The 144,179-nt window shown below is 31.4% G+C and overlaps 6 protein-coding genes across 7 annotated transcripts; 2 read left to right on the top strand and 4 right to left on the bottom strand.

Moving 5' to 3' along the window:
• Nucleotides 1–19,572: 19,572 nt before the first annotated feature.
• LOC141535918 (uncharacterized) lies at nt 19,573–21,531 on the top strand. The gene has a single exon (XM_074256082.1). The coding sequence runs from the start codon at nt 19,573–19,575 to the stop codon at nt 21,529–21,531; it is 1,959 nt and encodes a 652-aa protein (XP_074112183.1).
• Nucleotides 21,532–41,471: 19,940 nt separating this feature from the next.
• On the bottom strand, nt 41,472–77,863 carry LOC141536275 (protein obstructor-E). Of its 2 annotated transcripts, none has more exons than XM_074256686.1 (5): nt 77,703–77,863; nt 59,489–59,683; nt 59,242–59,426; nt 41,899–42,131; nt 41,472–41,825 (listed from the first exon to the last, which is right to left on the bottom strand). In XM_074256686.1, the coding sequence occupies exons 1-5, from the start codon at nt 77,746–77,748 to the stop codon at nt 41,789–41,791; spliced, it is 696 nt and encodes a 231-aa protein (XP_074112787.1). In that variant the 5' UTR covers nt 77,749–77,863; the 3' UTR covers nt 41,472–41,788. The 2 variants fall into 2 exon arrangements, with proteins under 2 accessions (XP_074112787.1, XP_074112789.1); XM_074256688.1 differs by lacking the exon at nt 77,703–77,863 and adding an exon at nt 67,517–67,575.
• A 15,457-nt stretch (nt 77,864–93,320) lies between these two features.
• On the bottom strand, nt 93,321–95,486 carry LOC141535868 (uncharacterized). The gene is made up of 2 exons (XM_074256029.1): nt 93,941–95,486; nt 93,321–93,645 (listed from the first exon to the last, which is right to left on the bottom strand). The coding sequence occupies exons 1-2, from the start codon at nt 95,484–95,486 to the stop codon at nt 93,431–93,433; spliced, it is 1,761 nt and encodes a 586-aa protein (XP_074112130.1). The 3' UTR covers nt 93,321–93,430.
• On the bottom strand, nt 95,314–98,722 carry LOC141535869 (uncharacterized). Its single transcript, XM_074256030.1, has 3 exons — nt 98,607–98,722; nt 98,154–98,352; nt 95,314–96,997 (listed from the first exon to the last, which is right to left on the bottom strand). Exons 2-3 carry the CDS (start codon nt 98,311–98,313, stop codon nt 95,589–95,591), a joined length of 1,569 nt encoding a protein of 522 aa, XP_074112131.1. The 5' UTR covers nt 98,314–98,352; nt 98,607–98,722; the 3' UTR covers nt 95,314–95,588.
• An 8,281-nt stretch (nt 98,723–107,003) lies between these two features.
• LOC141535917 (uncharacterized) lies at nt 107,004–124,404 on the bottom strand. Its single transcript, XM_074256081.1, is given in 6 exon segments — nt 107,004–107,648; nt 110,777–110,835; nt 116,349–116,390; nt 117,476–117,919; nt 123,791–123,932; nt 124,057–124,404. Coding segments are annotated over 5 exon segments (1,305 nt in total). The 5' UTR covers nt 123,906–123,932; nt 124,057–124,404.
• On the top strand, nt 112,047–115,354 carry LOC141536479 (uncharacterized). The gene is made up of 4 exons (XM_074257015.1): nt 112,047–112,878; nt 113,322–113,891; nt 114,020–114,303; nt 114,421–115,354. Exons 1-4 carry the CDS (start codon nt 112,392–112,394, stop codon nt 114,499–114,501), a joined length of 1,422 nt encoding a protein of 473 aa, XP_074113116.1. The 5' UTR covers nt 112,047–112,391; the 3' UTR covers nt 114,502–115,354.
• Nucleotides 124,405–144,179: the final 19,775 nt, after the last annotated feature.

The raw sequence follows: 144,179 nt of genomic DNA, 5'->3' as shown, positions 1-144,179 counted from the left end.
CCTTCGCCAGGTGTACGACCGCACACTTGTCCAACCCAAAAGACATTCCGACATCTCGTGTGTACTCTGCTACGATGTTGATGGCCGTTTGTAGATGATCTTTGTTGGCACTGTATATCTTTAGATCATCCATAAACAGTTGGTGAGTGATCGAGTATACTCGATCACTTGGTAGCCCCGCAGAGTACCCACGAGTTTGTCGGAGGGCAACAGATATTGGCAGCAGTGAGATGCAAAACAACAGAGGGCTCAGAGAATCTCCCTGAAAGACGCCTCTCTTGTACTGAACAGTTCCGGTTACGTGCAATGCATTTCCACTTCCTATGTGAAAACGCGTTCGCCAGAGCTGCATCGTACGTTGTATGCATCCCACTGTTTGGCGATTGATTCCGAGGCATTTGAGCAGATAGAGAATCAACTCATGTGAAGTTGAGTCAAATGCCTTACGGTAGTCAATCCAGGCCATAGACAGGTTGCGTTGGTAGTAGATTGCGTCTTGAATGACGCATCTATCTACCAACAAGTTGATCTTGCAACCTGACACGCCCTGTTTACTGCCACGTTGTTCGTATATCTGTTGCCACACAGGCTCTATCTCCTGCAAGATACGGTTATTTAAGATTTTTGTAAAAATCTTGTAAACCGCATTCAAGCAAGTGATAGGCCTGTAGTTCTTTGGGTCGGACAAGTCACCCTTTTTAGGGATGAGTACGGTTCGCCCTTCTACCAGCCAGTCTGGAATTGGTTCGTCGCCCTGAATGTATGATGTAAAAATCCGGGCCAGATGAGCATGTGTAGAAGAAAATTTCTTCCACCAGAAGATGTTTATGCCATTTGGACCCGGGGCAGCCCAGTTCTTGCTGCCATTCAGGGCTTTACGAACCTCTTGCACACTGACTGCAGGGCTCTCTTCGGCGATTCCGTCGGTGTTCTCGACAGAATGCCTCGAAGTCGTGCAGAACTGGAGTATCCGGGTTGACGTTTGGTTGATCTCCGTACAATTCACTCCAAAAGGCTTCCACTCGCTCAGATGATGGATAATTCTCGGGAACAGCGGTCTTAGGTGACAGAAAGCGTGAAGGGTTGGATCGAAACAAAGAGTTGTCGATCAACCGCTTCAGCCTTTTCTCTAGTGACTTTTTGGAAGCCACCAGAGCCCGCAACCTGTTAAGAGACTCTTCTTTGATGACAAGAAGAGTACTCTTGTTCAGTGTGTGATGTCGTCTTCGAAGTTCTGCCGCCAGGCGACGAACTTTGGCGTGTACGGTCTTTGAGTACTAACATACTCTATCACACACCGAATGCGGGAGACTTGTTTCCGAGAAATGTCAACTTTGTGTCCAAGTTGAGCGATGCGCAGCTTCAACTTCGCCTCGAAGGAGAGAATGTCTTCTCTCTATCGGCAGAAGCGAAGCCGCGGCACCGTAGACAACTTGGTTGACAGTGAGCAGAGTGGAGTCCTCTTGAAGCTGTGTGGGGAGATCTTCGTTCACCGTGTCGAGCTGTTGTTTTCAGTGAGTCATCTTTTTGGAGATGCTCACTTGTCGACCTGTAAAGAGGTTGTCGTTGTCCTCGGAGAAACGGTGCCGTTCTTGGTGTAGCGGTGCTGGAAATGAAGGCCGATTAGACTGCCTTCTATTTGGCAGCAGCGATCGTCGATTATGCTGAAGGTATGAGGCGTAATTACGCAGGTGTTTGGGCGTAAAATGTCTGTGCTCCGGATGCATGCCACACCAAAGTGTGTGCATTCGGGCCATATACCCTGATACCTCCGGCTCGCTGTTCTGCCAGCACACCAAGAGATCGGCGCGAAGCTCCTCCGTCCACTTAAACTTAATCCTATAAGCGCCGGGGTCGTCATAAGTCATCGGGTCCGGTGTGCTCCTCCCACCTGATGACTGGTCCTCATCCGAAGAGGACCGGTTGTGGGGAGCACTTCTGAGATTATACTGTTTTGGAACTCAGATATTACGGTGCAACGGGTAGTTGGCCCGTTGCTCCGGTTACGTTGTTAGCCTACAGACCAGATGTTGCGGTCTGCGTTTCCCGCGGTGCGCCACTAGGAGGCCACGTAATAAGCGCCGCTATTATTATTATTATTATTATTATTATTATATATATATTTAATTTACAAGCATGTATGGAATACACTCACATTTTATGCTTGTAAAGGTGGATCCTAGGAACTCCGCCGTCCATCTTACGGCATGAAATAAATTATTTTTATTTATATTATATTTATATTATATATATATTATAATATAATAACCATATTATTATTATTATTATTATTATTAATAAAGGGATATTATACATGCTCGCTGTCTCTTATGACTTTTTCAAAAACTCAACCGATTAAAAGATATTCATAGTTAAAGTTTGGCTATTTTAAGGAAAATATTCGTTTTTATTATGAATTTTATAAGTCGATGAAAAAAAATTATTTCGGATTGCGGAACTCATGATTTTGTAGGAAATTTACTGCTCTACAAAAATGGTCTCTTATGATTTTTTGATTAAGTGAAGCCGTTACGAGATATTCATCGTCAAACATTAACGAATATCAATATTTCCAGTTTTTGATCAATAATTCGATAAATTTTAATTTAAACTATGAGTTTCAGGAAAATTTACATAAATTTGAGTTTCGATCGATAAAGAAATGTTATAATAAGTTAGATAAAGAATTATTGGAATTATCATTGATTTTCCTTGGAGAAATGCCTCAAGAAAAGATTTCTTTCAAACGTCCTGGTGCTGTTCATCATGCTAGATGGATGGCTAAGGCCATTTATAGTTTGAAAATGTATCTATTCAGAGATGAATTCAAACTCTCTCAGAAAGAATTGCATGGTCTTCGTCATTTCTGTATTTTTATAGTCACATTGTATTTAAAAGCTTGGTTTTCATCAACTTCTGCAACAACTGCTGCTTATCATGACTTGCAGTTTATGAAAAATTTATTGGAGTACAAACATATCAATCCTTTGATTTCTTCAGCTACGTGTGAAAAAATGATTTCGCACTTATGGTATTTGAGCGATGAACTTGCCATTTTATCACTGTTTGACGATGGCGTTCCATTAGAAGTAAAAAAAAGTATTGTTGAAGCTGTTAATACTCGTGAAGGTACAGATTCTAAAGCTAAAAGATTTGTAATTGCTAAAAAGATTTGAATTCATTGGCGCAGAGAACTCTGAGTGACTTTGTGTCTAAAAAGTCATTAAATCTTTTCAAAATCTTCGATCTACCGTATGACTTTCTTGATGTCGATGTTGAATTATGGCCTACTAATGAGAGTTATCTCGAAAATAAAGAATACTTTCAACAACTAAAAGTTGTCAATGATTCAGCAGAGCGAGCTGTTGCATTAGTTAGTGAATATAATCAATGCTTGACAAAAATGAAGAACAATTCCAGTACTTATTGCAAGTTGTCAAAGAACATCAAAAACATTCCCAAATTGTAATAAAAGAAATTATTTATAGTAATAGCGTACTGTTATGTTAAAAATATAGACAATTATATTGCAATTGATAATTCAATAAAAATTTATCTATAAAAAAGTTAAATACTGGTTGTTTCTCACTTGATTCAATACTTTTCATATTAAATTTGACAAAGAAATATGTCATTCACTTCAAATTAAACTAATCATTGGCTATATGTCGAAAAAAATGCTCTAATTTCTTGTTTTAATGCAATCAAACAAGCTCAAGACTGAAAACAATATTAAAAAAATTGTTTATAACATTTCTTTATCGATCGAAACTCAAATTTATGTAAATTTTCCTGAAACTCATAGTTTAAATTAAAATTTATCGAATTATTGATCAAAAACTGGAAATATTGATATTCGTTAATGTTTGACGATGAATATCTCGTAACGGCTTCACTTAATCAAAAATCATAAGAGACCATTTTTGTAGAGCAGTAAATTTCCTACAAAATCATGAGTTCCGCAATCCGAAATAATTTTTTTCATCGACTTATAAAATTCATAATAAAAACGAATATTTTCCTTAAAATAGCCAAACTTCAACTATGAATATCTTTTAATCGGTTGAGTTTTTGAAAAAGTCATAAGAGACCTTTTTTGTAAAGCATTCAATTTCTCACAAAATCTATGCCACGGAATATTTTTCCAAGCAGTTGGAAGCGAGATATAAATTTTTTTATCTGATTATTCGAAAAAATAGAAACCCGCAAAGCGGAGGACCTTCCCGTTATAATTAAGAGCTTATACTTGAAGAGAATTCTTTTTAGGTGTCTACGAACCTATTTTTCAGAGTATAAAGTCAAACATAAATTATTCGATTTTTTTGACCCACCCTAATATATATATATATATATATATATATATATATATATATATATATATATATATATATATATATATATATATATATATATATATATACACGAAATATATGAATATCCTTAACATTTAATTTCCCGAGTAACGAGCTCATTCTGTATGCTGAATATAATTGAAATTTAACAATTGAATCCTTTTCATCTGAATTTTAGTAATCAGGTAATCTAAAAGTATAAAAAAATCTTAAAATAAGTCAAATATTCATGTTATCAGCATTTAAAAAAATCAATGAAAGTTATGTGTACTTACATTCAGTTTTAAAAACGACTCAACAACTTGAAAGCATATTGAGCATCTGAAGTCAGCATTTTATTGCTTTGTAAGCTGTACTATGGTTTTAACGCATTGAACACATGCAATGCAGTGAAAACATGATAAACATACGCAGTTTGTTAATCTCACCGAACATGCAACACATACAGAAGTTTATATATTATTATCTGAAATCAATTTTAGCATAGATTCATTATAGTATAATATTTTTTATTGTTAGTATTTTACGTAATTCCCTGAATAAACACAAATATTGAGACAAAGAAAAAAGTATTGAAAAGTATTGGATTGACTAGAAGACCAATACTCTTCAATATTTTTTTCTTTGTCTTAATACTTTTTTTTATCAGGGTTGCTGTAATCAAAAATATTTAAAAATTTTAAATAATCAAGAAACTTACAAATATAAATATTTATGACGTCTTGACTTCGGAACGATTGTCGCAGAATTGGCATCTCAGGATTATTTTCTACATAAGCGAAAATATTATCTGGTTGAATTGGATGAAAAACTGCAACTTTTTTTTTTTTTTTATTTTTTATTTAAGTAAACAAACCCAACAGCCTAGGCCATTAACAGGGTTAATAATATAATCGTTAGTACATAAGAAAAATAAATTTTTGATGTATAACAAGATGGCTTATAGCTAGCATAGTGATTTCATTCATTTTTACTCATAAAAATTGCTGAGTAATTATTGCTTATTACTTATTAATTATTACCTATTAATAATTACTTATTAACTATTAATTTATAATTGCACATCTTTATCACCACTTAGTTGCTAATTTGCCAAGTAACGCAGTTACATAGCCATTAGGACAATTCAACATATCAAGTGCAGGTTCCCATTGATAAAAGCGATTCACTGTAGTAGAGATGCGATATATTGGCGCTGCCTGAGATAAGCTAGATTTAGCAATAGGTATGTACATTGGAGTTTGATTTCTCATACCTAAGACTGGTATCTTAAATTTAAACAGTGATAGCAATTGAGGACAATCCACCAAGTTGTTGAATAATTTAGTTGCAAAGGAGAATTCCGCACAGATGCGTCTTTCATCGAGAGTAAGATATTCGCATTCTTTGCATAGCGTGAGATCTGCAATTCCCCGAGTCGGATAAAGTCCAGTTTTTTTCCAAATTAAAAATTATAAAAACTTTCTTTGAACTCTTTCAATCTTTGTGGACTGTCCTGATTGAGTAGGAGACAATACTAGCGAAGCATACTCAAGTTTTTATCTAACAAATGTATTATATAACAGTTTAATGGCATTAAGATTATTAAAGTTTTTTGAAACTCGAGTAATGAACCCTAGTGTTTTCCAGGCTTCAGACATAATATTATTAATGTGCGTTGCAAAAGTAAGTTTACTGTCAAATGTTACCCCAAGTATTTTGGCTGAAGTATTTTTATCTAAAATTTTGCCAGATATGTTGTAGTCAAAGTTGATAATATTTTTCCTCCGAGTGAGTGTTAATACGCAACATTTGTCAGCATTGAGTTGCAGCCCATTGTCCTTACACCATTGCACCATTCATTCAATGTTACGTTGCAAAAATATGCAATCATTTAAATTATGTATTCTCGTATACAGCTTAGAGTCATCATCAAATAAATCAAAGAAACAGGAAGTATGCTGTGCTAGATTATTGATAAAGACAAGAAATAAGAGAGGACCAAGGTTGGATCCTTGAGGAACTCCCGAAGTAGAAATATAGGGTTTAGACCTATGTCCCATATAATATACAATATTTTCCCTGCTGACTAAGTATGAAGTTAATAAGCACATGAAGTGAGTAGTTAATCCTAGTTCATACAGTCTATAAAGCAATATTCTGATGTCCACCTTATCAAATGCTTTAGCAAAATCTGCACAAAATACGTCAAGTTGTTCCCCAGCAGTAAGAGTTTCATTAGCAAGCTGAGTGAAATATACTAAATTAGTTACTGTTGAGCGTTTGGGCATAAAGCCATGCTGAAATGGAGAGACAATGGAATGAAACTCACTGAAGACTGTTTCATAGATATACATCTCCAGTACTTTGGAGAACGAGCAAAGTATTGCTATGGGTCTGGACAGAGTAACATCTGTCAAGTTTCCAGTCTTAGGTATGGGGCATACTTTGGACTGTTTCCAGATATCAGGAAAAGTTCCATGCATAATTGAAGATTGTATAATAATTGTTAGTGGAATACTGAATGCTTCTGCGCATTCGCGCACAATACAACCAGGAATACCATCTGTACCAGCAGACCATTTGTTTGGCAATTTTTTACAATACCTGATTATATCCAAACTGTCTGGAATTTCGAGATTACCAATAAGATCTAGTATACTATTATTAGAAAAAGTAATGTCAGACGAAACAAATACACTACTAAAGAACTCAGCAAAGCCATCAGCTATCACTTGAGAGTCAGACTCGAGTTTATTGTTAACTTTAATTTCTCGCGGTGGTTTTGTATTACTTAATAACGACTTAGTGTAATTCCAAAAGCAGTTAGGATCCGAGATTATATTGGTCTCAGCTTTTGCAATATAATTTTAATGGTACTTCAAGTAAAATTTATTAAGTATGTAATCAAATTAATGCAACGTTATCCACATTCTTACCTCGATTCAAATTTGGAGCATTCATAAAACAATTAAGATCACTAGTGCTGTGTAATAAATTTTTATTCTTCAGAACTCTTAAAAAATGATTAACACAAGCTAAAAATCGAGGAATGTCTAAATCACCTTTTTCATATAAATTCATCGCTTAAACGATAATGTTAGATCGCTCAATTAAAAAATTTTGTGTTGGTCTTCGAATAGATTTACCCATTAGCAATGAAGCTACTTCCGATTTGTTAATATTTTGTAATTTAACTAATTCAACTGTAATTATAAAAATTTACTAATTTAGAAAGTACAATACATAACATTACAACTAACATACTTATACCTGTAAATTGCCAGATACTAGGGTGTACGCCCATTAGTTTATGTAAATTTTTATATGACTCAATTGGATTATTTGTACGGATTTTCAATTTAAAAACAGAAATTTTAGTAGGTCCTACTGTTCTCAGCCAGTAGCCGTGTACATATTCAATAAAAGGATCAAAAAATATTTTCAAGTCATTTGTAGTATTATTAATTAACCATTCAAAAGCTTCTGGAATACATTGAGCAGGTAAAAACGGCAAACCAGCAATTTTTCGAACAAAAATTTGAGCTTCTTCCCAATTTTCAAGCTGTGTCATGAAATTTTTCCCATACGTTTTTAGTCTTCTTACCAACGCCTGAATACAAATTTTTATTGAGTTAATCAACAAGTTTGAAATATAGATTATAAAATATTAGAATAGACTCCTACCTGCAGGTAATGAAAATAACACTGACCAATTAAAGCATCAGGATAGACCAATGAGACAGCTGAAGCCAAGCCAGATTCATAGTCCACTGTGAACTTCTTGGGCTGAAGATGTTGCGCTAAAGTTGATTTAAAGTGTTCTAGTACAGCGACGTAGGCTAAGGTGGTCTTCTTATCCATTAATGCCCAAGTGATAGGAATCGCCTGAAGGTAAATAGTTAAATTCATTAAAAACATGCAAGTGTATGATATACCTTAATACAGTAATAAATAGTTAATTTAATATACTTACTACATTATTTACTTTGGCCATAATGGTAAAAAGCTGATAAAATTTAGGCTTTCTGGGACATATTTTATATGTTGCGTCTATATAGAATTCTTCCGCAACTATAGTTTGTAAGAATTGTAGATCCCCAATAACAACAGCAACAGAAGAATCTCTTCCCATAACTGCAGAAACATTCAATCGGCCGGTAGGGTATTGAGTTAAATGATTCCGTTTTGGATCGTTCAAAATCTGTGCGTAATTTTCAAGTGGAATTGGAATTGGTGGACGCACAGCTTGTCGCCACCTCATCATAGATCTTTCTATGCTCCGAAAAGTTACAAAAGCAGCAGCACCAGGATGTCTAGAAGAATAGGCTCTCTGCCTTTATTAATCCGCAAAAATTACCCAAGTGAAAATTTCTCACACAACAATATCTTAAGTAAAATTAATTAAAAAAAATAAAATTTATCATAACATAAATTAATTTGACGAAAATTAATCATTTACAAAAATGCTTATACATGGTGATTCAGAATGACCTTCACAGCGGAAAACTGTAGATAGAGGAGACGATTCTAAGAATAAAGTTCCTTAGTCGCTTTTCGATATTCTCAATAGTTTTTGAGTTATTCAAAATGTAAATTGACCAATCACAGACAAGCTTTAGGAATTAAAAGAAATAAAAAAGAATAATAAATAAGTTTAGCACCACTGCCACATCAGACTTCAAGTTAAACGATATTTATTTACTTTGAAAAGTTCGATTTCTCACAGAAAAAAAAAACAAAACATGCAATTACAACCTAGAACGTATTTGTATATTTTTTTTATCTTTTCCTTTTCACAAAAAACATTATCGACTTAAAATGATGCAATTATTAAAAATATAACTTCCGGAGAATTGACAAAATAAATAACGTATTTTTAAATATATAAACTTCAACCAAGAATAAAAAAAAAATTTTGAACTAATAAAATTGTCTTACTGAAATAATAGCAATTTCAAACAAACAAAAATATAGATATAGACAATACATAAAATAATTATTGAAAAATCTCTGGTTTGCTTGCTCGGTCTCGCTCAGGACTTCGCTAAGCGCTTGATATATGTCATAGCATATTTGCGAGACTCTCCGCGAGTCGGCCAGCGAGATGTCTGGCGAGACGTCCAGCGAGATGTCCCGCGAGACACTCAGCGATACGGCCAGCGAGATGTCAGGCGAGATGTCTGGCGAGACGGTCAGCGAGATGTTCAGCGAGACGTCCTGTCTCGCAAAGTTTATATATTTAAAAATACGTAATTTATTTCATCGATTCTCCGTAAGTTATATTTTTAATAATTGCATCATCTTATGTCGATAATGTTTTCTGTGAAAAGGAAAAGATAAAAAAATATATACAAATACGTTCTAGGTTGTAATTGCATGTTTTGTTTTTTTTCTGTGAGAAATCGAACTTTTCAAATTAAATAAATATTGTTTTACTTGAAGTCTGCTGTGGCAGTGGTGCTAAACTTATTTATTATTCTTTTTTATTTTTTTTAATTCCTAAAGCTTATCTGTGATTGGTCAATTTACATTTTGAATAACTCAAAAACTATTGAGAATATCGAAAAGCGACTAAGGAACTTTATTCTTAGAATCGTCTCCTCTATCTACAGTTTTCCGCTGTGAAGGTCATTCTAAATCACCCTGTATATCTTCAACATTAACATAGCTCTTTTATCATGGTTATTGTGTGAGAAAATATTTTACAAGAAATTATTACTGAGAATTTGTCGCGAGAAATTTTTGCATGAGAAAAAAGAGACGGTCACCAGAAGAAAGTATAATAATTTATTTTTTGATGCATAATAAAATATTTTCGATTAAGCATGCAAAAATTACACTTATCATTGTACTCACATCAATGCTATCTGATTATAAATACTCCGTAAATCTTGAAGACATAATTCTGTTGCTTCACAAAGCTCCTTCTTCATTTGCCTAATGATGTCATCCATCACATTGGGATTATGATTATGATTTTTTTTCTTTATTATGTTATTCTTTCATTTCTTATTTCCCCATGAGCTGGACATTGTTCTCGATTTTTATCAATACATTATATGTAACTAGTAAAACAGATAAATGCCAAAATTAAAATTTAATTATTAAAGTAAATAAAGTTTTTAATTTTTGTACGAGTATCAATAGAAATTAAAACACAAAAAAAAGCTTGCATCTCGATGATACTAAAGTCAGCTGTCACCTGTCAATTTTTTAATTTTGATAATAAACCAATAACATTAATAATGAAGTTTTTAAAAATTTCCACTAATTATTTTTTTTAATTTTCACATGTAAAATATTTTTATTAAATTTTTTTCATCATAACTTTATTAATTTTAAATTATGAAAAAATTTTTAATATCTGTCAACTTCAGTGTCATTGCATCTCGAGTGTTAATATTTTAGTCAACAAATTATAGTAATACAGTGAAACTTGGTTAAGTGGGACCTGGATAAGTGAGAAACCTCCATAACTGGAACTCATGTTGAGGTCCCAACACTTTGGCACTGAATTACCTCTGTTAGTGGGACGAGTCAAGCCTCTATATCTGGGATTTGTTCTTTCGATTTATCATCATAGTTACCTCTATAACTGAGACAGCGAGTAAATTTTATATGCATTAACCTCTGTAACTGAGATAACATTGTTTGTTTACTCATTCTTATTCTACCCACAAATTCCACACGTAATTCCAAATACGTAAGTACAAATTTTGAGCTTCAATTACCTTCAGTTTTAGTTTCGCTTTACTATCATACTGTTTGTTGTTTGAAAAATGCCAAAACGAAAGCTACAATCGTTATCATTACGTGAAAAACTGAAGTTAATATCCATTTATGAAAGTGGGAAGACACGCGAAGAAGTTTGTGCCGAATTTAATGTGCCAAAATCTACTCTTTGTAGAATAATTCAGAGTAAACATAAAATTGAATCACAATGTTCTGAAGGACAAGGAAAACTAAAACGTGTAGGTTTATCAGAATATCCTGAACTTGAACAGTGTTTGCTAACATGGGTCAAGCAACTTCGTAACAAAAACGTTCCGGTAAGTGGACCGATGATTAAAGAAAAGGCACAAGATTTCGCGCGAAGGCTCGATATTCATAATTTTTGTAGCAGCAATGGTTGGATGGAAGGGTTTAAGAAAAGAAACGGTATAGTTTTTAAAGCAATTTGTGGAGAAAGTAACGCTGTTGATGTTAACAAATGTAGCCAATGAATTAAAGACCTACCACTTCTATTACGCAATTATTCTGCTGATGATATTTTTAACGCAGACGAAGCGGGTTTATTTTATAAGTGTCTACCCGATAAAACTTTTACCTTAAAAGGTGAGTCTTGTCATGGAAGGAAACTTAGTAAAGAGCACATTACAATACTTCTAGGTGCTAACATGTCAGGAACTGAAAAGTTGCCTATCCTATTAATCGGAAAATCTAAGTCTCCACGATGTTTCAAAGGTGTTAAAACTTTGCCTGTGAATTACCAAAATAATAACAAGGCATGGATGACATCCATTATTTTTTCTGATTGGTTGAAGAATTTAAACCAAGAAATGAAAGCCCGGAAGCGAAAAATTTTAATGTTTGTGGACAATTGTACTGCTCACAATAATATGCCCGAGCTAAGCCACATTAAACTCGTATATCTGCCTGCGAATACGACAAGTAAATTGCAGCCAATGGATCAAGGCATCATCAACAATTTCAAAATTTATTACAGAAAAGAAGTTGTTCGACATGTTATTAAATCTATAGAAGACAATCAGTGTCCACAAATCGATGTTCTTCAGGCGATGAGGTTTGCTAGGAAAGCTTGGTTTTCTGTGACCAAAACTACTATAGCAAACTGCTTTAAAAAATCTGGATTTAAATCTGAAGTAACTGTAGCTGAAAGCTTACAAGAGGAGGACGAAAATTTAGAAACTGATCGTGAAGATTGGAACTTAGCCATCAGCAACGACAATAATCAACAGCCAACATTCCAAGATTTTATAAACGTCGATGACGATTTAATAGTTTCAGGAGAACTTAATGAAATCGAGATTGTTCATGCCTTCTCGCCTTCATCATTGGAAAATGAAGAAGAAGACGATGAAATGAGCGCAGAAGTAAATTTAGTAAAAATTTCTAAACGCGAAGCAGTAAAAGCACTAGAAACTTTGCACAGTTATTTTGAAATGTCATCAATTGGTGACCAAAGCATATTTGATAAAATTTATAACATCGAAAAAAATCTGATGGCTGATACTTCCAAACGACAAACTAAAATGACAGATTTTTATAATTGATACATTCTGTTTCCATATTCGTACATATTACGTGTAAAAACGTGCTTGAATATTTTTGTTGATTACATTTGTATGATTACCTTTAAGTACTTTTTTTATTAAAACTCATTTACATACATAACACGTTATTTTATTTAATGATCGCACCTGTATAACTGAAATAACATGTATTCTCACCTCTATTAATGGAACCCTCTGTAAATGAGACAGATATTTATTTATACCTGTATATCTGAGACACTGGGTAAGTGGAATACCTCTATAAGTGAAACGACATTGCAGGTCCCTTGATGTCTTACTTAACCAGGTTTCACTCTATTAAGAATAACGAAAAATTTCATTAACTTACTTGACGCTGCCATAACTCGATCTTATTCGATAACCGTAATGGATCATTTCATCTTTTTTTTTTAATTAATTTAAAATTAAATATTCTGCACTTCGATATTCCACAGATATATAACCAAATTATACACGGATACACATACACACATCGATATACATTATTTCCCCCACTCTTATTAAAAGTTTTCTTGCAAAATAAACGAGGGCTATTCTGATTTCTTTTAATATGAATTCCACCTCAAGTATCTATGAGCATAAGCCACAGCTACAACGTAAAAATTAAAAATGGCTCGAAATTTCAATTTCTTGAAATTTGAGTCATATATACGAAGGTTATGCATATCATCTGAACAAGAATTTGAAAAATAAGTAATAAGAAAAAAAATTAAGACAAATAAAGTCATAAAAAATTAAATTATAATTTTGTATTTATTTTTTTTTTTAAATTACTCTCAAGAAATTTTTTTGATTCTTATTAATTTAGTATGACACTGAAGTTGACAGAAATGAGAAATTTTTTGAGAATTTTATAGTAATAAAATTATTATAAAAAAAATTTAATTAAATAGTTCCACGTGTGAAAATTAATAAAAATTATTCATTATTAAACTATTTTAGAAGTATTTTTTTATTGTAATTGATTTGTTAAAAAAATTTTTAAAATTGACAGCTCTAATTTCATAATCCCGGACTTGCCTAACTCTATAGACGAGTGCGGGCGATGTGGTTGAGAACCAACCGGGAGCGTCCGCGGGTGGCGGATAGCGGGAGACCGATGGAAGAACAGGGTAACGACCTCTGTCTAAAGAGGGATAACAAGCGACCCGGTTCGGAAACCGATTTGTAGGAGCTATAAGGGAGCCGGCTGGAGTAAAACCTAGCCCAGGCGAACCAAGGCCCTGCCGTGGACCAACTCCCCAAGCCAAAGGTGTGAGCCATCGTACCGAGTGGCTGCATGACACATGGGAAATGTGTCGCTAACGATGCCAGGGGGACACCTGGCACATCCCACTGTATAAGTGCCTTACCTCGTCAGGCAGGAATCTGGCGAGGCAGACCAACACTTTGCCTGCTAACTCGTGGGAACAAAATGAATGTGACCAACTCAAAAAACATAAACGCGGAGGAAACGGGACCGAAAGGGACCGTGACTCCGTCCCAAACGGTACCTAGTACCACTGATACTCCTATCGGGAATCCTACGTTGGGGACAGAGAACCAGTCGAAAGACAGGGACTCTGAACCCTTCACAACCGTGAGGTGGAGGAGGAAGAGTGGGGCGGCAAGGAGGAAAGCTCAAAGGGATAATCTCCGAGAGCTAACCAACAAGCAACCAACAACAACCCTGGAACCTCCTTGAGCGGGAACAAACCACCCGGCAGGAGTGTGAAACCTTGCTCCAAAAGCCAGAAAAGGCCTAGGAGTGTAGGGACTACTCCTCCGGAGGCAACGAAGATAGCGAAGAAGGGCCGACAAGATCGACCTTCTCCAAAAAGCTTCAGCGCAGCGGTCACCGCGGATAGAAGGCTGGTCATTGTACCGGCTGACTATCCTGAGGTAACCCTAAAACAAGCAGAAGGAGAACTGCTAACTCGGGCGCTCCTTGAGGCTGTGGACGCTGTTTCTTCGGAACAGACGCTCCCGTGCTTTGAGGAGAACCGCTGGGAGCGGGGAGCCTTCTGGGTGTCATGCTCTCATGAAAGAGCAAAAGAGTGGCTAAGAACTACGGTTCCTACTCTTAAGCCTTGGGACGGCGCGTCTCTCATCATTGCCGAGAGAGACGAGCTGCCCAGGCTCAAAAAGATGATGGCTGTTTTCCCCAACTCAGCAGGGGAGAGCAACGAAATCATCTTGAGGCGACTGTCCCGCCAAAACCCCGGACTCTCCATAGAGATGTGGAGGATTTGGGACAGAAGGGTCGTGGACAAAAACCTCAACTGTGTTCTCGGGGTGGACGAGAGGTCGCTGGAGGACCTGACCAAAATGGGGCTTGCGCCTCATTTCCGGCTGGGTAGAGTTCGTTTCTATGACACTCAACCGAAAGCGAAAACCTCTCCTACACCCCAGAACAAGGCACCAGACGGTGGGACCTCCCCTAAAGAGAGGACACCATAGAAAGAAGTTGGGACTGCGGATAGACCAATGGAGATCAATGAGGTGGAGACGAAAATCGAGACCGAAGGACTCTCCAAGGAGAGGACTGAGGAAACGATGAGTGCTTCTCATCCCACTCCACTGCAAAGCCCCATCATTAAGCCTCCCAGGCTCAATATCATGAGAAGCTCCTCCTTCGGAGATACTCCCCGAGATAGGGCCGGGAGACCAACGGACTTTGATAGGGTCCAAAAGGAGGGGATGAACCTGAAGAGGAAAGGGCTGCAAACGACCATTCCTCAATTCAGGGTCAACCCTCCACCCAAGGAGGTCTCAACCCAAAAGGCAGAGGACTCTACCCGGGTCGAGACGGATAATGGCTCAGAGGCCTGATCCCGTCAAGATCTGCTCCCTAACCCCAAATCCCAATCCCCAATCCCATCCCAACCAGACCCTCCCCGCATACGCGCATGAAACAGGAGGAAGCAGCTCAGTGAAAATAACTGAGATGCGAACCTGCTTCGAGCAAATCAACTTGCAGCACTGCAAAGCGGCCTCTGCGTTACTCAGCAGAGACCAAGCATTACTGCAAACAGATGTATTCCTAATACAAGAACCCTGGGTCAACAGGGGGCAGATCATGGGGATAGACACAAGGCACGGACAGCTTATCCAGTGTCAATCCGAGTTGAATCCGAGGGCCTGTATCTTTATAAACAGTAGACTCGAGGCAATCAGAATCAACAAATTATGCACTAGAGACCTTACGGTGGCGTCAACCACGATCGAGATCCAAGGGGTCAGGACCAGGCTCATTGTAGCCTCAGCGTACTTTCCCTACGACTCGGACGAGGTACCCACAAAGGAGGTCAAAATGCTAATTCAGCACTGTCAAGAGAAGAACTTACCTCTTATCATAGGCTGTGACGCTAACGCGCACCACGTGGTATGGGGCAGTTCAAACATCAACGATAGGGGCTCAACTCTTTTAGAGCACCTATCCAGCACTGATCTAGAGATTCTCAACAGAGGATCCAGACCAACATTCGTTACTTGACGAAGACAAGAAGTAATTGACATAACATTGGCCTCCCGAAGGATTGCCCAATCAATATCAGGATGGCGGGCCAGCAAAGAGGACACCCTCTCAGACCACCGTCAAATAATGTTCTCTATTCTGGGAGACACTCCGAAAAGGAAAACAAGGTCATGCAGGGATCCAAAGCGTACAAACTGGGATCGCTATGGAGAGGAACTAGGTAGTAGGCTTAGCGAGACCAGCGGGAAACTGTGGACCAAGGAGAGCATAGAGCTGGCAGCCAGAGACCTACAGGATTCAATCCTAAGGTCCTACGAGGCTGCCTGTCCTCCGAAGAAGACAAACAATAAAAAGAGAGTATCCTGGTGGAATAAAGAGCTCAGCAAACTGCGCTCAACATCTAGGAGACTACTGAATAAAGCTATGAAGACTAATGGTACTTCCGAATGGGCCAACTATAAGGAGACACAGAAAGAGTACAAAAGAAACATTAGGATCTCAAAGCTAAACGCCTGGAAGCAATTCTGCGAAGAAACAGATAAACAATCTGTGGTTGCTCGCCTCCGCAGAGTGTTCACTTTAGGTCAAAAAAAGACACTCAATGGTCTGACACTTCCAGACGGAAGGGAGACTGAGTCGTACAAAGAAATGGTTGCTCACCTTTTTGAGGTACATTTCCCGAGCTCGGAATTAACGAGAACATGGGATGCGCAACAAGAACCAAGAGAATCATACGTGGACACACGGATCAAGGACTGGAGAACAGCTTCCAAAGTTATAACACCAAGCAGAGTAAGATGGGCGGTAGGGAGCTTTGACAATTACAAAAGTCCTGAACAAGACGGAATCCTGCCTGCTCTGTTAAAAGAGGGGGTAGAGATCCTGATGAAGCACCTACTGCACATCTTCCGATCCTGCGTGGCACTGAGCTACATTCCGTCTGCGTGGAGGATGGTCAGGGTAGTCTTTCTACCTAAACCGGGGAAAACCTCGTATGATCAAGCAAAATCCTTCAGACCCATAAGCCTCTCATCATTTCTACTGAAAACGCTAGAAAAACTGATTTTCAGGTACATAAGAGATGGAGCACTGGTACACAAACCACTACACCACTTTCAACATGCATACCAGGCAGGCAAGTCCGTAGAAACGGCACTTCATAGTAAAATACGTTGTAACGGGTTGGTACCGTCCCTTGCTCACCCCTTTATTTAAATTTAATAATTAAGGGCGCTACTGGAATTTTTATCACGGTTTCCAGAACCGGTCCAAGCAAGAGAGATATCACAGGGTCGAGAGAAATCATAAAAGTTTGACAAAATAAGAACAATTAAAATTGACATTAATTATAAATTTATTTCAACAATCTGACAGTAATTAATCTTATTTTAATACTCACACACACGCTCATACTTATAAAAGTTTCTTATTCCTAACGATACCTTCATATGGAGCGTCTATATCGCAGTTTCTACCATAGTGCCCTATTCCTGACGGTACTCTCATAAGGAGCGTCTATACCGCAGTTTCTATCAAATTTCCTATTCCTACGATACCCTCATATGAAGAGTCTATATCGCAGTTTCTATCAAATTGCCTATTCCTAACGGTACCCTCATAAGGAGGGTCTATACCGCAGTTTCTACCTAAATCGCGCTGTCCACAGGACCCTCACGCTCTATGACTCTAGATATGACCCTGGGTGGTCGCCCCGACCCCTGCCCAAGGTTTATACCGTCCTTAGCACTTTCGCTGTCGCCCGGACCCTCACTACGGGACTAAGGAACCTGAAGTCGACTAGGACAGAGGAGGATACCATGACACTAGTCGACAACCTGCTAATACTAACCTCCTCGACAGCCCGTGAACGAGGAGTATATACTGTAAAATTTTTTCCAACACACACACACAATTCCAATAAAACAATTTATCTAATTACATACTTGACTCTAATTTACAATTATTTTAAAATTCTCTAATACTCTTTACAACATAACTTCCTGGGAATCAAATTTCTCGGTCCCTAACTTGACTTCGATAAATAATTTAATTTAATTCTGGTTACATAGTTATTAATATCACAGTAGCGTTTATTCAACCAAAATTTTAGATTAATTAAAATTTACTCGAACTCAAACTGCCTGAATAATCGGCTTATGTCTATTTTGAATTCCAGTCAAGATTTAAGACTTAGTCCTCAACTTGGTAAAAATTTCCCAAGGCTAAATTTTATGTTAATTATTTTTGAAATCATCATACCGGAATTTGACAAATTTATTTATCGAAGTTTGTTGAACAAATTTTCTTTTATTGATAATTTTACTCTTGTAAATTTTGTTTTATAAATTAATTGACTACTTAACAATTTTAATATTCTAATTTAAGGAATTTATGTCTATGGTAATTTTATTTAAAAATCTTTGACAATTTTCCAAAAGTAAATTTCAATTATTAATTTTAATTTTAAATTTTAATTTATTTTCACTTGTTGATTTTATTGGTCAATTTTAATCTAACTTGGACAATTTTCTAATTTTAATTCCCTTTAGTTTTCTTTTAATTTCTAATTTCTAATTTATGATAAATTTAATCGGCAGGATTTTGCTTAGGTAAATGACGCAGCTTGACTTAAATTTGCCGATATCAAATTTTCTGGTTCGTAAATTTCAATTTAAAATTAATTGACCAATTTTATAGAAATATCAATTCTAAATTCAACCTCTTTTATTTTTAAATTTGAAATTTTTCAACTTATTAAATTTTCTATTTGTTCAAATCTTATTTTAACTAATTTTAACTTCGACTGAAAATTTAGATATTTTAATTAAATTCGAATAATTAATTAACTAATCAAGTAGGGTGATTTGAAGACGGAACCTGGCCGTGCCTAGAGTTTCCGGAGACGACGCAATAATTTACCGAGGTTAAACTTTTGTACTTGAGAATGCTTTGACGACTTCTTTTCTTTATTCGGGTCTCTCGTCGTTCTCGTGGACTTCTAATAGAGGCAACTTTATCAGCCAAATCTCACGACTTCCTCGGTACTCGGGTTTACTTGCGTCACAGCTCGGGATTTTCAGCAATAATTGATCTGGAATTTCAGGATAGTTAGAATTGTTAATATAGGATATTTAAGCTGGCTAAATGCCTAGCAATAAATATCAGGTTTATATATTCAATTAATCGCTGTGAAGGTTCCACAGGAATCTCAGAGGAATATTAATATTTACCTTGTATTCCCAAAATCTCGTGCTGGTGGCTCGGGCTCCGGCTTCACAATAACGTTTTTCCGTACACCAACTTCACTTGTCCCTCATGTGGGATTATCCCCACCCGCGGAACGCTTATTTCCTAGGCCCCGGAACTTATGTAAATTTTTATTACTACTGCGCGAGCATCCTAGACCACAGTGCCCTGTGATCCGTCGATAACTAACCGCGGCTAGGGTCAGGACCTTCAACGGGTAATGAAGGAGCCCCGTGACAACGTAGAAGGAGCCTTTCATAGGAAACAAGCCGTACTGGGTGTATTCATCGATATCGAAGAGGCCTTTGACAATACCCCATTCGAATCGATACGGAACGCCGTAGAGGACTTCAAAATAGAAGACTCAATTACAAGGTGGATCCACAATATGCTCAGGCTCAGGACGGTTAACACCGAACTTAGCAATAACGTTGAGGCACGGGTGAGGAGAGGCTGCTCACAGGGCGGAGTCTCATCACCTCTGATGTGGCTACTAGTAGTCAACAGTCTTCTGAAAGAGCTAAATGACAAGAAGATACATGCCGTCGGCTATGCCGACGATGTGGCTATTCTCGTCAAAGGCTCTCATCCGGAAGAATTGATGTCGAGGATGCAGCGTGCTCTCGATCACATCCAAGAATGGTGCACAGTCAGGTCATTAAAGGTAAACCCTAGCAAGACAGGACTAGTACTATTCACAAAGAAAAGAAAATTCGTTGTTAAGGCACCATTCCTTTTCAATGAACAGCTCAGATTCACTGAGGAGATACGCTACTTAGGCGTCACCGTGGATAAGAAGCTAAACTGGAGATCGCACATCTCCAGTCAAGCACAAAAGGCCACTGCCACCTTTTGGGTTTGCAGGAGAATGTTCGGAAACACGTGGGGTCTGAAACCTAGAATGGTGAAGTGGATATACGAAGCCATTCTAGTCCCACAGATCATATATGCCTCGGTGGTTTGGTGGCCGGCACTAAAGCGGGCCACTAACATCAAGGCGCTGAATAAGGTCTACAGACTAGCCATACTGGGTATAACGGGGTCGATGAAAAAGACACCCACACTAGCAATGGGAGCATTACTAAATGTAAGGCCCCCGAATCTACACGCAGAATCAGCGGCTATCAAAACGGCGCTCAGACTGCAATTTGGAGGACTATGGAGAAAGGCATCATACGGGCATGCAGGGATCCTGGAGGTGGAGGACTTCAAGGAGACTCTAACTCTTGGAGACCGATGCCCGGTCAGATACCACTTCAGGAAACTCTATCAGGCAATATCGCCGACAAGGCAGGAATGGCTAGATAATGCGGAAGAACTACTGGTACCTAAAGGATTAGTCTGGTATACAGACGGATCCAGCTCAAAAGCAGGTACAGGAATAGGCGTATGGAGCAATGGACCTAAAATAGAACTCTCAATGAGGCTAGGGCACACGGCCTCCATACTACAGGCAGAGATATATGCTATAAAATCCTGTGTTGAACATATCATTCAACATAATTACGGGAACAGACACATATATATCTGCAGTGACAGCCGAGCTGCAATAAACTCGATGACATCCATCATAGTCAACTCTAAGCTGACTTACGAATGCATTGAGGCTCTAGAACAGCTGGCGGCAACAAACTACGTCAAGCTCGTGTGGGTCCCAAGTCACTGTGGAATCCATGGCAACGAGATGGCAGATCAACTGGCCAAGCAGGGTGCTAACCCAAGCAGTGGGCTCCCTACTTGCCCAACCCCGGTGCCTCCGAGCTACATTAACGGCTATTTAGAAGGGTACACCAGTAATAGGTTTACCAATCTATGGCTGAAAGCCGAAGGCATGCACCACACGAGGGCCTTCCTACAAGGACCTAATAGTAACATAGGATCCAGCCTGATCAGCCTGAATAGATCACTATTAAAACTAGTCGTAGGGCTTATCACGGGACACTGGATAACAGCAAAGCATATGGGCAAATTGGGACTGACACAAGACACCAAATGCCCCAGATGTGGCAAGGAGGATGAAACACCTCTTCACGGGATGACAGACTGTGAGACGCTGGAGAGACTTCGCAAAGAAGTTCTGAAGGTGGACACAGATAGCATCAATGAACTCCTGGAGACGGGGATAGGAAAACTGCTTCACTTTACTAGAGAAGCGGGCTTAATCCAACCGTCTCCTTAAGCAAAAAATATGACAGCCCATCAAAGGGCCCGGGTACAATGGCTGCACTGCTGAGTGCCCGGACAAATCACAAATACAAACATTACAAACATACAACTTCATAATACTGAAGTTCATTATAATACTGAAGTATAATAATTTTGTTTATAGTTTAATTTATAATTTTTTTTTTTTTTCAGATATTTACAATGTAATAGAAGGCGAATGAATCAGTGTCCCGGAAGAGTAATTTACAAAGAGAATGGTAGTCCTGAAGAGAGCAAAGCTCACAATCACCCCCGTGATTATACTTTACGAGACATTTCTCTCTTCCGAGAAGAGTTGAAAAAATCAATCAATCAATCAATCAATCAAAAAAGAAGTAATCTCAGAAGTGCTCCCCCCAACCGGTCCTTTTCGGATGAGGACCATTTATCAGGTGGGAGGAGCACGCCGGATCCGATAAACGTTGACGACCCTGGCGCTTTAAGGACTAACTTTAAGTGAATGGAAAAACTACGAGTCGATCTCTTGGCGTGTTACCAACGTAGCGAGCCGGAGATGATCGGTTATATGGCCTAGATGCACACTCTTTGGAGTGATATTCATCCGGAACTGGCGCATTTTACGCGTAAACAACTTATGCGTAATAGAGATTATTAATATTGTTAAGTATTGGTAATCCGGTGGATTTAAAAATCAAGTTACAACAGTGTAGAAAATTGTAGTTTTGTCAGTTTTGGTAGTCCGGCGGACTTGTAATTTTAAGGTTAGTTTTAGGACAGGTGTGGGAGACCGTTTGTTGGAAAAAGCTCATTAGTTTTATCACAGGTGTGGGAGACCATTTGTTAGAAAAATCCTAACTAGTTATAATCAGGTTGTGGGAATCCGTTTGTTAGAACATCTCAGCTAATCATCGTATTGTCGTTTGGAAAGGTATCGGTTGTCTCGCAGTTGATTTCTCCGCGTCGCTAGATAATAAGTTAATTATAGTGTGTGTGAGTGAGTGATTAGGTTTGTTATTGTTAATAAATACCGATAAAATTGTTAACTAACTAATTTATTATTCACTAGCACCTTCCTCCACTCTCTCTCACCCTAGGATAAATTTTCTGAGCTCTGGACCGGTTTCAGGAACTATGATAACAAACTGGTGGTGCCCTCCGGGCTGTTGGAACAGTAACATGGAAAAACCACAGAGAAAACCTATGATAGTACAGTTGGTGCTGGACTAAGTCGACAGTGATTGATAAGAAACTCTTCTTTATCGATCACTGGAGCATTAGGCCCCTCTCCTAGTGTGCAGAGATCCCTCGCGCTAGCCAACGCCGAATAGATTGGTCTCCCATTAAAGTTATTGCTTAACTGGGCGATCACCAAAGTCTATCTCTGCCACTTCTAGAGGCTGGTAACGTTGCGCACGTATTTTTACTGAAAAATATTGGTGCGTACCGGAATCGAACTCGGGCCCCACTCTTTCGAAAAGCGGACACCGGGCTGACCAGGCAATTGCCAGCCCCTACCAAACTTCTATCAGACTTTTGAAGTCAAAGAACTCAAAATTATAGAACAATCATCTTTTTGAGCTCGGAGAGCTTAAAATTATACTAAAATTAGATTTTTGAGCTCTTCGAGCTCAAAATCTAAATAAGTGGAATATTAAGCATTGATGTATGGAGTTAGCGAGGAGTTACAGGGATGGCCTTTAGGGTCGACCATTTTTTGAATTTTTTAACTTCCCGTTAAGAAAAATTGAAAATTTTTAAAAATTCGAGAAGTTATTGGTTTTACCCCGTATTTCAATAATCGAGTTTTCAACGGATGATGAGTTTGGAGGTCTAACGAAGCTTTCCTGATGGTTTTACGGTGGTGTCCGTGCGGCTGTGTATGTGCGTATGTGTGTTTGAGAAATCTGAAAAAAAGTGTGAAAAAAATTTTGATCATATTGAGTTTTTTTCAAATAACTTCCAAGTGGCTTCACTGATCGATTTTAAAAACTAATCAGCTCTTAACCTAAAAAAACCACGTCGTTCATCGTTAGACCGGTCAAAATTGGTTAATTCGTTCGCGAGATATCGAAAACAAAAAATTAAAAAAAAAAAGGTTTTTTCAAAAAATCTCATTAATGGCTTTACCAATCACTTTCAAAAACTAGTCAGCTCTTAACCTTAGAAAACTACGTTGATCGCCGTTAGACCCTAGTTTGAGATATCGAAAACAAAAAAATTGTTTATCTTACATAACTTCAACATTTCTTTCTGGATTGTCCTTTATTAGATAGAATAATTATTAGAACTTAAACATCCGCGTCAATTACCGCCAAGAATGTGAAAGTCGGTCGATTTGTTTGAGAGATTTCGTGCATGAAAGCAAACCAAACAAAGTGTTTTTTCGGAATTTCACCGAAATTTCTAGTTTGATCACTTTAAACTCGAAGATTCTTCATGAAGCTTTAAAAACTGCGCGGAACACCGCCAACCGCGTGAAAATCGGTTGATTCATTTGTCACGGGGCTCCTTCATTACCCGTTGAAGGTCCTCACCCTAGCCGCGGTTAGTTATCAACGGATCACAGAGCGCTTTGGTCTAGGATGTTCGCGCAGTAGAAATAAAATTTACATAAGTTCCGGGGCCTAGAAGATAAGTGTTCCGCGGGTGGGGATAATCCCACACGAGGGACGTTGCCGAACGGAAAAGCGACATTGTGAAGCCGGAGCCCGAGCAACCAACACGAAATTTTGGAAATACCAGGTAAATATTAATATTCCTCGGAGATTCCTGTGGAACCTTCAGAGCGATTATTTTTAACTTGTAAAATTGATAATTACTGCTAGGCATTTAGCCAGCCTAATTATCCAATAAAACCATTCTAACTATCCTGAATTTCCAGATAAAATATTGCTAAATATCCCGAGCTGCGACGCAGTGAACCCGAGTACCGAGAACACCGTGATTTTGGCGGACAAGGTTACCTCTATTAGAAGTCAACGAGAACAAAGAGAGCCGAACTCAAGTGAAGAAATCGTCAAAAGTTCTCAGGTACAAAATAAAGTTTAACCTCGGAAAATTATTGCGTCGTCGCCGGAAACTCTAGGCACAGGCCAGGTTCCAACTTCCAATCACCCTACTTGATTAATTAATTAATTATTCGAATTTAATTGAAATATCTAAATTATAAATCGAGGTTAAAATTAGTTAAATTAAAACTTGAACAAATTGAAACTTCAATAAATTGGAAAAATTCAAAATTAAAAATAAAAGAAATAAAATTATTATAACATTGGTCAAATAAATTTAGATTAAAATTTATAAATCAGAAATTTTGATATCGACAATTTTGAGTTAACTGCGTCATTTATATAAGCGATATTCTGTCGATTAAATTTATTACAAAGTAGGAATTAAAATAAAACTAAAGGAAATTAAAATTAGAAAATTGTCCGAGTTAGATCAAAATTGACCAATAAAATCAACAAGTAAAAATGAATTAAAATTTAAATTAAAATTAACAACTGAAATTTACTTTTGAGAAATTATCAAAAATAATAAATTAAAATTATCATAGACACACATTCCTTAAATTAGAATGTTAAAATTGTTAAATAGTAAATTAATTTATAAAACAAAATTACAAGAGAAAATTTATCAACAAAAGAAAATTTGTTCAATAAACTTCGATAAATAAATTTGTCAAATTCCAGTACGTTGATTTCAAAATTAATCAACATAAAATTTAGCCTTGGGAAATTTTTAACAAGTTGAAGACTAAGTCTCAAATCTTGACTGGAATTCAAAATAGACATAAGCTGATTATTCGGGCAGTTTGAATTCGAGTAACTTTTAAGTAATCTAACATCTTGGTTGAATAAAACGCTACTGTGATATTAATAATTAAGCAACCAGGATTTAAATAAAATTATTTATCGAAGTCAAGTTAGGGACCGGGAGATTTGATTTCCAGGAAGTTATGTTATAAAAAGAATCTTGGATTTTAAAATAATTGTAAATTAGAGTCAAGTGTGTATTTAGATAAATTGTTTTATTGAGAATAGTGTGTGTGTGTGTGTGGGAAATAATTTACATTATATACTCCTTAGGGTGGGTCAAAAAAATCGAATAATTTATGTTTGACTTTATACTCTGAAAAATAGGTTCGTAGACACCTAAAAAGAATTCTCTCCAAGTATAAGCTCTTAATTATAACGGGAAGGTCCTCCGCTTTGCGGGTTTCTATTTTTTTCGAATAATCAGATAAAAAAATTTATATCTCGCTTCCAACTGCTTGGAAAAATATTCCGTGGCATAGATTTTGTGAGAAATTGAATGCTTTACAAAAAGGTCTCTTATGACTTTTTCAAAAACTCAACCGATTAAAAGATATTCATAGTTGAAGTTTGGCTATTTTAAGGAAAATATTCGTTTTTATTATGAATTTTATAAGTCGATGAAAAAAATTATTTCGGATTGCGGAACTCGTGATTTTGTAGGAAATTTACTGCTCTACAAAAATGGTCTCTTATGATTTTTTGATTAAGTGAAGCCGTTACGAGATATTCATCGTCAAACATTAACGAATATCAATATTTCCAGTTTTTGATCAATAATTCGATAAATTTTAATTTAAACTATGAGTTTCAGGAAAATTTACATAAATTTGAGTTTCGATCGATAAAGAAATGTTATAAACAATTTTTTTAATATTGTTTTCAGTCTTGAGCTTGTTTGATTGCATTAAAACAAGAAATTAGAGCATTTTTTTCGACATATAGCCAATGATTAGTTTAATTTGAAGTGAATGACATATTTCTTTGTCAAATTTAATATGAAAAGTATTGAATCAAGTGAGAAACAACCAGTATTTAACTTTTTTATAGATAAATTTTTTATTGAATTATCAATTGCAATATAATTGTCTATATTTTTAACATAACAGTACGCTATTACTATAAATAATTTCTTTTATTACAATTTGGGAATGTTTTTGATGTTCTTTGACAACTTGCAATAAGTACTGGAATTGTTCTTCATTTTTGTCAAGCATTGATTATATTCACTGACTAATGCAACAGCTCGCTCTGCTGAATCATTGATAACTTTTAGTTGTTGAAAGTATTCTTTATTTTCGAGATAACTCTCATTAGTAGGCCATAATTCAACATCGACATCAAGAAAGTCATACGGTAGATCGAAGATTTTGAAAAGATTTAATGACTTTTTAGACACAAAGTCACTCAGAGTTCTCTGCGCCAATGAATTCAAATCTTTTTAGCAATTACAAATCTTTTAGCTTTAGAATCTGTACCTTCACGAGTATTAACAGCTTCAACAATACTTTTTTACTTCTAATGGAACGCCATCGTCAAACAGTGATAAAATGGCAAGTTCATCGCTCAAATACCATAAGTGCGAAATCATTTTTTCACACGTAGCTGAAGAAATCAAAGGATTGATATGTTTGTACTCCAATAAATTTTTCATAAACTGCAAGTCATGATAAGCAGCAGTTGTTGCAGAAGTTGATGAAAACCAAGCTTTTAAATACAATGTGACTATAAAAATACAGAAATGACGAAGACCATGCAATTCTTTCTGAGAGAGTTTGAATTCATCTCTGAATAGATACATTTTCAAACTATAAATGGCCTTAGCCATCCATCTAGCATGATGAACAGCACCAGGACGTTTGAAAGAAATCTTTTCTTGAGGCATTTCTCCAAGGAAAATCAATGATAATTCCAATAATTCTTTATCTAACTTATTATAACATTTCTTTATCGATCGAAACTCAAATTTATGTAAATTTTCCTGAAACTCATAGTTTAAATTAAAATTTATCGAATTATTGATCAAAAACTGGAAATATTGATATTCGTTAATGTTTGACGATGAATATCTCGTAACGGCTTCACTTAATCAAAAAATCATAAGAGACCATTTTTGTAGAGCAGTAAATTTCCTACAAAATCATGAGTTCCGCAATCCGAAATAATTTTTTTTCATCGACTTATAAAATTCATAATAAAAACGAATATTTTCCTTAAAATAGCCAAACTTCAACTATGAATATCTTTTAATCGGTTGAGTTTTTGAAAAAGTCATAAGAGACCTTTTTTGTAAAGCATTCAATTTCTCACAAAATCTATGCCACGGAATATTTTTCCAAGCAGTTGGAAGCGAGATATAAATTTTTTTATCTGATTATTCGAAAAAAATAGAAACCCGCAAAGCGGAGGACCTTCCCGTTATAATTAAGAGCTTATACTTGGAGAGAATTCTTTTTAGGTGTCTACGAACCTATTTTTCAGAGTATAAAGTCAAACATAAATTATTCGATTTTTTTGACCCACCCTAATACTCCTCGTTCACGGGCTGTCGAGGAGGTTAGGATTAGCAGGTTGTCGACTAGTGTAATGGTATCCTCCTCTGTCCTAGTCGACTTCAGGTTCCTTAGTCCCGTAGTGAGGGTCCTGTGGACAGCGAAAGGGCTAAGGACGGTATGAACCTTGGGCAGGGGTCCGGGCGACCACCCAGGGTCATATCTAGAGTCTTAGAGCGTGAGGGTCCTGTAGACAGCGCGACTTAGTTAGAAACTGCGGTATAGACGCTCCATATGAGGGTACCGTCAGGAATAAGAACTATGATAGAAACTACGATATAGACGCTCCATATGAGGGTATCGTAGGAATAAGAAACTTTTATAGAAACTGCGGTATAGACGCTCCATATGAGGGTACTGTCAGGAATAAGAAACTATGATAGAAACTGCGGTATAGACGCTCCATATGAGGGTATCGCAAGAATAGGCACTATGATAGAAACTACGATATAGACGCTCCATAAGAGGGTATCGTAGAAATAAACAACTTTTGTAAGTATGAGTGTGTGTGTGAGAATTGAATCAGGGTTTAACTATTGTCATATTGTTCAAATAAATTGATGATTCAAGTCAATTTTAATTGTTGTTATTTGTGTCAAATATTATAATTTCTCTCGACCCTGTGATATCTCTCTTGCTTGGACCGGTTCTGGAAACCGTGATAAAAATTCCAGTGGCGCCCTAATTATTAAATTTAAATAAAGGGGTGACCAAGGGACGGCTCAAACCCGTTACACATTCAAAACTGATGGCGGTTTGAAAATTCAAAAAATAATGTTTTGGGGCATTCTATGCCCTAAAATGACTAAAATTTTAAAATTACTTTCGTTAATTTTATTTAGTCTTGATTTATGATTAAAAGTCTATATATTACTAATTTATAAAGAAAATTTTTTTTAATCAATAAGAAAATCGATTTTTCTCTCCTAGTAACTTTTCAGTCGTATTAACTAGTATCCGGATCAAATGTTGTTTATGTCGGCAACACGTTTCTTTAATCATCTTATCAATTTCATCTAGTCATCTCATCTTATTTAAGAAAAAAAATTAAATAAAGAAATGAATTACGTTTGAATTTGATTCAAACGAAAAGATACGTTAGATTTTGTATATTTCGTATTTGAACATAAGCTTATCACATGTTCTATACCAATCATGTAAAAAGATAGAAAAATTGTTTTCCCATTCTCAAATCTGACTTGTTCAATTTTTTTTCTTTGTAGAAGAAAGAATAAACATGTTAAAAATGATTTAAACTTTTTATAATTGTCAAAAAATCCATAGTATAGTTTTGAGGATTATTTGAAATATGTCCCACCAGTCATATGTGAAAGTAACGAAATTTACAGCTTTGTTTTTCTTAGTGATCTTCAGTTAAACGATTAATTTTTTTTAACCTAAATAATCACTAATGTGGCGATTTTTCTCGCCGAATTTTCTCGCGAGTTATCATGCCAATTATCCTGTTATGTGAATATGGAACGTTTCACGTAATATTTGTCGTAACTTCTATTCTTTCCCGATTTACAAAATTATTTAATTTTAAAAATGTGGAACGCTTCACGATTTTGCGTGTCATCCTTATTTATGAATCTTTTTCTATTGTCACTTCATTTCTCGTATATTTTTCGGAATACATATATATTTCCTACTCTCCTAACATTCATAACCCGATGAAAACAGGATAAAAAACGGACGAGTTTTAAGAACAAATTTATTTTATGTTCTCTATTAATTAACACCTAAGTTTATCACGATTATGTTGTCAGCATGCTTAATCCATTACTTGTGTTCTTTTATTGTTTATTTCATTTATCCTAATTAATTAATAGTTTAATATATAAACAATAATGTTTCTAAGGTTGAAGTAATATAAAAGCTTCTTAATAAGCAACTTGTACACATTTTGTACTCGTCCCACCAGTCACAATAAAAAAAATTTTTTTAATTGTTCCAACGCAGGTAATCAGTCTAATTCTTCGTAATATTGAATGTTTGCAAGATAAATTTTGTATTGAGAGGGAAGTATTTTCTAAAAGCTTAGTGGTCGAACTGAAATTCGATTTTAAGTATACCGCGGTAAGAGAGAAGAATTTTTCGACGTCCTACCAATCACACTCAGTCAAACGATAATTACGAGAAATTTAAAAAGTAATCGAGGTTTTTGACAAAATGATGTTGTTAACTAGTTATTCTTCTATATTATAAAATACATTATACTATAGTACAAATTTCAGTCACATAATTGTAGCTTATAATTGATGGAATTCCATAGTCAAATGTGCCACCAGTCACTATGGAATGCCCCTATTATCAAACTTGTATCAAACTTTTGAGCTCGAAGAGCTCAATAGCATGGAAAAGTTAACTCTTTATGCTTGAAGAGTTTAAAATAATAGAGAAATTGTATTTTTGAGCTCGAAGAGCTCAATAACGTCATAAGTGCAATTTTAAGCGCCCAGATATGGAATTAGCGGGAAATTGCAGGGATGGCCTTCAGGGTCTACCGTTTTCCTATTTTTTTTTTTAATTTTGACGGCTGAACGAGCTAATAAACGTAAAGATTCAGATTCAGTGAATTGAAATACATAAAAATCATACTTGATCCGGGTCCACAAAAATTTTTTGACCTCTTTAACTGCAGTTTTTCGCAATTTTATGCTTTTTTTTTTTTTTTTTTTTTTTTGCATTTCACTTAAGATTTGACTACAACTTTTTTAGTTTCTGTATCGGTGTACCCATGTAGAAAAGTACGGCGGGCCCATGCTTGGCCCAACTATGTACAACTCTGGGCCAGGCTTGTAAACCAGAGTTGGCCAAGTCTTGGTTTAAGTCGGGAATGATAACGTTGGCCCAAGCCTGGTTACCAGGACTGACCCGTGCCTGCCTACCAGAACTGGCTCATGTCTAGTTACCAGGGTTGTACCACAGTTAATTTTCAAGTCCGGCCCATGCCATTTGATGAAAAATGAAAAAAAAAAAAAAAAAAAAAAAATTCTTTAAGTGTTATTTTTTATTTTATTTTTAATGTAGAGTTAACGCAAGTTCAGACCGTTTGACTTTTAATTTAGACCTATTTATCGTTAATTATAGAAATGAAAATGAAATCGCATTCCGTTCTAACCGAAATTAAAATTGAATAGAAATTATATCTGAATAATATTGAACTAAGATATACCCAAATTCCTCAGTCGGGTTATCTCGACGAAATACAATTATAAATTTAAATAAATACTGGCCGACTCGAGGACCCAAACGCTTGGCTTTCGGGACAGGTGTTGTTTTACGATCCTCCTTACTTACTATGGAATCGACTAGATTAGCTAATAATAATTCTACAGAAGCCCGGTAGTGACATATTATGCGCATGATAGTAGGACTGATTTATTCGTCTCCGTTGACATACTTAGTATGTCTATCTCACTAATCTAAAGGTGGCGCTAAATATCTCTCCTTATAAATAATAATCATAATATATGATATGTATGTTTTTATGTGGATTAACCTACGCTGTAATTTATATTTATATACTACTAGCGACCCGGTCTGCTTCGATGAGCCTCAGTCAAAATGACTAAAGTTTTTGTTATAATTTTTTATTTTATTATAATGATCAATTAATTTTTAAGTTCGAACAATAAGTTCAATTCAATAGTAATTAATCTAGAGCAATAACTAAAATTAATAAAATCATAAGTAATAAATTTTGCATTATTCATCGTCAAATAAAAGATTCCTACCAAATTTCAAGTCTGTATTAGAAGTTACAGTGTGGAAATAGAAATTTAATATTCTCACACCCACCCTCGTAATCCTTATTGGGGGTGGATTGTTGTAAAATCCGCTCTTAGATCATTTCCGCATCACATACTCTCTTAAAAGAAATCAGTGGAATTTCACTGGTTCACCAATGGAATTTCATTGATTCCAACCAGTGAATGCAATTTCACTGGTGGATCAGTGAACAATATATCTGCGCGCATGCGCGCTGTTATATCCACTGGTTAAATCAGTGAAAATCCACTGATTTATCAGTGAAATTGTCATTCAATGGTAGAATCAATGGAATTCCACTGATTTCTTTTAAGAGAGTATAGAAGACTCCACCTAAATTTGCCGTCTGTAGGATCTACAATTTGAAAGTTAAAAATTTTCATTGTTAATATCCACCCCTGCAACCCCCCTGTGGAGCAAGCTATCGTAAAATTCGTTGATAGATTATTTATATATCTCTTACGGAAGATTTCTATCAAATTTGGGAGCTATAGGAGCTATAGTTTACAAACGGGAATTATTCATTGTTAACGCCCCCGCAATCCTCTTTGAGAGAGGATTTTTAAAAAATTTTTTTACATACAAACCTTCTCCTAAAAATTCTGAAAACAACAAAAAAAATTTAGCTCAATCGGTCCAGCCGTTCTCAAGTGATGCGTAGACATACATGCGGCATTTTATTTTTATTTATATAGATTTATAGATTTATATAGATAAAATAATGCATTATTATTTGATTAAATAAATGAATAAATAATTTAAATAATTTGGGATCATCAAACATTAGCTATCTATTTATTGATGTCATTTTCATGTTTTTGTTTTCATGAATAATATATTTTTCAATTATTTATTACATTATTATATTTATTCAGTTTTCAGCATTAATTGTTAACAAACTTGAAAGAGATGGCACGTGATTTATTGATAAGGAAGTATTTTAACGAAGGGTTTACATATAATGAAATAGTAAATTTTCTATGTAAATATCACAACATTTCAATGACTCGTCGACATTTAATTCAAATTCTTAAAAAACTTGGACTGAAGCGTAAATATATCGTTGAAGATTCCTTGGAAAAAATTGGTTCTGCCGTGATTGACGAAATAAACAGACAGCGTGAAATATAACCGTATGAGAGTTGTGAGTGAATAAGATTATCCTTTGAATTTTTATATATTGTTATATTGGCCTTATTTATCTTAATTGTAAAAAGGAATGGATAAATATATAAGTTTGTGAAACGAATTTTCTGTGTTTAAGTTTTGTTTCATTTCAGCAATCTCTCACGACCCTGACCTATAACTCCATGTTCTGGTCCAGTTCTGGATACTAAGTCCAAAAATCCAGTGGCGCCCTTAATAAATAAAAGGGGCGACCAACGAGCAAACGACATCCCGTTTTAATTGTTTTGTCAATTGGTAGGTGTATTGATACCTGACATAGAATTACCTCTGAATATCAAAGAAAGTCTTGAACTTTATTTTAGAATCTTAAGTTTGTTAAAAATTTATTGATTGAAAAACAAAAATTTGAATTCAAATTATGACAAAAATTAAAATCCTAAAAAAATTAGTCTACATATATAGTAAACTTGGATAGATCCTGACAATCGTGAGTAGTGATTGTCTGATGAAAGTTTTTTTAATTAAATTCACAAGAAATCAGGAGCTAAAATATTAATAATGACTGAAGTAATCGAAATGGAAAATCTTGATGTATACAAGGGTGAAAAGGCTGAGATAAAAGCTAAAAAGGAAAAAACTGCTGAGAAGAGCAATCTTTCATAGGTTAATCCATGGCTTTCAAATATTCAGGATCGTATCCAACTGTGCGATGAATTAAAAGCTAAGAATGAAGTAAAGTTAGCATTTAAGTCAGTTCAAGACATAACTGTCACCCTTCCTGATGGTAAACAAGTTACTGCACAATCTTGGCGTACTAGCTCGTATAACATAGCTAAGGGAATAAATTAAGAGCTTGCTGACAATACGATGATTACTAAGTGCTCACAGTGCTCACATACTGAGCAAAGCAATGGAACATGTTTACGGAGATTGTCTCTGCATCTTGGAGATAAGAAAATTTCAACCCTGAACTTCCCTTTTCTTGAATCTTTGTACAAGGACATTATAAAGGAAAAGGCAACCATTTGAGCGTCTGGAAATGACTAAAGAAGATTTTTTGAAGATGTTTGAGGGTAGTAGGTGTCAAATTTATTTAAATTGATAAAGTATCCTAGCAACTAAATAATAAATATCATTCATCCTTTAGATATTATACTTATTGAATTTATTAAACTTATTGACATAAATAATTCAAATAATAATTTTTTAAGTACTCATTAACATCAGAGTATACAAGTGGTCCATATCAACATAATTAATATTGGTAATAATAAAATAAACAGAATAAGTAAGAAATTGTTGTCAATCAATAACTTTCTAAGTGATAACTGATAATAATAAGTAACTGAGTAAGTATCCTTAGTAGATTTACTAGATTTAGAATCAAATAATTACTATTCGATGTAAAAGGTGTAATGTTTAAAATGAAATTGTTTGCTTAATTCTCATGTTATAAAATTAAAAAGATGTTATATAGACATCTCTATTAGCTATGTAAATATTATATTAATATTTTTATCTTCTTATTTCAATAGATAATATTATACTCAGAAGATACTTTGCCTGAGTTTCTTAAAATTCTCTTAAAATCACTGTTTCAAGACTAAAATTCTAATTAGAATAATGAGATTATAAAATCGTAAAAATATTATTTCACAACAAACGTCAATATAGGATTATTAGCATTTTTTAAAGTAAATATAAGTTTTATCTATAAGATAGAATTAAACAATGTGTTATTATTTGACTAAAAATCTTTAAGAACGTTATCTTTTACTCAAAAACAATAGTAATATTTTTTACTAAATTACTAATTATAAAAATCGCCGTTGGTTCAAAAATTTTAAATTAACTTCTTATAGATATTTAAGAATTGATTGACGTTGCATCGCTCTAATGGTTTAATAGCTAAACCTCGACTAACGACTTCTTTCAACTCACGTAGAATCCTTGTCAAATCCGGTAATTTTTTCTTAGCTAACGTAGCTTTTAGTTGTCCTTTATCCTCTACATTGTCCCAAATAGATTTTTCCGTGAAGAGTTCAATCAGAGTACAGTTCAAAGACCAAACGTCAGAATAAACAGTAGCTTATTTGTTTTCAAGAATCAACTCTGGTGCCATATACAGCAGAGTTCCTTTAACGAACCCAGTCCCATCAACCGTTGTTCGTAAAGACCTTGGTTTTTACATGCTGAAACAAGCTTATAATATGATTAAATACAATACGGCAAAGACCTACGGCAGTAAATAAATAGGAAATAAAAATTCCTTTGACAATTTTGGTGCAGCTGTGTGTTAATTTAATGACAACCGAAAACTTGTGATTGCGTCATTTATATTCAAGTGACTTATAATATAATCATATCATGGATTTTATAAGTTTTCATCTTGCTTCATTTGCTACGTATTCAGCAGCAATTTTCCGTTTACGCGAAACATATTCGCTAATGCCTATTATTTTATCTAGTGATTCTAATACTAATTTTAAAAAAGAGGAATCTGCTTCACTGATTGAATACTTGAGAGAAGTATTTAATCTTGAGAAGGCAAATGATAGAAACGTACCTACTACGAAATATAGTACTATAAATATGGTGCTATACGAAGATGAAGTTACCCTGGTTAAAAATATTGATTGAAAAGGATTGAAAATGATGAAATTAGAATACTTTTGAATAATTTCAATTCTTTTTCATGTATATATAGATATACAGTTCACATAGGGTGACTGATTCCCAATACTTTTCAATCAATATTTTTAATCAGGGTATTGACAGAATAATTGAGGTTGACAATGATTTAATGATCTAAATAAATATTGCTCTTAGTTTTTAATATGCGTCTATCATCTAAATGATTGTATTAATTATTTATCCGTACTCTAATACACAAATTAAAATTAAATTTTATAATTGAACATATTGTCTGCTATTGGTTTCCCATTTTTCAATAGCTAAGTTGAGATTAAAAATGCAATTCCAATACTCTAAATCGAACAACTTTCTAATAATTCTTAGTTAAATACCTACAAATTGAACAAAGTTTTATTTGCATTGTGGTTTCATAAGACTCCACAATGATTTTTTGAGATACATTTTTCACATCGCTTACGTCATAATGACATCATTATTAAGATGTAGCCATATCACGAATAATCATATTATAACAAAACTTAACTACTTAACCAACTATTCAGCGGTGGAGGCGCCGAACAAAATAGAAATTTGACCAGGTCGCCCAACCAATGATAAAATGTATCGAATGCAACGAAACTTGGGAGGTACCCTCGAGGTTATCCTCCAGTGACCCACAGCTTCTTTTCCAGGCTGGGTTAGTTATACGTAGTTAGACGCCAGTTATTCTTTATCAGGAAATAGCAAACCTTTACTCCTCCAGGGCCTTTCGACAGCGAGGTTTCTGATATTAAGCAATAGATAAGTAAGACAGCGAGAAAGGAAAGTAAAAGATGTATAAAGGATCGTGCAAAATATATTTGAGGCAAACAATTATCCTCACGGTGGTTGTAAATTAATAAATCAGATATACACTACTGGAAAAAATTAAGGGATCAAAAAAAAATTCCAAATTTTTCGGTAGTTTTCAACAGGCCGTAACTTTGAGAGAAATGGTCGTACAGGAAATAAAAAAAAAGGAAATTGTAGCTCCAAGTGTCTAGTTTTTGGATTAGAACTTCAAAATTTTGTAGCCTCCGCGGTTTCTGAGTAATCGTAGAAAAACCAGCAACAAAAAAATTCTCAAAATTTTTTTAGTTTTTTTTTTTTTTTGTCTACGGGCGTGGAAAAAATTTTTTTAGCTTAACCACTATAAGGATCGGATACTTTGTTCATTTAGCTTTAATTTCTTTTTTAAACACCCTGATACGTCCACTCCTCGCTGAGATATCGGTCTTCAAATGGAAAAGGATCTTTTTGTCTTTGATTATCGATATCTCAGCAACCAATGATCGCACAGAAAGTTAAAGGTGGGTTTCAAGAACTTGAATGAATTCCCCTTAACGACTGTCCATTGTTTTTTCGAAAAAAAATTTTTTCTTTCCGTCACATGAATTTGAAAATGCAACAAAAAAAGGGCTTTTAGTGGTTTTTTGGAAAATCAAGCGCTGGATCGAAAATATTGAGGAAACCACTAATGTTAAGTGTGCCTTTTACAGTTCAATATGTCCACAAGAACCCTACAAAGGGGCGTCGATGATATTGATTCGTCTCTTGGTATCTGGTATAAGCTCGAGATACGACAGATTGACTTACACCCATCCGGATAGCAACTGCATGTTGAGTGTAACCTTCGTCGATAAGAGTCACTAACCGAGCGACTTCCACCTCCGATAAATGTCGTTTAACCATGATTAAGAATCAAAAGTCAGAAATTTTCAATTTTGACCAAAAAATTAAAAAAAATTTTTTTTAGCGCAGAGGGATTAGTTTTGAAAAAACTGTTGAATGAAGCGATTTGCTAAGGATTCACAAAAAGAAAAGAAAAAAAAACTCCGAAAAGCGTATGAAAAAAATCGAAATTCGATTGGGGGTATTAACTTTTTTATTAATTTAATTAAAAGGAGATCAGTAGAATCAAGGAATGCAGCGGTGGAAAGGTGATAAAAATCATTGGGCGATGGTTTTTGAGTTTCCTTAACTTGTTAAAAAAATTTTTCCAAAAAAATTTTTTTAAAATTTTTTTCGAAAAACATTTTTTTTTGAAAATTTTTTTTTTTTTTTTTTTTTTTTCAATTTAAGCACTTTTTGGAACGAAAATGTGGAAAAAGCTCGAAAAAACCATTTTTTTTTCTCATTTTTAAAAATTATGAGCTTTTCAGAGCAAAAAACGTGATCCTTTAATTTTTTCAAAAATTCGATCAAGTGAAACAAAAAAACGGCTGGCTGGATTAATTTGATTCTTTGTAGGATTTTTGTGGACATATTGAACTGTAAAGGCACACTTAACATTAGTGGTTTCCTCAATATTTTCGATCCAGCGCTTGATTTTCCAAAAACCACTAAAAGCCCTTTTTTGTTGCATTTTCAAATTCATGTGACGGAAAGAAAAAATTTTTTCGAAAAAACAATGGACAGTCGTTAAGGGGAATTCATTCAAGTTCTTGAAACCCACCTTTAACTTTCTGTGCGATCATTGGTTGCTGAGATATCGATAATCAAAGACAAAAAGATCCTTTTCCATTTGAAGACCGATATCTCAGCGAGGAGTGGACGTATCAGGGTGTTTAAAAAAGAAATTAAAGCTAAATGAACAAAGTATCCGATCCTTATGGTGGTTAAGCTAAAAAAATTTTTCCACGCCCGTGGACCAAAAAAAAAAACTTAAAAAATTTTGAGAATTTTTTTGTTGCTGGTTTTTCTACGATTACTCAGAAACCGCGGAGGCTACAAAATTTTGAAGTTCTAATCCAAAAACTAGACACTTGGAGCTACAATTTCCTTTTTTTTTATTTCCTGTACGACCATTTCTTTCAAAGTTACGGCCTGTTGAAAACTACCAAAAAATTTGGAATTTTTTTTTGATCCCTTAATTTTTTCCAGTAGTGTATTTGTAACAATACTTAAACCTAATTACAATCTGTGAATGTTCCTTGAACCCAATTTAATTTATTAGTAACAACTTAATTTTTCTTTAGTATAGTACAATTATCATGTCTAAATAATTTCTCGGTGAAACGGCATCAGCCAGGCCTTATGTCGGCTGAAGGTCATCGCCATTTCATGTTCGGTCACAATTATTAGTTTTAACTGTTTAAGTACTCGTTAATTTTAACAAAATTTAAGAACCGTTAGTTTTATCAAAATTTAAGTAATTAAAATTTATTCGAAAATTAACAATTAGTTCAATAAAATGTTTAAGAACAAAATTTGGTAAAGTAATTAGAATAAAGTCCGAATAAAATTCAGGTTAAAATTACGAATAAATTTAAGAACGAGTCAAAAATAAATAACTAAATATTTAATTAATAATACCAGGAATTATTTCGGATTATTAGTTAAACACGTAGGCAGAGTCTGGATTAATTTTACTAGGAATTATTTCAGTTTGTTAATTCATGATTTCGGCTTCACGTGAAAAATTGATCTCTGGTAATTGAGTTAAGTGAAATCAGTTAATTTTGTGTCAATTAAAATCAATGAAACACTTCAGTAAAATATGTTAGTAAAAATCATCAGAAATAAAAATTAGTTAAAATCATCATAAATAATTTGGAACAAATTTTGATTGTGGGAAATAAAACAAAAGTAAAATAAAAATCAGAAAATAATTGTTAAAATCATTTAGTTGAAAGTAGAAAATAAAATGCTTGTAAATTTCGTCCGAAGAAAAATCGACGAAAGTTTAGGAGAAGATCAGCCATCTTGTCTCGCGCTAAAACGCTGAGTAAAGGACACACAAAGTCGAGACTAAAATCTGAATACGTTGTAAAATAAAATATAATCCCCAAAAATAAAATAAAATAAATTCTAAGTTTTAAGCAACACAAAGAAAGTAAAATAAAGTAATTTAGATGAAATCAAATAAACTCAGTTATTCAGAGACAAATTAAATATTTTGGTCAAAAGAATAAAATCAAATCAATTGAGACGTTCTTAATTAATAAAAAGAGCCATTCGGCAGCCGAAATGGAAGTAGATTTCATTTTATCACTTATTAATCAAAAATACAATTAGATTAACGTATGATGTATATTGTAATCATTGTAATCAAAGTTTACACAGTTATTATATAAAATTCAATCTCTTCGAAACTAGATTTTTACAAAACTAGATAAAAACAATAACTTTTCGATATTTGGAAATCGTTAATTTTCTATAAAATCTACTAAAACGAGTGCAACAGCAAATTTCACATTTGGCATAGCGGAATAGGACTTAATTTTAAGACTACATATATGATTTGGTACTCAAATTAAAGCTTATTTAAAGCACTTTCAAATGCAGTTTACAGAGATTCAATAAGTTATTCCATTCAGAAGTTATTCGAGTTAGAAAGTGAAGAAATATGAATTTTTATGATTTTGAAAATTTTGAAATCTTGGCATTTCTAAATTACTTGACCGATTAAGCTCATCTTCGAACTTAACTTCGGTATCTATCTGTAGAATAAGTATGTTGAGTTTGGTAAAGATCCGTTATAAATTGGTGACGCTATCGTCGTGACAAGCTGCGTTATATCGTATATATATATATACATATGTAAACTTTTGAACCATATGTATTTTCTGACTCAGCTCGTCAAGTCGGAATATAGCAAAATTTTTCAAAAGTTCCGTCATGAGAACCAATGCAATAGTTAGATTTCTATGAAATCTACTAAAAATAAGTTTATAAATAATTAAATAAATTAATTAAATAAATTAATGCGTTAACTCTGACTAAATTATTTGGACAAAATTCAAACAAATTAAATAAAATAATTTATAAATTTCGGCAAAAGTCAATTCGGATAAAAACAACTTATAAAATGAAATTAAATCAATCGAAGTAAAATTGTAATTCGCAAAATTTCTGGCAACAATAAAAATTAACAAAATTAAATTAAGTAACATAAAATTATGAAATACTTGGGCATAGCGAACACATTGTCGGCAGATTATTAAGACCTCTGTCGTCAGATTTTAACCTATTTATACAAGATACGAAGACTTCTTGATATTAAATATTTATTGTTGTATTATTAAGACCACGGCAGTAAATTAGTTAAGAATTTTAATTAGGAAATTAATTTCATTAAGAACTTGGATTAGGAATGAATAGAAAATTGAATAAAGGGAAAATTAGTTAATTTGAAAATGGAATTAAATAACAATCTTACTAAATAACATTTGAAAAAAATCAATCGGTAAAATTATAGGAATATTTCGTATGTTTGGATTATAAAATTATATTGTGGGTGCATGTGAGAAAAATAATTACAGTGTTGCCTAAGGATTCATCGTATCCTCCTCTGTTTCCTGGGCACACTTAGAAACCGCGGTATGGTCGCTCCATATGAGGGTATCGTCGGGATTAAGCACTATGATAGGAAACCGTGTATAGACGCTCAGGGGGGGAGGGTACACCGGAATAAGTTAGAAACCTCGGTATGGTCGCTCCATATGAGGGTACTGTCGGGGATAGTAACTATGATAGGAAACCGACTTATAAACGGGAATAGGACCTAGGATTTAGTGTTAAATAAATGTAAGGGGATTATTATTGTAAATGGGGTTGGTTAAATAAAATTTCTTGAAAAATGAATTTCCTTGATAATTTTTGTTTCCTTCCTGGCAATCTCTCACGACCCCGTAGAATTACTCCATGCTCTGGCACAGTTTCTCAATACTGTGCCTAAAAATTCAGGGGCGCCCTTAAATAAATAAAGGGCTGACCAAAGAGAACGAGTGGAACAGTTATAATCAGTTTCCTTCCGTTTCAATCCCTTAAAATCAACCGAGCAAAATTACCTTAATTAGAAAATCTAAAGACAACAAAGTTCTTTTAGAAGCTGCAAATCGTATCTCAATCGATCTCGCTGCTTACTCTTAGCGTTTTGTAAGACCTCTGAACGTAATGAAAATTTAATTTTTGGAAAACGAGGGGGAAATAATTACTTTTCAATTTTTGAAGAGATTAATTTACATATCATTGTAAAAAAACTATCATTTAGTATTTATTGATACCTTTTATTTGTCTACAGTCATTAGGTTCAGTTCAGTAATATTAAGAAAAATGTTTACCTATATTAAGATCTAATGCACGTCATATAAATACATACAGTTTAATGATCTATCCATTTCTAAGCTTAGTGTATATATAATAGAACTCCAGAACTTTATGCAATCGATTTATCTTAGTTTGAAGATGTATTGAAATCACGCTAAATCTATTGAATAAAATTATATAATTCAGGATGATGAAATTTATATTTATCAATTTTTGTAGATGATAGAGTTACACATGGACAATATCATTAAATAGTGAATAGTTGGAGTAAATCAATTTAAGCCTTTTTTTCATCTGTTTTGTACCAATCCTCACTGAGAAAAAAAAAATAATAAATGATAGCTTGACGTACATAAGTCTTAGACTAGAAAGTTTTTTTTATCTTACCATCCTGGTACATTTTCTGGTACATCACATCTTTGCTGATCTTCATTGTATACAGTTCCATCACTACAACCTTGTTCACGAGGAGTATCTCCATTTAAGCAAACATAGAACTTTTGACAATCTTCAGGATGAGCATATTTTGGATGATCGACAACCTGACCTCTATCATCAATTTGTCGCTCTTTTGGACACTCAAAACCATCTTTAAGAGTCTTATTAACTGCCCCACAGCCCTAATGACACAAAAAAAACTATATTACACGAGAAATTCATATTGAATTTACAGAAATTGTGAAATCTAATTCAAAATAATGATAAATGGTAAATAAACATGACGATTAAATATACTTCGATTTAGTGATGCATCATAACATAAAATAGCTTCATGATTTAGAAATGTATAAAAATAGGTTGTTAGCAATTACAAAGAACAATTTAAACTATCCTGAAAAAAATGTTTCAGATCTACGTGAATTTATATTAAATCTATGCAGATAAAAAAAATCTGGAAAACGGTTGTTTTTAAAGGCCATCCCCGCAATTTCCCGTTAATTCCATATCGAAGCGATTAAAATTACACTTTTATGACGTTTTATCGTCTATTTTATCTTATTTTATAAAAGTAACCAATTAATTATAGATTAATAAAAAAAAAAAAAAAAAAAAAAAGTAGGTACAAAATAAAGAGCAAATGTATTCAGTGTTGTAAAAAAAAAAGGCGAAGGCAGGGACACCCATTTTATCCTATTTTATCCTAGTCACGAAACTAACGGGGTTAATCAAAATCTACTTTATGTGTTATGTTGAGCTCTTCGAGCTCAAAGAGATAGCTTTTTTATGCTTTTGAGCTCACACATACAAACATAGTGACACCCTTTCGGGAACCCTCGAAATAGCTTTCTAGGACCTTAAAACGTCGAGATCCGTTGAAAACTCGATTTTTGCAAAACGGGGTAAAATCAATAACTTCCCGATTTTTAAAAATTTTTAATTTTCTTAGCGGGAAGTTAAAAATAGAGAGCTAGATGTCTGTGAATGTACGATGATTTAAAGATATTACAATTATAATGTCCGTGTATTTACTTACATGAACGTTAGTTCTCGTATGTCTCATAATTCATATAACTTATACAATTTTGTAATTCTACATACACGGAAAAAAAATCCTATAAAAAATTACGATGGTAACATAGTAATCCAGGACTAGACTTTCAGTATGTTGATTTTTACGATGCTGCCGTCTACAGAATACAATTTGAATTATTGAAAATTACGATGTTATTTAGTAAATTTTTTTCCCGTAAGAGCAAGTGAATAAGGACGTATACTATATGTTTTAATAAAAAAGAGACAGAGTCCAGTAGTTTGCGACGCCACCACCGAAAGATGACCAACTACTGCCCGTGTAAAAAAAAATTGTCCCAAAAATGTCCCAAGCTTGAGACATCCAAACGTGACACAATTTGGGACATCTCAGAAATAAACAGAAATTTTCAAATAGTGCATTTAAGTAATTTTTCGTCAATTTTACGTATTTTTTTGAAAATTTTCAGAATGATTCTTCAATTGTACTACAATTTTAAACGTTTATTAAATAATTTAATAAAAAAAAATTTATTTTTGCACAGCTGTAAATTTGTCTAGGAATTGATGGATAAAACATTTATTGACTATTTTTAGGACAATTGAAGGACAACTTTGGGACAATTTAAGGACAATTTTGGGACAATTATAGGACATTTTTGGGACAATTTTAGGACATTTTTGGGACAATTTTAGGACATTTCAAAAATTTTTTTAGAACTTTTTAAAAATATTTTTAAGACAATTTTGAATGTTTTTTAAATGAATTTAAAAAAGACAATTTATTATTGCACGGTCATGGATTTATCGTAAGATTAATGAATGAAAATTTTGGGACAATTTTGAGACATTTTAGGGACAATTTTTTAACATTTTTAAAATATTTTTAGGACATTTTTTTAATATTTTGAGGACAATTCTAAACGTTTTTTCAAATAATTTTAAGACAATTGTTTTTTGCACGGTTGTAAATGCTTCCTAAAATTGATAGATAAAAATTTTTAGGACATCGTTTAAATATTTTGAGGACAATTTTAAACGTTTTTTAATTGATTTCGAGACAATTGTTTTTTTCGAAATCATTTGAAAAAACGTTTAAAATTGTCCTCAAGATATTAAAAAAATGTCCTAAAAATATTTTTAAAATGTCCTGAAATTGTTCTAAAATTGTCGTAAAACTGTCCTAAAATTTTTTATCCATCAATTTTATGATGCATCTACAGGCGTGCAAAAAACAATTGTCTTAAAATCATTTTAAATACGTTCAAAATTATTTTGAAAACATTCAAAAAATGTCCTAAAAATATTTTAAGAATGTCAAAAAATTGACCCAAAATTGTTCCAAAAAAGTCCCAAAATTGTCCCTAAAATGTCTCAAAATTGTCCTAAAGATGTCCCAAAAATGTCCTAAAATTTTCATTCATTAATCTTACGATAAATCCATGACCGTGCAATAATAAATTGTCTTTTTTAAAATAATTTAAAAAACGTTCAAAATTGTCTTAAAAATATTTTTAAAAAGTTCTAAAAAAATTTTTGAAATGTCCCAAAAATGTCCTAAAATTGTCCCAAAATTGTCCTTGAATTGTCCCAAAGTTGTCCTTCAATTGTCCCAAAAATAGTCAATAAATGTTTTATCCATCAATTCCTAGACAAATTTACAGCTGTGCAAAAATAAATTTTTTTTTATTAAATTATTTAATAAACGTTTAAAATTGTAGTACAATTGAAGAATCATTCTGAAAATTTTCAAAAAAATACGTAAAATTGACGAAAAATTACTTAAATGCACTATTTGAAAATTTCTGTTTATTTCTGAGATGTCCCAAATTGTGTCACGTTTGGATGTCTCAAGCTTGGGACATTTTTGGGACAATTTTTTTTTACACGGATGTATGGAGAGTCTTATTACGTAACTGAACAGAAAGTATAGATATTCCCTCTGATGGCGTAAGGGGGTAAACCTTGAAGCCTGTGGCGGAGAGGATACCGGGTTCGATTCCTCGGTGACACAGGATTATTTTTTCGGTGAACTAAACTTCTTTTTCATTTGAGTGATAGAAATTTACGATGTTGCATCGTATAAATTATAATGTTTGAGTTCTGGTCCGGCACTACAATGTTTTATACTAAAAATTACGATGTTACCATCGTAATTTTTCATAGGATTTTCTCTCCGTGTATATCTAAGAAGATCAACTTAGATTTGGAAATATTTTCATATTATATGGATTATGAGATAGTCGTTGATCAGCATACACCTTAGTAAATTTACGGACATTATAATTGTTATCTCCTTATTGTATCTCAGTACATCTACGTATATTCAGCCCGCAATTTTTTCAAACTTCTTGATTTTTATTTATGTATGTAGACCAAGAATATTTTTTTCCCCAGTAGAACAGAAATCTAATTATGATAAATAAATTCCACTCTCTAAAATGATATTCAAAGACCTCTATAACTTTGTAAAAAATCGTTTCAAATATCAAATACGAGGAAATTTAGACTTTAAGATTTTGTTTGAACACCTATATTTTTGTCACCTCATAACTTATTAATAGTTGAATTTATCTTCGTCAGATTCTATGTAAAAGAGAAATAGTAATTGGAATTTAAATTATCTACAAATCGATTTCCGAATGCGCTATAAGGAAAACTGCGATAGTACAGATTTTCGACAAATCTACTTAAAAAAAAGTTTGTGAGGACGTCAAATATTAAAATCGATTGGAAATCGAAATTATAATTCACTATTGTAAGGTATAAAGAAGAATTTACATATAAATGGAGTACTTAAGAATGTATTTTTTAAGCCTTCAAGTTTGAAAATTTGAAAATTATTTCACAGAGGACCTTTTTGAAATCGCCGTACACGGAAAAAAAGTTATACGAAAAATTACTATGGTCACATCATAATTTGTCTTATGAAACATCATAGTGCCGGATCATACTAACAACGTATTAATTTTTACCATGTTACATAGAAAATTCTATTACAGAAAGTACTCTACTTAAAAGAATATATAGTCATATACATTGTACCAGAAATTACGATGTGAGAACAGTAAAGTATATAAATAACAAGTGTAATATATTTAAGTCGGTACAATAGAATTTTTTCTACGACCCAAATTGAAAAAAAAATATTTTTAACTATTTATTTAATATGAAATTTGAATTTACGCCGTAAATAAAAACGGGAGAAGAAAGGTTGAAGGGTGAGGGGGAATCACATAAAAAGAATCTTTTCATAACCGAAAAATTCTCTCAAATCCCAGAATCGAACTGAGTTTTCGAGTTACGTGCCAAAGGCTCTTTCAATGAGCTATCCGAAGTAACACTCAAAGTACCATTCAGTTACTGCATAAGACCCACTGAACAACTTCTCGATATAGTCCAGGGTCGATAATTTTTAAAACCAAAAAAAATCATAATAGGATGAAACCCATTAGAAAAGGAGGGAAATATGATAAAAATGAAAGGAAAAATAATTTACGGGCGATCTGAGGTCGGGAAGGGGATGGGGGTGAGTTTTTAAGGGTAAAAAACGGTTTTTCTCGATTTCCGGCAAAACTAAAAATCCTATCGAAAAAAGTCAAATGGCAAAGTTGTAGATAATAAAAGATCTAAAACTTTTGTATTTGCACTTTTTCACATAACCTCAAAATTTATGTAAAAATTCAAAAACCAAGTTTTTGGTTTTTTATTTTTATCTTTACAAAAATTTTTTTTTAACGAAATTTTGTGAAAACTTACCTTTTTATGTCCCAAATACGCTGTAATTTATTTGATTAAAAATATTTATTTTTTCACCTTATTTTGAATTAATATCGAAAAAACACCCTAATTTTCAATCGAAAATTCACCCGTCAAAATATCAGCTTTTTTCAAAAAGTTGGTATGGTTTCTGTTCGTTGGAATCTCTACTTTCCGATGGTGAAAAAAAAAATATATGTTTAATGCAAAAATTCAGAAAAAACTGGAATTCGAAAAATTTTTTTTAATTATTATAAATAATTTCATCTAAAAAATGTGATTGCTGCAATTTGTTTCAATTAAAAAGTTGATTTATTTAATGCTAATTACATTCATGTCATAGAAAATCTCATTATAGATAAATATAAATGTAAATCGTACTATTAAATGTAGATGCTTTATTCTCATTGCGTTATTCATTACAATATTTTTAAACACATTAATCTTATCATTCATAAATACCTTATCTTCAATTCTAATCACTTATCCATTAGTTTTTGTCTTTTTGCTGGCATTTCTTCATCGTTAGATTCGTCAAACATCTCCGACTCTAGTAGATCTTCGAAATCTTCATAACTATCACCTTCTTCCTCTCCAACATTATTTCCAGACTGCGTTGGTTCTTCATCCACAATTTCTTCTGAATCATCAACTTTCGCATAGGTTTCTTCTTCAATATTGGAGCAATTTTCAGAACCTTGACAGTTTGAACATAAATTTGTGCATTTTAAACCATGTTTTCGGCAACCAAATTTCAAACTGTTACATCCAGTTTCACAGCTGCAGCAAATAGTTTTGAGCAATATTTCCGGAATTAATTCTTTTTGTGTAAATTTGGGCATAATTCCACGTTGAAATTGCTTCCAGCCCCAATCTGTTGCTGTTAGTTCGTTACCCAACCAAGTTTGAAGCTGATAATATGCTCTGTAACAATGTTGTTCTGCTGCTCCTTCTGTGGGTGGGAGGTTAGCCAAAACGAAAGATGATTTAATTTTTGCCAATTGATATTTTTTAAACCTCAATTGATTCAGTGTAATTTTTTCATTTTTACATTTATAAATAGATTTGATTAGTTGTAACCCATTTTTTTTTTATTTCTTCGTTACTTGCATCTTTCTTATAAAAAACATTGGCCAAATTTGACAAATTTTTAGCGTCTAATAATGAATTGACGATACTTTTCTTTCCTTTTCCGGCAAATCCAGATGTTGTATCGCAACCAGAAAAACAATGCAGAAATGCAACAATGTTTCTTAAGGATTCATGTTTGAAACTATGAGACGTGAAAAATAGGTCTTTTACATTTCCAGAACCTGGTTTGAGAAAATAAATGTCATGATTACATGAATTTAACTGATTTAAAAGGACCAAAAGATCAATATCTTGACCCACAACAATGACAGTTTTATTGGTACTCATTGCTACTTTTATTGCGGTTTCAATTATGTCAGCATCAGCATCTTCTTCTACTTGGTTACAGGAAAATCCTCGTGACTGTAATCTTTTCATCAAAGTTTTTATTATTTTATCCTTATTTTTCTCGTTAGATAAAAATTTTTCTTGCAAAAAAGGTATTTTTGTATGATTTTGATAATCGAACTCTGGAATATTGTCTGAGGTTTTTCTACGACTACGTTCTCCTTTTTTAGTTGAAGTAGCTGCTGGTACTGTTGTGACACTAACTGATTTTTTAATGTCAGGATACCCATCAAAGACAATATAGCTGCTTACTGCGTAATGTTTTTCTACATAGCGCAAATATTTATTCATTATCTCTTCTACCGTATCATTTTTTTGCCAAATTACTTTGTGCAGTAAAAATCCACCGTCAACGACATACACTACACCGTCAGAAAGCGTTGGTCCATTCGCACTCACAAATAAATCGTAGAGTTGAGATTTTACATTTTTCCTGAGGCCATTTTCTGTAAAAAGTGACAATGGAAAAGGTGCAAGCTCATATTGTAAATAAGTTTCCATATCTTTTTACTGTCAATGGTTAACGATATTCTTTGAAACAACAATAATGGATCGATAGCTACAATATCTCCGTTCACTTTAACGGAAGATTGAACTGTTTTTAGAGACAAGACTTTGTTTTTCCTTTTAAATTTTACACTGCCAAAGTTCATTCCAACAATAGCTTGCAAAGATTTTTTCCTTCTTCATACGCTTCATGGCAATTTACAGAATTACTGCCAATAATTCCAGAAAATATTGACATAATGTTATCAGTCTCTGGAAAAGGATCATACCTGTTAAAAAATTTTTGTAATATTTGTAAATCAGCTACATCTCTTTTTATTCGATATTCCCTAGAATCAATGTGTTGCTCTGTTGTTGCAAAAGAAACATTACAAAAATTTTCCATAGCATTGCAAACTTCGACAAGTATGATCATTGTTAATACGAATTTTGTTAAAACACTTTCAGACAAACCACGACCATGTGTAAGTCCACCCTGAGTTTTCATAGATCTCATCAAAACTTGCTCGATCGTCATATCCGACCAAACTCCCGACCAAAACTTGTTAGTGCGTCTAATTGTAAATAATCCTTCAGTGAATCGCGTAAACTCGTAATCATCATTTATTGTGTCTTTAAGCTTACGCATATCTTGGAGATAAAGATGAGCAGATTTTGCGTATAGAAAGTACCCACTTGCATGAAAATAAGGAAGCATTCTTTCCACGCATTTTAAATGTAATTCCCAATTACCTGCACGTTCAGCCCGTATGAAATCTTTAACCAATGAGATCATTTGCCAGTACTGCATCCAAAGTTTTGCGGTAGGACCTCTTTTTGTACTAATTTTAGATGCTCGATAAATTTTTCTTTTATGATCTGAAAATCATCTTGATGCAAATTGTCTTCGAAATTTTCAGTTCCTAAATCCTGCAAAAATGTATCCATTAGCGCCTTTTCTGTGTCTGATAACTCCATCGATGAAAAATTATTTCAGACAAGGCGAGTTGTACTAGAAAATGTCCTCTGATAGCTCGTGCATATGCGTGCCCGGAGAGAGCTTTGTCGGACGAATTTTCAGCATATATTTCACAAAAAGCCTCCTTTAGTCCACTACCATCCATGATGAATCCAATCGCTCCGAGGAACGACATCATTAAATGAAATCCCCCAAGTCTTACTTGAATCGAGGACAAATTGTAAGGATCATTATTTAAATCAATATTGGCCAAGATTTCACGAGCTTTATAGTATAGCGGCTGATCAAACGTTACGAACACAATTTTTTGCTCTTGTTTTTGGCATTGCTCTGCCGCTTCTACCAACGATGTAAAAATAGTATTATAATCACTCGGTGGATTTTTTATAAATGGCACAGGAATAATTTTTGAAACATGATAAGCCAAATTAGTATGTATCTTCTCCATGAACCCATTCCAACCATCGGATTTGTTGTTTGCAAATTTTGAATAAGTCCATGTAAAATCTGCCGAAGAAATTTCATAGTTGTCCGTAACATCTAAAACATCTTCTATCTTAACTGTTTTTAATCCATCAGAGTTTTTTTTTTCAAAATGTTTCAATTTCACGAATCCAATTTCACCTATTTCTTCAGAAGATGGAATCTGTTTTAATCTAGAGATGCTTTTCTTTGAAGTAACACTAGACGCTGGAGTAACAACCATTATTCCACTCATTGCATGGAAAGTATTTTTGCCATCAATCGTGCATGTATTATGATCGGCATTGTCAAAAACGAATTGAACATATGAATCTGGAGAAACAATATGATTAGCAGGGTCCTTGATAATCGAAGCTTCAAAGCGCAAAGTTTCTTTGTATGAGGAACACAAACCTAAATTGGATAATGAGTCGATCAATCCTTTCGAGGCATATTTTTGTGAATCATAGACGACAAACCAAGTAAAATTGGAGATAAAAAAGAACGTGGCCTTACAGATGTGATGATGCAATGAGACATTGTGGCCACTTTTTTATCCATCCTACGAACGTTATTGTTACTTTTTTCTTTATTACTCTTACACACAACATTCAAAAAAACTTGCAAAGTTTGAGGAACATCCTTAAAAAGATTGCCTTCGTCTATATCGAGAGTTTCGTAGTAATTCATATCATATACTTTAGAACGTATATCTTCTAAAATAATGTCAGCAGCCATTTCAACAATTCTAGTACGTTCGTCTTCTTTACTTTTTAATCTTTTTCGTACCAGTCTTTGCAGAGTTTCTTACTTGCAGTACCATTTTTGTATAAAATAATCATGTCCCTTTTAATTAAATGACACTCGATATCGTTTTGAAAATGCTCTTTCAATTTATTTTTAATAGTTGTGTAGTCTGGAAGATCTCCTGAAAATCCCTCTTTTATTTCATTTACAGAAAATTGACATTCTGTTTCGTTGTCAACTATATAATTAATAAGATAACTAATAAAATTCTTAGTGTTTTCATATGCTGAGCGACCCCTTTTTCTTTCTGTTCTTTTGTTATAAAAATTAGCCATACAAGCATTGTGATAATGCGCTTTTACTGCGACTAAATCAGGTACATTTTGCAAACGAGCTGAAATCTTTTTATCAAAATCATTTAATGTGTTCTGTTTTTTAATATACTGTAATACATTATTTCTTGTATCGTTGCTTTGAACACATGAAATTTTTTCTTTTGATATATTACCGAAAAATCCACCGCAGATAAAGCAATGAGATTCAAAATTAAATCCAAGAGCATCTTTAATTACTTCTTTTCCTTCCTTTGCTTTTTTTTGTCTTGAACTACAAAATGTAGCTATTGCGGTCTCGTCATTATATTGACTTTGACAACTTCGATGAATAAAAGCTGAGGTCAAAGTCTCAAATTTTTTGTATTTATTGTCGATTCTTTTCTTGCTGGATACCACTAAACGATTCAAAGCTGCTTTTTTTATTGCATACACTTGCTTATCATCTGCCTTATTGCAAATGATACAAACAGATTCATCCATAATAATAATCTGAAAAGACAAAATCGAATTAATAATGTCTTCACTATTTAATCGTGAATAAACTCCCATGAAATACAAAAATATTAAAGAAATCAATGTCAAAATTTTTTTTTTTTTTTTTTATATTAACTAAATTTGTTTGTGCAAATTAAGAAGATAATTATTTTTTTATCTTGTACTAAAATATCATTTAATTTCAATCTATTGAGTTGATTGATACAGATAAAAATAGAGATAGTATTTACCTTCCTATGCAGATTCGAAAAGTTTTATTGTTTTTTTAAGTAAACTTGTCACAATTATCTTCAAGAAACTCAGCGTGCACGTGTATTTTTATAAACGATGTTGTATACTGCACTGTATTTCGAATACTGGTTAGGCTAGCGGTTGTAACAGCTGCTACGAAATATATAGTATATAATTGTAGATATGTATGTAGTAAGACCCAGACCCGCCTAGCCTCTTCACCATTTCTCCACGAAATACCTTTTGATGGGCTAAAATTTTTCGTAGGTCACTCAGGTATATCTACTCAGGTATATATAATTTATATAATATATATAATTTATCTCAAAATAGTTATAAATAGGCATCTACGCATATAATTTAAAAAAAATTAGACACCTTTCTCCAAATATTGTAGATGTCTTATTAAATATTAATTTAATTAACTTATTTGTTTGTTAATTATAGTAGTATATTTTTATTTGCAATTTTTTTTTATCATCGTCACATGTAATCTAACGTTTTTGGAGTAATGAAAGTGTAAATTTTAATAAATAGCTCAAAATTATTTATAATAATTAAAAAAAATTTTTCGAATTCCAGTTTTTTTTTAATTTTTGCATTTTGTGAGAAGATTTACCATAGTAACATATATTTTTTTTTCACCATCGGAAAGTAGAGATTCCAACGAGCAGAAACCATACCAACTTTTTGAAAAAAGCTGATATTTTGACGGGTGAATTTTCGATTGAAAATTAGGGTGTTTTTTCGATATTAATTCAAAACAAGGTGAAAAAATAAATATTTTTAATCAAATAAATTACAGCGTATTTGGGACATAAAAAGGTAAGTTTTCACAAAATTTCGTTAAAAAAAAAAATTTTTGTAAAAGATAAAAATAAAAACCAAAAAACTTGGTTTTTTGAATTTTTTACGTAAATTTTGAGATTATGTGAAAAAAGTGCAAATACAAAAGTTTTAGATCTTTTTATTATCTACAACTTTGCCATTTGACTTTTTTCGATAGGATTTTTAGTTTTGCCGGAAATCGAGAAAAACCGTTTTTTACCCTTAAAAACTCACCCCCATCCCCTTCCCGACCTCAGATCGCCCGTAAATTATTTTTCTTTTCATTTTTATCATATTTCCCTCCTTTTCTAATAGGTTTCATCCTATTATAATTTTTTTTCACTTTTCATTATTTTTTAAGGCTTCTACCCTGGTCTAATAGTGGCGTCACAAGTTATTGGATCCTGTCTCTTTTACTTGAACATACTATACATCCTTATTCACTTGGTCTTATGAGAAAAAAATGAACTAAACAACATCGTACTTTTCTATTACTCAAATCGTATTTTGTAGACGGCAGAATTGTACTTACATCATTTGTTAGAATCACGATGTTCGCATCGTAAAAGTTCATAAGCAAATAGTAATTTTTAAGTTATAAAATTATAATAATCAAGATATTAAAAGTCGAGTCCGGGATTACGATGTTACTATTGTAACTTTTACGCGAATTTTTTAACTTCCTGCTGAGAAAATCAAAGATTTTTAAAAATCGGGAAGTTATTGTTTTCACCCCTTTTGGCAAAATCGAGTGTTCATCAGATCTCGACATTTTAAGGTCTCAGGACGCTTCCCTGACTACTCCCTCGATGCTGTCTCTATATCTGTATGCACACACACACACACACACACACACACACACACACACACACATATATATATATATATATATATATATATATATATATATATATATATATATATATATATATATATATATATATATATATATATATATATATATATATATATATATATATATATATATATATATATATATATATATATATATATATATATATATATATATATATATATATATATACGTGCGCGCGCACATGTGTGTGTGTGTGTGTGTGTGTGTGTGTGTATGTGTGTGTGTGTATGTGTGTGTGTGTGTGTGTGTATGCAAACCTCTCATAACTTTTAAACGGCTTGACCGATTAATTTCAAAAACTAATCATCTCTTAACATAAAAAAACAACGTTGATCGCCACCATGCCGGTCAAAATTGCTGATTCGTTCGTGAGTTATCGTTGATGAAAAAAATCGACAAAAAGTGTTTTTTTCGGATTACACCGAAATTTCTGGTCTAATCAATTTGTGGTTAGAAGTATATCATAGAATTTGAAAAACTGCGTCAAATGCCGCTAATCGCGTGAAAATCGGTTCATATATTCAAAAGTTATTGCGGTTTGAAAATTAAAAAAATAGTGATTTATTATACTACTATCATACTTTTGAGCTCGGAGAGCTCAAAACTACACAAAAATTAGATTTTTGAGGTCGAAGAGCTCAAAAATATAATAAGTGCAATTTCGAGCGCTTAATTACGAAAGTAGCGGGAAGTTGCAGGGATGGCCTTCAGGGTAAACCATTTTCCTCATTTTTTTCCGTGTACTGCGATATTTTTTAACGATTTATTTGATGTTAATTTTATTTCAACAACCCGACTTACCGAGTTGAGCTTAAAAAGTAATGTATTTGAGAAGTATTTTTCTTTAAGAACATGTAGGACAAGGAACTTTTAAATTTTGAACAAACCACTGGGATGCTTTTTGATCAAGTAACTATTGAAAAAAAAAAAAATTATCGGAAACTTGTCTTGAGTATGTAAAGGATAGTTCTTCATAAATTGATTTTTTTATTTTTGAATCTAATCGTTGAAAAAAATTAACAGAATGATGAATAAATAGCTAGTATTCGCGCGTAAAACTTCCTTATCTCAGGAGTCATCACATATTCAAATAAATCAGATTCACCATAAGAAATAAGCCAGTGACGTTAGCCGAGTGGTCTAAGGCGCATGACCTATAAAACACTAGGACTGACTCACAGGCCAGGTGTAGGTTTGAATCCCAAGCTGGTCTTCGAAAAACCAGCTTGGTTGAGATTCGACTCTTCCCTTGTGGAAATATTCCTCTGAAAAAAGTCTTCAAAACTCTTTAAAACTCTTTATAAGACTTTCTGAAAGTCAACATAACCTTAAATAAGGAAAAGGAAGAGTTTAAAAGTCTTCATAACTCTACAAAAACCTACAAAAGTCAAATATTCCCATAAATTTCGGAATTTTCGCAAGAGTTATGAAGAGTTAAAAAGACTTTCTCTGATTTTTTCAAAAAAAAAATATTAGCAAAAAATATGACTTTTAGGTAAAAGGAAAACTTTTTAAATAAAAGTACGAAATATATAAATCATGAATTTGGTTGGTATGAAGTGAAATATTTTATTTTATTTTTTTTTTTCATAGCTGTAGTGGATAACAATATCAGAACAAAAACAGTTTCACTGTAAAAAAATCGTGTCAAGTCCACGTTCATAAGACTATTAAGAAAAAACAATTTTATTTCTTTACAAAAAGATTTAAAATGAAAAATTAAAAAATCCAAGTAACCGATATGGTTGTATATGATTTTGGAAAATTAAAAAAAAATTTTTGTAAATTTAAAAATTAAAAGAAACAATTTTGGAACGTACTTAGTGTGTGTAGTTACGAAATATTTCACTTTTTATGAAATTCCTAAATTGTATCTGCTAGGACACTTAAAAAAAATTGAAGTACACAATAACACACACCAAGTACGTTCCAAAATTGTTTCTTTTAATTTTTAAATTTACAAAAATTTTTTTAATTTTCCAAAATCATATACAATCATATAGGTTACTTGGATTTTTTAATTTTTTATTTTATATCTTTTTGTAAAGAAATAAAATTTTTTTCTTAATAGTCTTATGAACGTGGACTTGGCACGATTTTTTTACAGTGAAACTGTTTTTGTTCAGATTTCAGGTTTTTTTGTAATTATAATAAAAATTGACAATTTTAATTTAATACATTTCCGGTGGCAAACTATTCCCTTTAAGCTATAGTTCATGTAAAAGTTATTCTTACGCTGCCTGGCGTGTGTAATTGCATGCTGTCAAATATCTTTTTTCACTGTAGTTTCCCACCTATTATAAGATTAGCATGCATCGTTATATTATTTAGTCTCTGGCCGTCCGCTTTTTACATAAGAAAAAAGTTAAAATCTAAAAATCTGGGTCGCTATAGTTTGTGCTGATTATTTTTAATAATTTTAAATAGAAATTATAAAGATAATTGATAATAATCAAGTAATACGCGTAATAAAAAGCATGAACTACTATTATAAAATATCATATAAAAAAAAAATCAAATTAAATTTGAAAAAAAACTTGTAACCTCAAAAAACGATTCTGCTTACGGTATATACACACTCGGTAGTCTGACTTGAGAACGGAACTTGGCGCCAGATTCTACCGAATCTGTTGATCATAAATATAAATTCTTACATATTCAAATGTAATTTTAGGCTTATCAAAGTGCCTTTTACAGTAAGTAGTAACATTTTTTATTTTCGCGTACAATTTTCACAGTTTTCTGTCTGGTCCATATATATCAGTACATTTTATACTGTTATTTTTGAAATGTTCTTTTTTCTGACTATAGAAAAAATGTGATTATTGAATTTTTTTCCATGAGCGCATTAATAAGTACACGACAATTTGTTCATACTTCCACTAGCATAACGTATTAATTTTCGAATTTAAAACTTTTATTTTTTCTCTCATTTTTTTTCTCAAAATTTTATTTTTTCATTTTTATCTTAATTGAGTGTGGCAAATCTTGTAACTTTCATATTTTGAACAGTTAAAATTTCAAAAATTCATATTTTTGTACTGATATGGTCCAGACAGAAAACTGTAAAAATTGTACGCGAAAATAAAAATGTTACTACTTACTGTAAAAGGCACCTTGATAAGCCTAAAATTACATTTGAATATGTAAGAATTTATATTTATGATATTGTTATCCACTACAGCTATGAAAAAAAAAAATAAATAAAATATTTCACTTCATACCAACCAAATTCATGATTTATATATTTCGTACTTTTATTTAAAAAGTTTTCCTTTTACCTAAAAGTCATATTTTTTGCTAATATTTTTTTTTTTTTAAATCAGAGAAAGTCTTTTTAACTCTTCATAACTCTTGCGAAAATTCCGAAATTTATGGGAATATTTGACTTTTGTAGGTTTTTGTAGAGTTATGAAGACTTTTAAACTCTTCCTTTTCCTTATTTAAGGTTATGTTGACTTTCAGAAAGTCTTATAAAGAGTTTTAAAGAGTTTTGAAGACTTTTTTCAGAGGAATATTTCCACAAGGGTTGCCGCGTAGGTTAAGATTTTCACAGCCCAAAAAGACCCCAACGTACTATTCTTAACAGTTGAAGTCGGCGATATGACCACAACAGTTAAAACTGACTCTAAATAATAATTAAAAAAAACACTTTAAAGAAATTACTTATAAACGTACAATCAATATAATTCTTAAGATTGTTTTAATTTTTTGGTTACTATTTATTTTACTTAGATTACGTATAACCCGGGAAAAAATGAATTTGTCTAATCATATATATTTATATATGATTATATATAAGTTTTTATATAAAATATACATAATCATATAGACTAATATATTATATGTACATTTTATATAAGTCTACATATAATTAGATCTGATAAGACCTGAGTTACCTAGGGCTATAAGTGATTATATATAAATCTATATATGATTATATCTGATCAGATCTAATTGATATAGGACCATATATATAATTAAACGTAAAGCTATGTGCATAATTATGTCTTATCAAAGGTAAATTGTGAACTTATTAATCTATAATAATATTTAATTAGATGCAGCATTTTTTAATAATTATATAAAATGATATGTAAACTGATATAACGATTTATTAATTATTAGAAATTTAATTTGTTTGAAGACAATTGTTTGATTTATTAAATTTTAATAAATATTTTCTAACATTCAATAGATATTTATTTGGGAGGAAAGTTCATTTATTAATAGTTAATAGGTATTTATTAATAGTTAACAAATATTTAATAAAAGTTAATAAATATTTCGTTGAGTGAATTTGTCTTACTTGCAATGTCATATGATATGAAGATTGCTTACAAACAAAAATCTTCTCTATAAATTATTTGCATTAATTATATTACATTATAATAACGTTTATTGTAACATACCAAATTTTATCAAAGCTCATAATTATCTTTTATATTTTCAAATATTAAAAACATTAATTCATTTAGTGATATGAATTATTATCATGTATTTCAGTTTTCGGGTTTTAAAATTGTCAAAAGAAAATTGCTATTTCTGCTTTTGATTTTAAATAAATATTGGTTAACTGTTAACAAACACTTATTAACATTTAATAAATCGTAGTTAATAAATAATTTATTAACTGGTAATAAATATTTATTAAATCCCATGATGTTAAAAAATCTCTTATTAATAGTTAATAAAGTTCATTAAATATAAACAAATCCTTCTATCAGTGTAACTATACAAAAATCATATATAATTAGATATGAATCATATACGATTGTATATAATTTTTTTCTATTTTAGTAGGTATTTTGTGATTACTATAAAACATTCTCTGTTTTTATCTCAGAGTCTGCTACTCCAATGATTAATAATCTTTTAAACTATAGTATTTTGTGGATGAAATAATGGAACTGTATTAATTAACTTAACTTATGAAAATCGATTATGTATACGATTTGTATTACTTGTAGTTATTACAAACTTTGCCCTTCAAGGAAGTCTCGTAGGTAAACAGGTAGCGTGTTAGTCTGATAAGCATCAAGTTCCCGGTTCGATCCCCGCGCACGCTTAATTTTTTTTATTTTTATAGAAATAATTATATATAATTATATATGATTATATCTGGCCAATTTTCAGGTCTAATTATATATAAGTGATTATATATGAATATATATGATGAGGCAAATTCATTTTTTTCCGGAAAGACAGAATTATTAAAATGCAGCTAGGTTAGGGCAGTAAACGAATTATCAACAAAAAATTTAATTCATTATCCTTTTATGTACGCCGCAAGAAAGTGCCAAAAATCAATTATCTAGATTAAGTTTTTTAAACAGTGTTTAGAGTATTGTTATTTAGTCTGATAACCCTCTTCATTGTATTTTACATGTGTTTCAAATAAACGAATCGATAGATTTAATTGGCATTTGTTGTCACTTATCTAGACTGAAATACTGACATTTAACTGTACTACATGTTTTTAAGATACAGCTTTCATAAGCCCTTTACAAATTCGAAAGTTTCCTAATATTTTCTTATTCTTAGATTTAAGGTATATAAAAAATATTGCTATTGATAACAACCTGACGATTAGCATTATCTGGCCACACACATATACCAGAGTATTCATCAAAATGCAAGCCAGTTGTACAAGTGATTTCGACTGACTCTCCATCTATGCAATTATAAAAGACATCGCAAATTGAATTATCCGGGTGAGGAAAAAATCCATTTTTTCTAGGGCATTTCTTATTTGGCTGAGGAGGCTCTAAAATAATTGAAGATGAAGTTATTGAACGAAATGTTTCGTCCTGATTAACTTTCACTTACGTAATTCTGTACGATCCCCACACTCGACATTAAAAGGTTGATCACATTTATTTATTTTACGATTTAACGGATCAAAAACCAGTCCATCTGGGCACAACTTTTCTGTTGCAATACCATCTTCGCAATCATAGTATTTATCACATTGTACAGGATCTTCGTATTGACCGTCTTTTTTTGGACAAGTGAAAACTGCATCTAAAATTTAATAGTGATGTGATGATTAATGATTCGTATGTTCTTGTATTAATAAAAAGCATGTTGGTAGAGATAGAATGAAATTTATCAAGATTTAACTTGAATCAATGTTATCCATATTAAGGTATTTAATCGTTAGATATTATAGCAAGAATCTAATTGCACGCCTCACGGGTGAGCGTGTGGAAGTGCTCTACTCTCGATATGCTGCTATGGGACAATTTTGCAACATAAAATCGTTGACATGTCCCAATTTGGACACCAAATCAATAAAAAAAAAAAGTAGGTTTTGAAAACCAGAAATATTCAATTATAACGTTAACGTATGTTTGTATTTATTTTTGTTTAGTATATTAACGTGAAAATCGGTTGATTAATTCGAGAGATATTGTCGACGAAATATTCGGAAACAAGTGTTTTTTTAACATAACTCTGACATTTTTGGGAATAACTTTTAAACGGCTCTACCGATCAATTCCAAAAACTAATCAGCTTTCAACATAATAAAAACACGTCGATAGCCACCAAGCTAGTCAAAATTGGTCGATTTGTTCGAGAGATGTCGTGAACAAAAAAAATCCGAAAAAAGTGTTTTTTTGGAATTACTCCGAAATTCCTAGTTTAATCAATTCAAATTCAAGGATTCTTGATGATACTGAAAAAACTGCGTCAAATGCAGCCTACTGCGTGCAAGTCAGTTGATTCATTCAAACGTTATTGTGGCTTGAAAATTCAAAAAATAATGTTCTATGAAACTTCTACCAGATTTTTGAACTCGAAGAGCTCAAAAGCATAGAACAGCTATCTCTTTGTGCTCGGAGAGCTCAAAAACATCATTAGTAAAGTTTTAAGCGCTTATTTTTTTATTTTTTTAGCTCGGCATTCACACCTCCTATATGTGCGTCCGTAGAGAATTTAGAGAATGTAGAGAATTTAACGCTCTATAAAAAGTCTATTACACTTTTATTATAGACCATGCCTGTTCATGTATGATCAGGCCCGAAATTAGACTTGATCAGGCCTGTTCATGTAGGACCAGGCCTGAAATTAGGTATGATCATGCCTGATCAGGTCTGTTCATGTCTGAAGTGCTAAATATGATCAGGCCTGAGCAGGCCTGTCCATTAGGGTGGGTCAAAGAAATCGAATAATTTATTTTTGATTTTATACTCTGAAAAATAGGTTCGTAGACACCTAAAAAGAATTCTCTCCAAGTATAAGCTCTTAATTATAACGGAAGGTCCTCCGCTTTGCGGGTTTCTATTTTTTCGAATAATCAGATAAAAAAATTTCTATCTCGCTTCCAACTGCTTGGAAAAATATTCCGTGGCATAGATTTTGTGAGAAATTGAATGCTTTACAAAAAGGTCTCTTATGACTTTTTCAAAAACTCAACCGATTAAAAGATATTCATAGTTGAAGTTTGGCTATTTTAAGGAAAATATTCGTTTTTATTATGAATTTTATAAGTCGATGAAAAAAATTATTTCGGATTGCGGAACTCGTGATTTTGTAGGAAATTTACTGCTCTACAAAAATGGTCTCTTATGATTTTTGATTAAGTGAAGCCGTTACGAGATATTCATCGTCAAACATTAACGAATATCAATATTTCCAGTTTTTGATCAATAATTCGATAAATTTTAATTTAAACTATGAGTTTCAGGAAAATTTACATAAATTTGAGTTTCGATCGATAAAGAAATGTTATAAACAATTTTTTTAATATTGTTTTCAGTCTTGAGCTTGTTTGATTGCATTAAAACAAGAAATTAGAGCATTTTTTCGACATATAGCCAATGATTAGTTTAATTTGAAGTGAATGACATATTTCTTTGTCAAATTTAATATGAAAAGTATTGAATCAAGTGAGAAACAACCAGTATTTAACTTTTTTATAGATAAATTTTTTATTGAATTATCAATTGCAATATAATTGTCTATATTTTTAACATAACAGTACGCTATTACTATAAATAATTTCTTTTATTACAATTTGGGAATGTTTTTTGATGTTCTTTGACAACTTGCAATAAGTACTGGAATTGTTCTTCATTTTTTGTCAAGCATTGATTATATTCACTGACTAATGCAACAGCTCGCTCTGCTGAATCATTGATAACTTTTAGTTGTTGAAAGTATTCTTTATTTTCGAGATAACTCTCATTAGTAGGCCATAATTCAACATCGACATCAAGAAAGTCATACGGTAGATCGAAGATTTTGAAAAGATTTAATGACTTTTTAGACACAAAGTCACTCAGAGTTCTCTGCGCCAATGAATTCAAATCTTTTTAGCAATTACAAATCTTTTAGCTTTAGAATCTGTACCTTCACGAGTATTAACAGCTTCAACAATACTTTTTTACTTCTAATGGAACGCCATCGTCAAACAGTGATAAAATGGCAAGTTCATCGCTCAAATACCATAAGTGCGAAATCATTTTTTCACACGTAGCTGAAGAAATCAAAGGATTGATATGTTTGTACTCCAATAAATTTTTCATAAACTGCAAGTCATGATAAGCAGCAGTTGTTGCAGAAGTTGATGAAAACCAAGCTTTTAAATACAATGTGACTATAAAAATACAGAAATGACGAAGACCATGCAATTCTTTCTGAGAGAGTTTGAATTCATCTCTGAATAGATACATTTTTAAACTATAAATGGCCTTAGCCATCCATCTAGCATGATGAACAGCACCAGGACGTTTGAAAGAAATCTTTTCTTGAGGCATTTCTCCAAGGAAAATCAATGATAATTCCAATAATTCTTTATCTAACTTATTATAACATTTCTTTATCGATCGAAACTCAAATTTATGTAAATTTTCCTGAAACTCATAGTTTAAATTAAAATTTATCGAATTATTGATCAAAAACTGGAAATATTGATATTCGTTAATGTTTGACGATGAATATCTCGTAACGGCTTCACTTAATCAAAAATCATAAGAGACCATTTTTGTAGAGCAGTAAATTTCCTACAAAATCATGAGTTCCGCAATCCGAAATAATTTTTTTCATCGACTTATAAAATTCATAATAAAAACGAATATTTTCCTTAAAATAGCCAAACTTCAACTATGAATATCTTTTAATCGGTTGAGTTTTTGAAAAAGTCATAAGAGACCTTTTTTGTAAAGCATTCAATTTCTCACAAAATCTATGCCACGGAATATTTTTCCAAGCAGTTGGAAGCGAGATATAAATTTTTTTATCTGATTATTCGAAAAAAATAGAAACCCGCAAAGCGGAGGACCTTCCCGTTATAATTAAGAGCTTATACTTGGAGAGAATTCTTTTTAGGTGTCTACGAACCTATTTTTCAGAGTATAAAATCAAAAATAAATTATTCGATTTTTTTGACCCACCCTACTGTCCATGCCTGATCAGACCTGTCCATGCCTGCCCATGCCTGAAGCGTCAAATACCTCAGGTCTGACCAGGCCTGTTCATGTCTTTAATCTCTGAAGCGTTAAACACACTTAGGTCTGATCAGGCCTGTCCATGTCTAATCAGGTCTATAATAGCCTCTGCATAGTCAGAAATGTGATGAAAATTTTTTCTTTGACGAAAAAAACTTTTTTGGTCATGAGAAAATGTGCAAAATTATTTTTATCATTAAGTTCAAATAATTTTGGAATAGAGAATTTGTTACATTTCCTATGAAATGTCTTGGTCTGCTCTGCTCCTGCCTAATATTAAAATCATTACTTATTTTATTATTTCAATAAATGTGATGTTATATTGAGATTCGGTTAAATAATTAAATTAGGACTATCAAAATATATTATAAAATCAATTTTCATCTTATATTTATGATAAACTTATTTGATACGTTATGTACTTCATAGAATTGTTGTCACATAAGATAGCAACACAACAGACGGGAACTTCAAGGCACACGGATATCACCAAAGTTAAGCAGCATTGAACGTGATTAGTAGTTGGATGGGTGACTGCTGGTGTCACAGCCGTATAATTATTATATGTAATCATTTCTTTTTTATTTTAGTCCATTATAGAGAATTGCGTATGACTCTATCAAGTACTATATCCACAAAATAAAGCAAAATAATTCATTGAAAGTAACAATGGGCTTTCAGACCTGACCATACCTGATCAGACATGAACAGGCATGAGTCTTCAGCCCTGATCAGACATGAAAAATGACCATGCCTGATCAGGCATGAATTGACCTGATCAGGCCTGATCAGACATGGTCAGGTCTGAAAACCCATTACTATTTTTAATTAATTATTTTGCTTAATTTTATGGTTGTAGTACTTGATAGAGTCATACGCAATTCTCTATAATAAAATAAAATAAAAAAAAAAAATAATTACATATTATTGTAAGGATGTAACACCAGCGGTCAACCATCCAACTACCAACCATGCTCAATGCTGTTTAACTCTGGTGTTATCCGTTTGCCTTGAATTTCCCGCCTTCTGTGCTGCTATATTAGATGTAACAATTCTATGAAGTACATAGAGTATCGAATAAGTTTATGATAAATATAATGTTAAAATTGGTTTTATAATATATTTTGATAGTCCTAATTTATTTATGTAACCGAATCTCATTATAATATCACATTTATTTAAATAATATAATAAGTAATGATTTTCATATTAGGCAGGAGCAGAGCAGACCATAACATCCCATAGAAAATGTAATAAATTTTTTTATTTCAAAATTATTTAAATAAACGTAATGTTAAAAATAATTTTGCACTTTTTAGATGACCAAAAATTTTTTTTTGTCAAAGAAAAAATTTTTATCATATCTCTGACTATAGTCAGAGAGGAACAGTCATAAACAGGCATGGTCAGACATGAATAGACATGAACAGGTATGAACAGGCCTGAGCGTATTTAACACTTCAGACATGATCAGGCATGGAGAGGTCTGATCAGGCATGGACAGGCCTGAACGTATTTAACACTTTAGACATGAACAGACATGAGCAGGCATGGATAGGTCTGGTCAGGCATGGACAGGCCTGATCAGGCCTGAGCGTATTTAGTACTCCAGATATGAGCAGGCATGAACAGAACTGATCAGGCATGATCATGTATAACTTCAGGCCTGGTCATACATGAACAGGCATGATCAGGTCTAATTTCAGGCCTGATCATACATGAACAGGCATGGTCAGGTCTGATCATTTTTTCCCGGGGTGTCAAAAATGATTTTTATAGGTAAAAATGGTTTTGATGCGCTAATATTATAAATCAAGCAAAAAGAAACAACACTAACGTATTAAATTTTTTTCTTCTTTATTTCATTCACTGTTAGAAAATTATGATCCAAGTTACATGAATTTAATATTTGAAAGTTTCACGTAATTATCAATTAATCACTCAATGAAAATTTTGAAAATTAAAAGATATTATCCTGTTTAAACAAAGTTGAGCAATGTAACTACAACGATAGAAATGTTCTTTTATTGCATTCTGGATATTTTTGTCAATGCTCCTTACTATTTGTGATAGAAATTGAAATTTTTCTTCGTCTTTAGTTCGATATGCGTTATATTCTTTCACTAACGCAACGCCACGTTCTGCAATGTCATTGACAACTTTCAATTTTTTGAAATCCCGATGAAAAAAGATTTTATACAATTGTATATAATCCTATCTGATTGTATACAATTGGATCGGGCCATTTTTTCTATCCAATTTTATACAATTGTATATAATTTATGCATAAATTGATCCAATTGTATATAATCGTTTTAGGATTCAGCGAACTTTAAATTTTTTAAATTTAATTACAAGAAAACTACAAAAAGAGTATTTCCCTAGCGGTTTCAACGCCACGGTTATAATATGGCCAATTCATGGTTAAACAGCAGTCAAACATTAGTCTATATGAAGTGATTTGACGGTCTTTATCAGGTATCATTGTGAATAATTTTGACTGTTGACTTATCGACTGAAGATCCGAGAAATACCTTTTTCTACGGGTGAACTCACGGTGATTTTACCGACATTTGACCATTAATTCACCCCTATAGAACTAGCATAAAACTAGCTCATTACGGTCGATTCACCTCCTCATTATAGGAATCCGATGTAACTAAATAAGTTAATTCACCCAAAATAATCAGTATTAAGCTCGTAAAATGTTCGCGTATATGATAATATTGAAAAAAAAAAAAAAATCAGTGTAAAATCACATCGCCCAGACCGGGAATCAAACTCGGATCATCTGATCGAACGTCAGGAGATTTTCCTGTAATGCTATACCAAACGTGAATCAAAAATGTCTTTGAATCACGATCTATTTTACGGATACTTGATGTTGTTTTGATAATTATTTCTATTTCACGAACTCTAAACAATAACTCATTCTCCGAATTTGTCACCCAAAATGAATGCATTAAATTTTATTAACTATAAAGAAATCTTTCTTTAATTTCATGAGTTTATGTTAAATTTAAGATTTCATGAAAAAAAAAAATTTTTGAAATTTTACAAAAATTTATAAAAAGTGTTTTTTTGGATAATGTAAAAAAATTGTAGTGACTGAATCTTTTTTCAAATTATTTTTTTTTAACTATTTATTTGTATTTTATTTGCCTTATATATTATTTTATGGAATTTTTTTATAATTACAAATCAAACTTATATTCACTCAGCCGTTTATAAAATTTCTACTTTACCGTCACTATCTTCTTCACCGCCATTTGACCTTAAATTCACCCACAGATTACCGTGGATTCACCGACGAAATACTCTTTATTCACCGAATTTTTACCAGTCATTCACTGTTGTACTTATGTCTGAAGACAATCAAAGGATCGGGAAGTCATGGCTATCGAATAAAAAAAAATGAAGAAAATTTTGGACAATGTTTACTTTATGAACCATGCAATCACCGTTAGAATAATTCACAACTTGACTTATTTTTCACCGTCGAACGACGGTTGTTCGACCATCAATAGACTTTCTTTCATCGGTAAAGTGAATTTACGGTGAATTCACTGTCGTTTGACCGTAGTTTGATCATCACCACGAATCCGCTAGGGTTATTTTTAATTGACATGTATTTATTTTTACCAAGAATAAAAATTTCTCATGAGATACATATTAATAAAATTTATAACATTAATAACAAGTTATTTAGCTTAACTTCAAAATAATATTAATTTTTTTTAGTATTATCTTATCGTTATTAAATATTACACATTAGTACTTAGTCTAATGACTACAATGCAATATTTAGTTTCAATTAAATTTAAAGAATTAACTACCCGAGAAAAAATATTTATATATAGTTACATATATTTATATATAAATTGGTTATATATGATTATAAATGAAAAATGGCTAAATATAATCATATCTAAGCTTATACAATTATGTATAATTATATATAACTATATATAATTATATATAACAATATTTAATTAGATATTTATTACATCTAATTGATTATTCGGTTATCTCATGGATAGAGTATTTAATATGGTCGTAGGCAATTCTCTGTAACCAATTAAAATGCAAAAAAAATATATCTAGAAATAATTTTACGGCTATAACACCAGCGGTCACCCATCCAATTATTGACCATGCTCAATGCTGCTTATCTTTGATGATTTCCGTGCGTTTTGAAGTTTCTGTCTGCTGTGCTGCTGTCTCAGGTGATAATAATTCTATGATCTACATAATGTATCATATGAGTTTATTATAAATGTAATATAAAAATTGATTTTATGATATATTTGGATAGTCATAATTCATAATTTATTTATTTTTACCGAATCTCATTATAATATAACACTTATTTAAATAATAAAATAAATAATGATTTTACTATTACATAGTAGCAGAGCAGACCAAATCATCTCACAGGAAATGTAACAAGTTTTGTATTTCAGAATTATTTAAACGTAATTTTAAAGATCATTTTACACTTTTTGTGAGTACCAAAAAAAATTTTTTTTTTCAAAGAAAAAATTTTTGTATATATTAATTATATATAAGCATATATAATTATATATACTTATATATAATTATATATGGGACTATATATAATCTTGTATGGCTGTATATTGCTCCATATATAGTCATATATAATTATATATGATTATATATGACCTTATATACAATTCCATATATCATCATGTATGGTTATATATAATTATATATGGAACTGTATATAATCCTGCATGGCTATATATTGCTCCATATCTAGTCATATATAATTATATATAATCTTATATACAATTCTATATATAATCATGTATAATTATATAAAATTATATATGATTATATATAATTGTATATAATTATATATGTGATTCCATATAAAATCATATAAACATTTTTTCTCGGGTAAGCTTTAATCAGCCTCACTTATTGAAATGATTGTCTCTTATATTATATTATTGCAATTACTAATTAAACAGTTAAGTAAGTAATACTTTTCATTACATGCAATAAAATATTTCTTTTATTTCAATGCAGTATAAAAACTTTATATTATTTTTCAAAATACACTTATGTACGATGTTAACATTCCTCACAATACTGCGCCATTTCAGATATGTAAATGAAGCCCATTTACCAACGCGCATGCGCAATAAAATATCACGTGAATCTCGGTTATATGTATTGTGTTTTTATTTTGTGTGTGTATGTATAAATAAATGTATTTATTAAAATATTTAGCGTGTTTATAACTATAAAATATTCATTTTTTAATTGCTAAGATCACAGACTCATATTTATTTAATATTACCCGATGAAAAAAGATTTTATACAACTGTATAAAGTTATATATGGATTATATACAATTGGATAGAGGTGATGCATAATTATATAAAATGTTTATATAATTATATACAATTGTATATAATTCTATATAAAAATGCAAAAAAGAACAATGAAATTGTATATAAATGTATATATTTGTATACAATTATATAGAATTGTATATAATTATATACATTTATATATTATCACATAGTGTTTTCGTATAAATTATTACTCTGCGCAGAGATTAATCGTATGTTAGAGATCGTTGACTCGGCTCACAGGAGTAGCAGCCTAGTGACTAAACGTAGATTTAGATACTCCACGCAGCTTATTCATGCGCTGCCACAGAACAACAGCCCAGTGACTAAACGTAGACCTAAATGTCCTGCAGCATACACACATAACCCGCTCCAGCTACAGCAGTAACAGCCCAGTGACTAAACGTAGACCTAGATACTCTGCAGCTCATACATAATCCATACCAACATTATACACTGACACTACTAATTGACTTTACTTTATTTATAATTTATAACAATTTCAATAAATTAATTCAACGTTAAATCTCAATTAAATTACTCAGTAATTAGCTAAGTCACTAGGGTTTTTTTCCAAGTGTAAAAATTAACCATTAGTTTTACCGAATTAATTGATTATTAAAATTAATACAATTAATAAAAAAATTCCAGATATTGAATAAATTAAATGAAATTAATTTTAGTTAATAAAAATCTCACTGCGAGTGAGATTTTTATTAACTAGTACATCTAGTACTTGTTATGTCCAGTAGTTGTCAGTAATATTCAATTTAAACCTTATACGTTCTTTCGGCCACTGCTCACGGATCGGGGTTAGACCTGTCTCGTGCACTGGCCGACTCACGTGCAGTGCAGCCAGATCATGTGTAAAAAGTACCCCCATCCAGCATTACGCACCGTGTTATTTCGCCTAGAGAAGAGGAACTTCTTACCCACGGTATGGCTGCACTGCTCACGTGTGCTAGCCCAAAACTAACCCCTCTTACTAACTCTCTAGGCCCGAAGATCGAGACGCGCCAATGCTGCGTCGAATAATTATCGAAATCCCGTGACTTATCGATTCAGGGTATATTTACCCTGTTACAAAGTACATTTACAAAAATTTTCACCTACAACATGATTGACGATCACGTTATATAATATAAACTATGTTTCAAAATTTCTATAGAATAATGAATTGATAATTTCTCGAAACTTTTAAATATTAAATTCATTTAGCTCCGGTCATAATTTTCTGACAGTAAATAAAACGAAGAAAAAAAAAAATTTGAGGAAGTACGAGCGCTAGGCGGGGTAGAGATAGGTATCGACTCTATAACGCGGTAAGAGGAGAGCAGTAACCACATGATTTTTCCCAATATATAAATATACATTTAATGTTGGCTAATAGTGGCATTGATTTTTTTTTAATTAATATACATTAAGTAGTCGGGCAAGTGTAAATTTTTTTGAATTAAATTTATCACTAATATATTTGCTTTCATCCATAAGTTTTTTAAAACTATTCACCGACAGTTCTACGAGATAAATACAGAAATGTATCAATGTTTGGAGTTCACCTCATCAGAGCAATGTTAAACTGCTCAACTTTAAAGTTAATTACTTACTTAAATGATCGGGCAATCTCCTTCAAATTTTCGAAATTTTTTTAGTCATTTGAACTTCGTATTAAAAAAAAAAAATCAAGCTTTTTATCAAAAGTTGCCTTGGTGCTCGTTTAATCCGATTCTAATACCATTTTAAAAGTACTTGACCAATTCATTCTAAATTTCATACATGCATACTGCATATAAAATACCTCCTCATACCAGTTTTTTTAGGAATTTTTAACTTCCCGCTAGCAAAATCAATGATTTTCGAAAAATCGGGAAGTTCTTGGTTTTACCTCGTTTTACAAAAATCGAGGTTTCAACAAATCTTGACGTTTTGAAGTCCTAAGAAGCTTTCTTGACTATTTTTACGATGATATCCGCTCGTCTCTCTCTCTCTCTCTCTCTCTCTCTCTCTCTCTCTCTCTCTCTCTCTCTCTCTCTCTCTCTCTCTGTAAGTACATAAACACGCTAAGTTTTTGCTCTGTTTTTGCAACATTTTTCTGCTGTAAATTGCCTCCGGGCATTTTTTGTTTCAGAAATATTGCAAGCAACAAATTGCAATCTGCAGATTGACATATAAATTTTCCTTATGTGTTCGCTGTGGATTGAAAAATAATTAAATATAAATTACTCATCATTGAAGAGGTTAAGTTGACAGTGGTTTTAGTGTACAGTGGATTGTTAGCCAAATTAGCGTCAGTTGATGTCAACTCTCACTTGAAGTTTACCAGTTCTGAAAAATATCATCTATTTGATAACTACTCTGTTGATCTACAGTGTGTGCAACAAGGAGGTTTAAGTGACACTATTCATGACTGGCTAATTACCTAGTGATTTACCATTTACTTTACCTTCTATCAGTGATAACTTGTCAGTAAAGTTCTATCAAATTCTTTCTGACCATTTAAATTGTTATGACTTGAGAATTTACAAAGCACCAATAGTGTGTGTACTGAGAAGGTGTAAGTTACACTATAAATAACTGGTTATCTATCTTGTTCTAACTAATAACTTGAAACTTGATATTAAATTGTCTGATCACCTTACAGTAATTTTACTTTCAATCTTCTGGTTATGCCATTGGTGCCTGACACATGTATTAAATGCAAGAGACCTGTTAAATCATCTGTTATTTGTAACACTTGTCAACAGCATTTTCATCCTGGTTGTGCACGAGATTATGTAAAAACAAGCCGCTGACTGATTGTTGCAGAAAACAATTTAACTATCTCCTGGGAAATTTAGAAACAAAAACAAGACTTGCCTCGATAAAATCTACTAGCTCTAATACCTCTTCAGTTTCCAGTTTCAAATCTGCCAGCTCTTCTCCTCTTGATCATACATTTAAAGCTCGCGGATCTACCTCACTTGTTCGTTTATCAACAGCTCGTGTATCAACCTCATTGAAATCACCTGTCACACCAAATACACCGAAATCGATTGGTCCAGACTCAGTGTTTCATTCACCTATCACACCTCCAACAATGGCCCAGCTACCTTCAAATTGGTCTGAAAAGTCGCTTGACGATAAGATGACAGTTATGATGGAACAGTTTTTATCATCCAACATGTTGGTAAATAAGAAACTTGAGGAACTTAGTACGCAAATCGCTGACCTCAAAGATTCGCAAGCTGCTACTGTGTCTGACCTTTCGGAAGTTAAGGAAAATGTTAAAATAAATGCTGATTCAATTTCGAAATTAAACTTAGACATCAAAAAATTAAAAGAAGACAGTAAAACTAACATGAATATAATGCATAATAAACTAGCTGATCTGAGCAAACTAGTTACTCTTGAAAACAGTGTAGCTTCATCTACTTCATCTCTATTAGGAAGTACTACTGAGTTGGTAATCTCAGGTATTCCTGATTTAGTGGCTGATAAACTATTACCTTCTGAAATTCCGTCCGCTGTTTTAAATGCTCTAGAGTTACCACATTTGGTCAGCGATGTTTTGAGTGTTCGTAAATTTGTAAATAAAGATAGATCTAAACAACATAAGACTACCTATCATTCCTACATTATTGATTTGAAGTCTTCTCGAGTACGTGATTTCATTATAAGTTCGAAACGCAAGTCAAAAAATCTTTTGGCTAAAATTGTGTTTCCGGACTATGTTGATCAAAATTCCACATTTGCTATATACGTCAATGAATTTTTATTACCAGAGACACATAAATTACTTTTACAAACTAAAGAAAAGGCTAAGTTAAAAAAGATCAAGTATGTCTGGGTGACAAGTGGACAAATTTTTGCTAAAAGAGAAAATGGCTCTGAAATAATTAAAATTAAATGAGTTTCTGATCTCACTAAACTAGATTAACAGTCAACTGATTCAACTAATAGCTCAACTAAAAATATATCTTCATCGCTAAATGTACTTAGTCTAAATATAAATAGCCTTGTTGGCCATACTGCTCAATTCTTGAATTTGATTAATGATACTCAACCTGACATTATTATCCTTGTTGAAACGTGGTTAAAACCCTCACACGACAACAGTATTTTTTCATTGAATGGCTACAATATTGTTCGAAGAGATCGAACCTTAAAACATGCAGATACTGGTTGTTACATCCAGGGAGGTGGAGTGGCCTGTCTTGTCCACGAGTCCTTAAAAGTCAAGATTTTATATATTTCAACTTCTGACTATTTAAACCAACCAGAATATTTAATTACCGATGTCACTTTATCCTCTGGATCTCACCTCTTATTATCCTGCATTTACAGAAGACCGAAAGGGCTATTTCTTAACGAATTCTTTGACATTTTTTCAAGATTTGCTCCAAATTTCAACAATATAATCATAGCTGGTGATTTAAATTGTAACTTGTTAGAAGATAGTTATACTGCAAGGCACCTGAAAGACTTTATTCTTGAATCATCACTGTTCTGCGTACCTTACGGAGCTACTTTTCATAAAAATAATTATGATTCTTGGTTGGATGTCATCCTGCTTGACAGTGATAGTAAATTAGTTTCGTTTGCTAAATCCGATTCTCCGTTCATTGATGGCCATGACTATTTATTTTGTAAATATAAATTAAATTGTTCAAAACCAGCACCAAAGAAAGTTACCTTTAGAAACCTAAAAATTGTGATCATCAAGCTTTTTCAAGAACTTTGATGAACACTTTAAGAATTGATAAAGCTATACTAGAGAATTCGGATCCAAATGAGTTGCTGACTATCTTCAAATCTGGTGTTCTATCTTCTCTGGATTTGTTTGCACCAGAAATTACTAAGAAGATAGTCCGTCATAGTAATCCTTGGTTTACAAAAGAATTAAAAGTGAAGTGCAAAGAACGCGATGAAATTTATAAGAAAGCTAGGAGAACTCGGGACCTAAATTTGCTTGCTCTTTTTAGAATTAAGAGAAAAACTTAAAAGCTGAGTTAAATCATGCTCGTGAGGAATACTTAAAAACTATTCTTTCAAATCTTTCATATGGTTCATCTATTTGGAGTAAGCTTAAACATCTTGGACTAATTAAGTCTAACCCTTCATCACCGCTAAACTTTTTTGATGCTCTTGAATTGAATGAGTATTACGCAAACATAGTAAGAAAACATCCACCTTGCAATAAAAATTTTGTTGATCTGTTGCCGATGGACTCTTCAAGAGAAGTCAATTGTTTATTCAAGTGGACCATGATTGACATTGTAGATGTTACTAAGGCATTGCATATTACTCTTTCAAAGTCTAAAGGAAAAGTCCTGATGGATTGGATTTAAGATGGCTACGGATCACCTTCCACAAATTTCACTGTTTATTACTGCATTATTTAATAGATCTCTTGATACTGGAATATTCCCTGACATTTGGAAAATTATTTTTATTATACCTTTGAATAAAACTTCACCACCTAGATCTCCGTCAGATACCCGACCTGTTGCAAATCTATCCCATCTGGCCAAAGTGTTTGAAAGAATCATTGCAAATCAAGTGATAACCTATCTGGAGGATAACGAGTTACTCGATCCTTTGCAATCCGGATTTAGGAAACATCACAGCACACAATCAGCTTTACTGAGGCTCACTGATGATATTAGGCAGGCGATGGACAAAAATAAACTTACCATAATAGTCTTATTTGATTTGAGTAAGGCTTTTGACTATGTTGACCCCAAGATCATACTGATTGCGTTATTTGAGCTTGGTTTTTCAATGGAAACAATTATCTGGTTTTTCTCCTACTTATCAAATCGCTCTCAGTCAATACTGAATAATCTTGGGACTCCAATTCAGCTCCTTAGAACTTCATCTGGTGTTCCTCAAGGTTCTGTGCTTGGTCCAATCCTGTTTTTAATTGTCATGAATTCTGTTGTCAGATGGTTAGTGTATTGTAACCATGGTCTGTTTGCTGATGACAAATATATTTATCTACACTTCTTTATGTATCAACTACAAGAGGCAGTCAGACAGGTCAACATTGATGCACAATCAGTTGCGGATTGGGCAAGGAAGCATGGCTTGGAGATAAACTTGTCCAAGACCAAAGCAATGATCTTGGGTTCAAATAGCAAGCTGAAACAACTGAGTAACTTTGATCTGCCACCTATTATTATAGATGGTGTCATAATTCCATATGTTGATACTACCAAGTGCTTGGGATTACACATCAGTAGGAACCTAAGTTGGAATCATCATGTCAAGCTAGTGGTTAGCAAAGTTAATTCAGCCTTGCATTCTCTCAAGGTTCGAAAGAACATTTTCTCAACTGACATCAGGAAATTGTTAGTATCATCCACCATCTTACCACTTCTTGATTACTGTTCCATCGTATTAGTAGATTCAACATCTGAAAATGACTTGAAATTTCAACGTGCAATAAATTGCTCAATTAGGTTCATTTTTAATCTTAGAAAAGATGAGCATATAACACCTTATCAACGAGAATTGGGATGGCTTACTGTGAAATATCGTAGAATGTACTTCATGAGTTGTTACTTCTTTAAGCTACTTCAAGTTGGTAAACCCAAGTACCTACGAGATGCTTTTGTTGAGGAGACCGAAGTCAGACGTTCAGATAGGTTAGCAGCCAAAAAACACTCTCTTCACGTTTCCGCATTTTGCTACGACCTTCATGGAGCGGTCATTCCAAGTGAGTGTAATACGATTGTGGGAAGAACTGCCTGAAGAGATTGTAAACTCATCTAGTCTTGAAGTGTTCAAAAATAAAATTTTTGACCATTTGTTGAATTTGGATTATTAATTTTGTTATTGTAAAGTGATAAGTTCTCTGATAATTACTGTTAGATTCTAAGTGTTAAATTCTCCAACTTTGTTCTTTTCTCAGCTGTTATTAATTGAATAATTTATTGAGTATGTTAGTTGAATCAGATAAAATAAATATAAATTTTTATATTAGATCTTTATTATAGTTTATATACTTATATAATTTTTCTATTATTATTGTATTTGTAATTCATATTGTATTTAAAATTGCCATTTGACTTGTGCCTTGGCATTAATAAACTATCAATCAATCTGTGTGTGTGTGTGTGTGTGTGTGTGTGTGTGTGTGTGTGTGTGTGTGTGTGTGTGTGTGTGTGTGTGTGTGTGTGTGTGTGTGTGTGTGTGTGTGTGTGTGTGTGTGTGTGTGTGTGTGTGTGTGTGTGTGTGTGTGTAAACCTCTCATAACTATTGAACGGCTCGACCGATTTCATCGCGGCTTACGCTATTCGAAGGGGCTTGACTAAACTTAGATTTTAAATATGATTTGAGCCTATTGAACCGGTATATTTTGCGAAATCTCAAAAAAACTACAAAAAAATTTTTTTCTCAAATGTGGTTTTTTTGAAATAACTTTTGAACGGCTTGACCGATCGATTCCAAAAAATCATCAGTTCTCGACATCAAGAAACCACTTTGATCGCCGCCAGTCTGGTCAAAATCGATTGATTCGTTCGTGAGTTATCGTTGACAAAAGAAAACCAACAAAAGTGTTTTCTCAGAATTACTCTGAAATTTTTAGTCCGATCAAATTAAATTTAAAAATACTTCATGAGGCTTAAAAAACTGCGTTGAATGCCGTCAACCGCGTAGAAATCGGTTCTTTTATTCGAAAGTTATTGCGGTTTGAAGATGTTAAAAATAATGTTTCAGCAAATTTCTATCAGACTTTTGAACTCGAAGAGCTCAAAAGCACACAAAAGCTATTTCTTTGAGTTTGAAGAGCTCAAAAACGCACACAAATTGTCGATATCAATTGTGTAATTTTTTTCTTTATTTTGAGGGTTTTATACTGACAAAATGACAGAATTTTTCGTGAAAAATAGCACTTTCAATGGCCAGCAAATATTTTACAGTGAAAAAAACAATAATTAGACAATATTAAGGGAAAGATTAATCAATACTGCGACTAAAATCAAATGGTTTTGGATTCGAAATAATTTTCAGCTGAGATAAAATGAACACGGCAAATCACTTTTTTTCACCGGCGCTGGGAGAAAAACTCTGTCACCAGATTACTTGTGAATAATTTTGCATCAAAATCTTACAGAATATTCTTAAAACCATACTTAATAATGTCAAAAAATTTTAATAAATTTACCCAAACTATTTTTTTTTTAATTATTTGTAAAAAAAAGCATATTTTTACTCTTACAATCCCATCCCCTTTCGTAAAACAGAAATAGAAATACATCAACACCAATAAAAGAATCAAAATACCTTTTTAAAATCTTAAAACCTAGATAGTCGATAAAAACTTAAGTTTCATCAAACGTATCAAATAGATTGACATAGAAAGATTAGATAAAAAGTGTGAAATCAACTAATATAATATGATTCCGGGAGAAATAAAACAATTTTGATGTAGATAATTATAGCCTATAATTTAAAACACTCTTATAAAGTTTTAATTAAGGTACTTGACCAATAAAATAAGAGATTTTTGGAAATCTTAATTCAACTGAGCCTTTTGAAAAACCGTATGAGTTTAATCTCATTTCGTTAATTCATTTCAATATTAATTGAGCTTTTCGTGCATACAACCATGCAAACATCTTAAAAGCAGAAGTCAAAATCTTCTCTGTGATGTTTCAAACATCGAAATTTGAATTCGATTTTTAGAAATGTGACTCAACAACAATTGTTAAAAGTTTAAAATTCTCTTAACAGACTTACAAATAGTGATCGTTAATATCTTATGGCACAATTACTTTATTTGAATTTTGTTGTTTTCTATTATTATCATTTAGTAATTAGTACTTTTGTTAGTTAAAAAAACTATTTCATATTTAACTCAATCTAAAAAAATTATCACTAATAATTTTATGCTCAAGTATGAAAATATTCTTACATGAAAGATTTATAGTTACTTTACATAAAGTACAGTTGTAATAAATGAAGTTTTTACTTATTGTTACAAATTCGTTTTATTTAACAAATAATACTACTATGTTATAATAATCACCAAAAAAAATAATAATTGCATGTACATTAATCATCTCTGTTATCGAAAAAAGGAATTAGAAAAGTGTATCTCGGTTTAAAATGTACATAGTATTCAAATCAATTTTCATTCTCAAATCTTTCGTTTTCAATCATTCAAATCTCTTTTTCTTATCAGGAATATTAAAAATCTTACGAAAGATATTCATTTTTACTTACTTGTAGCACCAATAATGGAAAAAAAAATAACAAGAATATTCCTCATTATTAAAAAACTTAAAATTCCAATGAGAAACGATAAAAAGCGCAAATCTTACGTTCTTTTCAACAAAATTGTTAAACCTGTTGGGTATAAACTTTTCCCTGATCAGACAACACACTGTCGACATCGATGACTTCCCAACCAGTATATCTGAAGCACTCCCACTGAGATAGCTTTTTTAAACTTTCACCATCAATAGGTATCGAAAATCAACATCATATAGTAGACGGCAACACTTGACTTTATGTCAGGTATTAACTTTTACTCAATTACTCCGTTGATCTTTCTCCTTTCAACTCATCCAGTATTTTCTAACGGTATTATTATTATGACAATATTCTCACTAACTATGACTACCTAAATTTCAAATGAAAATTTCCATTTCATGACGTTACAAACTTAAATGATTAGAATTTTTTTACTAATAATCAATTATATAACTATATCAAATTTGTTGATTATACTGACAATATACTTCATATACATACGCAAGCGTACTCTCACTTTAGACACTTTCTCTAATATATGAATCCTCAGTCATTTTGCTCAATAGTTGAAGGAATAAATAAAACTTGTTCCGTTTCATAGATAACTCATGTAAGCATAATTTTAGGTTGTGATAAAAATCTTAATTCAGTTTTCCAAATAATACTTTGGCTATTTCCAAAAAAAGAGTGGATTGACACAATAAAAGTGACTTATTAAATAACAAAAAAAGTTCGTTTCGATTGAATTAAAAAAAAAATGGGTTTTTTTATTTTAAATCACATAATAGACAAAACAAGGTCATTAAGGAAAGAAATTTGTTGATTCATGTGGACATGCTTGATTGAACTGTTTGAGAGCCTCGTCAAATCACTTTCGAAATATTGAGGACACTGCCTCAAATTAAAAATTTAGTAAACGAAATATTAAGAAAGTGTAGCTTAATTTCGGCTTAAAATAGGGGTTAAAATTCGGTTAATTTTAACTTGCTTACTTATTTCTATATTTTTAAATTTCCATGACATATAACTTAGTTGGGCTTCATTAAGTTAATTTAAGACAAAAAAATTATGAAAACAATTATCAGTTCGAAAGAAATTTTCAGTTCGATCAATCCAAACTTAAAAATTATTTATGAAACTTATAAAACTGCGTTGAATTCCGCCAACCGCTTGAAAATCGGTTTATTTATTCAAAAGTAATTGCAGTTTGAAAATTCAAAAAATAAAATTTTATCAAACTTCCATCAGACTTTTGAGCTCGTAGAGCTTAATATCATAGACAAACTATCTCTTTGAGCTTGGAGAGCTCAAAATAACACATAAATTATATTTTTGAGCTCAAAGAGCTCAAAAACATCATAAAAGTGCAATTTTAAGCGCTTAGATATGGAATCAGGGGGAAGTTATAGGGATGGCCTTTACGGTCAAGCGTTTTCCAGATTTTTTCTTGTAGTTTTTTTTTAATTTCTCAATATCTACTCATTTGATTCGGTCCAAATTGTATTTAAAATCTAAGTTTAGTCAAGCTCTTTCGAATAGCACCAACCGCGATGAAATCGGTCTAGCCGTTCAAAAGTCATAAGAGGCTTACATATATCCACACACACATAGACACAAATTCATACATACAGACATACAGACACTATCGCGGGAATAATCAGGAAAGCTTCCTAGGACCTCAAAACGTCCATATTCGCTGAAAACTCGATTTTCGAATAACGGGATAAAAACAATAACTTGTCGAATTTTGAAAATTTTCAATTCTATTAGCAGGAAGTAAAAAAACGACTTTTTAATTTACTTTTTTTGCAATTTTTCGAAATCTACGGGTTCGAATTGGTTCCAATTTACAGGAAATTTAAGTTTGGCGAAGCCCTTTCGATTGGCACCAGCTGTGATCAAATCGGTCAAGCCATTCCGAAGTTGTAAGAGGTTTACACACACACACACACACACACACACACACACACACACACACACACACACACACACACACACACACACACACACACACACACACACACACACACACACACACACACACACACACAGACGAGCGGATATCACCGTAAAAATAGTCAGGAAAGCTTCTTAGGGCTTCAAAACGTCAAGATTTGTTGAAACCTCGATTTTTGTAAAACACAGCACCCTGTTATCTGTCGATAACTAACTGCGGCCAGCGTAAGGACCTTCAACGGATAATGAAGAAGCCCCGTGACAACCATCATCGTTGTCATTCTCCAGTCGAGAAATTAAACCCAGAGAAAGGTTGCTCAACGGCGGATAATTTTTGGGCTTTATCAAACCCAAAAGTTTCTATTTGAAGCGATAATTATTCGCGAATTACCGCCACCTATCATGCGCCATTGAACTTCGAAAAATTCTCGATTAAATTTCCAAAAATTAAATATTAGTTTTTACACAACAAATTCAACGAATTACATAAATTTTAAAATTATTACATTCCCATACAAAATTCTCGATAAATAGACGACGTGAAAAACAGTAATAATTAATTAATTAATTCAACTAAACAAGTAATAATATTAGTAATAATGAAATAATAACATCATACTAATAACAATAAGTAATTATTTATAAATAGAGAAATAAACAAAAATCATCAAATTGCCGTGGGCAATCGGCTCGGTCGCGATAACAGTGGCTCGCGTCCGTCGATCGCTCGGTCCGTCGATGAGTCTAGCGGTGCCGGCTCTCGCTGCTCGCGACACCCCATCGCCTTCACGTTCCTAATACTTTCTTCTCAAAGGTAACTGTCAATAACAACGGAAGGGGAAGGGATTAGTATATTTCACCAGACGTTAGCAAACATAAAGGACACCATCGGTAAGCTTGACGGTGAAGTCATCGTAGCTGGTGATATTAGCGCCAAATCGGCTGAAGAGGGTGCTAACTTCTCTGACACCAGAGCAAACGAAGTAGCAGATTTCGCACCAAGACTTGACCTTACCTTGCTGAACTCTGGAACTACCACAACCTTTAGGAGACCGGGGTAAAGGGAATCTATCCTTGACATGTCTCTGGCAACTTCTGGGATAGCCAGCATTATTGAAAACTGTATCTGAAAAATACAGTGGCAGTGATCAGCAGTATGTAACATTCAGCGTTGGACTGGCTCCTGTTCCGGCTCCAAAACGCGTCCTTTAACAGTGAAAGTGGAACGCCAGGAAGCTTGATCCAAATGCATTGCGAACGTCCTTCACTCGAAGCTCGTCTACTTTTCAGGGTAACTCGACTCCGAATACCCACAGCAAGACGACAAAAACGGTGTCAGAAGCGATGAAAGTGATTGTTGTATCATGTGATGCTTCTGTGTCGTGACTTAAAAAGCGGGGTTTTCATAGACCGGCATACTGGTGGTCATCAAATATAGCAGAACTTCGGAAGAAATGCCACGAGCTACGTCGCCGAGCAACGAGAGCTGCAAAACGGTCTCCCAATTAAGATCTACACTTCTTGCAAAAATTAAAGGAACAAAAAAAAATACGAAATTTTTTGACGATTTTCAACAGGCAGTATTTTAGTGAAAAATGGTCGTACAGGAAATAAAAAAACAAAGCTTATGAAGCTTGAAGACTCTAGTTTTCAGATTTTTTAGTTAAAAATTTTTTAACTAAAGCACAAAGAAAAAATTTTCCAAATTTTTTACGTTTTTTTTTTTTTTGTTCTACGGGCATAGAAAAAATTTTTTGAGCTAGACCAATGCATAGGTCACATAACCTTTTTATTCAGCTTTAAATTGCTTTTTGCGGAACCCGGACACGACCATTTGTCGTCGAGATATCGAATTTTTAATGCAAAAAGATCCTTTTTCACTCAACTACAGATATCTCTGGAACTACTAGTTTTCCAGCGAGCGGACAAAGAGTTTCGTTTTCTGCAGAAAATTTTCTACAAAAACCTGTCACGATTAATTTAAAAAAAAATTTTTTTCCACCTGTAACGTTAACGCAAAAAAAGAACAAAAAAATGCCATTTTTCTTGTTATTGGTATTAACCAACTGTATCTTCGTCAATATTGGGGGGAAGACTTGGGTCATAGGAAAATTTTTTAGCATAATGTACCATGAAGAACCCCCTAAATTTTTAGATCGATCTCGTCCAGCACGTTGTTCGTATGCATTTGTTTCCAGGAATCGGTTGTAGGCACGAGACACAACCGAAGCACTAACGCCGAGTCGTTCACCAACCTGCCGATATCTGTACCCCTCCTGAACAAGAGTCACTAGCCGACTTCTGGGGCAAATAAATGTCGCCTGGGGGGCATTATGACGTAAATTGAATTTGGAAAACTGCTGTCAGTAATTTCTTTTTTCAAATTTACAAAAAAAGGTTAGTTTTGAAAAAAACTATTTTTTTTTTTTTTTTTTTACCAAAAAAGTCGAAAAGGATTGAAAAAAACTGATTTTTTGTAACACGTAATGGCTTTGTAGAAAACGAAAAAAATTTATCGCTTAGAATTTCGCACAACGAGTACAGTCGCAACTCAGGGGTATCAACTTTAAAATACTCAATAAAATTTTTTTAGTGAAAATAAAGGTTTAAATGTATCCATAACGTCAGCGAGGTGAGTCAGAAATGGCCTCTTGATTTAAAAAAAATTTTTTTTTGAATTTTCAAATAAAATTTTTTTGGAAATTTTGAAAATTTTTAAAAAATTTCTTTTGTTTTTTTTGTTAATTAATCTTCGAAAAATACAAAATCGAGTAAAAAGTAAAAAAAAAAATAGGAATACGGTAGACCCTGAAGGCCATCCGTGCAACTTCCCGCTAATTCCATTCCTAGGTGCATAAAACAGCACTAATGATATTTTTGAGCTCGAAGAGCTCAAAAATACAATTTATGTGTTATTTTGAGCTCTGCGAGCTTAAAAGTCTGATAGAAGTATCATAAAACAATATTCTTTAAATTTTCAAACCGCACTGACTTTTCAATAAATCAACCGATTTTCACGCGGTTGGCAGAATTTGACGCAATTTTTTTAGTTTCATGATGAATTTTCAAGTTTGAATTGATAAAACTAGGAAATTTGGAATAATTTCAAAAAAACACTTTTTTGGTATTTTTTTTGGTCATGATATTTCTTGAACGAATTGACCAATTTTGACCGGCTTGACAGCGATCGACGTAATTTTTTCATGCTAATAATAGCTGATTAGTTTTTGAAATCGATCAGTGCAGCCGTTTAAAAGTTATTCCAAAAAATGTCGAAGTTATGTTAAAAAAACACTTGTTTCCAAATATTTTATCAAGGATATCTCTCGAACCAATCAACCGATTTCTACGTTTTTGGTGGCGTTCGACGCGATTTTTTAAGCTCTAAAATTATTCTACATCATCAAAAACGATCCGAGAAGAAATGACGAAGTTATGTCAAAAAAACACTTTCAAACACAAAAAAAGCCGTTTAAAAGATATTTCAAAAAAACCACTTTCAAAAATAATTTTTTTCTTATTTTTTTTGAGATTTTTCAAGATTTCTTAAAATCTGTCGGTCCGAATCGGTTCAGTCGTTCAAAAGTTATAAACGAGTTACATAGTCACACACACACACACACACACACACACACACACACACACACACACACACACACACACACACACACACACACACACACACACACACACACACACACACACACACACACACACACACACATATATATATATATATATATATATATATATATATATATATATATATATATATATATATATATATATATATATATATATATATATATATATATATATATATATATATATATATATATATATATATATATATATATATATATATATATATATATATATATATATATATATATATACAGGGTGTCTCAGAAGTCGTGAGCCACCGGACAGGGTGTGGTAGAAAATTGGATTCTGAATAGAAAAGTCCTTTACCATTTTTCGATCAGACCCATAGAAAAATTACTACAAATTTATGAAAATAGACCAATGAGGAGCGCGGTTTAGCGGCAGAACGGTAGGCGCAAGAGCGAGCGAGTGGAAGCGCGACAGGCAATGAGTGCGCGCTCGCTTGCACACGTGTGATATCATTGCTCAGTTATAGCGGGATGCCCGCATGCAATAATAATGATCAATGATACTCCTGTAAATAAAAAAAAATTAATATTAGAAAAATCATCCCATAGACTGCCCCATAAAATAAAAAATGTGCGATTTTTTGATAATTAAAACTCAAATTTTCGGTGTCACCGAAAAATGAAAAAAAAAAAAAAGCCAACAGTCATATTCAATGATACCCCTGTAATTAAAAAAAAAAAAAAGAAAAGTTATAAAAGTACCCCATACACTCTGAGATACAGCCCCATAAAGCCAAAAATTTGCGATTATTTAATGATGAAATTCAAATGATCAGTGTGCACTTGAAGTTAAAAAAAAAAAAGCAAAAAAAATAATCAGTGACACTACTGTAGACCAAAAAAATAGAAAAAAATAAAAAACTACCCCATAGACAGGGAGATACAGCCCCGTAAAGCCGAAAATTCGCGATTATTTAATAATGAAATTCAAATGATCAGAGTGCACTTGAAGTGAAAAAAAAAAGCAATAAAAATAATCAGTGACACTACAGTAGGTGAAGAAAATTTTTAAAAATAAAAAACTACCCCATAGACAGGGAGATACAGTCCCATAAAGCCAAAAATTGAGCGATATTTCAATAATTAAAATAGAAATTTTCGACGACTACTCAAAATTTCAAATAAAAATCTAGGACTAATAGTTAACTATACCCATAACAATCAGAAAAAAATTAAAAATTACAAAAACCACCATAGACACCGAGATACGGCCCCATAAAACCGGGATTGCTCGATTTTTTTTTGGATTGTTATTGAAATTCTCGGTGTCCACTCAAACTAATTCAAAGAAAATTATTGTACTTTCTGATGTTATCTTTGTTATGAAATAAAAAATCGAAATTTTAGGAACCACCCCAGAGTCACCGAGATACACTCCCATACACTCGCGATTTGTCGATTTTTATTTGACGTAAATTGAAATTCTCGGTGTCCAATTAAAATAACAGAATTACAATAATCTTCCTATCTAATGTAACCTCGGTCATACACAAAGATATCAAAATTATGGAATCCACCCTATAAACACCGAGATTCACCCCCATAAACTGGCGATAAGTCGATGTTTAATTTACTTTCAATGAAATTCTCGGTGTCCACTGAAAATAACAAAAAGAAAATAATCCTTCTATTCAATTTAACGTCAGTCATACATAAAAATATCAAAATTATGGAGTCCACCCCATAGACACTGAGATGCGCCCCCATAAAGCCGCGATTTGTCAATTTTTCATTTATTTAATTTGAAATTTTCGGTATCCACTGAAAATAAGCCAAAGAAAACTATCCCACTTTCCAGTTCAATCTTCGTCATGAATTAAAAAAAGAAAATTTCGGAATCCACCCTATAAACATCAGGAGACAACCCTATAAAGCCGCGATTTTTCGATTTTCCATCGATTTAAATGGAAATTCTCGGTGTCCACTGAAAATAACTTAAAAAAATTATCGTACTTTCCAATGTAACCTTTGTAAAGAATTGAAAAATCAAAATTTAAGAATCCACCTCATAGACACTGAGATACACCCCCATAAAGCTGCGATTTCTCCATTATTTGTGAAGTTAAGTTGAAATTCTCGGTGTCAACTCGGAATAACTCAAAGAAAATTATCTTTCTTTCCAGTTTAACCTTTTTATGAATTAAAAATCAAAATTTTGGAATCCACCCCATAAACACCGAGAGGCAACCCCACAATGCCACAATTGTTCGATTTTTTATTGATTTAAATTGAAATTCTCGGTGTCTACTCAAAATAAGTAAAAGAAAATTATTGTACTTTTTAATGTTATCTCTGTTATAAAATAATAAATCAAAATTTTAGAATCCACCCCACAGACACCGAGATACATCCCCATACAGTCGCTATTTGTCGATTTTTAATTGACTTAAATTGAAATTCTCGGTGTCCACTTAAAATAAAGAGCATAAACTCATTCCACTTTCCAATTTACTCTTTTTAATAAATGAAAATATCAAAATTCAAGAATTCACCCCATAGACCCCAAGATACACCTCCATAAAGCCGCGATTTATCGATTTTTTGTGGATTGATATCGACATTTTCGGTGTCATATGAAAATTTGAATTTTAATTATTGAAAAATCGCAAATTGTTGGCTTTATTTGGATGTTTGTTAGTGTCTATGCGGTGGATTTTCAAGAGTTAAGTTTTTTTATGTTTTTAAGGGTGTAATTTAAAAGTACAATAGGTTTCTCTTGTTGTTGCTAAATGGACACCAAGAATTTCAATTTCAATTACTAACAAATCACAAATTAGCGGATTTATGGGGTCCTATCTTGCCGTTAATGGGGTGTTTTTTTCAAATCTTATTTTTTTTTTGCTTACAAGAGTATATCTGAAAATGAGTTTTCATACTTTTCATTTATTTTCAACGGACACCGAGAAGTAGCATTTTAATTACTAAAAATCAGAAATTTTCAGCTTAATGGGATCATAATTCGGAGTTTGCGGGGTGGTTTTTTAAATAATAATTTTTTCGATACACAGGAGTTTAATCGATAAGTACAAAAGGTTTCTTTTGTTGATTTTCAATGGGCACCAATAATTTGAATTTTAATTTCTAAGCAATCCCGATTTTTGTGCGTTATCAAGTCATATTTCGGTATCTATGGAGTGTGTTTACAATTTTTAAATTTGTCTGATGGTCAAAAGTACCACTGATAATTTTGATTGGTATTTTTTTCTATTTCGAATGCACTGTGAATATTTTAATTTTTATGTTAAATAATCCCGAAATACTCGGCTTTATTAGGCTGTATCTTAGTGTCTATGGGGTGGTTTTTGTAATTTTTAATTTTTTTCTGATTGTTATGGGTATAGTTAACTATTAGTCCTAGATTTTTATTTGAAATTTTGAGTAGTCGTCGAAAATTTCTATTTTAATTATTGAAATATCGCACAATTTTTGGCTTTATGGGACTGAATCTCCCTGTCTATGGGGTAGTTTTTTATTTTTAAAAATTTTCTTCACCTACTGTAGTGTCACTGATTATTTTTATTGCTTTTTTTTTTTCACTTCAAGTGCACTCTGATCATTTGAATTTCATTATTAAATAATCGCGAATTTTTGGCTTTATGGGGCTGTATCTCAGAGTGTATGGGGTACTTTTATAACTTTTCTTTTTTTTTTTTTTAATTACAGGGGTATCATTGAATATGACTGTTGGCTTTTTTTTTCATTTTTCGGTGACACCAAAAATTTGAGTTTTAATTATCAAAAAATCGCACATTTTTTATTTTATGGGGCTGTCTATGGGATGATTTTTCTAATATTAATTTTTTTATTTACAGGAGTATCATTGATCATTATTATTGCATGCGGGCATCCCGCTATAACTGAGCAATGATATCACACATGTGCAAGCGAGCGCGCACTCATTGCCTGTCGCGCTTCCACTCGCTCGCTCTTGCGCCTACCGTTCTGCCGCTAAACCGCGCTCCTCATTGGTCTATTTTCATAAATTTGTAGTAATTTTTCTATGGGTCTGATCGAAAAATGGTAAAGGACTTTTCTATTCAGAATCCAATTTTCTACCACACCCTGTCCGGTGGCTCACGACTTCTGAGACACCCTGTATATATATATATATATATATATATATATATATATATATATATATATATATATATATATATATATATATATATATTAGGTGGTCCTTATGTTGGGTTTTTGAAATTTTTTTCACGATAGTTCAAAATCGGTTCAAAATCTATAAAAAAAAATCATGCCAAGTTATAGCTCTTAATTTTAATATTAACCCGCGCCCCCGACGGTCAAAGTTTTAAAGGAAAATAACATGGGAAAAGTTATACTTTTACTTTGGAATTTTTTACGTCATAAACTAACCAACAAATCACATCAAAAATATTTTTTCTAATGCAAAATTTAACGGTCTACAAAAAGGTCTCTTATCATTTTTGATAATTCTAACGGTTTTGAAGTTATTCGAGGTCTAAATTGAAACTATAATCTTTTTCATAGTTTTTTCTGTTTTTTTGTCATTTAATAGTTCATAAATCATGAACCGGTTATTCTTTATAATCTCATTGGATTTTTTGTTTAGAAAATTTTCAAAGTAACTGTAACTTTGGAATAATAGTAACACCAATTCATTTTTTTAGCCTGAACTGTCGAACATTTTAAAGATTTTTAACTTTTTTTGGATACAAAAGAAATTAGGGACCTATTGTCTCGATTTTTATTGTTATTGGTACAAATATCAGCAAACTCCAATTTCAAATTTTGATTTCTGGTTAAAAACATTTTAGAAACCGATCATGCCGCCATCTATTAGATTTTACTTCAATCTCTAACACTAAAATTAATTCTCAGATTACTCATAACCTACATTTATTTCTCAGCTTGATCAAAATCGTTCAATTACTAGTACTGATGCCTTTTTGATATATAAATAAATTTTTGAGTTCATTTATCCGATATTTAAGTAATCAGTTAAATATGGAGTTATCACGTTTACGTCAAAACATTTTTTTGATTGGTGATGTTGACGTTCAAATCGTAGGTAACAAATTACCATCGAAATTGCAAGCTTTGAAAGTGTTTTTTTATACACGTATTTTAAATAATACTATCACAGATAGTGTTGCTGCAATGATTGATGAAATTATTGTGTTTTGGAAGAAAGCTCGAATTCCCGTTCAAGATGTGCAAAGATGTCGAGATAAGTTGAAAAAACTGTATGATGAGTGGCGCATACTTCTTAAACATAGAAATCGGAGTGAAGTTGCTGTGAAAAAACAAAATGAATTTTCCTGTTCATTAAAAAAATTATTTGACATCGCACCGTCAAATGTATTTGAAATGGTTCATGAAAATTCCAAAGAATTCTTGAATAATCAGAGATCAGATGAACGAATTGGTTTTATTGCAAATATTAAAACGAAATACGATGACGATGAAATTGGTGTTAAAAAATTAGAGAAACAATTGGATTTCGAAAAACGAAAATTGGAAAGTGAAAAAGAAAAATCATTATTTGGTAAATTATAATAATCAACTTACTCATTGATATTTTATTATTTTATAGTGAAGATATTTTTTGTCTTATCATTATCCTTTTTTGTAGACAAAAACGTTGAACTCTTATCAAGCCAAGGAAGTGCTCAATCAGTCTCTAGTGGAGAAGTATACATTCCAACTACTGCCGGCCAATTTAAATCAAGAGCCCTTGTGGAAATAATTCTCTGAAAAAACTCTTGACAAGTCTTTATAGCTCTGAATAAGACTTTTCGAAATTCTTTACATCCCTAACTAAGTGAAGGAAAGACTTAATAAGTCTTCAAAACTCTGCAATACTCTTCAAAAGTCAAATTTTCCCTGCAATTTCGGAATTTCTCAAAGAGTTATTAAGACTTGATAAGACTTGTTCAGTTTTACAGGAAAAGAAGAAAATATTTCTTTTCAAAAAAATTACTTATCAGAATTAAATAAAACTATAAAAAAGAATTAATGAATGTTTTAAAAAAATTTTTTTTAAATAATATTTTCATCACGAAAATACTTTGATGGGCATCGAATCACTCATAGTTGAGCAAGTCAAAACATCAACAGCAAATGAAGTGCACTTGCTGTTGGAAACAGATATTACTCAAAGAGTAAATCCAATCGGTATTTAATTTGGACTATCAAATATTAAAGTCAACTTTCTAGGTAGGAAAGAATTTTCTAACCACATGCCACCTATTAGAAACTAAGAACACTCAAAGATTCTAACTGTAAATTCGTAAACTAAAATATGTTAGGTATCAATTAATTCCAGCAGATAGCGTGTGGATAGAAAATTCTTTCCTACCTAGAAAGTTGACTTTAATATTTGATAGTCCAAATTAAATACCGATTGGATTTACTCTTTGAGTAGTATCTGTTTCCAACATCAAGTGCTCTTCATTTGCTGTTGAAGTTTTGACTTGCTCAACTATGAGTGATTCGATGCCCATCAAAGTATTTTCGTGATGAAAATATTATTTAAAAAAAATTTTTTTAAAACATGCATTAATTCTTTTTTATAGTTTTATTTAATTCTGATAAGCAATTTTTTTGAAAAGAAATATTTTCTTCTTTTCCTGTAAAACTGAACAAGTCTTATCAAGTCTTAATAACTCTTTGAGAAATTCCGAAATTGCAGGGAAAATTTGACTTTTGAAGAGTATTGCAGAGTTTTGAAGACTTATTAAGTCTTTCCTTTACTTAGTTAGGGATGTGAAGACTTTCGAAAAGTCTTATTCAGAGTTATAAAGACTTTTCAAGAGTTTTTTCAGAGAATTATTTCCACAAGGGAGGAACTCACAATATTCTCAACGAAAGAGTTGTAGCTACTTTTGACCGTTGTAAAGTAAGCGACAGAGATGCTGTGTTTATAACTACAGCTATTTGTCAGTCGCTTATCGATTTAAAATTATTAGAAGTGGATATTAATTCCATTATTGTCAATCGATCATCTATTCGCCGATGTCGGCTTACTATGCGAGAATCAAAATCAATAGAAATAAAAAAATATTTCCAAGACTTAAAGTTATCATCTATTGTTGTACATTGGGATAGAAAATTATTACCTAATTTGTTAAATACAGAAACTGTTCATCGATTGCCTGTAATAATTACTTCAGAAAGTAAAGAAATTATGTTAGGTGTACCAACGAGTGAAGATGGAACTGGAATGGCACAAGCTTCTGTAGTTCATAAGACATTATGTGACTGGGGATTCGACATATCTGTAAAAGCAATATGCTGTGACACTACTCCTTCAAATTTAGGCCTTCGTAATGGTGCTGCTGCATTACTGGAAAAATTGTTAGAAAGAGATTTGTTGTATCTTCCATGTAGGCATCATATATTTGAAATAGTCCTAAGATATGTCTTCGAAGCTGTTTTTCCAAATACTGTTGGTCCTAATGTTCCACTTTTTATCCGATTCCAAAAGCAATGGGGAGATTTAAATAAACTCAGTTACAAAACAGGTTTAGATGATCCGAAAAATGATAATATCTTGACAAATGAAAAAATTGAATCTATTAGAACTTTTGCGACTGAAACTCTTGCATCACAACTGCCTCGTGATGATTACAAAGAGTTATTAGAGCTTACTTTAGTTTTTATCGGTGTCATCCCCGAAAAATTTAGTTTTCGTAAGCCAGGAGCTTGTCACCATGCACGATAGATGGCAAAAGCTATTTATATATTGAAAATGTACATGCTTCGGGAGCAATTGTCATTGAAAAAAGGTGAAGATAATAAACTACGGCAAATATGTGTTTTTGTGACAATGGTTTATGTAAAAGCTTGGTTTTCGTCGTCAAATAGTGTCAAAACTCCGTACCATGATCTACAGTTTATAAAAGAACTCAACAACCTTAAGGCAATCAACAGTAATCTTGCTACTGTGGCAATTAGTAGATTTATGAATCACTTGTGGTATATATCACCAGAATTAGCAATCATGGCTATTTTTGATGAGGAAGTTTCACAAGAAACAAAATTAAAAATTGTCGCTAAGCTGCGTAAAGAAGAAGAAACAATTGTGATTGATGATATTCCGGAAGAAGACTTGGATTATACTAGTGAAAAATGTAGTGTTAAACGCTTTCAAACTAAGAGCATAACTGAATTATTATATAATGATATTGACTTTTTCGTAACTGCAGAATCGATCAATTTTTTCAATAGATTCGAGTTACAAACAGAATTTTTAAAGATTCATCCTTCTGAATGGGCTCATAATGAACACTATAAAACTGCATTACGATTCGCTAAAAACTATCGGTTGTGAATGACTATGCTGAAAGAGGAGTTAAACTAGTGCAAGATTTTTGTAATCGTTATACTAAGGATGAAAAACAAATGCAATACGTGTTACAATTGGTTAAAGATCATCGTCAAATGTTTCCTGACGCACATAAAAAAACTAATGTAAAAACTTCATGAAAGTATCTGTAATTAAAAATAAAAATGGTAATGTTTGTACATTTTCGATTCATTAAAATATTAATAATACACTTCTTTAATTGATTAATACTTTTCACGTAAATTATAGTTCAAAATTATATGCATAAGTAAAAAAGTAATCTAATATGAATAATAACCCGCCTATGATTGTTGAATTATTAAATGACCAGAAAAACTATGAAAAAGATTATAGTTTCAATTTAGACCTCGAATAACTTCAAAACCGTTAGAATTATCAAAAAATGATAAGAGACCTTTTTGTAGACCGTTAAATTTTGCATTAAAAAAATATTTTTGATGTGATTTGTTGGTTAGTTTATGACGTAAAAATTCCAAAGTAAAAATATAACTTTTCCCATGTTATTTTCCTTTAAAACTTTGACCGTCGGGGGCGCGGGTTAATATTAAAATTAAGAGCTATAACTTGGCATGATTTTTTTTTTATAGATTTTGAACCGATTTTGAACTATCGTGAAAAAAATTTCAAAAAACCCAACATAAGGACCACCTAATATATATATATATATATATATATATATATATATATATATATATATATATATATATATATATATATATATATATGCCTAACGTATACTTTGAAACCTATATTTTTTTTTTTAATATATACTGGTAAATGTACGCAGATTATTAAAATATGAAAGAAAAATTTTTTTTTTTAAATTAACCTATATATTTTGAAAAAACTATTTGGGGATGGTACTGGAAGTATATACGATATTAAATTTTACCGCCTTTCCTCAATGTATATCATGATACATTGAGTATTGTCTTTAAAATATATCATGGTATATTTTATAAATCATTCATAAATTAAGGAAATTACTTGAAATATACTTCGGTATAAAACTGTAGTATTTATATTTTGAGGATAATACTTGAACTATATATTAGTATAAAAATATGCTGTAGATACTTTCAGGAAAATACTCAAAATATGTTTCAGTATAAAATTGTAGCCGATATATTTTAAGGAAAATACTCAAATTATATTTTGGTATAAAAATGTGGCATATATACTTTGAAGAATATACTCGAAATATATTTTAGTATGTAAATTTCCCATATATATTGTTAGGAAATGGCCCAAATAATCTTCCACTTTCAATGCGCACTGTGTATAGTACGAGGCAAGTATTCAAACAGCTCAGAATGATTATATATTTGATACTTTCAGGAAAATAACATAATTTTCTTTAGTTAGCTATTTATTAACAAGTATTTGAATACTCCGCAGATTTATAAATGAAGAAGGCAGAAAAACTTTTCTTATGAAAAAAGAGCTGTTTTTAATTATTTATTTTGAAAATAAATGTATGCATTACAAATGTTTCTTGTATAAAAAAATATGATATACGCTTTAGAGTTAATATTCAAAAATCTTTTTGAATAAAAGTTAACTTGAGCTAGCCAAGTTTGAGAACTTATAAAATTTTTTAAGATTAATCTATTTAATAAGATAAAAAAACAAAGTAATTAAATATTACTTTTAAATAATCGATGTGTAGTAGTAATAAAAGTGAAATTTTTGACGTTTTCTAGACTAACGTCAAATTTTAATTATGAAAATTTGTTTCCACTTTTTACGTTAGCGATGTACGCTTTGATTTGAGCTGGTGAGCGAGTTTTTAGAATAGGGTACGCCTTGATACATTCAACACTCTCTTTTAGAGAGGGTAATTTGGCTTTTTTGTATATATTTCCAAAATGCTGCTCTAACGCTATTTTTTCTTCTGCCGTCCATCTTTTTCGTACAATTTTTTTCCATAGAGTCGCTGAAATCAAAAAATTTAGATTTAGTCTAATAAAATAAATTAAATTTTCATAAATGATTGCGGAAGATTTTTGATTTTATATAAAATATGACTCGCGTTAAATTTCTTATCAATTTGTTTTTTAAATAGTAAATAATTTGATACTATGCTAATCACTATAAAATTGAAATTAAAATAATTTTATTAATCCCTATTGGATTTAAAAAATAAAAAGAAATAAATATCAAAGCTTCAAATTAGAATATTTACAACTCTAAAAGCAAAATTACTTCAAAATAGTATTGAGAAAACTTACATTTACGTTTTTTAAATCTGGAAGTTTTAGATTGCTGAACTTCATTGATTTCATCATGATTAGAATCATCATCACTGCCTTCATCATTGTAATCACTACTGTCCGAAGACTCGCTGATTTTTTGTTTCTTGAATGCAGGTTTTTCTTGAAATTTTGATGAATTACCTTCGTTGTCAATTACAGAAGCACCATCTTCAATTTGCTGTTCTTCGTCTGTGCTGTTACTATCTTGCTCATCCTCTTCTCCATCGCTAATATCATCTTCTGGTCCGATTGCTGCTTGCAACAACTTGGATACTTCTGTGATCTCAGTTACAGGTACTGGAACTCGGTAGATGTTTCGATGAATGTCACTACTATGGCCCATAAAATTGGCAAGTTGATCAACTTGACAGTCTTGTAGATTCATTAAAGCTGTGTGTGTTGCAATATGTTTTCTCAACTGTGTTTCTCTCAACGATTTTGGTACTGCAGCTCCACAATCATCTGCAAAGCGTTTCATGAGTGGACAAGCGCGTATATATTTTTTTGCTAAACGATTTTCTCCTGGGACGCTAAAAATATACTCATTATTTGATTTTACACCAGCATTCTTACGGAATTTGAGGATTGTTTCGATACAGAGCATCATGAAAGGGCTTAAAAGAACTGAAACTGTTCTTGATCTTTTCCCTCGAAGAGTCAAGCGCACAAATTGTTTAGAACATTCCCTTGTTTGTTCAGGGAATTTACTCAAAAGATCAGCGTCAATATCATCATTCAGGCGTTTTTTGTTGCTGTAATTAACAATCGTCAACCGCTCAATCTCACCAGCTCTGCGCCTGTTGAATATCTGAATGAATATTAAAAAGCTCTGCGTCAATAATTGCCAAGCATTAAAATTAAATTTTTCATCCAAAATTTTTAAACAATTTTCGCATTCGGATTTTACATAATCGTAGAGAAGTTTGATGTCAGTTTTTGTAGGCAAAATTACTTTTTTTTTTCTTTTCATATTTGCTAAGTCTTCATCGGCTTTTTTATTAATTAATTTAGGTACTTCGGTTGTCCATAAATGTAAGAAACGTTCAGCTTTTTTTTCTTTTTCTTCATTCTCGGTCTTTATAAATTCACTACGTGCTATATTACACGTTGATTTGATGAGTGCTGACAAATATTGGGCAGTGACTGGATGTTTGAAATAACCTTGATAAATGTCCCAGCTTGCAATATGTCTCAAAGCTTCAATACATCTATTATATAAACCAGGCACAAACATATCTTGCAATTGCAACGAAGGGTTTTTTTCGATGTCGATCATTTTTAATTTAAATTTTCCAAGCAAACGAAGTTTCGCACGTATCATATCGTGTTGATGTTCTAATGAGTAATTATGGCATAAGTCATTGCCAAATTTGATGATTAAATCATCAAATTTAATGCATTTAACAACATCATCATCTGTCAAGACTGGAAAAATTTTTTCTCGCAATAATTCACAAGCATCTGTATGTATATATCCTGTTACTGCCCTTCCAGATTTTTTGACATCTCTAACATTCAACATAGAATCTTTCTTACCACATTTTTTTACATGGAAACGCACTGATATTTTTGAAAATAATTACCCACATGATCTACAAGCGATAAAGTCTTCCGGTTTATTGATTTAATTTTTACTATTTCTTCGGGGAAGAATAAAAATGTTTGTATTAAAATCCGGATTGGTGTTGTGTAGATGGTCCCCACGCGCTCTAATTGCAGCAATCTTCTGTTTTCTCAACAAGGAACCTTTCTTCATGAACATTATATTTTTTACTTCTTCCTCATTACTGTGTACTCGAAAAATGTGATCGGCAAATTTAGTCTTTAATTGTTTACAATAAATACAAAAATGTTTTTTTGAAATTTCTGTCTGTTTACCTGATAAAGGTATAACTATTTTTGTGAGATCGATGGATTTTTTTGAAATAGGCAGAGGTTCCGGATTAGCTGATTCGTTTAGTGTTTCTAGAGTATTCTCAGTTTCATTTACGGTAGCAGAAGGATCATAAGTACTATCTTGTGAATTTAAATTATCAGTGTTATCTAATGATTCAACAGTATCGGAATCGGCAAGTGGGCAGCTAGTTGGATTTAATTTTTTTTCATGATTTTTATTTTCGCCGTTAGATGATATTTTTTTTGTATTAGCTGAAGTTCGTGCTTCATTTATGAGATCAGTGAAAATTATTGGTATGTCGTCCATTGAATCTACATTTTTTGAATGCCCTATGTCACTCTCGGAAAAAGTAGGATCATATGTGATATTGTTTATATTTAGATTACTAGTTTGATTTGACAATTTAATAGTATTTGGATTTATGTCCAGGCAATTAATCGGACTGATAACTGTTTCTTGAATTTTACAGTTATCATAAGAATTAATATTTTCTTTTTCAGCTGAAGTTCCTGATCCGACCTTGTTATTACTGAAAATCAATGATACGTTTGTTTCCAAGTCACTATTAATTGAATTTTCAGTCAAAGGTAGATTTATAATATCATATTTGGTCCATGAAATTTCTAGAGAATTGTCAATAATTGGAAGATCATTCAGATTATCAGATGAGTTCACTTCTAAATCCTTTTCTTGTATGCTAGGTAAATAAATATGATCAGCTTTACTACGATCAGTAGATTCATCGATGACCTGATGACTCATATCATTAGAACCACGGTAACTATCGTTCAATGAGTCTGGCCAATGTGATCCTAATTTACTCAACTCTTCGGTGAAACCACTGACTGCTGGACTAGAATCCGAATTGTCGTATGTCATATCAGCTGTAGTAGCATCCAATACATTTTTGTTCGTAGATGACAGATCAATTGCTTGCTTATTGGATTTATTTATTTGTATATTGTCAGTTTTCAGATTTGGTGATGATGATGATATTGGATTAAATTCAACATTTAGTCCAGATTGATTTTTTTCATTTGACACATCAGATAGCTGATCCGTTTTTAATGGTTCTGGTGTTTTATCTGATTTTTTCTTCAGTTCTTCTTGAAGATTATTCAGGTAATCGAAAGAATCTGTATAAAAGAAATATTAGATTTTTAAAATTAATTTTACAAATTTTATTTTAATTAAAAAACAATGTTATTAAGATAATAAGTAAATATAGGGTTAATGTACCAGTATATGATCGCTTAAGAATTTTTTGTTTCAATTTTTCATAAATTATTCACTACTAATTTCATAAAAATAAATAAAAATGTATATTAATGAATAATCAATTATTAAATTAAAAAAATATAATTGCATTTTTTCAAATTATTATCAAAACCATACTTAAAATAACTTCAAAACACAGATACAAACAAAATATCGGTAATTGACTGGCTTGATTCAATAGTTAACCGCTTAAATATTATTACAGCAGACTATTTTATTAAGTAAAGTATGTAGTCATCTCTCAGATGCAGTTTTATAATACTTGACTGACATTAGCCGAATCGTACTGTGAGGCGATTGAAAATTTATTTTTTAAGCTATGGACACTGTAAAGTAATTTTCACGTCTAAGAATTATGTATATTATTAGTACAGGTAAGATAAAAAATTAATGTATGACCACGTAATTTTGTTTTAAAAATAACTTTTAGGACTTTGATATACACCGGTTAACTACTAGTGTGTGATTAACTACTGGAACATTTACTCTGCAACTTGTCATCCAAAGTATCATTAAAAGACTTTTTAAGTATTTAACACTGATTATATAAAAATAACTAATATTATTTATAAATTCAACTAATAACAAAATCAGGTAAATTTTATTTTGTTCACATAATTTTTTATGGAATATCTATGAAAAATTAATGCGGTTATATAACATTTTATTTTAGAACAATGAGCTATTATCAAAGTTTAAACAAATACAGATATTTTTTCATTCATAAAAAGTTGCTTACTAAAGTTAATAAAATATATGCAATATGAATTACTTCTTCCTTGTACATGACACCATCATTGATCATCAATTAATTAGAAAAACACAAGTTTTATAAAAAAAAAAATAAATAAAAATTTACTTCATTAGAGTTAAGCACACTTTATTACTCTAAATTTATTGTGTATTGAAACCGTTTATCAGTCTTATTAGTAGAATTATATATTTTCTTGATCGGACCATAAAAGTTAATTTGAAGTTATTGTAAACTTTAATAGAAGAAAAAAAAACAATTACCTGAAGATTCAATTAAAGCAGCTTTATATTTTGCACCACCTAAGTATGTTACTATGCACTCATTCTTGCTGGTACATTTTATTCGTTTAGATTTTAATACACAAAAGCTGTCATCATCAAATCTCACTAATGAATAAGGTGGTTTAGGTCTGTTATTCATTTTTTCACGTGTGCGTAACTTTGGAAGTAGTTTTTCAACCTGAAAAAAAATTATAATATAATACTTTATAAAATTTTGATATACTTTATTTTACCGTGAAAAAAGAAAATGATATTAATTAACAATATAATTCCAGAAGTTGACATATTGATAAAATTAACCTCATTTAAAATACTCGTCGATATCATATTTATAATAAGTACCGGGTATTTATTAATAAACTGCTTGAATTTTGTTTTCTATTTTCTTATCGGTATAATTTATTCGATTCAATGAATGTTTAATTGACTTACCTTGGTTAATAACAATTAATAATTTAATAATCTTCCAAAAACTGCGATGTTCAACAACGCAAGTTGCGGCTATAATGAAGTTCACATAAAATATTATTAGTCTATAGAAAACAAAAAAAAACACAAAGAACATTGTAGCTCACAGGTTCTTGGAATATCATTCTATACAAGCGACGTAGATTATATTGATAACTAATATAGTACGAAAATTCTGTATATTTATATCTATGTATAAACTCAACAGAAGAAATACACATGTAAACAAGGGTTCAAAACGTAGTAACGATTCGCTATTGGTTGAATTCTTGAGAATTTTACAAGCCTACCGAACGTATAGCTTATACACATATAAGTATGTACGTACACATTGTCACTATATAATACATCAGTTTGACACTTTCTTGTTTTAGAACTAAAATAATTTATATATTGTCATATATTCAAATTTTTTGAGGAATATCCTCAAAGCATCAGATCTTAAAATACTTAGAATACGTAAAATATATTAAGTAAAAAACTTTATCAATTAGATATAATAATTATTCTATTGTTTTTTAACTATAAATATTTATATTAAAAATATTAATTCTGATTGATTTCTTTATTGCAATAGACTTAATGCTATGATAAATGTTAAATTCTGCGGAGCCAGAATTACGAGACTTAAAAAATTTGTAAATATATTATTAAAAATCGGTTTTATTTATTGACGATGATTATGAATTATTGGGAATGGAATAATGTCCAATTAAATTCGCACTGGTAAAAATTTCTAAAGTAAATTTATAGTATATATTTTGAGGAAAGTATTTGAAATATCCATTAGTATCATAAAATGTCATATATACTTTAAAGAAAGTACTCGAAATGTACATCAATAAAAAATCATCTGTATATACTTTGAGGGCAAAATTCATGATTTTAACTATGTTTCAAAACATAATATATTGATTTTCAGCAAAGAACTCAAAATAAATTTATGAATAGATCTACTAAAGCAGTGGAGCCAAAAAGCGTAAGATACTTTTTAAGAATATGATCGAAATAATTAACCGACTGCTCCCCATTTCTTTATCTTTCTTTACAATTATTTTAAAAATAAATAAAAATTTTAAGAAGATAGGTTCCGTATGAAATCCATTCTATCTAAGAAAGTAAGCAGTAATTGATATATATTTTACTAATAGGCATGTAGTAATTAACGGTTTCTTGTAAAGTTATTAAAAAAAAAAATCTAAAGTGCTCTCTGACTCTATTTACTGCAATTGAGTCCATATAACTAATTTTTTATTCTTAATAATTATTGATTATTTTTTTAAACTTCTTGCATTTAAAGTGGGGTTATTTTTCAATCTATTATTTTTCAGTAGTATCTTCAAAGTAACCAAATGCAAGAAAATTTATATCATACGGCTCACTAATCATTCTCTTGATTTTGTAATCAAGGAACTCTAAGTGGAAAAAATGTACTCAAGTCTCATCCAGTTAGGATTCATAACAAATATTAACCAATAAAACCTTTTTGGACTCAAAAAATTAACATCAGACGTTTAAATCAAGATAAAAGGAATAAAAAATCGATTTATATTTGCAAACTGGTCAATAGAGCTAAGTATTTCGTAAAAATAACCGTTACAGAACTTTAATATTATTGATTAGTAAACGAAATTAGCTATTATGAATAGTAGGTACCTATTGTATCATAGCGATCTTTTTCAATCCTGGAAATCAAATGTTAAGAATGCGTGCATGGTGCCCGAAGATACATATACATAAAAAGAATCTATATATTATAAATACATATAAAATGATATAACATAGATATTTTGACAATTGTTATTCAGTATTAATATAATTTCTGATTACCCTGATTAAAAAAAAAAGAATTCAACAGAATTACAAATGATTTGATTTTTAATTATTTTTAATACGTTTTAATCCTTCCAATTTTACTCAATACTACCTCGTATGGGCGTTTAACATGGAGAAATTTTTTTAAACCTGGTTACATTGTTTTCTTGTAACGAACATTCCTCGAAACAGATCGTAAAATAAAATTTTCAATAGAGATGATAGTTTGTTTTTGACCATAAATTCAAATTTTTTTAAGAATATCTTTTAAGTATCAAAACTTGAAATACTTACAATGAATAATAGAGTCGATCAAATTGGCATCATAATTACTCCATTGTTTTTGGAATATGAATATTTATGTTGGAAAAAATTACTTTGATCAATTTCTTGACTTTGACTGACTAAATGTTTTGATAAATATTAAGAGTGGCGAGGCAAGATTTGCTCGACTCAAAAAATTGGTAAATAATTGTTATAAATCAATCATATGTATCGTCGATTATCATGTATTATCAAAGAACGAAACGTCTGCAATTAAATTCATACTAAGAAAAATTTCAACTATTAGATTCAAGGTGTATCTCAGATTATAAATGCTTTTTCGAAAATATTAAAAAGCAATCGAATTACGTTGGTTGCATATATATATATATATATATATATATATATATATATATATATATATATATATATATATATATATATATATATATATATATATATACAAAGAATAAAAGTAATTGAAAAGAATTTAGATTCCACCATTTTTAATAAGTGTCAATGAATATGATTAACCAGAAATATTTTGAGAAAAGTATTTAGAAGATACCTTAGCATAAATAAAAATCATATATACTTCAAGAAAAGTACTCAAAATATATCTCAATAAAAAATCGTCTGTACATATTTAGAAGGCAAAATTCATGATTTTAATTGTGATAGATTCATAAAGTGATCGCAAAAACTACGATTTTTTAGAAAAAGTTAAAAATCTTTTTTCATGATTACAACTTAGTGAAATTATCAGAGTATACCCTGATAGCCAGCGCTTTCTCAGTAAGTGTTGACTCCCAGCAGTTACGGTTAAGTTATACATCAAGTTGGCGGTAATTCTTCACTCAACAACAGTTGTAAGCAAATTGACAGAAATCTACGGCCGCAACTTGAATACAAGTTAACAATCAAACTTGTAGTTAAATTTCCTTTCAACTTTACTACAATTTGAAGGAAATACTTGTACACCAAGTTTTGACGTCTATTTGCAGAGTAAGTTATAGGTAACTAATAGGTAATCGCTCGCTTTGCCAACTCTTTCCATCAAGTTTGCTTCAAATTGCGGACGTAGATTGACAGTAAGTTATAGGTAAGGTGGCTATCAGGGTATTAAAAAAGTTTTTATCAAGAGATCGATGTCTATAAAATACAAGTAATATGTACTATTGCCGGCAGTCGGTATACTAGATTTTTCTTTGTTGCTCCGAATGTGTTAGCTCTGACTGCGTATTAGATTGAGTCATGGATGCATGTTAAAAAAAAAAGAGCTAAAAAATTATCATGAAATATGCTGTTATTTTGCCGGCAAGTTATTTATAATCACATCAAATTATCTATCATTTCTATTAAAAATGACTGATGGTAATTATACGCACGTTTTTCAAACTATCATGACTTAAATCTTATAATTAATTAATCAATAAAATTTCAGTATCAAAATAATCAGGAATTTTAAAGGAGAAAAAAAGCTATTAATGCTATCATGAGATTAAAATTAAAAAATTAATTTAGTTCAAGAAAAAAACTAACAAAGCCATTACATTCAAATTTTCATAATTGTTATTCTGTATGATATTATTTCTTATTGGTCAACATTACTTAAGATAATTTGTGTAATAATTCTCTCATTATTGCAATGCATGAATTATGAAAAGAATTGTCAATTACAAATTCAAATTATTTTTGTAAACTGTATACTACCGGTTCTATTCAATAAATTTAATTCTACGTGTATATATACGTCAGGCCAACATAAATACTTATAACTAGAAAAATATCTGAAGCGAATAAAAAAAATTTAGCACAACCTCAAAGTTCATAACTTTTTAGCTAATTTTCATTGAGGAATCATTTTAAATAATAGCATATTTTATATCATGAGATCGGTTTAAATTATCAATCTTTTTCCTTTTACTATCATTAACATAAAATATAATTAACTCAAGCAGAAACCTAACGGTTATTTAACTAACTTTTCATTTGCAGTACCGAAACAGACAAAATCTAGCTAAACTGAAAATTGGTTTCTGCTGAACTAAATTTTATGTATAATTTTTCATTTGCATCAAATCTGTGAAATTCAAATTAATGAAAATCAAATATTTTATTGTTTAAATGATATTCTCAATCTATCATAATACTTTGGGAAAACTCCTCGAAAAAATGGAGAGTTTGAAGAAATCCCTCTAAGTGCCAGAATGCTATGAGGAATAGCCTGAAAGTATCTCGTTACTTTGACGAATTTGCTCAAAGTATCAGAATAGTTCAAGGTATTTCCTCAAAGAATCGAAGTTTATATCAATTATTTAATATTGCCATTGTTATTTTGACGGAAGTGTCTATTATTTTTATATACTTCCAAGACTTCCTTCAAATTATCTCGGTTTTTTATACTACTCGACAAGCCAGGTTTTCAAAATATACTATATTCCCAATGTATACCTTACGTATGTGAGATACTTTGACGTAGGTCTCCGAAGAATACATTTTTCCCCAATGAATACATTACGTAGATAAATTTTCTTCAATCTATACCATATGTATTCATATACATATATATATACATACATTCATACATACATACATACAGACAACATCGCGGGGGTAGTCAGGGAAGCTTCCCGTGACCTTCAAACGTCGAGATCTGATGAAAACTCGATTTTTGAAAATCTGAGATTTTTAGAGGGAAGTTAAAAAGACATTATTGATTTTTAAAAAAATTACGGTAAGTTTAAGGAACAAAAACCTTATTCCCTTAATTTTTCCGAAATTTCAATCGATCGGCCCAGAAAAACCGCTGACCCGATCGATCTAAAAATTTAGGGGGTTCTTCATGGTACATTATGCTAAAAAATTTTCCTATGATCCAAGTCTTCCCCCCAATATTGACGAAGATACAGTTGATTAACCAATAACAAGAAAAATGGCATTTTTTGCTCTTTTTTTGCGTTAACGTTACAGGTGGAAAAAATTTTTTTTTTAATTTAATCGTGACAGGTTTTTGTAGAAAATTTTCTGCAGAAAACGAAACTCTTCGTCCGCTCGCTAGGAAACTAGTAGTTCCAGAGATATCTGTAGTTGAGTGAAAAAGGATCTTTTTGCATTAAAAATTCGATATCTCGACGACAAATGGTCGTGTCCGGGTTCCGCAAAAAGCAAATTAAAGTTGAATAAAAAGGCTATGCGACCTATGCGTTGGTCTAGCTCAAAAAAATTTTTCCATGCCCGTAGAACAAAAAAAAAACGTAAAAAATTTGGAAAATTTTTTCTTTGTGCTTCATCCAAGGATTGCATGGCTACCAATGAATGATATCGACACACACCTACAATTTATCAATTTTCCATCTTAATCCCTATTGCAGCTCCACCTGGACGTCTCTGCAAAGGTTTCTAAGTGCACCCAAAAATCAGAGGAGGATGCCATGTATCCCGAGGCTGCACTGTAACAATCATCACACGCACACACACAATATTTTTAAACACACAAAATGTTTTCTCATAGATTTACAAATTAATTTTTTCAAGTTTATTTGCAATTTGATATAAATTTATTTCTCAATTGAAACCCGATTAACTCATTTTCCCTAAATCCATTCATTCTAATTAAGATTCTTAACTGATTTATTGTCTTGGTCTTTATAATGCAACAAAAAATATTTATTTATAAGAGGTCTTCGTATCTTGAATTAATATATTAAAATCTAATAACAGAGATTTTATGTTGCTTGAAAACTTAGAAGTTATTTTAATTTATTTTACAATGGACTAAGATTTTAGTCTCGACCTTAAGTGTCCTCTACTCAGAGTTTTAGCGCGAGACAAGATGGCCGACTCTCTCTCAAACTTTTGTCGAATTTATTTCTGACGAAAATTTACAAGTATTTCATTTTCTACTTTTAGCTAAATAATTTTAATAACAATTTCAACAAATATTTCTTGAATCCAATTTTACTGCGTTTACCCTAACAAAAAAACTGCGTAGAATGCCGCCAACCGCGTAAAAATCGGTTCATTCATTTAAAAGTTATTGCGATTTAAAAATCCATAAAATAGTGTTCTATGAAACTTCTATCAGACTTTTAAGCTCAAAGAGCACAAAAGCACAGAAAAGGTATCTTTTTGAGCTCGAAGGACTCAAAAAAAACAGCCATGTATTAACGGAATTAGCGGGAAGTTGTAGAGATGGCCTTTATGGTCAACCGTTTTTCTAATTTTTTTTAATTGTACTAGCTTGTTAAATAATAATTAATTACCTAGCTATTTTATAGTTATTCACAGAGATTTTTTCTCGAGGATTTACTCGTTTTATATCTGGAAATTTTAATAATCGAGGGACTAACACAAGTGCTTATGATTAAAAAGATGTTAATTTTGTACTCAATAATTAACGAATCAATTAATCCCGTTGAGCACAATCGAAACGATCGGCAGATGTTCTCAATAGCTATACGATGTAATTTGCAACCTTTCGTGGGTCTGCTCTAGCTATGAGACTCCACTGAATAAATTGACCCGAACTGGCCTTAAAAAACTGAACTTATACTATAACTAAGCCTAATATTTGACGTTCGGTACTTCTCCTGACATTCTGGATGGCTTCGCTTGGATCCTCTGGAATACTCTCTTTGAACCTGGTAACAGTTCCTGACGTGAGACTCTCCGACGCTTAATTGAAGGAGCATAGACAGGTGATACAAAGAATTCATTCTCGTTTAATTCGCTGTTTGAACGTTTATTCAGTTATAACAACTTACAACTGCTACTGTTACTCAATCACACTTGTACTATTACCTGTATTGATCGACTAAGTGCTCTGAATACAATATAATTGTTTACTGCAACTACTTGCGCAGGACCTGATCAATGTACTGATATGACTAGCATATTTTCTATTGATCCCGGAGATAATTTAAGTAATTCACTACTTTGATGCGTACTAAGAGCAATATAGCATTGATTATCTGATGTATTTAATGCTTGCCCCTCATCATGACGCGCAGTGTAGGAATCTTCACCTTTTAGCCCTTATGGTGTAAGAAACTAATCATGACTTACCGAAATATCTTAACTTAAATATCTTAAGTAAATTCCTTTGAGACACTGGGCTAGGACAAGGAACTGGTACGGGACAGATAACATTCTCAGGTGTAAAATTCGCACATAACAATAAACAAAATTCTCATTGTATTCTTCTAATTAAGGAAAACATAATTTGAAATGATTAAATCCATGCAATGTATGGATCATTCCATCAAATAAGTACATTTTTATAAGATGACCCTCACGAATTATGTTCAAAATTTGTGGAGGTGTTCTCTATAATAAGAAAAAAATTCCCTATAAGTTTCAGCCCTCAATATGCAGCAGTTCTAATTAAAGTGGAAAAATTGACTTTTCTCAATGTGCGGCGCATAGTACTTCCAATTTGATAATCTTTTTTTTTTTCTAAAAGATCAGAGTTTTTTCCACAAAATGTATTTGATTTTCACGATGTGCATATTTTTTGTTCAATCACAATTCAATTAAACATCAAATCTTTATAATTAAAATACTTTTATTTTTGAACTTTTTCAAATATTGATACAGTTTTAATAAAAGCATATCCAACTCCATCATTTATCAGTAAAAACGTTTGCAATGTCTTTGTACCCTTCACCGTTTTTAATTAAAAATCCATTCTGCAACTTTAATTGAATTTTAAAGGGTCTTCTGAAATTTTTATGATAAAATGGATATTTTCATCCAAAAGCTAAGAATTTTCCCCACCAGATACGATTTTCCGTGTATTTTAATCAAAAAGTTTTACTCATCAGAAAAATTAACAAAAAAGTTAAAAAAAATTGTATTTAAAAATTTCAGAGAATCATAACTCCAGAATCGCTGCTTATTAAGAGCTGAAATTAATAGGGAATTTTTTTCTTATCATAGAGAACACCTCCACAAATTTTAACCATAATCCGTGAGGGTCTACCTGTAAAATGTACTTATTTGGTGGAATGACCCGTATATATCTGTATATTAGTCATCTAGAATTATTCTAAATTATTTCAAATTATTTTTAATCATTTCAAATTAGATTCGCTAACCAGAATTTAGTTTGATTGTGTCTGTTTCAAGGTATATACTTTTTACTGGATGAATAAATGTTTAAACCAACATTACCATACAGATGACGTGAAAAATTATTGTAAAAAAGGTGTAAGTTTTTTTTTACTATTTTTTTAACGTGTTAATTTTCTTAAGAACTGTGATGTTGAAAAAACTTTTTTTTTATTTATAAAATTTTCCAAAGGTAATTACACTACATTCAGCAGTTATGCAATTTTGACAAGCCTCTAGTGGTAAGTTGTGAGTAAAACCTGGTTTACATGTCATAAGTTGGGGTCTATGATTTTTACAAACAATAACATCGGAACATGTATCATCCAGTCGTAAAATTTTCCCGTTTTCACATGAAAGTTTCATCCACTTATTCTAAATAATATACTTAGTCATCTGTTGATTATCCACTATGGAAGCATCTATAAGATCTTTCTGAATATAACTAGTAGTGTCTCGAGTAACTCTATCTTCGCGCTAATATTGATTATTGTTATCGGATTGTATAGTGATTGATTTTTGCATCTCTGTTTCTGATCTTAATTTCCATAGGTTTTGAGGATAAGGCCCAGATGGGAAAGCCGTTTGAGGTGGCTTTCGTGATGTTTCTGGGAATTGAGATCCATCAGAGTAAGAACTGTTTGACATTCCTATTGTAGATGAATTACCGAAATTCATAGACGAACTATTTGACCAATACTCATTCGAAGAGCTTTCGGAATTATCTGGATACTCGACCGGGCGAGACCAAATTGACATTGGCGTTACTGCACCTTGACAATCAACATTATATGGATAGTCGCAAACACTGACCAGCTAAAATATAAATTTTGATATTTTGATTTGAAATAAAAATATTTATACTTATAATAACAATGAAATTATACACTAGTCACAAAAATTAAGGGATATAAAAAAAATTCCAAATTTTTTGGTGATTTTCAGCGAGCTGTAACTCCGAGGAAAATGATCGCACAGAAAAAAAAAAAAAAGCAAATTGTAGCTCCAAGTGTCTAGTTTTTAGATATGACCATGAAAATTTTTTGTCATCGTCAGGTCTGGAGAAATCCTAAGAAAACTACTGAAAAAAAATTTTTCGAAATTTTTTTCGTCTTAAAAAAGGTCTACGGGCTTCAAAAAATTTTTTCGATTGTTTCGTTTAAAAGCTCTTTTAGTAAATTTAATACCCTTTAATTTGACGTAATCAAAAAGCCTGTACGATAATTTGCCGCGGAGTTATCGTCAATCAAAGCAAAAAGTTTTTTTGACTTTGGAAATCAATAACTCTGGAAATAATGACCGTATAGGAAATCGAAGGAGGGTTTTGAAAACTACACAATATTCTCTATAAGAAAACGTAAACCGCTTTTGAAGAAAAAATTTTTTTGAATTGAAAACTCGGACTGAAAAAAGACAAAAATTCGCATAATTAAGGATATTTGGATAACTTGGTATAACTTTGGATAAAATGGATGAACGAAGGATATCGTTGGTAATTTTTAACTTCAAAGTGTCCCCTCAAATCCCTAAGAAATTCAAAGCGCTGCGATTTTTTGTTCATAGTGCCCAGAAGCTTCAAATTCTGTGTTTTCGCAAAAATCACCATTATGAGCAATTTTGTGATTTTTATTCATTTTTCCATTGAAAAAAATTTTTTTCAAAATTCTTTATTTTTTCGATCAAAGAGATTGATTTTTCAAGAAATTTGAAAAAAAAATTTCAATTTTTTCGAAAATTTTTTTCGAAATTTTCTCAATTTTTTCGACTGTTGTTTTACCGCCGGCATTAGCGTTACCCAAAGCGTACCACGTGGAGGTTGCTCGGTCGGATTTACGCTTCTCACACACACGTGTGTGTGTGTGTGTATGTGTGTGTGTGTGTGTGTGTGTGTGTGTGTGTGTGTGTGTGTGTGTGTGTGTGTGTGTGTGTGTGTGTCTTTGTCTTTGTCTGCGTGTTTGTCTGTTTGCAGCTGCCGAATGACCTCTGTACGCACGGCAGTAACTGCTCAGTACCGTGTATTGCCACCTCTGTTCTGAATCACAGCTCGTAAACGCTCTTGCATGTTGATGCATCGTCGAATATCACGTTGCGAAATTCCTTGCCAACAACGTAACAACGCTTGAGTCAACTGATGAAGAATTGTGCAGTTGCGGATAGTCTCGCCGCAATCGACGCCCAAGCATGTCCCAAACATGCAAAAAAACAAATTTTTTTTTTTTTTTTTCAAATTTCTTGAAAAATCAATCTCTTTGATCGAAAAAATAAAGAATTTTGAAAAAAAAAATTTTTTTTCAATGGAAAAATGAATAAAAATCACAAAATTGCTCATAATGGTGATTTTTGCGAAAACACAGAATTTGAAGCTTCTGGGCACTATGAACAAAAAATCGCAGCGCTTTGAATTTCTTAGGGATTTGAGGGGACACTTTGAAGTTAAAAAATTACCAACGATATCCTTCGTTCATCCATTTTATCCAAAGTTATACCAAGTTATCCAAATATCCTTAATTATGCGAATTTTTGTCTTTTTTCAGTCCGAGTTTTCAATTCAAAAAAATTTTTCTTCAAAAGCGGTTTACGTTTTCTTATAGAGAATATTGTGTAGTTTTCAAAACCCTCCTTCGATTTCCTATACGGTCATTATTTCCAGAGTTATTGATTTCCAAAGTCAAAAAAAACTTTTTTGCTTTGATTGACGATAACTCCGCGGCAAATTATCGTACAGGCTTTTGATTACGTCAAATTAAAGGGTATTAAATTTACTAAAAGAGCTTTTAAACGAAACAATCGAAAAAATTTTTTTGAAGCCCGTAGACCTTTTTTAAGACGAAAAAAAATTTCGAAAAATTTTTTTTCAGTAGTTTTCTTAGGATTTCTCCAGACCTGACGATGACAAAAAATTTTCATGGTCATATCTAAAAACTAGACACTTGGAGCTACAATTTGCTTTTTTTTTTTTTTTTCTGTGCGATCATTTTCCTCGGAGTTACAGCTCGCTGAAAATCACCAAAAAATTTGGAATTTTTTTTATATCCCTTAATTTTTGTGACTAGTATATATATATATATATATATATATATATATATATATATATATATATATATATATATATATATATATATATATATACTCGCTGTTACCCGCCCGCTTCGCTGGGCAATTATAGAATTGTATTTTTCGATCTAAACTTAAAATTTGATTAGAGTATTGTTTTGACTTTCACAAATTCCAAATTTCATCGAATAAGCATATACCTTTTATCTATGAAATTATTCCAGCTAATATTCATTGTAACTTTCAAAGTGCAATCACTATAATGTTTGCGTGGCCTTTTTTTCAAAAATGAATAATAATTGACACGAAGAAAAAAATTTAAAATGAGAATTTGGAGTCTATAGGAGCTATAGCTTGAAAATTAAAAATTTTGATTGTTAATACCCACCCCCGCAACCCTCTGTGAGGTGAGATATCGTGAAATTTGTTTATAGATTATTTCTACATCTCTTACAAAAGATTCCTACCAAAATTGAAGTTGATAGGAGCTACAGTTTAAAAACTGGAGTTTTTCATTTTTAACGCCCCCGCAAACCCCTTTGGGGGTGGAATTTTTTAAAATCTGTTCTTAGCTGATCTTTACAGGGCAAAAGTATAATTCCTACCAAATTTCAATTTTCTAGGTCCGATGGTTCCGGAGATATCGTGATGAGTCAATCTATCTATAGCACAGCTCCTATATATATCACACACAATTTACCATTTTATTTTTAATCATTTAAATCAGTATAATCATTTAACAATATCAACATTAATATTTATGTTATATTTATCTGTTTTATGATATAATGGAGTTTATCCTTCATGATCATTTCAATACATATTAGCTATTTGAGTTATTAATGATTTAGCTATTCTTTCTTAAAAAAAGTATGATTATGAATTCCTACTGTCCCAACAATCAATCGATGAAAATCCATGTATTTGCCTAATATTGTGTAGAATAATACTGTTGAATAATAATTGTATAGAATATTAATATTTAGTAACTTTCTACTTTTATTCTAATCATTCCTCTGAATTTAGTTTACAACCGAATTTATTATTACAATTTATTCATTTTAACAGTTGTTTTAGCAACGGTAACCATTGCAACTGTGACCATGGCAATGGTAACCATGGCAACGGTAACCGTGGCAACGGTAACCATGGCAACGGTAGCCATGGCAACGGTATCCATGGTAACGGTAACCATGGCAACGGTAACCATGGCAACGGTTGATTAGCGTGGGTGGTTGCGTTGGGGGAGGGGGGGGGTGAGTTCTATAATTGATGGGTGTCACTTGATGGATTTCTTAGATTGGCGAATCAAAATGACATTTTCTAAAAAAAAAAAAGAGAGAGAGATATAGGGAAGGGGGAAGAAGTCACGGGAGGGAGGGGAAGAATGAGAGGGAGGGGAGGGAGTAGCATACGTGATGGTAGACGAAAAATTCATTATAGCTAGGAATTGCGTAAAATCCGTTCTTAGTGAGCGTCTACATCACGAATGGAGTAAGTATGCTAAATTTCAAGTCAATTGGGCGAATAGTTTCGGAGATCTCGTGATGAGTGAGTGAGTGGTATTTCGCTTATATATATATATATATATATATATATATATATATATATATATATATATATATATATATATATATTAGAGTGTATCAAAAAAATCGACTATTTTTTTTTTTCAACGAACATTGAAAAATCGTTAGAGTATCTCTAGAAGAAGATCCTCTGAAAATATGAGCTCTTAATATTAATATTTAGAGATGGCGTCATGTGATTTCTATTTCCCATTTAAATAACATAGGAAAATTTTTTTTTAAAGTTTGGAATTTTGTACCATGATAACGAGCTATCTCATAGGTTAAACACTTATCAGTCCTTATAGGAAATTAAATGCTCTACAAAAAAGGTCTGATTGACATTTTGCGTAAGTTAAGCCGTTTCAAAGATATCAAGCGTCAAACTTCAGACTGATAAAAATTGCGCTTAATTTTTTTTTAAAGAAAAAAAAATCAATTTATATGTATTTAAAATCAATTATCATCAATTTGAGAATAAATATATGAATATATTTAATAGAATGCATATCCAAAATTCTTAATAATTTTACAAATGCTAATTTTTATTGATTTTCAGCGAAAAATATTTACTTACATAAAAATATTTCACAAGTTTATTGTAAATTTATTCAAATTTTGTATTAATAATAAATATTCTGATTATATAGTATTATATGTTAATGTGTTAATAGTCCATTTCACTTCATATCAATTTTTTTTTGTTATCTACTTATTTAAGTAAATCGGTAATCCAAATGTTTGTAGAATAGATTATACAATTGTTATTTGCGCCCTCTACCAGCTATTGTCTATAATTAACTCCAAGCTTTTGTACTATTATACATTTCTTCTCCCTTTTTAATGTTACTGATTACATTTTATTCTGATGATTGTTTAAATTAATCGTTAGTTTATCAATCTTCGAAGAATTAAGTTTATTTATTAAGTGTTAAAGATGGAAAAACAAATTTATTTAATTGGCTACCAAATAACAAAATTTGTGGGACGTAAACTGCCAAGTTTAAAAGAGGTTATGTCTCTTTTTTTCCATTATCATAGTTCTCAACGAATGACAATTAACAAAAGTGCATTATTTACGATTAAAAACGTTTTTGAGTTATGGGCTGAAGCTGGAATTCCGACGTGTACCCAAAGTTCTGCAATAAGAAAGCTTGTTCATTGTCATACTCTTTGGAACAATTTGGTAAAAAGTAAAAATAAAAAGCAGTCTCATAATAAAACATCACATTTTCGTGTGCTAATTGAAAAATTGTTTGACGTTGCTCATCATAATGCAACGAAACTTATTGACAAAGATAAGAAGTTATTTTTGGAAGGCCAACGGCAATTGAACCGACGAGGTTTTATTAATATTAATCCTCAAAATAATATGGAAGTTGACCTAATATCTGATAGTGATGTAAATCAACCAAATGAAATTGGTAAGTGTTTCTTTACTTTTTCGCAGTCTTAGGTAACTTTTGCATACAAATTATATAGAAAATCGTTCACTTTTGAATCGTACATTGTCTTCATTTTTCAAAAACTTCAAAGTATTTAACTGATTTATTTTTTAGATAATAAAAATGATCTTTTAGAATGTTCTCTTGATAACTAGGCTTTTCTATTTCATTCTTGATACTAGCTTTTTCATGAGTATTTTATGATCCTTGAAAATCAGCAAAGAACATAAAAGTTTAAGTTCACCAAGATTTTTAATTTGCATCTAAAAAATTGCTAAAATGTTTTAACGAATCTTGAAATTAGAAAGTCAAGTTTGTTATGTAACTTATCAATGTTTGGTTTTTATTTCTTCTTGCGGTTAAAATTTTGAATTATTTTACAAATTATCAAGAATTTAACTGAAATTTTGATTATCTTATAGAAAAAAATCAGTCTTTTGTCAACGATACCGGCTTATTAAGTCAAAAAACGGATTCCAGTCTTAGTCGAACTTCACACTCAATTTCTGATTATGAAGATGATGTTAAATTTTCGCAACAGCCAAAAAAAAAGGACGTAGTGACAGCTCTACTTGCTAGTACACTTGATCGTGCGAATGTGACTGACAGAAATGCTACTTACATCATAGCTGCTACGTTGACGAGTGTAGGACTTGATATAAACGATTACAATATAAGTCATATGACGGTCCATCGAAAGCGTGAATCCATGAGGGAAAATGTAGTGAAGAATTTACAAAACAATCTAGCACTTGATAACTGCGTTCTACACTGGGATGGAAAAATAATGCCTGATAATGAAGAACCTGGGAATGTCGATAGACTGGCAATTGTGATAACAGCTTCGGGACAAGAAACATTTCTTGAAGCTCCCAAAATTTCGTCTGGAACTGGTGAAAATCAAGCTTCAGTAATTGTTTCAAAAATGCGGGATTGGTCTGTCACTGACAAAGTTAAAGCGTTATGCTTCGATACTACGGCAACAAATACAGGTATTATTTACTTGAATTATGGCAGATCTACTTTTGAGATGTCTTCAATTTTTCATAGCCATGTTTTGATTGTTCAATTTGTCATTTATTTATTTATAAAAATTAATTGAAAATTTATTATTTATTAGGAGTACACAATGGTTCATGCGTTTTAATAGAACAAGCATTAAAAAGAGAGCTTATTTATTTACCGTGTCGTCACCACATTCTTGAGCTGGTTTTAAGATCTGTATTTGAATCATATTGGCCTACATCATCTGGACCTAATGTCCCAATTTTCAACAGATTCAAAGATAAGTGGAGCGAAATAGATCAACAAAAGTATGTTGCAGGAATTTCAGACCAGGGAGTATTTGGAGTCATAGGTGATACCAAAGAACAAATACTGATTCTTCTTACGAATTATTCACAAGTAAAAATAAATATATTTCATGTCTCCCGTAATAATTACTTTAATTATATTAATATTGATTGCAATTTAATAATAATAATAATAATAATAATAATGTTATTAATTCATGTTAAATAGATATCACAACCAAGAGGTGATTACAGAGAGCTCTTGGAATTGGCTTTTATTTTTTGGGAGCGATACCACCTAACGGAGTAATGTTCAAACGACCTGGAGCGGTACATCACGCAAGGTGGATGGCCAAGGCAATTTATAATTTGAAAATATTTTTATTTCGAAATCAATTTAAACTTACGAATTCTGAAATGAAAGGAGTGCGGCAGGTCTGTGTTTTTATAATAAAATTTTATGTGAAAATATGGTTTTCAGCAACATCGGCAATAACAGCACCAAATAATGATTTGAAGCTAATGCAAGAATTGCTTTCCTACAATAAAATAAACCCACTTGTTTCTAAAAATGCATCTGAAAAAATGGCTAAGCATTTATGGTACCTCTCAGAGGAATTAGCTGCTCTATCATTATTTGATATGAATGTGTCGCTAGAAATAAAAAAAAAATAGTTACAGCTCTAAAATCGAATGAAGGCACACTTATAAATAAGAAGCGTTTTCAAATAAAAGGCAAAAATTTCAAAACATTATTAAAAAAGATTTGAGCGACTTTGTATCTAAAAAATCTTTAATTTTATTTGAACGGTTCGGTTTGTGTACAGATTTTCTTGATGTAGACATAACTTTATGGCCAATTCATGAAAGCTATCAAAATAATCTTCAATTTTTTAATTTGTTAAAAGTTGTGAATGATGTTGCTGAAAGAAATATTGCGTTAATTTCTCAATATAATCAACGCTTAACTAAAAATGAGGAGCAGTTTCAAGGTTTGTTACAAACTGTGAAAAAACATCGACAAGATTATCCAAATTGTATGAAAAAGAATTTATTGTAGATTTTACTGCTAAGAAGTTCACTAAAAATGTTTCAATAGATCTTGTATTTTACTGTTGTTACTGTTTAATTTATTAATAAACCAATAAATCTATTATTATTAATTGAAATGGATTATTATTACATAATATAAATAGTTTTATTTGAAACTTGTACCACAATTTTTACGTAAGTAAATATTTTTCGCTGAAAACCAATAAAAATTAGCATTTGTAAAATTATTAAGAATTTTGGATATGCATTCTATTAAATATATTCATATATTTATTCTCAAATTGATGATAATTGATTTTAAATACATATAAATTGATTTTTTTTTCTTTAAAAAAAAAAATTAAGCGCAATTTTTATCAATCTGAAGTTTGACGCTTGATATCTTTGAAACGGCTTAACTTACGCAAAATGTCAATCAGACCTTTTTTGTAGAGCATTTAATTTCCTATAAGGACTAATAAGTGTTTAACCTATGAGATAGCTCGTTATCATGGTACAAAATTCCAAACTTTAAAAAAAAATTTTCCTATGTTATTTAAATGGGAAATAGAAATCACATGACGCCATCTCTAAATATTAATATTAAGAGCTCATATTTTCAGAGGATCTTCTTCTAGAGATACTCTAACGATTTTTCAATGTTCGTTGAAAAAAAAATAGTCGATTTTTTTGATACACTCTAATATATATATATATATATATATATATATATATATATATATATATATATATATATATATATATATATATAGGTGCCAAAATTCAATTTTCATGAAGAATCTTTTAAAATTAGAATTTTGAGTTCCGCTTTTGGCAGGAGCCGTGTTTAGGAATTTCCCAAGATATTTTGGGGTGAGACGATTTATTTGATTTTCATAGAATTTTTAACAGGAGATTTAGTTTGGCACTTCCGGCCAAAATTTGAAATTACAGCGGAAAGACCCAAACTAAACTCCTGTTAAAAAATCTCACTCCAAAATATCTTAGGAAATGCCCAAATTTCTATATATGAATGTTGTTACCCACTCGCTCCGCTGGACACTTTATAGAATTGTATTTTTAAATCTGGACTTGAAATTTAATTGGAGTATTGTTTGGACTTACACAGATTCCAAATTCCCTCAGATTTATCTGTACCTTTAATCCCTGTAATTATTACAGCTAATATTCATTGTAACTTTCAATGTGCAATCACTATAACATTTCCGTGGTTTTCTTCCAAAAACGAATAATAATTGACACGAAGAAAACAATTTGAAATGAGCATTGAAAGTTTCAGTTAAATTAATTGCAAGTCTCATAAGTGAAGCTGAAATCTGTTTAGCTTAAAGTGTAATGAATTTTGCCATTAATTACAATTTTTCATGGAAAATAAGTAGGGCATGTTTTTCAGGAATTCTCTTAGAATGAGTAGCGTAATTTCTTTTTCACATCTCAAGTCCCTGACAGATTCGTGGTCACGATAAAATTATAGAATTTGAAGGATATAGGACGCTTCCCTGACTACCCCCGCGATGTTGTCACTATGCCACTAGGTCTGTCTGTGAGGATGTATATATACATATATGTGTGGATGTATGTAACCCTCCCATAACTTTTGAACGGCTTGACCGATTTAATCGCGGTTGGAGTCATTTTAAAGGGCTTGATCGTAATAAGATTTTGAATACAATTTGGACCGAGTCGGACCGGTAGATTTTGAAAAATTTCAAAAAAACTACCAAAAAAATTTTTTTTAATGTGGTTTTTTTGAAATAACTTTTGAATTGCTCCGAAATTCCAAGTCCGATTAAATAAAACTCAAAAATTCTCCATGAGACTTAAAAAACTGCATCGAATGCTACCAACCGCGTGGAAATCGGTTCATTAATTCAATAGTTATTGTGATTTAAATACTTGAAAAATAGTTTTTTATCAAACTTCTATCAGACTTTTCAGCTCGAAGAGCTCAAAAGTATACAATAGCTATTTCTTTGAGCTCGGAGAGCTCAAAAACACACACAAATTGTATTCTTCGAGCTCAAAGAGCTCAAAAACGTCATAAGTGCAATTTCAAGCGTAGGTATGGAATTGGCGGGATGTTGCAGGGATGGCCTTCAGGGTTAACCGTTTTCCTGATTTTTCTTTTAAGTTACTAGATTCAAAGAAACTGAGTAAATAAAATTCAAGTAAGAAGGATTTTTTTAAGAATTATATTATTCCTTTCAGAATAGACAAATCAAAAGACTTACTTGGAGTGGGTCCAGGCCGTTCGCCGCAATTGACGTTTTGTTCAAAGTCACATAAGCCAGTCATTTCATTAAAAAGCAAATCGTTTGGACATTGCTGTTCAATTACTGTATTATCCCAACAGTTAAGATAGTTGGCACAATTATTTGGACTTGGAAACTGTCCTCGAAGGGCTAAGCAACCGGATATAAGCATTTGATCATCATCTGGTTTTGCCTGATCGGATTCTGCTAGTAAATTTGGAATTGCAGTTTGGTCAAATTGATTTGAATTATGATCAGAAAATTCTATATAAGTTTGTCGTACATTTGATATAATCTGTGCAGATGAATTATCAACGAATGTTTCCTCTTGCTCGTTTGAATTCAATTTGACATTAGGCAGGTCATATTGCGACTTCTTCTGTTTATCTACTTTTCCGAACCCTGTGTCATCCCATGCGCTCTCTAATTTGAAAAAAAAAATGTGTATAACTATAAGCATATTTTCTGTGAAAGGATTATTAACTTAAATATCATTATTTGTGAAGAATGTATACAATTGGAAAAAGAATAAAATTGTAAAAATAATGACCAGTCTTAATTATTAGCTTTCCTCTAAGGAAGTTAGATTGTACGTATAGATTGACATCATTCTATAGAGTTCAGCAAGTCTTAAACTTCTTCGTAGGTTTGAGCCGATTCAACGCGATTGATTTTGAGAAACTCAGAAAAAAAATTAGGAAAACGGTTGATCCTGAAGGCCATCCCTGCAACTTCCCGCTACTTTCGTAATTAAGCGCTCGAAATTGCACTTATTATGTTTTTGAGCTCTTCGACCTCAAAAATCTAATTTTCGTGTAGTTTTGAGCTCTCCGAGTTTAAATGTATGATAGGAGTTTAATAAATCACTATTTTTTTTAATTTTCAAACCGCAATAACTTTTGAATGAATGAACCGATTTTCACGCGCTTTGCAGCATTCAACGCAGTTTTTTAAATTCTATAATATACATTCAAACACAAATTGATTAGACCAGAAATTTCAGTGTAATCCGAAAAAAGCACTTTTTGTCGATTTTTTTCGTCAACGATAACTCACGAACGAATCAACCGATTTTGACCAGCTTGGTGGCGATCGACGTGATTTTTTTATGTTAAGAGCTGATTAGTTTTTGGAATCGATCGGTCGAGCCGTTTAAATGTTATAAAAAAAAAACCACATTAAAAAAAATTTTTTTTGTAGTTTTTTTTAGATTTCTGAAAATCTATCGGTCCAAATCAGTCCAAACCATATTCAAAAGTTAAGTCAAGCCCTTTCGATTGGTGTCAACCGCGATAGAATCGGTCAAGCCGTTCAAAAGTTATGAGAGGTTTACATGACACACACACACACACACACACACACACACACACACACACACACACACACACACACACACACACACACACACACACACACACACACACACACACACACACACACACACACACACACACACACACACACACACACACACACACACACACACACACACACACACACACACACACACACACACACACACACACACAGATTGATTGATTGATTGATGATTTATTCATGCCAAGGCACAAGCCAAATGGTAATTTTAAATACAATATGATTTGGGATAAATTTGCAACAGGTCGGGTATCTGATGGGGATCTAGGCGGTGAAGTTTTATTCAAAGGTATAATAAAAATAACTTTCCAAATGTCAGGGACTATTCCAGTATCAAGAGATCTATTAAATAAGAGAGAGAGAGAGAGAGAGAGACAACGTCGCGGGAGTAGTCAGGGAAGCTTCCTAAGACCTTAAAACGTCGAGATCTGATGAAAACTCGATTTTGGAAAAACGGGGTGAAAACAATAAATTCCCGATTTTTGAAAATCTTCGATTTTCTTAGCAGAAAGTTTAAAGAAAAAAAAATTTACGAATCATGTTGTTTAAAAATAACTTTCGAGTTGCTTTATCGATCAATAACATTACCTAATCAGCTGTTAAACTCGAAAAACCCCATCAAATGCCGTTCAATGAAACGTCTTTCGGCTACATCCGAAATCGAAGGTGGATTTTATGGCATAGATTTAATGTACAAATTTCTAAAAAGTCTGGGTACCATAAGTCAAATCAGTCGGTATTTTTGAAATCAAAATATCTCTCCTCAGTCAAATGTTATTAATAAATGTAGTTTTAGAAATGATGATTTTTTACAGTTTAGAAATTTTAAAAAGCCACTCTTTCTATAAAAAAAGGTCCGATTTTATTACTTTTTGAACTCGTTCAAAATAATTATCTGATGAAAAAATTTTTCTAGTTTTATTAATTATTTTTTAAAGATTAGATATCTCATGTCTGGGAGTTAGGCAGGGATTGAGTCGATATAAATAATGAGAGAAGATTTTATGTATAAACGACGTGTGAATTTATTAGTAACTAATTACAACGATTGGAAATATTTGTGACTGTACTCGATAACGTGCTAATTGATTATGATACTTATGAATAATAGTATACAGTATTTCGGCGCAACTGCATGCGTAGTAGATCGACGTGTCGGCATATGTGTGTGTAGTGTACGTGTGACTATTACTATATCTCCAACACATTTCCTTAATATGAACACGTTCACGGTTCATGCTGTCTCACTCATCCCCATGGCTTTTGTGAGTTTGGTGTGTCTGTCTCTTGGCAATGCTTTTGAAATAAACAAAACAATTGTTGCGAGATCATGAGTTCATAGCCATTTGCGATTTTTCAGAAATCTATACTTTTGTGATACAAGATGCAGTGCCAGTGAAACAATTATCAAGCAATAATTTTTCCTATTGTAATCTATCTTAAGCATAACGGCGAACTTATTCACTAAAGTTTAGTCATCATATCTGATACCAATAATCATGACACTGTCGCCGTTCATGTGTTTCTGAAGATTGTTACCGATTTTATATAAGAATTAGACCCCAATCCCCTTCCCCTTCAAACAATTACAGGAACTCAAAAATTTCATTCAGTTATTCCCAGGAACAACTGGAACATATTAACTAAGAAAAATTCAAGTTTAAAAAACGGTCGTTTGTGTAAAATATATGAAAATATTAAAAAAAAAAAAAAAAAAAACGGTTGTTAATATTTACTCGTAAATAAAATCAGCCTTTCTTTATTTCTTTAAAATTCTTATTTGGGGCAAAAGTATATCAAAATAAGTTTATTATAAGTAAAAAAAAAATTACAGAGTTTAAAAATTCGGAACTGATAATAATTTGTATTGTAAAAAAAAATATTTAAAATAGCAAACTTAAAAAAAAAATAGAAAGATACACACAATTTGGAAAACACAATTGAAGACTTAAAATTCAAAAATCTCAATGAAAAATAATTTGAAAAATTTTTTTTATATTTTCTTTCTGAAAAGAGCATTTAAAAACAAAAATTTTGAAAAAAAATTTGAATTTCGAGAATATTAAAAAGTTACGAGCAAAAAAAACAAAAAAAAAAGCAGTTTTTTTTTAATTCGATATTTTTTGAACCAGTAATAAAATAAATCTCAAAATTCATCAAGAGGCCTCTTTTGGGGGCTACTAATAAATACCAAAATATTGAGAAGATCTAAAATTGAAATTTTTAAAACCGTCCGATTTGGCGTGGAATGCCCCATATGTATGTATTTATATATTTATATCAAAATCAGTCGATTCGTACGAGAGATAACGTGAACAAAGGAAATTCGAAAAAATTGTTTTTTCGGAGTTACTCTGAAATTCCTAGTTTGATCAATTCAAACTCAAAGATTTGTTATGAGACTAGAAAAACTGCGTCGAATGCCGCCAACCGAATGAAAATCAGTTTATCTATTCAAAAGTTATTGCCGTTTGAAATTTCAACAAATAGTGTTTTATTAATTTCCTATTAGACTTTTGAACTCGAAGAGCTCAACTGCATAGAAAAGCTATCTCTTTAAGCTCGAAGAGCTCTAAAGTACACAAAAATTGTATTTTTGAGCTTGGAGAGCTAAAAAACGTCATAAGTGCAATTTCAAGTGTACTGAGATGAAATTTTATTGTTAAATAAACAAAGAATTGTAGTTATTTGAAATCATTTTAGGACTGTTTTCTTTTCTCAGGAATTTTTATAGTAAATAAAGCCCTGAAATTTATCTATTGAAATAATTTGTGTTTTTTTCCAGAGCCACAAAAAAAATTAAAATGATTATCTAAAATAAAAAATAAAGAGCACAAACTATGCATAAAAGATAAAGTAATCACCGTTAATAATCACGAATCAATTATTATAAGACAATCACTAATTATTATAATTAGATATTAGGAATTCTTTTACAATAGAGCTACCTGAAAAATAGAGCTGATTAAATATTTTGATAATAATTAAAATCAATATCATCTATTAATACAATATTCCTAATAGCTATTATAAAAAAATTAATTTATTTGAAAATTTTTATCTCGAGTTTTGATATAATCAGATTCATATTATGTCACAACATCTGAGGGCAGTAAATCTTTATTCTATGCTGCAAGTCACATTCTAATTTCGGTCTCCTCATTTAAAAGAGAGGAGAGGCACACACACACACACACACACACACACACACGCGCGCGCGCGCGCGCGAGTATTTTCTTGAGAGTATCCACGATTGCTTTCTACAATTCTAAAGTGTCAAGAACTGATAACGACTTTATTTTTGAAAATTTATCTGAAAGAAATAAGGGGCATTCCATAGTGACTGGTAGGACATTTGACTCTGGAATTCCATCAATTATAAGCTACAATTATGTGACTGAAATTTGTATTATAGTAAAATGTATCTTATAATATAGAAAAATAACTAATTAACAACATCATTTTGTCAAAAACCTCGATTACTTTTTAAGTCTCTCGTAATTATCGTTTGACTGAGTGTGACTGGTGGGACATCGAAAAATCCTTCTCTCTTACCGCGATATACTTAAAGTCGAATTTCAGTTCGACCTCTAAGCTTTTAAAAAATACTTCCCTCTCAATACAAAATTTACAAAAATACAAAAAAAAATTTTTGTATTTTATCTTGCAAAAAATTTATCTTGCAAACATTCAATATTACGAAGAATTAGACTGATTACCTGCGTTGGAACAATTAGAAAAATTTTTTTTATTGTGACTAGTGGGACAAGTACAAAGTACGTACATGAAGTAGTTTATTAAGAAGCTTTCTTATTATTCCAACCTTAGAAACATTACTGTTTATATATTAAACTATTAGGAGAATAGGAAATATATATGTACTCCGAACAATATATGAAAAATGAGATAAGAATAGTAGAAGATTCATGAATAATGATGACATGCAAAATCGTGAAGCGTTCCACATTTTTAAAATTAAATAATTTTATGAAGCAGGAAATAATAGGAGTTACGGCAACTATGACGTGAGCGTTTCACATTCACGTAACAGGATAATTGGGAGGATAACTCGCGAGAAAATTCGGCAAGAAAAATCGCCAAATTAGTGATTATATATGTTAAAAAAAAATTAATCATTTAACTGAAGATCACTAAGAGAAACAACGCTGTAAATTTCAGTACTTTGACTAAATTCTATGATGCATTGACTATAAGCCAGAGTCCCACCAGTCACATGTGACTGGTAGAACATATTTTAAATAATCCTGAAAACTATATTTTGGATTTTTTGGAAATTATAAGAAGTTTAAATCAATTTTAACATGTTTGTTGTTACTTCTACAAAGAAAAAAAATTTAACAAGTCAGATTTGAGGTTGGGAAAACAATTTTTCTATCTTTTTGCGTGACTGGTGGGACATGTAATGAGCTTATATTCAAATACGAAATATACAAAAACTAACGTATCTTTTTTTTTTTTGAATCAAACATAATTCTTTTCTTTATTTAATTGTTTTTTTTAGATGAAATGAATTACTAGCTGGAATTGATAAGATGATTAAAAAAACTTGTTGCTGACTTAAACAACATTTGGTCCAAATACTAGTTAGTACGACTGAAAAGTTACTAGGAGAGAAAAATCGATTTTTTTATTGATTAAAAAAAATTTTCTTTAGAAATGATTAAAATATAGACTTTTAATAATAAATTGAGACTAAATTAGAATTAACTAGAGGAATTTTAAAATTTTAGTCATTTTCTCATTTCGCATGGGATGCCCCATAACTTCAAAATTTAACAACCTTTTATTTCAATGAAAAGTAAAAAAATTATTTTGATTTATAGTCTCCGTATAAATTTATTAAGTGAATTGAGTTTTCAAATTAATTAATTATTAATTTTATCTTCATACGATTACCTTCAGATTTTGGGAAGAGTAGTTGCCGAGGTCGACTCTTCAAGTTATTTGTTCTTCTTGTTGCAGCTTCAAGACCGACCACAAGTAGTATGAATAGAAAAATCCTAATTTTCATTTTTCTCGATGATTCAAAAATTTATAACTTGAAATTTAAGATTAAAGGAAAAATAATATATTTATATATATATATATATATATATATATATATATATATATATATATATATATATATATATATATACACATGCAATTCAAACAAAACTCACTCCGCTGGTTTCCATCTGATCTTTTATAAACAGGACCTTAGCTGACGAAGACTTACATAGGGTGTCCCCCACCACCAATTTCACAGGAAGAATTTCGGTATACCAATTAACTTACAACGGACCTCATGGCTATTATATACAAAACAGAAACTGCATATCTTTTTATCTGTTTGGAATTAAAAATTCTTTAGTTTTCAGATAACCATAATACAGCATTGAAATAATCTCGATAGTGCAAATAAAATCAATAAAGAAATTAATTCAATAAAGTCATTTCTCTAGTTATCAATGTTAATGCTTATCCGATAATGTTAAATTTTCGAAAAATCAAGCTTTATTCTCCTTATTACGAGTTCAACATAAAAATTATAATTGGAAGAACTGATACAGAAATCAATAATACAACTAAATAAAGAATTAAAAAACGACTCATCACATAAAGTTTAAGTGATAGTAGATAAATTGAGTTGTCACTTATGATTAAAAAGTTAATTAATTAATATTAATGATTTAGAATAGAATCGCCAACAAAAAAAAAATTATTCAATTTTACTAGATTCGATAAAAATTTTGGACGTACTTTTGATCGCGAAGGTAATAATAGAGTATACATACGTATATAGATATGAAGATTTTTGACTGAGCTATTTTTCACTAAAACTCAACAAATTAAAAAGAAAATTGCCGCAAAATTTTCTGTAATCGGCTGATTCATAAAGAAAAATATATAATTAAAATAACAACTTATTGTCAAGACCTAATCCTACACCACTCAATCGTACGATCATAAATTCGAGTTTGAGTGGTTAATCAGGTAGAAGTTTCTAAAAAATTGTGAAATGAAATCGTTCAGGATAAATTCTCGGTTCGCAATAAAACCTCACGCACTTACAAGTTTAATAAAACCCTATTTGTAACAATAGTAATAACAAACAGATTGCAATAATTTTTGCCTTTTTAGCTATCTACGATTCGTCCAGTAGTTCGAAACTACAACTTTGGCAAATTTTTATGGCAAAAAAATTGCCATAAATCATCAGATAGATGATCTTTGTTTGATCTCGGTTGTTGAGCCTAAAATAAATTTTGACCTTGAAAACATTCTGGTTCGTGCAAAACCAGTTTGAATGTCGAGTCCGAATCCTCTAAAGAAATAATAAGAGTAAAAACATTAGACCCTCCAGTCACAACTATAGCTTGAGAGTCGATAATTCTGACAACTGTTTTATAAAAAATGACCTATATTTCCGTATAGATAGATGCACTTTCAATATTTAGGCTTAAAATTCTACATATAATTCTGGTGAAAAAACAAGAGCTTATTTTAACCGTAAATTCAATAAGATAATTCAATGGACGTATTAGAGTCATTTGTTTTTGGCGATTATTATCATTACTTTTTTTTTTCTTTTATTAACACTATGAAATAGTGATTCATATACCAATAAGAGTTTTTGTAAATTTCTACCTGAAATATCACATTTTAATGCTTTTATTTCGATTTAAAAATCGCATACTTTTGAAGAACAGAGAAATTGAAATATCTTGTTGAATTTTATATAACATCTATTAATGTCAATATTCCAGTATATTAGTCCAGGGTACAATTTTTCGAAGAAACTTCATATCTAATTATCATCTAATTATCATATAATATCAGTTTCTAACAGGCAGTTAGTTACGAAAAAAATTAGGAAAACGGTTGACCCTGAAGGCCATCCCTGCAACTCTCTGCTAATTCCACATCTAAGCGCTAAACATCTTATGTTATTATGAGCTCCCTGAGCTCAAAGAGTGAAATATTCTAAGCTTTTGAACCCGTCGAGCTCAGAAGTCTGGTAGCAGTTTAATGAACAGTATTTTTTGAATTTTCAAACCGTAATAACTTCTGAATGAATAAACAGATTTTCACGCGGTTGACAGTAATCCACGCAATTTTTCAAATTCGATGGTATAAATTTAAAAACCAACTGATCAAACCAAATATTTTAGAAAAATTTTAAAAATTCACTTTTTCTGAATTTTTTCGACAACGATAACTCACGAATCAATTAACTGATTTCCACGTTTTTGGTGGCAACCGACGTGGTTTTTAGACTCTAGTAATTTTTTTATTTCATCAATAATGATCAAAAAAGAAATGTCGAAATTATGTAAAAAAAAAAAAAAAAAAACAGTTTTTGATAACTCTCGAACGAATTAACCGATTTTGACGAGTTGGTAGCAATCGACGTGGTTTTTCTTAGTTTAAGGGCAGATTCGTTTTTGGAATTTATCGGTAGAGTCGTTTAAAAGATATTCTAAAAACCGATTTTTTGAAAATTTTATTTTTGAGATTTCGTAAAATCTAGCAGACTGAATTGATTAAAATTTCAATTAACATAATTCTATATCTACCTTCTACCGGAGGTATTATAATTAAATCTCTACAAATTGTGAATTTCATTTCTATTCCAGCAATAATTTTAGTGATGATACTTTTTATTTTAGACCATACGATTTCACTTAAATTACTACGACCTTGTGATATGCTAATTGTTTTAATATTGTTATTTAATAGTTACATTTAAAAATTTTTGATGGCTTTTAAATAGTCGATCTCTTTCGGATTATCTTTACTATTACTTTGTGTAACTAAAGCAATTACCTTTTTTCTAGAAGTATCCATTTTAATTATATTACCTAATTCATACGCATTGTTTGGGTGTAGTTTATTTCAATGTCCTATTTCTTTCCAATTTCGCTATTTACTGTTAAGATTCATAAAAAATTCAAAACGTATAAAATTCATAAGAAAAAAAAATCTGTTTGAAAAATATCCTAAAATGGCGTCCCTGAAAGGTGATATTATTAATGAAGGGAAAGTTTTTAAGTGTCACCCAAAAACTAGTGTGCCTAAAATTGTGATATGTATTATATGTGAAAATGTGTATCACGAAGGGGATTTTAATATATAAACTTATAAAAGGGAAATATGTTGGGGAAATATTAGTTATCTGCCCTAACCATAATCATGAAGATCTAACCTCCAAAAAAGATTATGATGTAAACACTTTGGATGAAAATGCAAGAGAAATAATAATGCAAATAAAAATGCATCATAAAGATGAATTACGCAACGAGCTATGTAATAATATAACACTAAATAAAACTAAAAATCTATCAGATGTTTTTGATCTTGAGATAGATGAAATAGCAGCTCTGAAGATGGAGAATGAATTATTGAGACAACTAAATACGGAACTACAAGCCCGAAACAGCCTGCTGGATAAGATTGTTGAAAACGGTAATTTTTTCAATAATAATTCCTCATCGTATGCTGATATTGCTAAGGGTTCTGCTAAAATAAATGAAAAAGTCCCAAAAATTATAGTGAAAGCAAAAAATATAAATAATAATGTTGAAACTCTGGAGAAGGTGAAAATGAAATTAACTAGTGATATTTCTTTGCCAATTAATAATGTAAGGAAAAATACCAATGGATGTGTATCTGTTAAGTGTAAAAATGTTAATGATATACAGAAAGTTAAATCAGTCCTGAGTGATAAATTAGGTAATGAATATTGTGTTGACTTAGAGCATCTTAGCATGCTAAAAGTTAGAGTCTTAAATGTAGATAATGATCTAAATAGAGACGAATTATGTGAAGATATATACTATAGGAACTTTCTGGACCTTGATGGTGCTTTTAATATAATTGCAGATTTTAAAAATAAATTAGGCTCTCGTACTCTGATTCTAGAATTAACCTCAGCGTCCTATTTACATTTAAAGAACAATGGTTTCAGAATTTATATAGGATTTCAATGCTGTCGTGTCATGGATTATTTCAACTTTAATTTATGTTTTAAGTGTGGTAGATCAAATCATAAACACAATAAATGTAAAAATGAAGTAAAGTGTCTTGTGTGTGCCGGAGATCACTTAACTAATACATGGAAAAGTAATACGATGAAATGTCTAAACTGTGCATATTATAACGAAAAATATCATAAAAATCGCCCTACTGATCATTGTGCTGTGGATACATGCTGCGAATATGTTGCCTTTAATCTAAATAAAATTATAAATATGACTGATTACCCGGTGAAACCTGTGATACCTAATTCGCTCGGTAAAATAGGAAATAAATTAAATATAAATAGTCAACAATCAACAACATGTGTCACTAATGACGGATAAACATAATATACTGACTGAAGAAGTGTACTATGATCTATACAACCTGAACAATGCATTATCCTTGAGTGAATTACTGATATTACATTTAAATGTCAGAGGTTTGAATTCAAACTACAACAATCTAGAATTATTTATTGAGCATTTAGTAATTAAACCGGATATTATCGTATGTACAGAAACCTGGGCTCTTGACTGCCATTTCTTTTTTGAACTAAATGATTATGATATTTTTTATAATGGAAGTAAGTGTAATAAAGCTGATGGTGTTGTACTATACATTAAAAAATCGTTAATATACAGTGTATCTGTAGAAGTGAGTAATAACATAAGTATAATTTCCTCAACTATAAAATTAAAAAACAATCAATCTGTCAAAATTTCTGGTGTCTACAGATGCCATGATATTTCGAAAGAAAACTTCGTGAGATCAATTTCAAAATTTTTGGATGGAAAGAAACATGGGAATAACCATCTATTAGTAGGGGATTATAATATTAATTTAATGAATAGTGATGATATCACAAATGAATTTTTAAGTATACTGCTTGAAAGGGAGTTTTTACCATATTTCAACTGTATAACAAGACCAAATGACTCGGGTGGAACGTGTATAGATAACATATTTGTCAAAACTCATATTGAAACAATTACATCATTTACTTATACCAATGTATTTACTGATCATTATCCCATTTTTGTATCGCTAGTATCGAAGCCTATAAAAATAAAATCGAAAGTAGTCTACTCTATTAATTACAATAAGCTAGCTAAACTAAGTAGTAAAAATAATTGGTCAGGGCTTACTGAAATCAAAGACCCTAATGAATTTTTTAAAATACTGATTGACAAAGTTCAAAAGCTCATTAATGAATCTAAAGTTAAGGTAGTTAATAAAGAAAACAAAAATAATAATAAACCTCGGAGTAGCTGGATCACAAAAGGTATTATAATTTCGTGTAAAACAAAAGAAATGTTATATAACTTATGGAACTTGAATCGGAATAATGTAAAAATAAAACTAGAATATAAAACATATTGTAAAATGTTAAATAAAATTATAGTACGTGCTAAATGTAATCATGAAAGAAACTATGTAAACAAAATTTTTAAGGATAGCAAAAGGATGTGGCAATACATCAATAGTAAAATAGGTAAACAGGATAAAATAAAGCGGGATATAGAATATTTAATTTGCAATGAAGAGATCATATCAGACCATCAGGCAATTGCTGATGAATTTGTTAATTTCTTCACTAATATTGGAGTAGACTTGGCTAATAAAATTAATAAACAGCCTTTAGATATAGATAAAAATGTTAAACATAACCCTAACTCTATATTCTTGAATCCAACTGACAGAACTGAAATTGAAAAAATCATCCTTGATTTGAAGGATGTCAGGAGGCGTAGATGGTATTAGTAGTATGGTACTAAAGATAATTACCAAAGATATTAGTTTACCACTGGAAAATATTTTCAACGTTTGTATTAATGAGGCAATTTGGCCCAATGCGTTGAAAAAAGCTGATATAATTCCTATTTATAAAACAGGCGATAAATCTTCGACTAACAATTATAGGCCTATCTTATTAATATCAAACCTTGCAAAAATTTTCGAAAAAATTATTTACAATAGGCTATATGATATTTATAATATTAATAAATTAATTTGTAAAAATCAATTTGGTTTTATGAGAAATAGAGGTACTGATGATGCTCTGTCCATCACAACAGATTTTATATATAAAAATATAGACAATAATAGACCAACTGTATTAGTGTTCTTGGACCTTGCAAAGGCCTTTGATACAGTAAATCATACAATACTGTTAGATAAACTATGTAAGCGTGGTATAAGGGGTATTCCTCACCTATTAATTGAAAATTATTTAAGTAATCGTGAGCAATGTGTCAAAGTCAATAACAGTATCAGTGAAATAACGCATGTAAAAGTTGGTGTTCTGCAAGGAACAATTCTGGGCCCTCTATTGTTTATTTTATATATAGATGACATTTATTATACATTGCCGGAGAATTCTCTAGTTGCTTATGCAGATGATACGGCAATTCTCTGTACTGGGAATAGCTGGATTGAAATTAATTCAATTTTGAATAATTGGCTTGTAATATTTGATGTCTGGCTGCGCGATAATCAACTCTCGCTTAACATTGATAAGTCGATATATATTACCTTTGGTAGTTATAGAGATAGTGTTCCTGTCAATTATACGCTAAAAATAAACAATAGAGAGCTTCTTAGAGATGAATATTGTAAATACCTTGGATTATTTTTTGATGCGCAAATGAAATGGAAAATACATGTGAATGAATTGACTAAAAAATTAAGATACGTTGTTTTTCTCTTTTACAAACTTACCAAGGTTGTTAACATTACTGTACTAAAAAGTGTGTACTATGGGCTCTTTGAAAGTATCATAAATTATGGGATAATTACGTGGGGTGGAGCATACAATAACGCCATTAAGCCTATCATAAACATTCAAAACCACATGCTGAAATATTTTGAGGATCAGGGTGTTCTGAGTTTACCGCTTGATATTAAGAAAACTTTTATTGTAAAAGCTCTGACGCGATACTATCACGAGTGTAAAGAAAAATATAATGCTAAAGAAACCAGAACTAGATTTAAGTCGATATATCCTCCTAAAATTAATAAAAGGATTAGCGTTAAGAACGCTCAATATGTGGCAATAAAATATTTTAACTTATTACCTAATAATCTTAAGATATTAAATTGCAGTAAAAAAACGCTAAGATATAAGATAAAAGATTGGATTAAGAATCTGTCATTGTAATAGTACAAGAAATTTGTGCAGTATTAACATTTTCTCTAACTATTAAACTATTTATGCATTTTGTATTATATATATTTAAATATTTTGTAAATTAAGATATTTATCTAATATCTAGCTCTATGTACAGATGCTTTTGCATCTCTATAGACCTGTATGCTGGAATAATAAATAAATAAATAAATAAATAAATAAATAATCATCTTCACCTTCAATAACGTTTGAACGGTGAGGCTTACAAAAAAATTGCTGGAGATTTTTTTTTGTAAAAATTCTAATTTTCTTTAAATTTATAAGACGAGAAATTTTTTTCATAGTAAACACCGAGATATGAATTTTTCTTTCTACTAACAAGAAAAAAATAAAAAACTGAGAGGCGGAAAACTTCCCCATTAAAATTAAGAGCTCATATTTGGAATATGAGCTCTTGGAGAGAATTTTTTTGAGATGTCTACCAACCTATTTTTTAGATTATGAGGCAAATAAGAAACTAGTCGATTTTTTTGGCCCACCCTAATTGCCGTTCATGTATGATCAGGCCAAAAATTAGATTTGATCAGACCTGTCCATGTCTGTTTATGTCTGAAGCGTTAAAACACTCAGACTTGATCAGATCTGTTTATACCTGCTCATGTCTGTTCATGCCTGTTCATATCTGAATCGTATTTACGCTCAGACCTGATCAGACCTATCCATGCCTGTTCATTTATGAAGCGGTAAATACGATCAGGACTGGTTATATCTATCTATGTCTGATCATGTCTGATCTAGCCTAAAAAAAGATTAAAACTTAAATGTAATCTTCAGTCTGGAAAAAAAATTTTATAGAAGTATAGACTGCAGTTCTATCATTAAAATTAATTTTTTCCATATGACGTATCAGTTTCTATCCCCTTATAAAATTTAAATGTAGAACTTTCATCAAAAATTTTAGCTTAAGCATAAACTTTTTATTTTCCATGCCGAAACGATTTTTAACGATTATTATTTATGTAATGATACAAAATTTTTTACTGTTCCATTAAATACGCGAAAAACAAGATCATTTAGTAAAAATTTAAGTTTTATAGCGTACAAATACCAAAGTATGTCAGTTGATATCGATAGGCAATAAGTCTTTTCAAGGTGTCTGTTATTATCTCAAGCTCCGCCTTAGTTCATTGCAGTAATATCAACGGCTGCTAAATTGTAGAATACACTGATAATCCTTAGTTTCCTATACATTTTGAATAAGAAAAACTTCAAAATAAAAAGGAAACAATAAAATTATAATTCCAGAATAAGCCTTAAAGAAAAAAAATTTTTTTTTACATAGAACCATATGTTAATAGAGCGACAAAAACACATAGCTGTTCCAAATTAATCACGCTAATATATAATTTTTTATTAATAATTTATAAATTAGGTATAGTTAACTCCGTCAACTATGAGGATAAAATTTAAATTACTTGGAGTAGTTGAAAAGATACCTCAAGGCAAAAATAAGTCATTTGGTCAAGAGGTAGAATATCCGTGCGGAGAGCATGGTGTCTTCTACGGTTCGAACCCCGGCAGACACCACTTTTTTTTTTTTTTTTTTATGGACCTAATAGAAACAGACATGAACAAATTTGATCAGACTTGAACATGCCTGGCCAGGTCTGATCAGACTCGATCATTTTTCATATCTGATCAGACCAGTGTGGCCAGATCGTGCGATTTTTTTACCCCCTATTTGGCGTCGCGCGCGCCTCGGACGCAAGCAAGCGATGCGTGTCTGTGAGTCGGAAAACCGAGCGGAGCCGAAGGAATCCGAGAAAGTCGAACGAATCGAAGGGAATAAACCTCCTGCCACACGAAACAGAGGAATAACTCACACAACAGTAGCTCTCTGTTCGTGTGAAATTCTAAGAATCCGATTTCAGCCGAAACATACAGCGGGAAAAATAATGTTTTAATTTTTATTAAAATAAATAAATAATGCGTTTTTGTTAAAAACATGTAGGTTTAATTTTTTTTTTTAATATAAAAAATAAATTTTTTTTTATCAATAAAAATTAAAATGCAAAATTTTTTTTTCTTAAAAAAATTAATATCAATTTTTTACGCTGTTATTAATAATAATAATTTATTATTAAATAACAATAATAATAATAATAATAATAATAATAATTATGGTAACTGGAAATTCCCAAACGCAGTTTTTATATTAATTCTTACTTTTATCCGATACAACGTCTGATGGCTACGCGGCGTAAGTGAAAGCTTACGTCGGCGAAACTTTTGAGATCGAGTCCTCGCTCAAACAATTTTTTTTTCTTAAAAGCCATCGTAGGACCTGCCGCGGAAACGTAATAGTCCAGGGTCGATAATTTTTAAAACCAAAAAAAATCATAATAGGATGAAACCCATTAGAAAAGGAGGGAAATATGATAAAAATGAAAGGAAAAATAATTTACGGGCGATCTGAGGTCGGGAAGGGGATGGGGGTGAGTTTTTAAGGGTAAAAAACGGTTTTTCTCGATTTCCGGCAAAACTAAAAATCCTATCGAAAAAAGTCAAATGGCAAAGTTGTAGATAATAAAAAGATCTAAAACTTTTGTATTTGCACTTTTTTCACATAACCTCAAAATTTATGTAAAAAATTCAAAAAACCAAGTTTTTGGTTTTTTATTTTTATCTTTTACAAAAATTTTTTTTTTTTAACGAAATTTTGTGAAAACTTACCTTTTTATGTCCCAAATACGCTGTAATTTATTTGATTAAAAATATTTATTTTTTCACCTTATTTTGAATTAATATCGAAAAAACACCCTAATTTTCAATCGAAAATTCACCCGTCAAAATATCAGCTTTTTTCAAAAAGTTGGTATGGTTTCTGTTCGTTGGAATCTCTACTTTCCGATGGTGAAAAAAAAAATATATGTTTAATGCAAAAATTCAGAAAAAACTGGAATTCGAAAAATTTTTTTAATTATTATAAATAATTTCATCTAAAAATGTGATTGCTGCAATTTGTTTCAATTAAAAAGTTGATTTATTTAATGCTAATTACATTCATGTCATAGAAAATCTCATTATAGATAAATATAAATGTAAATCGTACTATTAAATGTAGATGCTTTATTCTCATTGCGTTATTCATTACAATATTTTTAAACACATTAATCTTATCATTCATAAATACCTTATCTTCAATTCTAATCACTTATCCATTAGTTTTTGTCTTTTTGCTGGCATTTCTTCATCGTTAGATTCGTCAAACATCTCCGACTCTAGTAGATCTTCGAAATCTTCATAACTATCACCTTCTTCCTCTCCAACATTATTTCCAGACTGCGTTGGTTCTTCATCCACAATTTCTTCTGAATCATCAACTTTCGCATAGGTTTCTTCTTCAATATTGGAGCAATTTTCAGAACCTTGACAGTTTGAACATAAATTTGTGCATTTTAAACCATGTTTTCGGCAACCAAATTTCAAACTGTTACATCCAGTTTCACAGCTGCAGCAAATAGTTTTGAGCAATATTTCCGGAATTAATTCTTTTTGTAAAATTTGGGCATAATTCCACGTTGAAATTGCTTCCAGCCCCAATCTGTTGCTGTTAGTTCGTTACCCAACCAAGTTTGAAGCTGATAATATGCTCTGTAACAATGTTGTTCTGCTGCTCCTTCTGTGGGTGGGAGGTTAGCCAAAACGAAAGATGATTTAATTTTTGCCAATTGATATTTTTTAAACCTCAATTGATTCAGTGTAATTTTTCATTTTTACATTTATAAATAGATTTGATTAGTTGTAACCCATTTTTTTATTTCTTCGTTACTTGCATCTTTCTTATAAAAACATTGGCCAAATTTGACAAATTTTTAGCGTCTAATAATGAATTGACGATACTTTTCTTTCCTTTTCCGGCAAATCCAGATGTTGTATCGCAACCAGAAAAACAATGCAGAAATGCAACAATGTTTCTTAAGGATTCATGTTTGAAACTATGAGACGTGAAAAATAGGTCTTTTACATTTCCAGAACCTGGTTTGAGAAAATAAATGTCATGATTACATGAATTTAACTGATTTAAAAGGACCAAAAGATCAATATCTTGACCCACAACAATGACAGTTTTATTGGTACTCATTGCTACTTTTATTGCGGTTTCAATTATGTCAGCATCAGCATCTTCTTCTACTTGGTTACAGGAAAATCCTCGTGACTGTAATCTTTTCATCAAAGTTTTTATTATTTTATCCTTATTTTTCTCGTTAGATAAAAATTTTTCTTGCAAAAAAGGTATTTTTGTATGATTTTGATAATCGAACTCTGGAATATTGTCTGAGGTTTTTCTACGACTACGTTCTCCTTTTTTAGTTGAAGTAGCTGCTGGTACTGTTGTGACACTAACTGATTTTTTAATGTCAGGATACCCATCAAAGACAATATAGCTGCTTACTGCGTAATGTTTTTCTACATAGCGCAAATATTTATTCATTATCTCTTCTACCGTATCATTTTTTTGCCAAATTACTTTGTGCAGTAAAAATCCACCGTCAACGACATACACTACACCGTCAGAAAGCGTTGGTCCATTCGCACTCACAAATAAATCGTAGAGTTGAGATTTTACATTTTTCCTGAGGCCATTTTCTGTAAAAAGTGACAATGGAAAAGGTGCAAGCTCATATTGTAAATAAGTTTCCATATCTTTTTTACTGTCAATGGTTAACGATATTCTTTGAAACAACAATAATGGATCGATAGCTACAATATCTCCGTTCACTTTAACGGAAGATTGAACTGTTTTTAGAGACAAGACTTTGTTTTTCCTTTTAAATTTTACACTGCCAAAGTTCATTCCAACAATAGCTTGCAAAGATTTTTTTCCTTCTTCATACGCTTCATGGCAATTTACAGAATTACTGCCAATAATTCCAGAAAATATTGACATAATGTTATCAGTCTCTGGAAAAGGATCATACCTGTTAAAAAATTTTTGTAATATTTGTAAATCAGCTACATCTCTTTTTATTCGATATTCCCTAGAATCAATGTGTTGCTCTGTTGTTGCAAAAGAAACATTACAAAAATTTTCCATAGCATTGCAAACTTCGACAAGTATGATCATTGTTAATACGAATTTTGTTAAAACACTTTCAGACAAACCACGACCATGTGTAAGTCCACCCTGAGTTTTCATAGATCTCATCAAAACTTGCTCGATCGTCATATCCGACCAAACTCCCGACCAAAACTTGTTAGTGCGTCTAATTGTAAATAATCCTTCAGTGAATCGCGTAAACTCGTAATCATCATTTATTGTGTCTTTAAGCTTACGCATATCTTGGAGATAAAGATGAGCAGATTTTGCGTATAGAAAGTGCCCACTTGCATGAAAATAAGGAAGCATTCTTTCCACGCATTTTAAATGTAATTCCCAATTACCTGCACGTTCAGCCCGTATGAAATCTTTAACCAATGAGATCATTTGCCAGTACTGCATCCAAAGTTTTGCGGTAGGACCTCTTTTTTGTACTAATTTTAGATGCTCGATAAATTTTTCTTTTATGATCTGAAAATCATCTTGATGCAAATTGTCTTCGAAATTTTCAGTTCCTAAATCCTGCAAAAATGTATCCATTAGCGCCTTTTCTGTGTCTGATAACTCCATCGATGAAAAAATTATTTCAGACAAGGCGAGTTGTACTAGAAAATGTCCTCTGATAGCTCGTGCATATGCGTGCCCGGAGAGAGCTTTGTCGGACGAATTTTCAGCATATATTTCACAAAAAGCCTCCTTTAGTCCACTACCATCCATGATGAATCCAATCGCTCCGAGGAACGACATCATTAAATGAAATCCCCCAAGTCTTACTTGAATCGAGGACAAATTGTAAGGATCATTATTTAAATCAATATTGGCCAAGATTTTACGAGCTTTATAGTATAGCGGCTGATCAAACGTTACGAACACAATTTTTTGCTCTTGTTTTTGGCATTGCTCTGCCGCTTCTACCAACGATGTAAAAATAGTATTATATAATCACTCGGTGGATTTTTTATAAATGGCACAGGAATAATTTTTGAAACATGATAAGCCAAATTAGTATGTATCTTCTCCATGAACCCATTCCAACCATCGGATTTGTTGTTTGCAAATTTTGAATAAGTCCATGTAAAATCTGCCGAAGAAATTTCATAGTTGTCCGTAACATCTAAAACATCTTCTATCTTAACTGTTTTTAATCCATCAGAGTTTTTTTTTCAAAATGTTTCAATTTCACGAATCCAATTTCACCTATTTCTTCAGAAGATGGAATCTGTTTTAATCTAGAGATGCTTTTCTTTGAAGTAACACTAGACGCTGGAGTAACAACCATTATTCCACTCATTGCATGGAAAGTATTTTTGCCATCAATCGTGCATGTATTATGATCGGCATTGTCAAAAACGAATTGAACATATGAATCTGGAGAAACAATATGATTAGCAGGGTCCTTGATAATCGAAGCTTCAAAGCGCAAAGTTTCTTTGTATGAGGAACACAAACCTAAATTGGATAATGAGTCGATCAATCCTTTCGAGGCATATTTTTTGTGAATCATAGACGACAAACCAAGTAAAATTGGAGATAAAAAAGAACGTGGCCTTACAGATGTGATGATGCAATGAGACATTGTGGCCACTTTTTTATCCATCCTACGAACGTTATTGTTACTTTTTTCTTTATTACTCTTACACACAACATTCAAAAAAACTTGCAAAGTTTGAGGAACATCCTTAAAAAGATTGCCTTCGTCTATATCGAGAGTTTCGTAGTAATTCATATCATATACTTTAGAACGTATATCTTCTAAAATAATGTCAGCAGCCATTTCAACAATTCTAGTTCGTTCGTCTTCTTTACTTTTTAATCTTTTTTCGTACCAGTCTTTGCAGAGTTTCTTACTTGCAGTACCATTTTTGTATAAAATAATCATGTCCCTTTTAATTAAATGACACTCGATATCGTTTTGAAAATGCTCTTTCAATTTATTTTTAATAGTTGTGTAGTCTGGAAGATCTCCTGAAAATCCCTCTTTTATTTCATTTACAGAAAATTGACATTCTGTTTCGTTGTCAACTATATAATTAATAAGATAACTAATAAAATTCTTAGTGTTTTCATATGCTGAGCGACCCCTTTTTCTTTCTGTTCTTTTGTTATAAAAATTAGCCATACAAGCATTGTGATAATGCGCTTTTACTGCGACTAAATCAGGTACATTTTGCAAACGAGCTGAAATCTTTTTATCAAAATCATTTAATGTGTTCTGTTTTTTAATATACTGTAATACATTATTTCTTGTATCGTTGCTTTGAACACATGAAATTTTTTCTTTTGATATATTACCGAAAAATCCACCGCAGATAAAGCAATGAGATTCAAAATTAAATCCAAGAGCATCTTTAATTACTTCTTTTCCTTCCTTTGCTTTTTTTTGTCTTGAACTACAAAATGTAGCTATTGCGGTCTCGTCATTATATTGACTTTGACAACTTCGATGAATAAAAGCTGAGGTCAAAGTCTCAAATTTTTGTATTTATTGTCGATTCTTTTCTTGCTGGATACCACTAAACGATTCAAAGCTGCTTTTTTTATTGCATACACTTGCTTATCATCTGCCTTATTGCAAATGATACAAACAGATTCATCCATAATAATAATCTGAAAAGACAAAATCGAATTAATAATGTCTTCACTATTTAATCGTGAATAAACTCCCATGAAATACAAAAATATTAAAGAAATCAATGTCAAAATTTTTTTTTTTTTTTTTTATATTAACTAAATTTGTTTGTGCAAATTAAGAAGATAATTATTTTTTTATCTTGTACTAAAATATCATTTAATTTCAATCTATTGAGTTGATTGATACAGATAAAAATAGAGATAGTATTTACCTTCCTATGCAGATTCGAAAAGTTTTATTGTTTTTTTAAGTAAACTTGTCACAATTATCTTCAAGAAACTCAGCGTGCACGTGTATTTTTATAAACGATGTTGTATACTGCACTGTATTTCGAATACTGGTTAGGCTAGCGGTTGTAACAGCTGCTACGAAATATATAGTATATAATTGTAGATATGTATGTAGTAAGACCCAGACCCGCCTAGCCTCTTCACCATTTCTCCACGAAATACCTTTTGATGGGCTAAAATTTTTCGTAGGTCACTCAGGTATATCTACTCAGGTATATATAATTTATATAATATATATAATTTATCTCAAAATAGTTATAAATAGGCATCTACGCATATAATTTAAAAAAAATTAGACACCTTTCTCCAAATATTGTAGATGTCTTATTAAATATTAATTTAATTAACTTATTTGTTTGTTAATTATAGTAGTATATTTTTATTTGCAATTTTTTTTTATCATCGTCACATGTAATCTAACGTTTTTGGAGTAATGAAAGCGTAAATTTTAATAAATAGCTCAAAATTATTTATAATAATTAAAAAAAATTTTTCGAATTCCAGTTTTTTTTTAATTTTTGCATTTTGTGAGAAGATTTACCATAGTAACATATATTTTTTTTTCACCATCGGAAAGTAGAGATTCCAACGAGCAGAAACCATACCAACTTTTTGAAAAAAGCTGATATTTTGACGGGTGAATTTTCGATTGAAAATTAGGGTGTTTTTTCGATATTAATTCAAAACAAGGTGAAAAAATAAATATTTTTAATCAAATAAATTACAGCGTATTTGGGACATAAAAAGGTAAGTTTTCACAAAATTTCGTTAAAAAAAAAAATTTTTGTAAAAGATAAAAATAAAAACAAAAACTTGGTTTTTGAATTTTTACGTAAATTTTGAGATTATGTGAAAAAGTGCAAATACAAAAGTTTTAGATCTTTTTATTATCTACAACTTTGCCATTTGACTTTTTTCGATAGGATTTTTAGTTTTGCCGGAAATCGAGAAAAACCGTTTTTTACCCTTAAAAACTCACCCCCATCCCCTTCCCGACCTCAGATCGCCCGTAAATTATTTTTCTTTTCATTTTTATCATATTTCCCTCCTTTTCTAATAGGTTTCATCCTATTATAATTTTTTTTCACTTTTCATTATTTTTTAAGGCTTCTACCCTGGTCTATAAGAACTAAGATAAAAACTGCGTTTGGGAATTCCCAGTAACCAAAATTATTAGTAATCTACAGATTCGGTAGAATCTGGCGCCAAGTTCCGTTCAAAAATTCCGTTGTAAACGGAGCGCCAGACTACCGAATGTGTTTACCGTAAGCAGAACGATATTTTTAGGTTGTAAAATTTTATTAATTCTACAGAACTTTTTTTTCTCCAATATTACTCTATAATTATACATTATATATTATATTATCAATATTAATTGATAATGGTCATTGAAAATAATAAATTCTATTTAAAATTAATTAAATTCTCTAGCACAAACTATAGCGACCCAGATTTTTAGATTTTGACTTTTTCTTATGGAGAAAGTGACATGCCACAGACTAAATAATTCGAGAATGTATGGTAACTCTCCACTAGATGGGAGACTACAGTTAAAAAAAAAAGTTATGAGCTTGCGTCGATGCTCATTAGGGCTCGTCAATGTTACTCTAACACAAACTGTAGTTAGAAAGTTCGAAATCGAAAATAAAAGAAATAGTAACAATCATCACCAATATTATAAAAACCATGGAAATTTATTTTACGATTTTATAAAATATAAATATTATGATTGATAATTTGTCTATCAATCTAAACCAAAGGATATAATTGATGGAATTTTATTAATGCTTATTAGTTACTCTACGAGAAATAAAAGTTTAACGTGATTTTATTGTTACAATTGTTTGTGCACTAATTTTCCGCGGTAAAAGTACATAATTTGAATTGAAAATTTTTTCAATCACATAAAATGTTAAAATTTTTTTTTTTAAATAAAATCTCTAGAATTTACTATCTATCAACTTTACATATGAATTTTTTTAAATTAAGTATTATTTATTAACTAGAGTCAATATCTACAAGAGCTCACATTGTTTGGGTTTAGTTTCTATGTAATAGTCAGCTGATCATTGCCTAAGTAATTCTGGTCGAGTGTTTTACAGATATAGGTGGCACTGCTATACTGCGACCGAACTGCGCGGACATTCAAAACGACAATATTCTGTACATAATGCTTACATTCATTGAGTTTGATGAATCGTATTATTTACTAACAACATAATTATGATAATAATAATATGTAATAAAAATAATCATGCTAATAATAACAATAAAAATGAAGATAATACTGATAGTTATTATAATGATAACAATAGATTGATGTTAAAAATAATTGCATTCATAATATTGAACAATACGATTATTTTATTAAATTATTAAGGATTGTGGTATTAAATCCAAATTCACAATTTCCTAAATTACAAAAAATATAAAAAATTTTTCCTACGATTTTATAAAATATAAATATTATTATTGATAATTCAAGTCTATCAATCTCATTCAAAAGATATACGCGACTAATTTTCATGAAATTTTATCGATGCTACTAGTTTCTTTACGGAAAATAAAAGTTTAATTTATTTTTATAATAATTTTATGAACATTTCATATCCGTGGGAAAAGTACAAACTTTAAATTAAGAATGTAAAAAAATTTCTTATGAATACAAAAAAATTTACAGAGTAAACTACTAACTAAGCTATCCAACAACCTTCTATGTGTATGTTGTTAAACATATTGTTCTAATTTAATTTAATTCATTAACCAGACCAAATAGATAATACGCTAAACATTGTTTGAGTTTTACTTTCTTCGGATATACCAGCTGTTCAGGATCTCGAGAATTCTCATTAAGCAGTGTGTACATTCTATGATCTTTTGGTCATTTCCTGTAGGTGGCATTGTTATTCGATTGAGCGGGTTTCAAATAATCATAATTTTTAGATAATTCGTATTGTAATTATGCGTTTGATGCATTGTCTTATTTACTAGCAACAATATCATAATAATAATAAATGATAATTTAGGAGCTGATTTTTAAAATGGTATTAAAGTAAAATTTCAATTATTTGAAAGAGCTTTCGTTGTAAGAGAACAATTTCCATTATGCTTGAGTTATGCAGTAACTATTGATAAGAGTCAAGGTTTAAGTTTAAAAAATGCCATCATTGAAGCAGGGAACACCATTTTTAATGTTGGTCAAATTTATGTAGCCCTATCTCGTGTAACAGAGTTACGTGGACTACATTTAATCAATTTTAATCCTCATTCCGTTAAAGCAAGCTCTTCAGCAATTAAAGAATATAATCGTTTAAGAAAAATTTATAGGTCTGATTTACCTACCATACCAATTCCTGATATACGTTGGCAAAAAGTATGGGACATGATTTGGGCAGTTGAAGAACATTCTATTCAAATTGAACTCAAAAATGCGAAAAAAGCTTCTCTTAGTTTATTAGATTGTCGAGGTATCGAAAACTGTGATAACGTTTCCGATGGTCTTAATTCAATTATTCAATGTATGTTTAATAATACAATAATTAGGACATTATTAATCAATCAGATTAATTAATAGAGCAGCCTTATTCTATGACAAATAACGATCCTGTATAAGTATTTCTTAAAATTTGTAATGATAATTGTGATATTAGAAATTTAGTACAATTTAAATTAGAAATTAATGATCGATGCAAAACATGCAATTATTCTAATTCTTACAGTATACTAGAAAATGTATTACATGTTTCAATATATGATGAGAAAAAAATATTTGAACTACAAGAATTAATTGATTTTTTTTTTCAAATTTTGTGAAAATTGTATAGAAGTCAAAGAAACGCTAACAAAAATTTCATTAAATTCCTTGCAACAGATATTAGTTGTGAAGTTACATGTGTCCATCAAAGGAAAAAATAAATTAATAAATAGGAAAAATGGGTTTATAAAATCGGTACCCAAAGCAAAAATATCAATATGTAATACAAACTATGCTATTGTAAGTGCTATATTTAACTCTTCAAAAGATGGTAATTCTGAAAATCATCATGTTGCGATGATTAAACATAATTTATCATGGATCCAAATAGATGATGAGACTGTACAATCAGTAAGATGGCCTGCGAATTCTAAAAGTGCTTACGTATTTTTCTTACAAAAGAAGTAAATTGAAAACTTGAGGTACACCGAAAGAAAGAAAGTCTTAAGTCAAGCGTAAATTTTCTTAAATCAAAAAAATCTTAAGGAAGATTGAAAATTTCTTGAATGAAGTTAATTTTTTTTAAGCCAAGAAAATTCCTTCTTGCTCCAAAATAACTTCGGTCTTCCTTACAATTTTCTTAGTTCAAGAAATTTTCTTTTTCTATGTATATATGATATCTTAATACTTAAAATATATTAACTTATCTTAAACTTAACAAGAAATTAAATAAAATAACTACTGCTAACTTCTTTTATTTTAAAGTTAAAAAAAATACTTAAGTAAATGAGCACAAACAACAAAACAAAAATTTTTAAAATTATAATACTAAATAAAAAAAAAATAATCCACAGATTCGGTAGAATCTGGCACCAAGTTCCGTTCAAAAATTTCGTTGTAAACGGAGCGTCAGACTACCGACTGTGTTTACTGTAAGCATGACGTTTTTCTGAGGTTGCAAATTTTATTTTAAATTCTACGTTCTTTCTTTTTCTTAAATTTCTATTATAACAGTAGTTCATACCTTTTTTCCTAATATTAATTAATTGAAAAAATATGAAAAAATTGTTTAGTTCTATGAATCAGAATTATTTCGGTTCAGACAGCGTTGAATATAACTGCTTAAATTTTGACCCTATTATAATTTTTTATTCAGATATCTCTGCATAGGAACACTTTTTAACAATAATACTAATTATAATACTAAAAGTAATAATATCGGTAATAATAAATTGATGTTAAAAATGACAGCAATAATAATATTTATCATTATCATTATTATTAGTAAAATAATTGTTTGTTATTTTCATTGAATTAATGTGTATTGCAGTATTAAATCTAAATTAAAATTTTTTCTTATTAAGAAAATGTCAAAATTCTCTTTGTATATATAAGAAATGTATAATTTCCATCGATAATTTAAGTTATCGATTTAAAC

Source organism: Cotesia typhae, unplaced genomic scaffold (genome assembly GCF_013202065.1).
Source record: "Cotesia typhae breed Kobodo isofemale line unplaced genomic scaffold, CoteBio_Ctyphae scaffold_152, whole genome shotgun sequence".
In the NCBI taxonomy this organism is placed as follows: domain Eukaryota; kingdom Metazoa; phylum Arthropoda; class Insecta; order Hymenoptera; family Braconidae; genus Cotesia; species Cotesia typhae.
Note: the sequence above shows the minus strand (reverse complement) of the source record. Positions and strands in the feature narration are given on the sequence as shown.

What these genes read in the sequence shown, in the direction of transcription:
- LOC141535918 (XM_074256082.1), top strand. Translation starts at nt 19,573, where the DNA reads ATGAAGGAGCCCCGTGACAACGTAGAAGGAGCCTTTCATAGGAAACAA.
- LOC141536275 (XM_074256686.1), bottom strand. Translation starts at nt 77,748, where the DNA reads ATGAGGAATATTCTTGTTATTTTTTTTTCCATTATTGGTGCTACAA. An exon ending in TGGGGATCGTACAGAATTAC is followed by an intron (nt 59,427 to 59,488) that starts GTAAGTGAAAGT and finishes CAATTATTTTAG; the next exon opens with AGCCTCCTCAGCCAAATAAG. An exon ending in CAGATAATGCTAATCGTCAG is followed by an intron (nt 42,132 to 59,241) that starts GTTGTTATCAAT and finishes TTGTGTCATTAG; the next exon opens with GGCTGTGGGGCAGTTAATAA.
- LOC141535868 (XM_074256029.1), bottom strand. Translation starts at nt 95,486, where the DNA reads ATGTTGAATGTTAGAGATGTCAAAAAATCTGGAAGGGCAGTAACAGGA. An exon ending in CAGATTTAAAAAACGTAAAT is followed by an intron (nt 93,646 to 93,940) that starts GTAAGTTTTCTC and finishes TTTTGATTTCAG; the next exon opens with CGACTCTATGGAAAAAAATT.
- LOC141535869 (XM_074256030.1), bottom strand. Translation starts at nt 98,313, where the DNA reads ATGAATAACAGACCTAAACCACCTTATTCATTAGTGAGATTTGATGAT. An exon ending in TGCTTTAATTGAATCTTCAG is followed by an intron (nt 96,998 to 98,153) that starts GTAATTGTTTTT and finishes TCTTTTATACAG; the next exon opens with ATTCTTTCGATTACCTGAAT.
- LOC141536479 (XM_074257015.1), top strand. Translation starts at nt 112,392, where the DNA reads ATGGAAAAACAAATTTATTTAATTGGCTACCAAATAACAAAATTTGTG. An exon ending in AAATCAACCAAATGAAATTG is followed by an intron (nt 112,879 to 113,321) that starts GTAAGTGTTTCT and finishes ATTATCTTATAG; the next exon opens with AAAAAAATCAGTCTTTTGTC. An exon ending in TTCTTACGAATTATTCACAA is followed by an intron (nt 114,304 to 114,420) that starts GTAAAAATAAAT and finishes CATGTTAAATAG; the next exon opens with ATATCACAACCAAGAGGTGA.